The 124175-nt window shown below is 44.2% G+C and overlaps 1 protein-coding gene across 3 annotated transcripts; it reads right to left on the reverse strand.

Moving 5' to 3' along the window:
* Positions 1–14786: 14786 nt before the first annotated feature.
* Positions 14787–121422, reverse strand: SPRED2 (sprouty related EVH1 domain containing 2). 3 transcript variants are annotated; one of them, XM_074332071.1, is made up of 7 exons: positions 121138–121367; positions 120568–120689; positions 44514–44691; positions 36920–37088; positions 34664–34728; positions 20213–20362; positions 14787–17999 (listed from the first exon to the last, which is right to left on the reverse strand). In XM_074332071.1, exons 2-7 carry the CDS (start codon positions 120591–120593, stop codon positions 17337–17339), a joined length of 1251 nt encoding a protein of 416 aa, XP_074188172.1. In that variant the 5' UTR covers positions 120594–120689; positions 121138–121367; the 3' UTR covers positions 14787–17336. The 3 variants fall into 3 exon arrangements, with proteins under 3 accessions (XP_074188172.1, XP_019573672.1, XP_019573678.1); XM_019718113.2 differs by having other exon boundaries at positions 120568–121422; XM_019718119.2 differs by lacking the exons at positions 120568–120689; positions 121138–121367 and adding an exon at positions 63861–64036.
* Positions 121423–124175: the final 2753 nt, after the last annotated feature.

The raw sequence follows: 124175 nt of genomic DNA on the forward strand, positions 1-124175 counted from the left end.
TAGGAGTGAATATGATAAGATCTTTTCTCCTATTACTTTAATGGGGAAAACAGACTGTAGACAAATTACAGTATCATATATGTCATCTAAGGGCAAAGAGGAGAAATAAAGTAGCATAAGCAAAGAGTATATGGAATGGGGAGACTGAGATGGATGCAATTTTAGATCAAGAATTGGGAAGACTTTTCTAAAGTGACATATGAGCAGATACCCAAAGGAAGCAAGGATGAAGCGCTGCAGAGATCTCTGCGCAGAGCATTTCAGGTGGAGACAACAGCAAGTGCATTTCAGGTGGAGGGAACAGCAAGTCCAAAGGTCCTGAGGTAAGAGCATGTTTGAATCTCCGCAAGGAGGCCAGTGTGGCTTAAAGGAGTAAAAGAGGGGGAGAGTTTTAAGAGATGAGGTCAGAGAGAGAGTGTGGGCCAGATCTTGTAGGACTGTGAAGGTCACAGTAAGACTTTGGATTTTATTCGGAGTGAGATAGGAAACCACTGGAGGGATTAAGCACGGGGGTGACATGTGGTACAGGGAAGAATTTCTGCTTCCTAAAGGAGATGAACTCTTTTCTAAATGGTGAGAACCCACTCTCTGCCTTTGAAAATAATGGCAATTACGAAAAGTAACTGAGTTTCCATTTGATGACTGAAGATCTTGCAAGGCCTCAGGATTGGTGGTTCATTTGTTATATACTGTGTTTCCCCCAAAATAAGACCTAGCCAGGCCATCAGCTCTAATGCGTCTTTTGGAGCAAAAATTAATGTAAGACCTGGTCTTATTTTACTGTAAGACCGGGTATAATATATAATATAATATAATGTAATGTAATGTAATGTCATGTAGTATAATAATATAAGACTGGCTCTTATATTAATTTTAGCTCCAAAAGAGGCATTAGAGCTGATGGTCTGGCTAGGTCTTATTTTCGGGGAAACAGGGTACCTACTGAGCATCTACTACGTGCCAAGTTCTGTGCTAGGCACCAGGGATACAAATGTAGTTGATAGGACTTTGAGCGCCCAACGTTTGATACAAAAGAAAAATCACACTTTGTCCCACTAAGTAAATAGGACTCTAAGCTCCCGCTTGTCATGGTGGCAAGGAGTTCCATCTCAGTCATATTTCAGCAGGCAATGTCTTCCCTTCCCTCTGTGTTTCCATATGAATCCAGTACCTCACAGGTGCCTGGGAGGGGAAGAGTCTCTGGTCTCCAGTGTCATGGATGATACCAAGATCCTGAAAGGCGAGCAGCTCCATCCACCTACCAAACAGGGCTTCTGAGAGCCTTCCCTTGGCTCCAGGATCACAGCCACTAAGAACTCAGTCTCCCTGGTAGCTACTTACTACTCTCAGTGACGAGGTCATTATGGATGCTGCATGGACGCATAAGGGACAGTCACCCTTCCCTTAGGCCTTTTATAACTTTTGGTCCAACAGACAAGTAAAGCACTGTTTATGGTTGGTGAGGCTGGGCTCTGTCTAGTGGGATAGACTCCATAGTTGTTTTCCTTATAAAGGATGAGCCAGAGGAAGCTACATGACCCATGTTCTTAAGTTGTTGTTTTAGTATAATGTTCAGATTTTAGGATTAATAAAAAACGTATTCATTCATTTTCAGTTCTGTGTAACAAGGTGTGCAATAGGCTGCTTCTATTCTTGTGAGAGATGCTAAATTTGCTATGGCTGTACAACAGAAATGGGTCTATTTTTTCTTTTTTTTTTCTTTCTTTTTTTTGAGGTAGAAGGACTATTAGGGATCACCTGGCTGAGATGAGAAACCTGGTTTTGTCCCTTAATCTTTTTGAATTACTTGACCTCTCCATGCCTCGCCTCTTTGTCTTATAGTCCAGAGAATATTTATCACATATCACAGTCTTTCACTAGAAACAAAAACCGGTTGAATAGAATTTCATTTGTCTCTCCTTGTATGCTCCACTTCGCTTCATTCTCTAGCTACTCAAGGGAAATTTCTCTCTCCTTCAATTCTCTTCCTTCTTCACTCTTTGCCCCTCATTCACCCCCCCTTTTTTATTCATTAACCAATTTATTAGGGATATAATAAAGGGTACAGATGGACAGCCAGATGAAGAGGTACATAGGGAGAGGTCCCAAAGTATAGGAGCTTTTGTCCCCATGGAATTGGGGTGCACCACACTCCCCGTATGTGGATGCATCCACCAACCCAGAAGTTTGTTTTTTTTAAAAAAAAATCACTTGAAACTGGGTGGTGGGAATCAGGCTGGGGTAGGACAGTACTGGGTTCCACAACCTCATCTGGACCCTCCACTCAGCCTGGGAGGCCCCCAGGTCCCCTTTGTTCAGGAGACAGGTGTGCCACAGTGACGTGTCACAACGGAGGTTTGTCCTCTTCTGTAGACAAGACTCTCTATAAAGGTGGACGTCAGCTGGCGTCAGCCCTGCAGCACTAATGAACTTTAGGGAGTGCTTAGCTGAAAAGGGCACGGATAGGGTAATTGAATTGGTGTCTCACACATAATGGCTTCAAGAGTCTTCTCTCCCTCGTTGGGTAAGAGGAGCCCTTTCCCTCACATCCTCCGTCGAAGCTCAAGGAGAAAAGGATGTTCACCCCGCTGTATATCAACCCTGTCTAGTGAGCAGGAGTTTTGGGAAACCAGATAGACAAGCACACTTTTTAAGAAGGCTTTGGGGACCGTTAATAGCAGGCTGAGCAGGGCACAGGAAGAGGCTACGAATGAGTATTTTCCACAGGATGCTGCCAGGTGATAAAATATTAAAACCAATACCAACACTCGCTCTTCAAGGATTGGTCTTAATGATTCTGTCAGATAGCTGGGCCCTGTGGTCAAATGGACAGTGAACTTTGGGCTTCATCAAAAATAGCTTAATGGGTGCCATGAATGGATGCCAAGAATGCTTAATGGGTGCCAGGCCCTGTGCTAAACTCTTAAACATCATCTCATTTAAGCCTCACCACAGCCCAGTGAGGCCTGCTGTAGCAGTATCTCCATTTTACAGATGAAAAAACTGAGGCTTGCCCAAACCAAGGTCACACTGCTATGACGTAGCGAGGCTCTGCCGGAAAACCTAGGATTGGGATTCCAAAGCAGTGCTTCCTTCTTTTACTTCTCTGATAAAAAAAAACGTAAAGGGAAACAAAACATTCAGATATGGTAAAAGAGTTTACAATGAAAAGGAACTCTCTGTTTCACCAGACCCCAGTCCAGTTGCAGCCACCGTTACTGGTTGTCTGCCAGCTATATAGAACACACACACAGATGTATACATGTTTGTGTGTCTGCATGTGTATGTCTGGAGATGGTTGTGGGCTGTCCGTATTACCTGCACCTTGCTTTCTTCATTTAATGTGTCTTGGAAGTCTTTAGCATGAATACAGACAGCTGCCCGACTTTTAATGGCTGCATAGTGGCTCATAGTATGGATGTATAGGCACTTAACCAGTCTAATCCTGAGGGACATTTAGTACTTTCTAGATTTTTTTTTTTTTCCTTTCTAGATTTTTGCCATTAGTAACAATGTGGCAATAAGCATCCTCAGGCAAATGGCTCTGCAGGTGTGTGTGAGCCATTGTGCTTCTGATCACACAGTAAGATGACATCCAGGGACAGTTGGAGCCACTCACTAGGTCCCTGGCTCAGGGGTTGCACTACTAGCATCTCCAGGGCATGGGGAATGGCAGCCAGGGGCCATGCATGCCCTTAGCTTTTGGACATCCCCACCCTCCTGGTTTGATAGTAACAGACTCCAGGACCACCCGGTGCCCCAGGGACATTTCTGAATGAAAACAAAAAAGTGGAAGCAGAGGTTTCCTCTCTCCAGCCACCATCTCATTACATTCCCCTTTGGGGCAGCTAGAAACTGTAAAGTTCATCTGTTAAGCCTGCTGCCTCAGGCAGGTGGAGACCGTCATGTCTGGTTCACCTAAGGAGGCGTGGGCTGAACTCCAGACAGATGAAGCAGCTTGCCCAAGGTCACACAGGAAACAGATGGTGGGGAGGGCAGTGGGGCGGGGCTGGAGGGGAGAGGGGCGCTTCTATCTCCTCCTGTACTGCTTCCTCCTCTTCCTCCTCTTGGCTCAAGAAGGTCTGCTCAACAGAGCTTTGTCTCTTCTTTAGTTAGTACTAAGGCTTGCGAAGATCCTGAAGCCACGTCTGGGCCCAGGGGAGAGGCTGCAGGAGAGATTAGTAATGCCTGCCTTGTGTGTGTAGGGGAAGGGGTCACCCTCTTGTCACCTTTTTGCCTTCCCATCACTGGAGTGAAGCTGGCTTTTTGAAGTTTGATGTTTCTTATATAAGCTTCTGCTCTTTGTATCAGTCAGGACAGTCTTTGGGGGGTAACAAACAAACCCAAAACGATTTTGGCTTAATACCAAGATTTATTTTTTACTTACTTATCAATCACTGACTCAGACCCCTCCCCATGTCAGCTGTTCTCCTATACTGACTCAGTGATCCAATCTGCTTTCATCTTCTGGTTTGCCATCCTGATGGGTGGCCTGCATGATTGCCCTGGGGTAGGGGTGCAGGACTGGGGAGGGGAGGAGACAATGCCCTATGGACATTGCAGGAGGATCACACACTGACTCTTAAATGACTCTCTAGGTCACTTCCATTCATAGTCCCCTGGCCAGAATTAGGCAGCCGCCAGGGGCTGGGCAACATGGTGTGGGGTATCATGTGGATAATCCTGAGTAGTACAGAAGTGTCTCTGCCAAGCCCTTGGGCTGGTGGGGCCTATGGGACTTTGAGCTCCATTAAGCAGGGCAATGACCACAGGCCTGTGGGGGGTACTGTTAATAGTATATTCGGGGACCAATATTAGCTTTTGAGCTACTCGAGTAATTCGTCCTCAGTGTGTAGAGGACTTTTATTTTTCTTAAATAAAAGTCAAATAAAACACATACAGAAAACAACAACAACATGCATACAGAAAACCCCCACACAACAAACGTAGAGCTTAACCTTAGTAAATTATTATCAGGCACACACTCTTGAAACTGCCTCCCAAGGCAAGAAACAGTTCTTAACAGTAGAGTTAATTGCTTTAATTTTTGGACTCAGCATTCTGTTTCACCAAATTTGAATCTAACACAGCTTTGAAAAACTCAAGTTTTGAATTTCAGAGGTATAATGCTCTATTTTTATATAAAGGGCTGTCTAATCTTGACCATGAACTGGCAATATGGCTGTGACGGAGGGAGTGGGGAAGTTCATTCTCGCATTGTATGTTGGGGAAGGAATGAGAGGTAACTGGGGCCGGCCAGCAAGCAGTCTGGGAAAGCACTGCCAGACTCTCCCCGTGTGCCCTCACTGTGCAGTTGGTCTCCCTGGGTCAGCTTGCTTTGTAAAGGTCCCTGTGCTACTAAGGAATGAGTCTTCCCAGAGAGGCCACCACACCCACCCCGGGGCCCCTCCTCCAGGCCAAGCTGCAGCCCGGAGGTCAGCCTGACCCTGGGGACTCCCGGCTCTGGGCAGAAGCCCCATTGCCCCCTGCCAAGGTATGTGTCAGCTTGGAAGCTGCACACAATGTTTTGGGAACTTGCAAAGGCTGAATCCTAGAAAGACTGTATGTTCCTGGCCACCAGCAGTCCAACCCTGGCGGTGTTCGCCCCGCCTCCAGGGAGTCTGACACACCTGTTGGGAGATAGCACTGGTTGCCACCCTCTCATCTAGTCTGTCAACACATGTTTCTAGGCTCAAGTCAGACTCTGGAAAGCACGGCTTTCTCCCCTCTTCACACCCTGGTCACCCTACACCCATGAAGCAGCTGACCCAGTTTTTGATTAAAAAAAAAAAGAGAACCTTGTAGTCAGATGAGGGGAGAGGAAGAAAAGGCCATGCTGCTCTAATCTAGCCCAGACACGACCCTCTTTCTGAGGAAGGGGCAAGGAGCTTGGGCCTTCCCAGTCTCTTTTCAGAGCCTATGGAACAAACTCCCAAAATACCAGAGGCTGAGTGCAAACCTCCTTTGCTGTCATCAAGAGGAATGATGAATCATGCAAAACAGGCAATTTCTCTCGTCCCAAAATACTGCCTATATACTTACATTTAGTATCATTTTTCAAGGCCAAGGTATTTTTGAAAAAATTCTCCTCTCTCTCTCTCTCTCTCTCTCTCTCTCTCTCTCTCTCTCTCTCTCTCTCTCTCTCTCTCCCTCTCTCCTAAACCCTAAACACCAGCTGTAAAACCCACTGCTTCCTTCCCTGCCAAGTCTGCAGTGGTAGGAGGTGGCGGCAGAAGACAGCAGGGCCGCCGTGCTCTGAGTCAGGCCTCCTCTCAGGGGCTCACTGCCTGCAAAACAAACTTAAAAGCTGGTGAATGGCATTTAGGAGCCCGCAAGCACGCAGGGAGGCCTAAAATATTTGCAGAGGCCCACACTCTGTTCGCAGAATGAAAGGCCGGTATGGAAAAATCTGGGCCCCGGCAGGCAGGGTGAGGCACTTTCCAAGTGGCTTCTGCTTGTCCTATCAAGCCAGTGAGGAAGCAAAGACTTTCATTCAAGAGCAGCATGCAGAAACCACACCACAACATCCTGGCCCCAGACTCAGAAAAGGACCTCAGGCCCGGGTGCCGGGTTTCTCTTTCTGGCCCTTTCTCCTTTGCTGCACGCTGCACAAGATGGTTTTGTGATAGCCTACAATGTCAGCTCCCAGGGCTGGCTGGACGTGATCAATTTTCTCTTTGACAGGGAACGGCTTTTTTGGAAGACACTCAAAAGGCAACCATAGTTACGAAGGCAGCATGGCAGGCATGAGACAGAGGTAGTTATTACCTAGGCTCGACAAGAAGGAAACAACGTGGGATGGTTTTTGCATTAAGTCACAAATATTTATTTGACAAAACAGTCTGAGAGAAGACATACAAAGAGAGCTGGCTAAAATAAGATAATAGAAAGTAAGAAAGTAACCCCAAAAGGGAAGAGCCAGTCAAGGACTCCCAGGTGAGAGCAGAAGTGGACCAGACATCTGACACCCCCTTGCAGCATCCCCTAAGAGTACCAGAAAGTCTCACACGGATGTGAAACCTGGCAACAGCCCTATGGCCAAAAAGATAAGGTCACGTGCCCAAATCCTGGCAGAATTTTCACAAACCACAATGTCTACTGGGATGCATTTTAGAAGAACATTCTTGGATTTTGTCCATTTGTGTTGCCCCCTCTGAGCCAGAATAGGACAACAAGCCCCAGGAAGGAAGGAAATGGTTTTGTTTTACTTGGTCCTTTTGTCAGCGGTGATCTTCCACCTGGACAGGCAGGAATTATCTTCTAGGTGAGACAATTTCATCTTCCTTTTCTGCCTTTCTCCAAAGAAAGAAAGACTGCAATTTCCAGCACACAACACAGTGAGAGAAAGAAGAATGGCTGAAGGCTTGCATGCATCATCGTCAGATGGTTAATTGCTAGAGGAAGTATTATCAGCAGTGGAAGGAACGGGAAGGGTGCTTGCTGGGAGTGGCTGCTCAAAGGTCTTCAAACTACCTTTGCTTCTCCAGCCTAATCATAGATCCCGAGAGCTGAGCAGTCCAAGCCGTAATAGGCCGGCTCAGAGATACACCAGATAGTGATCTCCAGGCACGAACATCCGAGCTAAGCAGGCTTAGATGCAGGAGAGGAAGCTGCCAGCATCCGTGTGGGAGGCTACTCATGCTGCCTTTCCCTTGTCTGATGGCCAAAGCTTAGCCTGGAGAGAGGGCTCTCCATTCAGTGGAAAAATACCAACAAGGGGCCAATGTAAAGATAGAGCCTCAAGGAGAGGAAAACTGCCCTCAACACCCAGAGGCAGCTGACCTCACTGAACATTACTGTGCTACAACCAACAGACGCGCATCTTAGATAACTGCTACCCTGTGTCCTCGGAAAGATGCTAGAAGATACGGTGTCACTGGAACTGGTTGAAGAAGGAACTAGAAAAACAAAACAGTCTGAGATAAGAGATACAAAGAGAGCTGGCTAAAATAAGAAGATAATACAAAGTAACCCCTCAAAAAGAAGAGCCAGAGTCAAAGTTGCTTTTGAAGAGAGTAAGAGCAGAATTGACTAAGAAACAGCCTGTTAACCAAAGAGAGGAAGAGACCACAAATTTTTGTTCTCATGATCCCTTTATATCCTTAAAAATAATTGAGACCCCCAGAGAGTTTTAGTTTAAGTAGGTGATAGCTATTGATATGGCTTGCACTAGAAATTGAAACTGAGAAATTTTAATATTTATTAAAAATTCATTTAAAAGTACCAATAACAAACCCTTTGCGTGTTGACATACATAATATTTTTAAGAAAAAACAACTTTTTCCGAATAAAAGATTTTGCAAATCTCTTTAATGTCTGCCTAAATAGAAGGCAGCTGTATTCTGATACCTGCTTCTTTATTTTTTAATTGGGATATAATTGACCTATAACATACTAGTTTCAGGTACAACATAATGATTAGATATATGTATATATTGCAAAATGATCACCACAGTTAAATCTAGTTAACAGCTATCATCTATTACACAGTTACAAATTATTTTTCTTATGAGAGCATTTAAGATCTATTCTCTTAGCAACTTTCAAATATACAATAGAGTATTATTAACTAGAATGACTAGGCTTAGTATTACATCTCTAGGACTTATTTTATAACTAGAAGTTTGTAGCTTTTGGTCACTTTCCCCCATTTTGCCTACTCCCTAGCCCCCCCACCTTTGGTGACCACCAATGTGTTCTCTATATCTATGACCTTGGTTTTTGTTTTTTTCAGATTTCACATATCAGTGAGATCATATGGTATTTGCCTTTCTCTGACTTATTTCATTTAGCATAATACCCTCAAGATCCATCCATATTGTTGCAAATAGCAGGATTTCTTTCTTTCTCAGGATGGAATATTATTCAATTGTATTTATACATAGACCACAATTTCTTTATTCATCCACTGATGGACACTTAGGTGGCTTCCATGTCTTGGCTATTGTAAATAATGCTGTAATGAACATTGGAATGCATATATCTTTTTGAGTTAGTACTTTATTTCCTTTGGATAAATGTTCAGATGTGGAATTATTGGATCATATAGTTTTATTTTTAATTTTTTGAGGAACCTCCATACTGTTTTCCATAGTGGCTGCACCAGTTTACATTCCTACCCATAGTGCACAAGGGTTCCCTTTTCTCCACAGCCTTGTCAACGCTTGTTATTTTCTTGCCTTTCGATAACAGCCATTCTAGCAAGTGTGAGGTGATATCTCACTGTGGTTTTGATTTGCATTTTCTTGATCAGTGATGTTGAGCACCTTTTCATGTACCTGCCGGCGACTGTGTGTCCTCTTTAAAAAAAGTCTAGTTATCCTCTGCCCATTTTTTAATTGGATTGTTTCTGTTATTGAGTTGTATGAGTTCTTTGTATTTTTTGGATATTAACTCTTGTCAATATATTATTTTCAAATATTTCCTCCCATTCAGTAGGTTGCCTTTTCATTTTGTTGGTGGTTTCCTTTGCTGTGCAGAAACTTTTTAGTTTGATGGAGTCCCACTTGTTTTTGTTGCCTTTGCTTTTGGTGTCAAATCCAAAAGATCATCACCAAGACCAATGTCAAGGGGCTTACTGCCAATTTTCTTCTAGTTTTGTGCTTTCAGATCTTACATTCAAGTACTTAACCTATTTTGAGTTAAATTTTTGCGTATGGTATAAGATAGTGGTCCAGTTTTACTCATCTGTGTGTGTATTCTTTTATTTTATATCTGTCCAGTTTCCCCATTAATAAAAGAGACTGTTCTTTCCCCATTGTATATTCTTTGTCATAAATTAATTTACCATATACGAGTATGCATAGATTTATTTCTGGATTCTCCATTCTGTTCCATTGATTTATGTATTTGTTTTTATGCCAATACCATACTGTTTTGATTGTGATAGCATTGTAATATAGTTTGAAATCAGGAAGTGTGATGCCTCCAGCTTTGTTCTTTCTAAAAGTTGCTTTGGCTATTCAGGATCTTTTGTGGTTCTGTGCAAATTTTAGGATTGTTCTAGTTCTGTGAAAAATGCCATTGGAATTTTGATGGCAATTGCACTGAATCTGTAGATTGCTTTGGGTACTATGGTTGTTTTAACAATATTCTTCCAATCTATGAGAACAAAATATTTTTCCATTTATTTGTGTCTTCAATTTCTTTCATCAATGTCTTATAATTTTCATTGTATAGATCTTTCACCTCTTTTGTTAAATTTATTCCTGGGTTTTATTTTTTTATGCAATTGTAAATAATATTTTCTGAATTTCTCTTTCCATTACTCATTAGAAACACAACAGATTTTTGTGTATTGATTTTTGCATCTTGCAACTTTATTGAATTTTTTTTATTCTAATAGTTTTTTTGGTGGAGTCTTTAGGGTTTTCTTTTTTTCCAATTTGTGTGCCTTTTATTTCTTGTCTAATTGCTCTGGCTAGGACTTCCAATATTATGTTGATTAAGCATGGTAAGAGTGGGCATCCTTGTTTTGTTCCTGATCTCAGAGGAAAAACTTTCATCTTTTCACCACTGAGTATGTTACACGTAGCTGTGGGCTTATCATATATGGCTTTTACTTTGTTGAGTAACATTCCCTTTAAACCCACTTGGAGTTTTTATCATAAATGGATTTTGAATGTTTTTCAAATGCTTCTTTTGCATCTATTGAGATAATCATATGATTTTTATACTTCATTTTGTTCATGTAGTATGTCACATTGGTTTGCACATGTTGAGCCATGCTTACATCTCTGGAATAAATACCACTTGACCATGGTGTGTAATCCTTTTAATACACTGTTGAATTTGGTTTGCTAATATTTTATTGAGGATTTTTGCATCTATATTCATCAGAGATATTGGCCTGTAATTTTATTTTCGTGTGGTGTCCTTGTCTGATTTTGGTATCAGTGTAATATTGTCCTTGTATAATGAATTTGGAAGTGGTCCCTCCTCTTCTATTTTTTTGGAAGAGTTTGAGATGGATTGTTAATGTTTAGCAGAATTCACCAGTGAAGCCATATGGTCCTGGACTTTTGGTTTTTTTTTTTTATTACTGATTCTTTGTAAGTGTGTTCAGATTTTCCCTTTCTTCTTGATCCATTCTTGATAGGTTATGTTTTACAAATTTAATCCATTTCTTGTAGGTTATCCAATCAGTTGGCATTTAATTGTTCATTAGTCTTTTATGATCCTTTATTTCTATGGTACCAGTTGTAACGTCTTCTCTTCCATTTGTGATTTTGAGTCCTTTCTTTTCTTCTTGGTGAGTCTGGCTAAAGGTTTGTCTGTTTTGTTTATCTTAAAAAACAAAAAACAAAAAACCAGCTATTAGTTTAATTGATCTTTCTAGTTTCTATCTAATTTATTTCTGCTCTGATCTTTGTTATTTCCTTTCTTATGCTAATTTGGGCTTAGTTTTGTTCTTTTTCCAGTTCTTTGAGGTGTAAAAGTTAGGTTGTTCATTTGAGATCTTTCTTGTTCCTTTCTGTTTCTTTCTTTTAAAGAAAAAAGCATTTATTAGCATTAAACTGATGTCTATCAATTTACAATATAGAGAAATTTTACATAATTTTATAAAACATTCATGGACACATGCGTTAGGTAACACAGTTGTCAACGTAAGAAACATCCAAACCTGTAGAAAATTTTCATGAGTTTGAGTCAAACTGACAATTGCTAGGAAGCAAAACCTCAGCAGATTGAGAGTGTTCCCTGAGATCTTTCTTGTTTCTCAATGTAGGCATTTATTTCTATGAACTTTCCTCTTAGAATTGCTTTTGCTGCAGCCCATACATTTTGGTATATTTCCATATTCATTTGTCTCAAGGTATTTTTTGATTTATCCTTTGACCAATTGGTTGCTCAGTAGCATGGTGTTTTATCTCCACATATTTGTGAATTTTCCAGTTTTCTTCTTGTAACTGACTTCTAGTTTCACACCATTGTGGTTGGGAAAGATGGTTTGATATGATTTATATCTCCTTAAATTTACTAAGACTTAAATTTACATGGCCTAACGTGATCTGTCCTGGAGCATGTTTCATGTGTGCTTGAGAAGAATATGTATTCTGTTGGTTTTGGGTGGAATGTTTTATATACGATGTATGACAATTAACTGCTACATAACTCATTGCTGGATATCACTATGGTCACCTTCGAAGTACTCCCCTTGGGAAGCTATGCACCAACGCCAGTGCCTAGCCCACCTTTCAAAGCAATTTTGGAACTTTTTCTGGAATGGCCATCAGAGTTGTCATTGTATTACTCTTGATGTCCTGAATGTCATCAAAATATCTTCCTTTCAACATTTATCTTCGGGTAAAGACAGAAGTCATTGGGGGCCAGATCAAGTTGAAAAGGGAGGGTGTTCCAATACAGTTATTTGTTTACTGGCTAAAAGCTCCCTCACAGACAGGGCCGTGTGAGCTGGTGCATTGTTGTGATGCAAGAGCCATGAATTGTTGGCAAAAAGTTCAGGTCCTTTTTGTCTTTTTCACGCAGCCTTTCAGCACATCCAAATAGTAAACTTGTTACCTGTTTGTCCAGTTGGTACAAATTCATAATGGATAATCCCTCTTATACCAAGAAAGGATAGCAACATCGTTGTGACAAGTTCACGAACTTGTCAGACCTCATATGTCTATTAAGTAGAACATTCTGTGACCTAATATGTCATTTAAGGCCACTGTTTCCTTATTGATTTTTCTCTCTGGATGATCTACCCATTGACGAAAGTGGGATATTAATGTTCCCTACTATTATTGTCTTTCTTCTTTTGGGTCTGTTAATATTTATGTATTTAGGTGCCTCTATATTTGGTGTATAATCATTTACTAATGTTCTATTTTCTTGGATTGACACCTTTATGTAATGGCTTTCTTGTCTCTTAGTGGCTACTGAGGACTCCAGCCAGCCTAGGGCACGTCTGCAGTTCTCCCTTGGGCTGTTCACGCAGCTGGTAGCTGTGAGGGCCAGCAAGGAATCAAAACGTAAGTTAGAATTGCAAAGAGGTTAAGAAAAAGAAATCTCAACATGTAGGTTGTAGGCCTAAATACTTACAAAATATCCACAATGGCTTTAGTGTCCCGTGCTTCAAAAGAGGTTCTCCTTTTCAGAATAAAGGAGGAAGTGAGGAAGGAATTAGCATTTTGGAAGCACCTCTTATGTACCTCACTCTAACTATATAGCACATCATTGAACCTTTGTGTTGTGCTGTAGGTAGGTATTATTCCACTTGTTATACCTGAGGAGACTGAGCCTCCAAAGGATGGTCACTTGCCCAAGGGCTAATGGCTAGTAATGGCAGACTGTTCAGTGACTTTGAGTTAACATTTCTCTATATCTGTTTCCTCACCTGTAACATGGAAATACACCATCTACTCTGCAGAGGGTTAAAGGAGCTGACATATGTAGTGTGTCCAGGTCCTGGCTGAGCACACTGGGCACCACACGCTGAGCTATTCTGGAGGCAGCCTGAGGGGCCTGGGAGAACAGGGTGGGTAGGGTAAGGCGTTTGACGGGTGTCCTCTCTTCAAGCCCTAAAACAGGGAGGGAGGCAAATATCAGAACAAAGCCAGGTAAGAACTCTGTAGTCAGTCACTGGAGGTCAGGTCTGGTTTAGTCCTTGCCTCATGTGACTGCGTGTTACCTCAGTTACGTACTCAGCTTCAGTTCCTCATCTGTAAACAGGGATCGCAGGAGGGACGTGCCTCTGGGGGCATAAGGGTCAAATTAAGATTTTAGGGTGCCTTCCCTACTGCAGCTCTGGTGTTTTCCAAGTTCTCTTTTTCACATGTATTCTTTTAATCAGAACAATTTATTCAGGATTGTCATAGACAAGGAAATGCATACCTATTGTTTTGGCAGACATTAACTTATTTAATTCACCAATTCTACTTCAGAGCAATCCCATTACTCGTTTACTATCAAATTTCTTGAAAAAATGTTTTATATTTGATGTTTCTATTTCTTCCATGTTGACTCGTCGCCCTACTATAATCTGGTTAATGCCCCGCCTACTCTAATGAAAGTTTTCATTAAGTTCTCTAGTAATCTCTTAATTATCAATCCTTATGGCTTCTCTCTTCTCGCTTTCTAACTTCCAGTTATCTCCTAATGCTTTTCACCTTTGCAGTGGCCTGGAAGTCATTGCTTTCGGCAGGAATTAAAACTAAGGTGCAGGGGTCCCTCTACACTTCTCCTTTTAAGACCCCCTATTCAGTTCTCCAGGGAAGGAGCTGAAACTTTCCTCTGTGACCCTTAAAAAAAAAACACCCACACTTTTTCTCAACGGATTGTCACTGTAACCTTTGAGCATCCAAAGGGCCCATTTGGAAGGGAACGTGAGCCAAATGTCACTGAAATAGAACCGCTCTGAGGAGACCTTGCAGTTTTAACAATTGTTTTCAGTGGGAAACTGTCTTCCAAACTCCATATAGCATCCCCCACCCCCGACTCTGAGGTTCGGCAGGAATTGGTGGAAAACAACTTGGAGGAAGTACAGCTGTTCCCTCTGAGGAGCACACATGGGGAAGCCAGGCCGAGGAAGAGGGGGTGTTCCCCGGGTGGTGACATGCAGCATTCCTTTCACTTGAGCCATCCAAGCCTGAGGAGCTGCAGTCTCCCCTTGGGACTATGACATAACCATAGGCGGGAAGGGCCTCACAAAAACAGAATGGCGTCCACATATCCTTCTCCAAAGGAAACCCCTTCCCATCCTGTGGGCAAGAACTCCCATGTCTGCAGAGGCTCAAAGGCCACCCTGTCTCCGGCCGGACAAATAGCCCAAAGTCAGCAGATCTGATAGGATGTGTTTATATTTACATGGTACATTTTAAAGCAATGGCTACATTGGTCATACATATTAGAAACCATAAAAAAAAGTTAAGAACTAAAATGTACATCATACACTTGTATATATATTTTTACACAGAGGTAAAAAGGGTTATTATAAAAAATCAATACAACAGGATTTTTAGTATACAGGTAAAGAATGAATTATGCTTCAGGCACTTTAATTTGTTAATGTGAGCAAATAGCTTGGGGGGTCGAGGGAAGCTTCCAAACAGACAATCTTTTGGTTAATGTTTTGTTACCACAGATACAAAAATAAAATCTGAATAATTTCTCTCAAATGATTGACGTCAGTATGGCAAAGCTGACTGGGAAAATACTACACACTGTTCAGCTGCAGTGTGGCAATTAGAGAGAGACGTATTTACATAAATGTCCCCATGGCTGTCCTTGTGCCCTTAACCGCTGCCTTCATAAACCAAAAAGTATATGCGGAGAAAGATTTACTAGCATAATTCCCGAAGGGGTGGAAAAGGCTAAGGGGGTAAGGGAAGATAGAAACAAATAACTAAATAGTGACAACAAACAAACAAGCGGCTGGGATATGCGTATTCTTACTGAAATAAATAGGGGCCCTTGAATTGAGGTCTAACAAAACATACATTAGTGTTGTGCTTTGTAGAGAGGAGACCTTGAGAAAGACCCTGAGGAAAAACCTCAGGGTGGGGGGGAAGATGGTCTCCACAACGTTTGGAGGCTGGCTGAGGTTTTCTAGATGTTCTCCAGGCAGGGAAGCGGTTCTCTTTTCTTCTATCACCAGATTCACAGCTCTCTGCTCCTTTTCCAGACTGAAAGGCCCAAACCAGTCACTCCGATCAATGAAAACATCTACCAACTAGCTCATAAGCACAGTGGGTATTTACACCGATGATCTGACTAAAGAAATGCGGCAGGCTCTCAGACGAACCAAAAACATTCCCATGAAGGTAAGCATGACTAGCACTTTCCCAGTATGATTGGCGGACTGGAAAAAAGTCCCTTTCCTTGAAGTCTGATGTCCTGGGTGCAATAGAGGAGGGGTGGGGGAAGTGGGGAGAGAGGGATCAGGCCATGCCCCCAGCTGGCCGTTACCACAGGAAGTTCATGGCAGGAAGAACAGCCAGTGTTGACAAGCCCACCCCGTGTTCTCCACGATGTTCTGATTGTACTATGCTAGGTACAGGTAACCATCTTCACTTTTCTTCTTTCTGCCCTAAGAAGATTTGGCTATTCCTTGCAATACATTAGAAAAATACGATTTTCCAGCTAATTAGGAGCCTCCTATGTGGCGAGGCGACAGGTAGACCCAGCCTGCTGAATTAACCATCTGTGCACACAAAGTGGCAAGTCTGGGTTTGGAGTTGCAGGAGAAAGACACTTAGGCTTCGGGAGGGTTTTTACATATGGCCTTTTTTTCCCCCAAGTATAAATGAATTTGGTGATGTGAAATTGAGTTCAAAATGAAAACAAAAACAAACCCACGAACAAAATGCAACCCACCACTCTTCAAATTTATGACATTTAAAATCCCCCCCCCCCCATTAGTGTGTGTAGTGGGGGGAAGCTCTTAGTTTTATTTACCACAACCTTGGTGTTTTTCAGTTGGAACTTGTTCGGACAACACTGTGAAGAGAGTATTTGGTTTGCAAAACAATGAGCAAAATTTCTTACTTCATTAGTGTTTCTAATATTGCTGAAGTTTTAGAAGTGGTGACACAATTTTAAAAAGTTCTACCATAGGGGATACTGGGGAGGCTCAGAGAAACCTGACATCCCCTTTCTAAGCCCTGGCCCGAGAGGATGTGATGCAATTTAAGGAATTTTCCTGATTCTCACAAGTTAATCTGAAGTTAAGGCTCAATTCTCAGTCATTTTACAGGTGAAGGTTTTGCATCATGAATAACTGACAGATTTTGGGGAGGAGGGGCAGAAAATGATGGGCTCAAGACAGAAATTGCAGCTTACATGGGAAATTTGGCTTTAAAAAAGTTAAAGCGATCTTGTTTTGTTGTAGAAGTTTGTTAACTAGCTCACCTCCTATACGTAATAACTGACTGCAGGCTAAAATACTTCCGGTTGGGTTTCATCATTCTGACATCACATTTCTGCAGGAACGTGATGGTGCTCGTTAGCCACAGGTAAGCTGAACCAAGAGAAAGTCTTCTATGCTCTTGGAAAAACCAACTACAAAACCCACCCCAAATCAGCAGTTCCGACGGCAGGCGCGGTTGAACTGGAAGAGGTGGGGAGGAAAGGCAGGAAATCAACACAGGAATAAGACAGTTTGACTACAGATTGTTAATAATACACGAGAGTCTACTATGTAGAGGTTCCTTTTTTTAGAACACGGTGTGTGTGCACATGGATGGATGGATGGGGGGAGTGCAGAGTCCACCAGGAAGGTTCCCAGGCTGGAATGGCGCCTCCAGGTCCCAGGGAGCAGGGGAGAAGATGAGAGTGTGGAGGAGACAAGTTTCCTTGTGGCTGTGGATGGGGAGGGGCGGGGGGACACGGAGTCACACGGCCGCTTTGTGCTTCCCCCCACAGCACCTGCACAGGACTCCACAGTGGTAGCAGGCCCGAAGGGGCAGGTAACAGCACATACAGGGGGCCAAGAAAGACAAGGCAATAAGAGCCATCCACCGGAGGCAAAACTTCTCGTCGCTAGTGTCGCACGAGCACGGGTCTGTATAGTCGCCCTCGGGGTCCGACATACAATGATAAAGCATGCTGTCCGCACACCACATACAGCTCACCCGGCGGATGCACGTTCTCACGGAGTCAGGCGCGTCCTGGCAGTGGCCCCTCCGGTTCTCCTCGTGGTTGAACATGTCCCTGCAGTACTCACACCGGGAGCGCTCCCCGTCCTTCCGCTGCCAGGACTTGCCCCGGGAGGGCTGGGTCTTGATCACCCCGCCCCCATGCCCTTTGGGGTCCTCGCCGAGGCCGAAGTCCGAGGAGTCCACGTAGGGGTAGTTGTAGTCGTGCTTGGGGACCTCGTCCTTGGCGAAGCGCACGTAGGAGTCCGCGTCCTCCGAGGGGTCCAGGTGCTTGCCCCTGACGGGCGCGTGCCGGTAATCCTCGTAGCCCGTCATCCAGATCTTCTCCCGCGGGTTGATGCGCACAATCTCCTCGTCGTCTTCCGGGAAGCTCACCTGGCGGTATGGCCTTGGCATTGGCTGCCCCGGGAGAAAGGAGACAGTCTTTGAGAGCAATGGCAAAAAACAAACAAACGAAAAATCCAATATGCACCTTTCACCTTGACAAAGGCATTTCTGGAAGAAACTGACCCACCCTGTAATTATCTTGTGGGTCAAAGATGTATTTCAAATGGTGAGTCTCAATCCATTCCTGGGTCAGGAAATCAAGGTTAATGGGCTGAGGCCAGCTTCCCCCCACCTTTTTGTTCAGGTATTACCATATGTAGGAGAAAGTGTGCATATGCGAGAAAGGGCACATTTTAAGAATAGAGTTTGAATTTTCAGAAGCTGGACGTGCCCAGGTCAAGCAGCAGAAGGCAGGAGGCCTCCTAGGGCACCCCCCACCTCTCTTTCACTCACCATCCCACCCAGAAAGTGACTGTGTGCATCAGGCTGATTTCCAACAGCTTAGATTAGTTTTGCCTGGTTTTGCATGGTATGTTCTCTTTTGTAAGACCAGTGTTTTTCCCTCATTGACACAGACGAATACTGGAGTGCAGTGCATGTTATAAACGTAAGTACTCTTCATTACGTACGTGCATACAATACACGCATCCTGGGTCACAATATAAAATGCATGTCTCTCTGTGGGTCATGTTCAAAAAAGCCAAAGGGGATACCAGGAAGTATACGGGTCACAGGAACCCTTGCCATCTGCATGGGAAGATAAAATGCTGCAGAAGCCAAGGGGAAGGGTGCAGCTCCAGAGGTCGACTGCCTGGGATCGAATCCCGCCAGGCTCTCCCAGATTGTGGGTGGCAGAGCTGGCATCGGAGCCCAGGCAGGCCACACCCAGAGCTACATCCTCTAGCCTCTGAATCCCAACTGCATTGGGGTTCCCTTAGGTGGAAGAGTCGTCTCTGCAGGCATCCTGCTACTGTTTACAGCAGCGCCTAGTCTCGGGTGGCAGGTGAGCAGTAAATAGTTACCAACTAGATACAGGTAAGCCTGCCTTGCACAGCACATCTCAGCTGTGGTTGAGAATGAGATTTCCCACCTTAGAAGTCCTTAGGAATAAAGGCTTTTTAAGGGGGAGAAGAGCATGGCTCCTAGAGAACCCACTGGAGTCAAATTCGGGCTGTAGAATTTACTAGCAAGTCGTTAAGCCTCAGACTCAGTTTCTCTGCCTCGCAAACTGCATAGGGCTGTTGTGAGAATGAAGAGAAAGAACCTACGTAGTGTCAGCACACAGCCAGCCACAGAGAATGTGCTTCATACCTGTTGTCGTTATCATCATTGTAAGAGTTGTAAAATTTTTACATCGCTTCCCACCAGACCCTGAGCTCCCTGAGAGCAGGGCCAAGTCTCACATACTTTGCCCTCCTTTCTGTAAGGTTCTTGACAGCAGAGTGTTCTGGACTTTGGAAAATCACAATCTTACAGGATTTCAAAACAAATCTTGGGAGCTGACACAAGCTTTGCTAATTGTTTATTTTGCAATGCAAAAGAGTCAAAAAATCATTTCCCATCTACTGCGACCATAATGTCATTTTTAAAAAGAACATTTTAACGCCAAAATATTAGGACACATACAGTAAAAGGGTTTTTAAAAAAGACTCCTATAAATCTAGTTTTATGTTAACTGTGCTCTTTTCTTGTCTTTTCCAAGCAGACGAGTGGCCACAGCACCCTGCATGGGCACCAGTCCATGCCCCCCAGTTTGGGAACCTGCTCTGCAAAACAGCCGCTTGGTAAATATTTGTTGAGTGACTGAATTCCAGACTCCAGCTCCATCTCCCCGAGCAAGCCTGAGCCTGCAGCCTGAGGTGCCCGGGTGCACAAGCCAAGTGTGCAGCCTGCAGCGCTGAGCGTGGCTCTGTGCTCTCACGCAGCCAGGAGGCCCTTTGGACACCGGGACATGGGCCCAGCACCCTGGGTAAGCACAGACTTGCATCTGAATCTTGTTCCACCAGGGCCTCTAAGCCTCACCTTCCTCATCTGTAAACGGGGGGTACCGAGGACCAGCCACGTGGGGCAGTTGGTGAGGATTCGATGCGATAAAGCACAATGGGGTTCCCAGGTGTCTGGCACACAGAAAACTCTGAGGAGGGGCGAGTGGCCACCACCACCTTCCCCATGGGGTGGGGTGGGACAAAGTCAAACAGAAGAGGCCTGGGCTTGGTGAGAAGGAGGCCGTCCCAGAACTGGGAGCCGTCCACCCCGATGACCTCAGGAATGAGACTCCCACTCACCTGTTCGAGGTGATAGTGGTCCATGGGGTATGAGTCGTGGAGGTGGCCCAGGGTATAAATCCTCCGGGGCTCACAGGCTGTGGGAGAGGAGATTGTCCGAGTAGGTTGTTCCCTCTTCTGTGAGGAGTTAGAAGAACTGTCTGTAGCTGTCTGTTTAGAAGGAGTTAACCAAGAATTAAACAAACACACACACACAAAAATAAAAACCAGACCCACACACCAAAGCCTAACGTGCCGTTGACCCCGACTTGTGGCATCTTGCTGGACTTCCCGAAAGCCTGCGTGTATCCTGGCTGTGGGAGGTGGGAGGACCCTCGAAGAGCAAGACTGTCTAAACATGATGTGGCCGGCTCAGTGGACAGGGATACCCAGGCACCAGACCCTGGAAAGTTGGGTTTGTTTCCTCTGATGTGGGAGCAGCGACCAGGTTTTGGGGGAAGGGTTGGAGGCAAGCTTTGGGGTTCACTTTTAATCTGGAAGCAAGACGGATGACTGCACAGAGGGACGAGGCCCCCATCTGTGGAGGATGAGTACACAGCTCTTTTCCCAGCAGAGGTGACAAGTTCAGACTGGAGGCTCCATGACGGTGTCTTTGGAAGGTGATCAGATATTGGATGGAGTGGAGCACAGGTAGAGCACAGGGGCCCCCTCTATCTCCTAATATACCTACCACATAGGTGCTTCACTCCCACCTAAGACTCAATGAAGGGGGCCAGGTGGTCCCAGGTGACAGTCAGTCTCCATAGCCACTACCCCTCCATCCCCACATGAAGAGGTTTATCTTGCGTCTAGGTGTCCTCTTTCTGGCAAATACCTAGGAACTCCGCCTTGGCTGTTGCTTCTCTTATATTCCCCTTATATCATTTGCTTATTCATCTCTTTTTATTTTACGTGTGTTTTGTTAGTGTCATAAGTCCTTTTGGGGGCAAGGCAAGGTTAAAACAAATAGACTTATAGAAGTTATTTTTACCCTGCTTCCCATTTATAAAGTAATAAATGCTGAGAAAAATGGGACTACAAGTATTTGAGAAAAAGACAAGACACTCGTTGTGCAACACACGATTGTTAATTTTTAAAACTTGGTGGACAGGTGCAGCATCCCTTTGGGGACCAAGCCTCCTGGACTTGTCTCTGACAGTGTTTGGTCCAAGTGATGCGGGAAGGACACGTTTCCAGTCCCTCAATCCACAGTGACTAATTTAGACAGGGACACACGGTCCTCTCAAGCAATACAGACAGATTTTGACGGAGAGGCCAGCAAAGATGCTATCTTTCTGAAGTGAAGATCTAAGGGTCCCATAAGCCTGGAATCTGGTGAAGGCGCAGGGTAAGAACCTTCAGAAGATGAACTGACGCAAGACCAAGAGAAGAAGGCCCCTCAGACACCAGTTGAGCTTCTGGATCCAGTCAAGCCTAAACCCCGATCCACCCTAGGACAGGATGTCCCAGGGAGACGAGCCAAGTCCTTTTGGTAACCTCAGCCAGATGTGTTGGGTTCACCGCTCGGGTGCACTTTTCCCTCACTCCCAGTCCCTTCTCTGTGGCAGGAGTTCTACCTGCACCACGTGCCTGGCTTCTCCTGGCCGCTCTCATCCTCTTATTCACATGGGTGGAGTGCAACTGGTGTGCAATCTGCTACTTGCCTGCTGGCAACATCCTTGGGACACTGCGGTCGGCCCACTTGGAGGTCGAGGGCCTGCCCCGTGTGGGGAGGCTGTGGAGATCCAGCAAGCCTGTACCTGGCGGGGCAGGTCCTGGCCAGCCACTTCCCACAGGTGGAAGCCACGACCATGAAAGCTATTTCCCCCTCTCCTCCTCAATTGGTTCAGAACTCAGATGGGGAAGAATTACTGTTCACCCCTCAAATCCCAGTAACTGAAAGAGACCAAACGGATACACAAGAATTTTTCCTTTCTTCCAAACTCCTCTCGTCTTCCTCCTGTCACCCCCCCTTAACCTTATGTCACGGGACCTCCCTCTTTTAACACATGGGTGGTTGTCGATTGGACAGAACAACAAAGCCAAGAACGCGTAATAGTCTCATGTTGTGCGAATACATGCAATGTGCCAGGCCGTGGCTACATGTGACCACGGCTGTCGGTACAATATTGTCTCCACATACAGGAAAATATGGCAGGCAGCCTCTGCAGAGCTGGGTTGAAATGCAGCCCCTGACCAAGCCCAGTGGGGTTTTAGTACCCCCCACTGCTGCTGCTTTTCGAGCTCAGGAGAGCCCGTTTCAGTGCCTGCTCTGAGAGGTGTTTTGTTGAGATTAACATAAATACAACTTCTCCACGGAAGAAGGTGCAGCTGGCTTGATACCAACCCAGGAGATAAGGGGAGGGCGTCTCATAATACAAAGGTTTCTAAAGATCTCAATAAATACTTTCTGAATGAGCAGAGAAGGGCCCTTTGTGTGACTCACATCTCAAGGGTTAAATTCTTATTCAACACACTAGTGGCAATCACCTGAGGTTAGACGCCACCCTTGTATTGAACACAAGTGATACCTACTCAGCATTTACTTCTCAGAAACCAGTCAATGCATCATGGTCACCTGTTAGCCAGCTGTTCACCCTCATCCACCCCGTGTCCAGGTTAACAGTCCGCAGAAAGTCATTCTGAGAAACGAGGCACGCCCACTTTTCCTGGTATGCCCGAGCCAATGAGAAACACCGAGCAGGAGACTGAGAAAGGGCTTTCTTTATCTCCTGATCTAATGATGGATTTGTACAAAGGAGCGAGAAGGCCAGAAAACTTCGAGGCACGACCACAGCACACCTCCCACAGGTCCGGCCCGGCCCCGCCCACAGCCTTCCCTGCCAAACTGCTCTGTGTTGGTCTGGACTCTGGAAAGCAGAGCCTGCAAGAGGCTTATTTCAGGTCTGTACTATCAGAGAAATCTTGCAAAATGGTTAGTGCCTATCAGAGCATCTCCAAGAAAGCGAGGGGAAACACCTACCCACAGGCACCTCTGACCGGCTCTCCCTAACCGCTCATGGTACCCACACACAGCTGGAGACAGCCCCCTAAGCTATGCATGCACATACAAACATACATTCTCAAGCAGGATTCTTAAACATGGTATTTGTGTGCACAAGCTAATGACACTGAGCAACCTACCAATCTGACAGTTTCCCCTTCAACTCAGAAAGACGCTAGCTGCGTTTTAAACTCACCTTGCTCTCTGGAGGGTATCTAAACTGTTGTGGATTCGAGCGGAAGAACAACAAAAGCAGAGGTCCTCTGCAGCTACTCTGAGCTCGGGGACCTCAGGTTCCTAAAAGAGGCGGCTTCGGCAACAGGCTCCCCTGCATCCGCGTCCAGAGAGAGCAGTCAGAGTGAGCCTTCAGTGCTGCCCGCTGCGGCAGCAGGGCCGAGCACGGCCGGCGACTCGGGAGGTCTCCTGCACCGGGATGCAGTGAGCAGCAGCCCTGGCCACCTGCAAGTGTACCCTCCTCAACTGGACTCTGGGTTTGGAGCTGACTGACTCCATGTCAGTGCACATGATTAAGAAGCTGTCCAGTCAAGAAGTTTGCAACCTAAAACAAGGCCCCGAACAACAGAAATGCAATGGGGTACCACAGTGTTAGATAACAGGGTCTCAGCTCAGGCAGACTGGGTGTGAATCATTCTCTGCTCATTTTAAGTTGTCTGACTTTGGTCAAGTTAACCTCTGTCTCCGGTTTTCACATCGGCCAAATGGAGCTCACACCATCGTCAGGGTTGCGGCGTAAATGAAATACGAGTCAACATTTCCGTCTTCTACACCGTTACTGCTGATGACCGACAACGTACCGACTCTGTGGATCCTGTACCCGGCTGCCTTGCTTAACTCCTTACGACACTTCAAGGGCTTCAGCTACTGACTCGCTGGATTTATCTAAGGAAATCGGATCACCCTCCAAAAGGCAGGCTGGTCTCTTTTCCAAGATTTTATGCCTCTTTTTTCTTGTCTTACTGCAATTTTTGCTAGGATTTCCAGCAAGATGCAGAAAAACAGAGGTGACAGTGGCCCTGCTTGTCTTGACTTTTAACGCAACAACTTCTAATGCTTCTTTAGTACAATTTGGTATTTCTTGATAACTGGAGTGATTGTAAAGTGAGGTTCCAGAAGTTTCCTTGTATTCTAGATTGCTACGGGTTTTCACCAAAGCATAGGAGGTGTCACCAGATGTTTTTTCTGTATCTACTGAGGTGATTACATAGTCTCTTACCTTTAATTTGTTGTATTAATGTCTGAATCAAACAGCATAAACTGTCTTTGCATGCCTGGGATGTACTCTACTGGGCTTTCATTAAATTTGTTTTACAAATATTTGATGTGGTTTGTTAATATTTTACTTAGAAACTTTGTGTCTAGATTCATAAGTGAGTTTGTCGTCTCTTTTTCTCGACTTGAGCTATCCTTGCGCAGTTTCATAGTGGAGTTAGGCTAGGATTGTACACTGAGCTATACCTTTTTCTATAGTTTGGAACAATATCTGTAACCTGGGAGTTGTGTTTCTTAACCACCTAAGTTTGGTCCCTTTTTAAGAGGTAGACTTTTGACTATATTTTCAAATTTCTATGGGTGCTGAAAAAACTCTAGTAACAAGCTTAGCGTGACCTGGTCCTAAAACCCTTTAAAAGGGCAGTAAGCTGAGACAAGACCTTGATAAGGAAGAACAGAGAAAGGACAGGAGGGTGAGAAAAGAAAAAGAGGTGGAAATTAAGAGTCAGAGGGTACTGAGATGAAAGAATGGGCATTGCCAACCTTGAAAAATACAAAAAGAGAGGGCGACCGGATGGCTCAGTTGGTTAGCGCACAGGGCTCATAACATCAACATCACCGGTTCGATTCCCACATGGACCAGTGAGCTGCGCCCTCCACAACTAGACTGAAACAACGACTTTACTTGGAGCTGATGGGTCCTGGAAAAACACACTGTTCCCCAATAAAAATTAAAACAAAAACAAAACACAAAAAAGAGCCATGACCAGCCTGACCAAATCCACTCTGGTAGTACAAACACCCATCCCTTCTCTGAAGGGTATTTGGGTTTGGGCTGGGTGCTTTGTGAAATGTGGGCACAAACACAGGAGGTGACATGGGCAGAGGGCAAAGCCAGGGGCTTCCCTGAGGAGGAACATTCTAGATCGGTGGACAACCCAGACCACGGCCCAGAGGAAGAAAAAGAGAGGCCCAAGTTTATCAGTAAACATCTGATAAACTTCAAAAAGAGTAAGCTTCCAATGGCTGGACTCTGTAGACATAAGTTGTACTTATTATTTTGAGAATTCAGATATTTCCTATAATTCTCCAGAATTTAACAACAAATGAGAGAAAAACTATGCAACTTCGAAAGTTGATTCAGACTTTTCTTTTGAATAATTGACTTTACTGTTAGGATAGCCGGACAATAAATCAAAATCTGAAGTACAAAAGACACTGGGTTGAGGCTGCCTGTTCCCCCAAGGTCAGTGCTGCCTGGTTTGGGTGGGAATTGGTCTGAATGGAGAGAGGAGACTAGAAGATCAATGCCTCATGTTACACCTGGGGCTGGCTCCCTCCTTTGAATGGGCATATTTTGTAAACTATGCTTTCTTACTCTTGGAAACTTGGCTATTCTTCCGTCCTCCTGAAGTTCCTAGAGTTTACCTGGAAATTCTTAGAGGCACGTGCATCTATTCACAGGCCAGGAAGGAGCCTTCTTTCTTTGGAAGGCCAACCTCTTTGACCAAGGGAAGCTCAAGGAGGGAGGGAAAGAACCAAGAGGCCAGACCAGCTGAGGAGGAAGTTGGCTGAAATTTACCCATTCTGGGATCGAATCCTGGCTGCAGACCAAGGGTTTTTGGGGACATTCAGGGTGGGTCAGACTAAGCATTTCAAAGTGAAACAAGTGTTTTTAGGATTATGTGCACCCTTTCAACTCCCCTGGGTTTTCTTGCTAAATCTTTGTTTTTCCAAAAGGGAGGGGGTGGGGGTAGAGAACAAAGGCAGTAGCAGCTGGCAGACAGTGGCTATGGGAGAGAAAGGTGTGTCCGGGGCTGTTTTTGCAAGGGCACTTGGAATTCTTAAGGGACACCTGGTTTACAGCTTTCCAGAGTAGGACGCTTGCTGAGTACATCGGTGAGATTATGAGAAGGCTGGCACTGTCAATTTTCTCCTCCCTCTGGGGATGGAGACAAATGGGATGAACCCCACCTCCAGAGAAGCAAGCAAACAAATACAGCCACTTCATCATCTGCGCCACAGGATGTATGTCAAATATACCTCAATAAATAACTGACTAAATAAAGTCATCACTATACACCCTTAAGAAAAAAAAAAAAAAAAAGAGCCACAGGATTAATTCAGATAATTAAGCAGAATTTCTGCCCTGCCTATAGATGCTGCTGATATTTTGAATTTTTGAAGATGGCTTACTGGTAGTTATGACCACAATTTATATTATTTTTACTGCAATCCACACCCCAAATAGATCTCAACAGCTGATGCAACCAAAGCAATATTCAATATTCTTCCTACTGCAAGGGCTTCTCATTTTTTTAAAAAAGTATGGACACACACAGGCACTATATATAAGTGTATGCCCTTCCTCTCTAGCCCGGCCTGGGAGACCAGACTGGTCACATGAAACTCGGGGCTGCTTCTGCCTCTCAGGACACAGTAAACTGGATGGTTAGTGCCTCACAGGCTCCTGGCTCACGTGGTTTGGATGAGCTGTTGTTTCTAACTCGTCAGCAAAGCACTCCCTCCCCACAGTATCTACTAGACCAACAGGCCTGTGGTAAACAGGAAGCTGTCACCCATTTTGTCAACAGGTCTTTGGGAACAGGTAGCCCTGGCTCACCTGTCCCAAGGGCCAACATTGGTTCCAGGTGTCCTGTTTCAAAGAGGCAAGCAAAGCAGGAAGTTAGCCAGGAACATGCTTTTTTATGGCTTCATCTAGTAGGCAGTTTGGGGCTAAGAGGCAGCTGCTGGGGAGAAAGAGATAACTTTGTCCCAAAGGGCATTATCCTCTCTGGGACCCAGATGATAGATAAAGTGGGCATTCTGTCATTGGGGTGGCGGGGAGAACCAACAAAAATAAAATTCCCATATGTTCAAAAAAAGTTTCCTGTTTCTAAATTTTGAGGTTAGGTGAAATTTTGATATGGAAGGAAATTACTCTGATAAGCGCACAGCTTAGCTTCACTGGAAAGGCTGAGGGTTGGGTGCAGGAAGGCCAGGTTTCAGGTAACCCTGAATATGTACTCTGTATGAATTAGTAAAATGGAAATAATAGTATCCTACTATCCACAGCTTAAAAAGATGAGATGATATATGTGTAAATGAAGAAAGACACACGTGGGAGGGTTAGCAAATTGCCTTTGGGCTTCTGAAATTGAGAACATTTCAAAGCTTTTATTTGAGCCTTAGCATTTAATTGCTTTAATTTAGCCCCTGTAAGGTATTACATGTTAAATAAAAAGATCCTCTTCTTACTATGTAATCTGAGCTTGATAACTGTCACTTAGAAGATAAAGCAGCTCCCATCCATCTTCTGAGACCTTCCATGCCACCCATGCAGTGCTGCCCCCAAAAACATTTCTGCCCTTTTTGATCACCGTAGATCGGTTTCACTCAACTTTACAGAAGTAATTTACATTTTCAACCTATTTTCTCTTTACTTATCCTGGCCCCACTCCACTCTAACCCCATGCCTTCATTTCAAAGGGAGAGACAATAGAAAGAATTTTGATCAACTGATCTTCTAAAGGGAGACAGGGGCTTTCAAGGAGGGATGGGGACCCTCACGCCTCCCCCAAAGAGATGGCTGAGGTTTTACGCCAATGTCCCGTTGAAAAGTCCACCATTTAGGCAGTTCGTCTGCAACGAAGGGAATCTGGCATATCTTGATATATACAATTTTCTGAAAATTATTGAATAAGTAATTTCCTTTTCTTCAAGTTCTCTGAAAGGCAGCAAGCCGACACGGGGTTTACATTCTGGGCGAGCAGAGTGTGGAACCGAGCACAGGTCACTTCACCTCTCTGCGCCCTGGCGATTTTATCTGCAGAAATGCAGGGTGGTTGTGAGGACCAAACCCCGTAAGTGTGCAAGTGCAGGCCGCAGTGCTGGGTCAGTGCCACACCACAGCTCCTTTCCTTTCCTTCCCCTCCCGTGGGTCAGCAGATAGAGACTCAGAGGAAATGCGTTCACCCTGAATGGTCTGTGTTGCAAGGATCAAGGATCGCAGATAACTAATGGCAGCACCAAGTTTAGAATCCAGGCCTCTCCCTCACCTTTGAACTCCACGAACTCAGGGGTCACACACCACCTCAGCTTTTAAAAACACTCTTCCTTAGAAAATCAGTTAACTGAACCCCATTTTATTACAAAACTGGTAGATCTGCCTTTAGTTTTAATGTTTGTTGGGGATGGATTAGGTGGACAAACTCTTTAAGAAAAAGGAAATTTTGTGGTATTCTGCACTCTTCCGCTTCTATAAAAGAAACGCTAATAATTACAATATTTAAGAATTCGTTTTTTTCTACTTCATCGAGAATGAAAATAAGTACAATTTGCAAAACTCAAAAGCCCACCTAGGACAAAAATTGCTTCTTAGTACTCCGGTTTCAACCACTTGTTCTAGCCCTGCGTTAGAAAGCACCTGGGATGGCAGGGAGGGGCTCGAGAGTCATTAGGACCAGCGGCTCTGAATAGCCAGAAAGTAGTAAAATGCAGCTTGCCATAAATAGATGTCAAGGGCTTAAGCGTAGGGCACAAAGAAAAACCAAGTTTTCCAGTCTGGGCAAAACCTGGCTAGAAGCTGACTAGGGCATTTCCCTACGTGAAGGAGGACTTCTTACCTAAAGAAATAAAATACAAAGAAACACCACAACACAATCCAAATGCTAGCCTTTTTCAGTTGGGTTCTAGGAGGGAATTTAGACCCAAACAAAAGGATGTGAGTAACTTTTCTGAATTTCGCAAAGGACAGTACATAGAACCATTCTGGGTACACAGGAGAGAAGCCAACTCATTAAATAAGGATGGAGTCCATAAGGTGCTAGGGCTTACCTGGGAGTCACTGATTGAGAAGGGCTGCTCAATCCAGAAACAATAGCTAGATAGTAGTACACGCCTAGAAGGCGAGAAAAATCAAAACCTCGTATGCGTAGGGCAGGCTTCCTATGGTCAAGCTTCCAGCTGCTGTCTTGGGGACCTGTAGGCTGTGACATTTGCTGCGTGGCCTCCACGTCATCACATGAATGGGCCACCTGGGCATCAATCACACGGTTATCCTCTCATCTCTCCCCTTTCTAACTGGGGTCCAAGAGAACCCTAAAATATTACTCCTGTTATTTGGTGGTTATTTAAACAATAGAACAGCTGAAATAGCGTAAATTTAATGATTCAGCAGAGGAAGAGGAAAATAGCAGCGGTGAACGGGAAAGGTTGGGAGACCGTGTTCACTGCTCCTCCACTATCGATCTTAGGCAAGTCGCCCATCTGATTCATCTGATACGAACTCAAAATCCTTCCAATCCCGAGACCTATTATTCTACGCAGTTGGCTTGTGCAGAGCTACCCTCGCCACCCAGCGAGGCAAATGAATGTCCAGCTAACTCCTGCCGCTTCGCCTACCTTTAATATGCCGCTGTTTCCACAGGGGACATGCTGCTTCCTGACACCAGGCAGGGAACAGTGGGAAGAAGAGCACCTGAGTCATAGAGGCAAACCCCTGTTGCGCCTCTGTAATCTCTTTAAACCCCCGATGGGGACATCAGGATTGCTGTAATTAAGGTGTCTCTCTCGATTCCTCCTTCTCTCTAGACCCCTCACCCTGCTTCTTAGAAAACCTCCCTCATTCTTTCTTTAAAAATCAATACATGTATGTGTATCACTTAATATCTCACACAGCAGTCTCATCCCTCCCCAGCTCAGCTTCTCACTCCCCAGAGACATAAATACACTTTCAAATCTTATGGCTCTTCTTGTATTGCTCTCCATTTTTGAATCCCATGTTTTTATACTACTTCCTGATTTGCAGATTTAGATATTATTTAAGGACTTCTTATTATGGAAGATGAAGATTTAGCTATTTTATATATCCTCAAGCATCCTTTAAAGCAAATATGTCCCTAATCCCCCAGCTTTAGAGCCAGAATCCAGCCGCTCAGCAGTGACAGCTGAAGCACCGACAATACTCGATCACAGATTCTAGGTTAGCCTGCTCTAGAAGTATGTACACACTGCAGCTGCATTCTCCCAAGATCGTATTAAAATCATCCTTGTCTGTCTATGAAGATGCTAAGAACATTTGAAAATGATCTTAGAATTCTGCAGCATTAAATAAACCACCGGGTTTGAATGACTCAAACCCTACAACACAGGAATTTGGAAAATTGTTCATTAAATGACCACAAAACCCAGATCCTTCCTAGTTCTACAACAGTTCATTTTCTCTACTCACTCTCTTCCCCCAGAATCCCTACCTTGCAGGCTCTAAACCCTCTGGCCTCAGAGTCCTCACCTGTAGGGACCTGGGAGGAAGTCAGTTCTAAGTTGGGGAGCAAACCCACTCAGCTTATCCACAGAGGTTTACATGGGCCTCCTCCATAAAGACACAAGCACAGGACAGGGAACAGACTTGAGGGTCTTTCCATTCTGTCCCTCGCAAGTCTCCCAGTTTGGAAGTGAAGGAAATGAAAAGCTATCCGTCAGAGGCACCAATGAGAGTGTGCTCTTTGCAATTTACAGAATGCTAACCTTTTTCTTGTTGTGTTATAGTCTTTGCATTACTCATCTAATGCCACGTAGGTATTTGTGTTCACCTGGGTCAAGCATTATAACTGAGGTCTCCCATGGAGTAGAGGGGACTGTCTCTCCCTGTGCAAGGGAGAAAGCTGATGAGAGGGCAAGAAGCAGCCAAAGCTTATAATGGGTGACAATGCTAGCAGCTCAGCTTTTAGTTGTAGACTGAGCACAAAACACAGCTAGGAAAATACGACACGAAGCTACTAAGAATCCTTCAAAATAATCACCTTTAAATGGTGCCCCAAGGTAACAATTAAGCAAATAAAATATGACAACCTATGATTGTACACACTATACATTAATCCTCTCTTAACACTGTTGATAGGTTCTGCAACTTTTAGCAAAACGACGTATCACGAAATCAATTTTACCACAGGCTCATTGATAGCCACAAGATTAAGTTCCTACAGCACCACCTCACCCATGTTATAATGAAGTCACATTATTCAAGGACCTGCTGCATCTGGGGTTCAGATCACCCATGTATTGAGCATTTATAGAGCAAAGCTTCAGAGGGTGGCAGAGACTATAATGATGAATAACCTGCTTCTAATTGGATGAAGATTCATTCATTCAGCAAATAAAATATAAAAGCCAAAAAGGGGCAGGCTTTCAAGTGGCAAGAGAGAAATAAACAACAGAATGCTTGGGGATTTTAAAACTAGAGAACAATCATAGTTGGTTGGTTGAGAGAGAAATATTAGGAGTCAGGAATGGAAAGCCGCCCAAAACTAAGCCGTCCTAACAGTTGCTAATCAGGAGTCTCGGATGGTGGTTCAGGCGGGAAAGACACGGACACATACCAGGCTGGTGGCAGTGAAATGGAGAGAGGGAGAGGGACGCTGTGGAAGCGACGGTGCTGGCACCTGGCAGGGCAGGTGTGTACGTGTGTGCACACTAAGGAGGACGTTAATTTTACTCTGAGGAACTGCAGCATGGTTTTCCCATCCTGAGGAGTCTGGCGGACAAGCTGCTCGGGGGGATAACCGAGAGGGCTGGGAAGTGTTAGCAGAAACAGCCCATGCTTGGTGAGCACCCCAGGCAGACAACCCCTCCACGCAGAGTTGGGGTGCCCTTTCCTTCACTTCACTCCCCCACACAGAACGTGCATCAGCACATTGTCCACAGTGTCCTGCTTTCCTCCTTCCCCCACGGAATCCCCTGAAACAGAGGGAAACCCCTGGCTCCACAGCAGAAACACTCTCGAAGATACACTCCCGGTTCCTCCACTTACACCTCTAATGGCTTTCCCTTAGACATACGACAAATTAGAAAATTGTCATCATTCTGGTCCATCGTAAGTTGTAAGGGGGTCTTCTCATCACTTAAGACTCTATAATAAATGAGTTCCAAGTTCTACACATCTGTCTTACCAATGAAAGTTTTAGAATGCAGCAAACTGTAGACTAGACAGGAGTTAATGCAGCTGCTCACTTCCTTGGCTCCAGCTTTCAGACATCTCATGTGTCAAGGACAGAAGCTCTTATGACAGGGAGCTCGTGAACAAATGGGAAACTTGGTGCATAAGCCCCCGACGGCGCTCCCATCCTTACATGTCAATGGCCTCATTGACCGGGCCTGTCCTAAGGAAGGGAGGTACTAGTATTAATAGGCTCTTGTTTGTAAACAAATGGAATGAAGGCAGCTGATCATATCCATCAGGGCTGACACAGAATGCAATTAAGTGGAGCTTCTCCACTGAGTACCAAGTGTCTGGAAGCCGCAGAGCTCTTTCCACACTTCCTTCCAGGCATTTGGCGTTACCCTAGAGCAGCAGGTTGATCCCCTGTGGATTAAAGGACAAAACCAGGAGGGATGCTGGCTTCCATCACCCCTCTGCCTCTTGCCCTCTCCCGTTTCTATAAATCATTTCTGGCAGGTAGCTGGGAAGCAGCTGCGAATGACAGTTTTGCTCTGGAGCACAGGAAGCCACCTTTTAACCCGCCTGCTGTTGTTTATCTCTCGAAACATGACAAAGGAACAGATGTAAGCAACATGCCAACTGCTGCGAGGATCTGCTAGGAGCACTATAGGAAGCCTGTTCAGAGCCACATCACACCAGCCGTTCCATGGCAGGACGGCTGAGTTCATTTCCTGACACCCCTACGCACGCTCTGTTCACGTCAGGGTGGGATATGCAAAGCTCAGGCGACTCACCACGCACATCCCTGCTTCCGCCTTCGTCCCTGTGGTTCCCAGCCTCGAAGCCACTTCCTGAAGCCTGTTCCAACGCCACGGAGGTCCAGCCCCGCCTCACCTCCTAGTGGTCTTCTCTATCCCCACACCCCTCCCTGTAAAGGACTCTGACCCAACGGGCTTTACACAGTCTGTGCCAGTCTCTACGCCTTTCACAATCTCATCCCGTTATCTCCTTGAGGGCGGAGCCATGCAGGGATCGCGCAGCTCTGTATTCCCGAAGCAGTGGTTTTCAAATCACTAGCTGCATGATGAGTCCATTGGGAAGCAAGCTTAACGGGTTGCAACCAATATTATAAAAGCTGAAATAAAAACTAGCTTATTAGAGATACTTTTGTGACAAACGAAGGAGCTACTGAGGAGCTATTAGGTGAAAGGACATTCCTACTAATTTTCTTAGGTATAGTAACTGGTGTGCTTATGTAGGAAAATGCCTTATTCTTAGGAGGTGCGTGCTAAAGTGTTGTAAGGTGGCTTTCAACTGGATCAGCAAAAAAAATACGTGCCTGCGTGCGTGTGTAAGGACACACATGCACAGAAAAAGCAAGTGGGGCAAAATGTTACCACTGCTCAATCTAGGTGTACATAAGTATTCACTGGATTATTCTTTAAATTTTCCTGTGTGCTTGAGACGTTTCATAATAAAAAGTAGAAGAAAATGAAGTGAAGAGAAAAAAACCAGAATGCAGGGCATGAAGTACAATCTGGTTTCAGGTGTCTCTGGATTTGTGTCCTACGTTACAAGGTCAATGTGTTTCATACTGTAAGTCAAGGCCAAGAGTTTGAAAATGCTACCCTACAGCTCCTTGCTGCACCAAACACACAGCAGGCATGCAATAAGCTATTTGTTAATTAACTTCTAGAAGCCCAGGACATAAATGAAGCAAGCTGAGAAATCATTTTGTCTCTAGTTAAATCCCATTAACTGAAGCTGTGTCAAAATATCCAAGCCCTTTCCTGCCTGAGCACACTTGGGCTTCACCTCAACTCAGCCTTCAGGCCTTTCTTATCAGATGTTTCACTACTATCAGCAAGGCTACTCCTGGCTTTTCCTCTTGCTGCCAGGGAGGGGGCTGTATTTATACTCTGAGTAGGGTGACCAGTGGTCTGGGTTTGCCTGGTGTTTTGCAGACTAGAGACTTTCAGTGCTAAAACTAGGGCTGTCCCAGGCAAACCAGATAGTTGTTCACCCTAAATCTGAGGGAAGACTGTGAGAGAGCCTGGGGCAGGTCCAGGAGAGCTGACACTGTCGTGTCATGTGGCAGGTGGTACCACTGCAATGTGTCCAACAAAGGCAAACCCAGCATAGGAAAAATTGTCACAAGACCGCGATCTCCCCCATATAGCATCCCAACAGCAAGAGCATGTGCCAAACTGCAAAGGGTCTCTCATGCCCTTACACAGGACCGCTCTCTGATTAGTCACCAATTAACAAGGAAAGCAAAGGACAAAGGGAACTCACTCACCGTAAAGACGTCATCATCCCCAAGCTCAGCTTCATTATGGATGGTGGAAGATGATGTGGTCGAGCCTAAAAGAACAAAAAATGTAATAAAAAGTGTTTCCAAAGAGGGTAAGTCAAATCTAGTTATATAAAAGGGATATTTTAATAAAACCACATTCTATTCCTTTCGCACGTGGATCAGCAGCAAAAACGAGTGACCCAGGAATTAATGCTTTTAATTTACTCTTCTTTAATTGACACCTGCCAGGATACTCCCTAAATTAACTTTGCTTATGGCTGTTCCCAATTAACCCCTCGAACTTCTGCACTGGCCACCGGAGAACAAGTACACAGAGGCACCTCGGAGAAGGGCAGAGGGCCTGCTGACTGCTCTGAAGCTCACACATCAAGACCAGCCTCTGGCAACGATGCCCCCAGGAGAGGACTGCTGTGTATAGCGGGAAAAGCACTGGATGGAGAACCACCAGGTTAGACTCGCCACAATTGCACTGCGTAACTGGAATTAGCTTTCTGGTCTTTTCATCTATCCAAAAAGGGTGTTTGACTAAATAGCTTGTATGGTTGCCTCCTGTTCTGAAATTCACACACTGTACTCTAAAACCGGATTGTGGGCGCCACCTTTTAAACTGACACATGGGCATCCATCAGTTTTTGTTTTTGGAGGCCAAAATTTAGCCTCCTGTCAGAAAACCCAATTTATTCCTTCATGGAATTAATCGGTCATTTAGGGTTCAATTTCTTTGCTTGTTCATCTTGTTCATCTCCTTCTTCATTCTGGTATGCAAACCGGTAGCGCTTCCCCGTTTTACCCAGAAGAACCCAGTAATGTGTGGATCAACTTCATTGACACTGTTAATAGCCCAAAGTGAAATAGTATTTAAATTTGCGTAAGTGACAGTATACCAAAAGGGAAATTTATTCTCTAGCTTCTCCTTTTGTTGGTTAGGTCTTTAAAAATGTGCGTTTAGAAAGTATTTTGCTGTTACATAAAATAAAAATTGAAAAATTGAAAGAATTGCTCAGAAAGGGAAAAGAAATATTTAAATTTTCAACAGGGAATCGCAAGAGGAAAAACTAAGTTATGATGCCCTCTGTGCAATTCCTATTGACCTTTCAGGATTTTTCTCTACTATTTGAATTATTCTAGTCAATCAACGTTTAAGGCAAGTTTGATTGAAAGAAGGTAAGTAGAGACTATGTAGAAAAAACTTAGGTGTAAGAATCAAATTTTGTGTGTAGCTTCAGATTAAGTACATGGGCACACTACAAAGTTCTATCAGTAATATAGGAGATGTTTTCTCTCTAAACATTTAAAAGCTATGTTTAATAACATTTTAAACATTTGCCACTTATGTCAGACCTATGATGCGAACACTGGTTTTTATTATCACTTTGGCTCTCACATGGTTGTAGTAACGGATTCATGTTCCAACTAGAATTGTCTTCTGATGTTAAGCAATTTCTCATTGAAGATTTGCTTTTTCTCTCTTCCCCCAAATTCACGATGCAGAAAACGACTTCTGAATACTTTTATTTCTTAAACAAATGAAACATTCATTCTTTTGTTATTAATTTCCCCCAATTCTGAGTTTGGCGTCTTGCTTGATACTTCTTTCTTCAGAGGGTCGTAACACCTTGAACCCTCTGATTTGATAACTGAATATGTTCAAGTGGGGAATTTGTGTGTTTGCCTCTGTGGATTCTAGAAAAGCCCATGAGAATTGACTGCCTAAGAACCTTCTAGGCCAGGAGCAAATGCAACACAATGTCTACTATGCACTCACCACAGATTAAGGCCTAAACTGAACCAGGGATCCAAAAGTGACACACCCCTTTCCTTTGCAGTGGCAGCTATACACCTGGGCTCTGATTACAGGAGGGCGGGGGGAGGCCTGGAGCCCTGGGGGCCCATTAGAATCCGTTCTCTACTTCTGAGCCAAGACAGATCAGAACAGAGCCACTGTAATAGTCAGGGAAAGGTGAAATCCATCAAATAGTCATTCATCAGGAAGTCCAGAACTTGTCTTTTTAGAGCAGAGTCTAAAACCCAATTGGGGCCACTCCTTACTCTGAAACCCATTTCCTTTTCCCGGTACTCTCACTTTATAATTGTTCTATTTGGATATTGCAACGTTTTGACCTGACCCCCGACCCTCCTGCAAATAAACCATACATATATGATGGTAGACAACTGGAATTAAAAAGAACTCAGAATATTCCCCAAGTCCCACTAAAAATGCAGTGACAAATTAAATACCTTCTATAAGGTCTTCGATTGCTTTCCTCACTCCCCTGTCAAAGGCTCGAGCATCAGCAGGACTTTGAAAAGTAAGTCCAAACTTCCTATTGTCGACCTTCCAGTGATGAAAGGTTGGGTTGGCTTTGGTGTAGACCAAGTCCTTTCTTACATAGCATTCCAATACCACCTGAAGGATTGAAATACACAGGCTGGTTACTTGTGAAACAGTCATGATGGTGTCTGGTTACAAAAATCTAGGAACCATCATTGGTGGCAACTAATGAAAACCCTCTGACCCTGCCTTTATGTGTCTGTGAGTCTCTCCATCTTAGAAGGCCTTTGCTTGCCTCTGTGGACCATTTAGTCTTTGTTGAGCCCCTCACCCCACCCCTCTTGCCTTTGGTGAGCCTCACTGCACTGCGGTTCTCCTTAACCACACTCTTTATCTCACTCATTCCTCTTCCTCATTCCTTGACTGGGGGGGACCAAGCTGAGATCCAGGTCTCGGGGCTTTGCTCTGTTCCAGGTTAACTGCTTCCATGTCAGGGTCTTTGTATTAGTGGGTCTCCATCTTCCCTCCTCCGTCCTACTGGGTGTTTCCCAATGACCTCAAACTCAACATGTTGAAAAATTAACTTAATGTGCTCTGAAATTTTTGCTACTAGTTTCTGCTTCCAACTTCCCCAACCCCTCTCTCTTCATTCTCTCTGGCTCAAAATCTCTGTGGTTATCTTGGCCTCTTCTGCTTTTTCTATTCCCTGTATTATTAATCACCAAGTCCAGTTCATTTTTCCTTCAACCTCTTTTGTATCATCCCATTTCAGTTGCTACCATCCTGATCTGGGTCTCTATTAACCTTTTATCTGGATTATTAGAACAATCTCCAAGTTTCTAGCAATCTAGTCTCAGAACTGCCTTTGACTAAGCTGTAACTGTGATCGTTTGTCTCGGACCCTCAGTCTTTTTATATCTAAAATGGAAATAACACCAATGTTATCAATAAGCACATACCCATGAACATGCTCTGAAAACACTGAATGATGAGAAACTGAACAGTCACACTCATTTCTCAGCATATTTGTACCATCAAGTTTTACTTTTATGTACTCCAATTCTTCTTGTCACTTTCACAATTTAGTACTAGGTTTCGTATTATCTTCTAATACTAGTTTTTCCCCCCTCATCAGACTGTGAAAGATCAAAATGTATTATAAAATAACTTCCTCTGTGTCTAGCACAGCACTACTGTTCATAAAGATACATGAGTTTGATAGTACAGCGTAAAAGAAGCATTGCCATCCTGTGAATGTAAACTCCGTTCTTCACAAAAAACACTCAAAAATATCGACAACATTTATTCCTATGGCTTCATTATGTATACCAAAATAATTGCTACGTGTTAATAGACTTGATCTTGTTCTGGCCAAGCTCCATATTTAACAAAATGAAACCTTATTAATTAGACTAAGTGAAGGGAAAGAGTACAAAAAAAAGACCTGCATAAATTAGTATAATTTCAAATTAGGGAATATTTTTAAATAAGTAAAGGTTTCAAGGCTACAATTAAGCCAACAGAAATTAAATGCTGCCTACTAAATGCTCCCTAACTTATAAACAGATGAGAATAGTCGTCAAATTAGTATATCAAGTAGCAGTCCCAAGCAGCTCACTTTATTACATTATATTGAAAGAAGACAATAGTCCCCACACACAGTTCTATTTATGATTAAATTGCTTATTATGGACATTTCCCCCTAAGAATAGTACAATGATTAAATGTCAGCCCAGCCCCATTCCAAATTGAGGAAATCCAAATAACCATGGCTTTAACTGACAAATGTTGTCTATTTTAGAATTTAATAGTCTCAATTCAAAGTCTCAAAATAAATTTTTTGTAAAAACAAAGACTTCCAGTTTCTCCACATTTTGAGGGTGAAAAAATTAGTCTTTGATTGACATTTTCCAAGTTGAAGATTATTCCAACAGTACATTTTGTTACAGAAGTTTAATAAATTCTTAGAAAAGTTCAGCCTCTTAAATTAAGTGAGGGGGAGGGGATCAGATCCCATCGCTGTCTGTCAACAAAATAACATCTTGACATATGTTAAGTTTCATGACAAAAACGAAAAAGTTCAGGTGCTTTATACAGTTATTAGCTCTCTAGTGAAGTTTGGACCTAAGAGGTATAAACCCTCTAATGAAGTTTAGGCTTTAACTTAAAACATGAGAAAGGCCTTTAAAAATATCTTTTTAAATGAGATGCATGAGGGAAACAAAAGTGATCATATGTTCTTGTTGGAGCCTTTAAAAAAATCTACACAAGAAATATAAGTTGCAAGAGATTTAAGTAATTTAGATGAATAAGTGAAGGCTTCATTCTTACTCATCACCATCAACGCCTTTGTTTCGTTACCCACTGCCAGTATGGTGGACACAGTTCTAGTTCCCTTTTGGTGGCTTCTTTATGTGAGTATATAAGTTTGTGTGTGGAATTTATAGCCATACCTATAAATAACTCTGAACTTGCCTTTTATTTTCCCTAAAAACATGTCTTAGAAATATAGGAAAGTAAAAAGGATTCTCTTTAATGGCTGCATAATATTCCTCTGCGTGGATGTATTAAAATTATTCAGCCATTCTCCATACTAATGGGAATTTTTAGGTTATTTCTAATCGGTCACTTTACAGACAATGTTGGCAACAACATCCTTATACTCAAAGTTTAGCCTGTGGGCTCTTGGGAGCCCTCCCTCTGCACCCCCCAGGCCCTTTCAGGGGACCTAGAATGGCAAAAAATGAGGGATAAAACTGCTGTGCCGTGGCATGAACCCAGGCAGTGCAGTGGCTCCAAACTGTACTAAAAGCCCCGAACTCATCACTGTCACACGGTCAAAGTCAAAAATGCCAGTTTTACGTAGGACTGTCCTTGATGAAGCAGTTAAAAATTATTAAATCTTGACCTTCGAATATACAGCTTTTATTTTGTGTGATGAAATGGGAAGTACACACAATTGGATTCTCATCTCTGCTTCTGCATTCACTCTGCTGTAATGTTACTTTGGTGAAGTATATGAAGAAACTCTGGCTTTGCACAAATGGAAAAGGAAAGAGGATTTCTAATAGCTTTTTCACTTCTGTATATGGAAGAATGATGACTGTCTCAAGGAAAAGTACTTGTGCAACTGTTGCAGTTGTGAGTTGAACTACCTGCTTTTTTCATGGATCACCAGGTTGACTTGAAAGTACCACTGACAGATGCACTATGGTGAGTTAGCCTTGTGGATCTGGCAGACATTTTCTTGCATATGAACATAGTGAGCCTGTGACTTCAAGGAAAACACCTGGAGGAATCTGTTGCCAGTTATAAAATTTGAACTTTCAAGTGAACGTTAGAATTTGTGGACAGTTTCCCAATACTGAAAGACTTCTCTAATGAGATTAGTAGTGGTTTTTTTTTTTAAATACTGGAGAGTTAAGCATATCAACATTTGGAAGATCTGCTTTACTCAGTAAACCATTATTTTCCACATGACCAATGCATACTGTTACAAAATCAGGAATGAGTACAAGGTTCAAAGGGAAAGATAAATCCACAGATTTTAATGTAACAAAATATGAAAAGTTAACTGATGTGGCTTCAGATTCCAAATTTATGAAACTACTACATGCCGAGTTTTGGTGTAGTATCAAAGAAGTATATCTACAATTATCTGAAAAGGCTATTAAAACACTTTTCCCTTTTCCAACTGCGTTATCTGTGTAAGGCTGGATTTTCTTTATATACTTCAACCAAAGCAACATATTGCAATAGATTGAAAGTGGGAGTAGCCATTAGAATCTAGCTATTTTCTATTAAGTCAGACATTAAAGAGATTTGCAAAAATGTAAAACAATGCTACTGTTCTCACTAATTATTTTTATTCTGGAAAAATTATATAGTTATTTGTCATTAAAAAATGTCATTTATGCTAACACTATTATTTACGTTTTTTAATTTCAGTTTTAATTTAGAATATGGTATTAGTATATTCTATTAGTAGTTCTAACCCACAAAGACAAAAGCTTTTTGGGGTCCTCAATAGATTTTTAGAGTGTAAAGAGAGACCATAGATGTTTGAGAACTACTGCTGTCCATAAATCTTTGCATGTTGCGTCTATTTCTATAGGATAGGGTAAATAGTATGTACATTTAAAATCAACATCCTGCCACATCGCCTTTCAAAGAACTTCGCCCACTGGGACTCCCATGAAATGTGTCCCACTCACGGATCTGCATTTGGGCCCACAACTGGAATGATCACCCTTTTAGATGTTGTGGTTAAATCTTCATAAGGTGGTTTCTCACAGGATTTGTTTCAGGAGTAAACTCCTCTAATCCATCGAAAATAACACTGACCTCAGAAATTTAAATGTACGTATAATTGCTCAGGAAAATGTGATTGTTCCCAACTTTCAAAAAATTATCCAAATAACGACTTGTGAGTGGATGTCTGGAACACAGACTTTCTCATAGAAACAATGGCAGTTCAGTTTACAGGCCTCAACATATAATTCATGTAACAACAACAAAAACTAATGTGCTGAACTCAAGAACTGCACAGCTTTGGGAAAACTATTGACAACATGGTTTCTATCAGAAAACGTACTTCATGTCCTAGCTGGAATACTGAGAACCCTTGATGTCATCCATCCACTATATTCCAAAAATGATCTCCACTCTCCCCTCACAATTCCACCATTTAGAGGGGGAGTCCTTCAACAAACCACCCCGCTTGCCCATTTGCAGACTTCCCATGTGGGTTCATACTCTCCAATGGGCTTACATGCTGCATTATGGAAGCTTGGAGGCCGAAATAAGGGCGTGTGTATCTCCCAAGGGTGTGAGTACGTGTGTGTGCATGTGTGTTGTGGGACAGGGCAGGGGGAATGGGTTAAGTATCACGAAGTATAGGAGTCCAGAATTTTCCAGTGTGTGCCACAAGCGAGGTGAGGGATGGAAAGATGAAGTACAACTGAGTGTATGGGTGTGTGATTTAAGTACTAGTGAATATAAAAGTCCTGAAGTGTAGAGTCACAAAATGCAAAGGGGTCAGGAAAAGGGATGGAGTGACGGAGAAACATGATGGGGGAGAGAGTGAGGGCAACAAACAAGCTGGTCCACACCCAGGACTGCCCTGGTACGACGCAGAATTGGTGTGAAGGGACCAGGTTTGGGCTTCACAACGAAATGGTTCCCAGTACTGGCTCTGCTCGACACTGCGTGCCCTACACGGAGGAAATGGATCACTTCTGAGAGCACTGAGTCTCTCCCACCAAAGGAGATAATAGTATCCTCCTGCTGCAGAATGTGGTATGAATTTAACTGAGGTTATTTACGTAAAGGGCCTTGAACAAAATGGTAAAAGTAGACAATTATTATATACAAATCAGGGGTAAGACACAAGTTTTTAAATGTATTTATAAAATGAAGTAGCTTGATGAGACCATTTTAGATTGACATATTCTATGACAAACCATAGAAATACCAGGAAAAAAATAGACCTAAAAAGATATAATCATTCAGGTAAGATAATTTGCTAACACAAAAGTAATAATAATAAAAGGGAAAATTTTTTCTTTCAAAATTTTGGTAGAAAAAGAACTAAAATAAAAAGGCAAGCAACAGATTATAAAAAATATGTGTAGCAAATATGGCAGATGAAGATGAATGTCCTTTTTATACAAGAGGACATACATACGAAGGAGAAAAATAAGGTCCTAATAGGTAAATATGCAAAGGACATTCACAGATACTTTAGTCATCTGTTTACCAAACAGAAAAACATTTGATCTCATTAGTTAGTAATCAACAACAGATACCACTGTTATTCTATCAAATTGGTGAAGATGTAAAATATCTGATCCTCATGGTGTTAGAGGGAATTCTTATGTGTGCTGGTAGCAGCTCTTTGTACGAGTCATACAAATCTGACCCCCCAAATTTGTCCAAGAAAATAAGAAATGTGGAGAATGCAGGTAGGTATCTACAAAGACAGGTAGGTAATACTGGGGGAAGGGGGAGGAAAAGCAGCTTAATATTTGACACTAAGGAGATCGTCAAACAAACAGCTAACACTAACCTGATACCAAGAATATGGAGGATGTCTTACGAGAGCCTTAGATACAAAACTGTTTACGAGCTCTGGTTACACTATGTAAAAATGAAAACATGCAGGAGGGGAAAAACTAAATCGAAGAGCTAAAGGTGGTTGTGCACATGTGACTGTGGTTCACATCAAATACTGGTTCCAGACTCCCCAGATGGGTCACCAAGAACAAGCAGTCTTTCTGAATCAGTCTCTTCAGGTGTAATTCTACAGGCTGCGGTAAGGACACAGTGATACAACCTAAGGGCTAGAACAGGGTAAATGCTAGATAAAATGCTCGTTATTTTACTTTTTATTGGTGTTATGTCTACATTGCCTTTATTGTGAATATCTTAATTATTTGACCATTATGTAGGGAATTTCCTGAATGGACTCACTGCTTACAAGAGCTATAGTCTCCCTTCATATTTTCATTCATTTCATTTTCAGAAATGAACCACGTGTAAAAAACAGCATTTCCGTGACTCCACAGATAACATTTACAAATTGTTTTGTCTTACCTACTTTGTAACTATTTAAAACAATTAAGTTGCAGAAGATTAAATTTGTACATTTAGCACCTAAAACTCAACAGATGCCTCTGGGAAGGGTTTTAAATGTAACACTGACACATTCCTGGGGCGTCTGTATTTTCTCTGTTGAGATCCTGTACAACTTTCACGCTTTGAATCATCTGATGGCTTTTGAGTATACATTCCATTGCCATGATGATCAAATACAGATAGGAGCAATGTTCTTCCGGGTTCAAGGCCACCAATTAAAAATAGATTTAGACCTTCAATTTTCCTTCATATCAGATTCCTACATTACACAGAACTGGACATCCAAGTTCCTTCATCCCCACCCACGTGAGGTTGTGATTACTCTCCAAGTGTATACTTCTAAAGCACGTAGAATTATCATAGAAGTGTAATACCACTACTTTTTGTTACTTTCTTTTTCCAAACATGTTTTACTCATTAGCTTATGAAATAAAAGCTACAGTATCTTTTAGATAAACATTTCTTTAGAAGTAACCAAATGTCCGACGACACCTGGCCTTTCTTTGCATTTCACCTTTCACCAAGCAAACTCTGATGGCATGCTCTTTGAATGAACCCTACATTTTAAAAAACGGACTTCACAGCTCACTACCAGCTGATTCATAATAAAGAACACACTTTTGTTTTGAATATCTTGTTCCAGTGACAGAAAGACGGCTTAAATAATCAATGATGCAAACTAGACGTTCAAATATACGACTTCTTAGCATCTGAGTTATATGGTGTGTGGTAAAAAGTGACTTTGCTGGAAAGCTAGGGTTACATTTTGCAATTTGGCACTGGCTCCTGAGTTATAATTTTTGAAGCTTTTGCAAGAATTTGAAGTCAAAGAAAGAAGGAAAAAAATCATCTATGGGAAGAGGGCTATTATTTAATGCAAAGGAATCAGTCGTTGCTGATGTAACATTCCGTGTCTGCCATTACCAGTTTGTCTTTCTGTCGTTCACCATGGATGAGAAAGCCGCTTCGTCCATTGCCTTCGGGGTGCATGACCTTACAGACCCCCACGCGACTGATCCCGCCTCCTTCCTGTGGGAACCATCCCCCGCTGGAGTCATCTCTGGTCATAACCACAGCCTTGACACGCACAATATAGCTGTCACTAAAACGACAACAACAAGAAGAATGGGGCATGACAATGGTCTGGCAGCTACATGACACATTTCACAATGCAAGATGACCACCAGCCAGCATTTTCTGGACTCATCAAAAGAAAATCTATGCCTGGCTGCAACCTTAAAAAGTAACCCATCTCAACTTGCAGGGAAAAAACAAAACACTTAATATAAAAGTACATTTAAAAGAAGACGCCCAGTAATTAAAAAATATATGTGCGTCTTTGAAGATGCATGCAGGTATAACATTCTCTAATTCCTAGGTGGTTTAAGGATTAACAGTAACACAAATGAGCTGACCTCTCTAGTTTGGTATCTGTAAGTTAGGAAAGACAGATCTAGTGACTTAGAGGATATTATGGTTTCAACCCTTAAAACTTGTTTACAACGAATGACCAATCTTTAACATTTTATATATAAAGCTAATCATCTTCTGATTTAGTATAAGAATGGGACAATCCACTCCCAGTTCACCATGCAACCATTTATGGAGGTGGGAAAATATTTCAATTCAAATACCCTTTACATGTGTGTAGCCTTCTGTTTATGATTTTATTTTCTCCATTCTAAACTTCAATTTCACAGTAAGTTCTTTTGCACATTTGCCAACCATCCTCTTTCTCCTCCCAAACAACTTGAGTCTCTTTTCATTCTTCATCATTTTGCAGGACATTTACTTGGATTTTCAGCAAGGCCATTAAATTCTCACTTGCTGTTCTCTTTTTTTTTGGATAGAATTCATTTTTCACTCATTCAAATATATGTATTCCTGTCTTCTATACGCTGGGCACTGTGCCAGATTCCAGAGAAACAAAGATGCAGAATAACACAGCACCTTCTCTTCCCGCCCTGCAGGCCCAGCGCTCAGAACCTGGCCACACAGTTTACAACTGGACAGAGACCCTTTCGACAGGCCGTCTGCCCCACATTCCTGCTCACCTCAGTCTCCCCCAAAGGCGAAGCCACAGCCACCCAGATTTTCCATGACTTCCTGCAGCTCACCCCCTACTGTCACTCAATTCCCCTCCCACTGTGCCCCCCAGACTCAAGGTCCAAGTACTTCTTCAGACTTTTCACTTTTTTTGGTGGTAAAATACACATCATGTAAAACTGACCACTTTAGCCATTTGAACTGTACAATTCTGTGGCATTAAGTACATTCGCATTGTTCTGCAACCGTCCCCACCATCCATCTCTAGAGCTCTTTTCCTTTTCCCAAACTGCAACTCCATACCCACTGAGTACTAACTCCACTCTCCCCGTGCCCCAGCCCCTAGCAGTCACCATTTTCCTTTCTGGTACCTCGTGTAAGTCCCTTTCACTTTAACCTGAAAGCAGGCGTGCTCTGGGTTGAGCTTCAGGCCCTCGCACATGGGCGGCTTTCTTGCTCTCACATCCCTCCCCACTGCAGGTTGCTGGCCCTGGCTCCAGTTCCTCTGCAACTCACAAGTCTGACCATGCCCCCATTACCCTTCTTCACTCTCCCACACACCTCTGGGTCACCCCCCTCCTTCCTTGAAGACATCAGCAAGTGGGCTCACTGTCCCTCCATCTCTCCACCATGATCCCCGTCACAGTTTTTGATAATTCCATCATTCACACAGAGGATGCTTCCTATTTCTTGACTCTCAGTATCTGGAACTCTTCTCCCGTGCCCTCGGCTCACACCCAACTTGAGCCACCCACACCGAGGTCGCACCCTTGAACTTGTCATTACCAACAGCTGCACAACCTTCATTTCACAACCTCAATTTTAAGCACCCTGCTCTCTGGCCACCACCTCCCGACTTTGCAGCTCACTCCTTCCAGACTCCAGTAATTCTTCAGCCCACTGGGGCCAACAATCTAGTGTCGTGACCACCTTTTTTCCCCATTCCTTCTCACTTGATTCTCTCCCCAAGTTCCATGGTCTATCAAACACTCTATTGCAGCGAACTCGAACATGTTTGTTCTTGCTTTCCTCATTGTAGCTGCCTCGCGAAACCCCAGCTCTGGTGAAACCCTACTATCTACTCAATGCCATGCATCCACCCAGGCTGCTGTATCTGGTTAGGCGGAAAATCCCACTCTATTTTGCTTACAGGTCTAATTTTAAAGTCTTAACCACCAACCTCCACGGGTCCTTAAATCCACCCAGCATCGTGCTACATTTCCCCAGGCCGTCCCCAAGAAGATTTCACGTGTCCTCCTACCCCCTCGCTCTCAGGTGATGGATGAGCTCATTTTTATTTCACTGAGAAGATAGACACAATCACAGGAGACCCTGCACCTGTGCCCACGGGCACACCTGCTACTCTGTACCAGTACTCTGCGCCTCTCCTTTTGTAACTGTGGCTAAACCATCCAGGATCCAAGCCAGGGCCAACAAAGGCAACTTAAATACTTTCCATGTGCTAACAGTACCCAAATTCACATTTCTATCCAGACCTCTTCCCGAAGTTTGAGATCAGTAAACCCAACTGCCTACGTGCTTTCTCTGCTTGGGTGTCTGGTAGGCACCTCAGCAACATGTTTCAGGTTGAACTTTTGATTCCCAACACCTTCCTATCCTACTGGTTCTCCCTTCGAAACATATCCAGAACCCACTTTTTAATACCTCCATCAACACTTCTCGGACCCCAGCTGCCATCACCTCTCAGACTATTGCAATAGCCTCCTAACTGGCCACCGTACTTCCACGCTTGCCCAGCTTGCTAAGAAAATGGAAAGGCAACTCCGATTATGACACTCTACTCAAACAAACCTTCCAATAGCTTCCTTATGTTACTCCGAGTAAAAGTCAAAATATAGCACTTATCTTACCACTCTCCTCGCTCATTCCACTTTAGTCCCACTGTTCTACGTGGTCCTTCACGTGAAACACACTCCGACCCCCGGGCCTTTTCATGTGATATTTCTTTTACTTAAAAGCCCATGTCCCACTCTTCTCCCCACACACAAACTAGGCTCATTCCCTTATTTTATTCAGGTCTCTGCCCAAGATTATTTCATCAGAGATGAGTTCTCTGTCCACTCCTCTTAAATCGTCTCACCCTACGTTGTCTTTCTACATGCGACTAAATCAGTATCTGCCCTAGTTGTTTGCCCACTTTCTCCAACTAGAATGTAAACTCCACGAGTGCTGGGACTTTGCCCCTTTTATTAATTCCTATATCCCTAGGGCATAGGGCAGTGTCTTATATGCTATAGGTTGTGGGGTGATTGGGTTAAATACACAATAAACGGGTTTTTAAAAATATTATTTGTAGCTAACAGAACCCTGAGAAAATATAAAGTGTTCAACACTCATTTGCTCATGAGCCACAGTAGCTTAATTGGGGTAGCGCAAAGATTTCCTTTTCATTAAACAGGAAAACTGAATTTAAAAAAAGATCACATGGTTTCTATCACTAATCCATTTATCTCAGGATTCAACACGCCATTGCTTTAGGTCACAGAGACTGTATAACACTTGTTTAGATGAGCTGCACACAAACAACTTGAGAATATTCTTTTTCCCTGATACCCCATTTATTCTAGAAAAACGAAAGGTCCTCAGGAGATGTGACTCTCCAGTATGAAACACAGCTTTCTCAAATCTTCTGTGAGTGTACTAGGGGTTCATCCCGTAACAGGAAACGGCCAAGGTGAATAATTGAAACTCTACACACCTCTTGTTAAAACACGCTTTTATTTTTTTGTCTGTTGCAGCTGTGTGCTGGTCTCCTTTCCTTTGAGGAAATTAAGTAAATATGAAAAAAGGAAGTTTGCATTACTTAACATTAGTGCCATAAACTTATTTCCAGAAAGTAATCATTTATTAGAAACCAAAAAAAAAAAATAAAAAATACCCTACCCCTTGGCTTTCAGACTACAGAGGCTGTTTACTTTTGGTCTTTGCTTTTGGTCTGTAGCATCCTTTTTCCTGCTTTGATTCCTCCTATACCCCTTCCCCGGGGCAGACTTTTCTGTGATGGGATATGTGTGTTGGGGCTGGGGGGACAGTAGCCCCACTCCCACCCCCACATCTCCTCCGGCCACATCTCCAATAGCCAGCATTAACTGAGGCATCTGGCTATTTAAAACAAGGCAGGGGGATAAAGTGTTGCACCAAAAGCTGAGAAGGATGTCTGGATAATCCAGCTGCATGGCCGCGTGCCAACTGCTTCCTATCTGTGGTGGTGTATTTACGTGGCTCCGGCATCTCACCCCACCCAGCACAGAAATGACAATGAACTCGACTACCAAAAGGTATAACGGAGGAAAACTCCCTTCCTACCTTCCCTCCCCCTTTCTGGAAAGAATTAAACAGCATGTTTAAACCAGATGTGGGGTTGCCTGTGTGTGGGGGGTGGGGGTTGGAGCAGGAAGGGCAAGGGTAGATTAGTTTTTTAAATGTGCAGGAGGAAAATGCTGCTGGTATACGTTAGAAAACTTTCCAAAGATGTTATTATTGTAAAAAAACAGCAACAAAAAAGTACTTCTGAAAGTTTCAACTGCTAAACCAGTTAACTGACCTGGTGAAGGTCAAACGGTGGGTCCAAACACTGACTGACTGGAGCCCTGGTGTCTGATTTTCAGCTAAACTGACCAAAGCATCAATGTCGTTACAAATGGTGGTTAGACTACCACCACCCAAACAATACCATATTCTTTAGGTGCATTCTGAGTACAATTGACTCTTACACATTGGGCTGGGCATGTGCCATTCAAATGTGGTTTCGTTAAGGAAAAAGCTTTGTGTTCCCAACACGTGGCCTCATTTGTAAAAACAGGACTTGCTGTCCTGTGATCACTCAACACGCAGAAGAGGTAGGTGACATCCTATGGCAAGATGGGAGGCATAGAAAGAACAATGTCAAAGCTAGGTTTTTATTGGTGTGGTGGGGGGGGGGGCGGGGGGAGGCAGTGCTGAGTCCACAGTGGCACAGCAAGGTTTGGATCTCGGGCCTTAATGTTCTAAGTTCTCTCCAGATTCAACGTAGGCCCTGTCTGGGCCATGTTACAGAAGTAAACAAAGGAATTGTAGGAAATGGTGCCGAGGCAGCAGTGTCTGTAAATAATGTTCACAGCCAGACAGGTCAGCAGTGCCTTGACCTTCTCAGTAGCTAAAGAAGCCTCTTTTTGAGCTTCAGTTTCCTCATTTGCCAAAAAAAAAAAAAAAGAGAGAGAAAAAAAAAAACCCACGAAGAGAGGATCCTACCCTGCTGGGATGTCTGATGGTTAAAAGCAGTGATAGAGGTCAAATGTCTGATACAGAAAAGTTTGGTTAAGTTGTAGCCATCATGATCCTTTTTGCTGAAAGGCTGACTTTGATTACAAAAACAGGTCCAGTCTCCCCGGCCACGGCCTGCCTTTTTCAGTTGTCAGAGAGTAGAGTGGCAGGGAGGCTGGCAGGCCCTCGACAACAGGAAAAAATCCAACACGGACCTGTGGCAATTATCAATGCCAGTCAGATTAATAAAGACCAGGCTGCAGCCTACACTTCAGGCACACCTGTAGAGGAAAATAATTCCATCTGCCACCGGTGAATGGGCCCTCTGCTCCTCTCCTTCCCCGTTTCAGGGATGGAGACTGGAAATTTTACATCCCTCATAAATACTTCCCAGCCCCCTCCTCAGCCAACCCTTATCTGATTACATGCTCCTTTATCTCTACATTATGCTAAACATTACATTCACTTCCTCCCAGCCCTCTTTTCCATCCTTCTCCACTTCACCAGACCTTGAGAGGGATTAGATAAAATCCAGCCTCTCAGGCTCCCTCTTCCATCCAGCCCCACCCCCAGCTGCCAGCTGAGCCACACAGAACCCCAAGTCCTCCAGCGGGCCCAGGCTCACCTCGTAATCACACACACCCTGCCCACCCCCAGTCTTCCTGTATCTACAGATTTCTGAAGGCTCCTTGATTTCATTGAATTATATATGTACATATAAAAATATATGTGTATAAAATGCATGTGCATATGAAATATATGTCTAGTCATCTGTTAAAAAAGAATCAACAAAATATTTCCACGGAATCAAATGTGCTGAGAAGCTAAAGATATTAGTCATATTCTATATAAGCAGGTAATGGTTCCTAGGGTGGTGGTTTTATTATTAGGTATCAACTAAAGAATTTTTTTAAAAGTGGACTACCCTCGTTTTAGAAATGTACATACTATTCCAAACTTTACAGGCAAGGAAAGTTACACGTCATGTAGTTAGTTCTGTGCATGGTGGGAGCGTGATTTTCAACTCTGGATGAGCCACTGAAAGTCTGTCCATTTAGTGTAATGTCTACCTAAACGTGTAGATTGCTTGTATTGGTCAGGCCATTATAGGAACGGAGGTAGGAAAAGCCTGCTCAAGATGCTAGACCAGGCAGGAGCCAATTCTGGAGAGGGCACTGGCTTTCCTCCGCAATGCTGACAGGCAGGCACTGTGAGCAGAGAAGGAATTTTCTGAACATTAAATGTTTGCTTCATAAAGAGAACTGGTGTGCATGCTTGAGTTGAGGAAGCTGAAAAGTAGGCTAAGATCACTTAAGAAAAAAGCTTCCTCACACTAACTTAACACCCGTGAAATCAGCCATGACGTACACTTGGCGAGTCGTCTTGGAAACTGCCCTCTCCCAGTATCTGCTAGGAAAAGAATCTATGTAGTCAAATAGGTCGTAGCCCCATGGTGCCAAGGCACTCTGCTAGTGACCAGAGTGACCAAGGGAGGACAGCAGGCTCAGCGGTCCAGTCTTCATCGGGACTCTGCTACTCTGAGAGAGGCTGCAGTGCATCCAGCCCATGCAGAATAATTCCCCCAGAAGATTACAACAGAGCTTTCACATGTTTTAACTTTATAAGCAATTTAAATATTTTTAAATGGTAATGAGTTTCCAGGAATGAAACCCCAGTATATAAAATGGTGCCCAAAAATGTTGGTGGTGGTAGTGGGTGCTTGCTTTGCAATGACTGGGGATGTAACCTTTATCCAGGAACCAACCAGGCTGAAAGCTAGGGGTCCTGTTTATATTGTGGGCACCCCAGAATCTTCCTCCTTTACTATGCACTAGGCTCAGAATCCGTCAAAAAGTTTTAGGAAATCCCCACGTTAGTCTTGTACCCTAAGCTAGTAAGTCCTGCTGTACTACAAGGTCACCACAACCCTCCATGCCCAAGTTCCATCCTGACCCAGAGCGGGAGGTCTGGGGCGTGCCCATTCTCATCCGTGCATGCCACGTCTCATACCAGCATCTTTGTTGTTGATGCTACCTAGCTACACTGAAGGTATAAATAGACCCACTCACCCACACACCACTTTCTAGTGCACATATTAGAAAAGGTTGCTTTCTCTACTACTGGGAAGAACACTGCCAACACGATTCATGTTTGAAATAGGAATGATTATTAACTATAATAACTTATAAATCATTCTTTAGAACCCATCCTAGCAAGTGGCAGTTTATTAGACATGGCCTCTCGTGTTTTTATTTTCCTATTGAAAGTTTTACACAAAAAGGCTCCGTGAGAATAACTACTGCAAACTCCTACTTTTATAAGCTAGTGATTGCATGAGTCAGAATAAATGCCCAGACCTTGTTTACCATACAGTGTACAGTGCTGAGTCAGCATACTACGTGCCTCTAATATTCTCCTTTAAATTATAAGGCCCTGTAAATAGACCCATTTTCTAATCTCGCAAGTGCTACCTAACACTTTCAGGCCCCAGGACCCTGAGCGCACGTGCACTGAACCTTCTGGCACATTCTCTCACACGGGGCCAAGGCAGCCACCCAGTAGATGGCTTTGGGAATGGACGCTCTCTGGGGCTGTCCCACGTCCAGGGTACTGGGCAGTGTGCTGTATACCACTCTGGTCCCTCTCTTTACTGCTGTGCCCTGAAACCCATAACGGCCAAAGAAAGGAAACGAAGCCAAGACACAAAGGAACAAAGATGGAGACTGGAAGTTAAACTTGTAAGCTTTACAGAGGCTTACGAGGCCTTTGAGGAAATAGTTGAGGAAATATCAGAGGCAATTAGGGCTCCTTTGACATCTCTGCAGCCTGGGATCAGGGACCTACAGTTCTCAAATCTGCAGCCTGCAGAGGCAAGTCAGAGCTTCTGGTGGCCCAATGCCCCCATCTCAGTGAGAGCCCCAATTCTAGGGGCAAATCTTTATGGATTGTGAATGGAAGGTCATGTCCACGACGGTGCCCGGGCATGCTGGAAATTACCTCATGAAACACTGGTTTTAGGGTTTCCTTCTCAGCAAAGTTTACCAAGTTCTATTTGATTCACTCCACTCTACAGTACTGTGTTTAAAATGAAAATTTTAATTTAACCTCTAAGCTTTTATCGCCTGTAGTTTGAACAAGCATAAATCCTCCAAAGGAAAGAGTGATTCTACTAGATTCTACTTATATTGCTTTCCTCTTTTTTTTTTTTCCTTTGGTAAAAATCTTTTTACAAAAATCTTTTGATTGTACTTAATATACCAAATGTCTTAAGGACAGAGCTATAGTTGTTTCTTTTTTTAATCAACAAGACCTTACTTACCAACATTTAAATTCAGCACTTAAATTCAGAAACCATGAGAATAGCAAACATGTAACACCCATGATGACGGATCCCTCATAACCAGGGCACAATAAAGAAACGCATTAGGGCTGTTTCAGTAACGTACAACCTAAAACTGTAACACCGTGTGGGTTTAGATACGGACAGTGAAGCGTTCACTGGAGGAAATCTTAGCTTCAGCATCCGAAAAGGCAACTGTAGTTGTCTAGGAGGGATTTGTTTTTTAATGGCTCTTTGGCAACTCTTCCTGTGTCAGTATAACTTTCCTGAGCAAGTACTTCTTGAGGTGAGCAGCGCACCCAATTAGGAGAAGCAAGGCTCGACTGAGTGGTCAAGCTGGACAGATGGGGCATGGCAGGCTTGGTCGTTCATCGCAGGGGACACACAGTCAGTGAAGAAAGGAATCACTTTTTTCTTGAAATTTGCAAACTATTTGCTTTGATCCCTCCTCACAGCAGAAACCCTAATTTCCCCACCCTGGCGGTCTAGGGAACTAGAGATTCCTAGGCATAATGCCCCTTAAATCCTACGTAGGCTTCCTGGTCAATCAACTGAGACCTCTGTATCCTGATCGGTCAAGTATTTATACAGTGTGGAATTACCTTCATCGTAGGCTGCAGAATACATTTTAAATTATTCTTGAGTTTTAAAACACTGGCTCCAGAAAATTAAACTAGTTCATACTACCCTCCAACAACAACAACAAAGTAAATATAATACAATTTTAAAATAAAAAAAAAATTACAATTCCACTGAATTCAACAAAGTGAAAAATTGTTTTGGAAAAAATCTTTTTTAAAAACCCACTATCGGGGCAGCTGGATGGCTCAGTTGGTTAGAGCGTGAGCTCTGAACAATACAGTTGCCGGTTCGATTCCCACATGGGCCAGTGAGCTGCACCCTCCACAACTAGATTGAAGGACAATGCCTTGGAGCTGATGGGCCCTGGAGAAACACACGGTTCCCCAAAATTCCCCAATAAAAATTAAAAAAACAACAACCACCACCACCACCCAATATCAAATGATTCTCTGCATTAAAATGTTAATTCTATCATAGCATTATGCACAGATTCTCTAAATGTTAACATGGGTATTTTAAGGTCAGCTAGAACGTTTTAGGAAATTAGGTTTTACCACGACAGTTCATTAACACTGCAGACATCGATAGGAGACTTCTGAGTTTTTGTCAAAAATCACCCAAACACAGACAACTTTGACATGAGTAAACTACTTTAAAAAATTTTTTTTATTTTATTCAAACCAAAATAGAATAAATCTACTTCTTAGAGACTGAAATGGTTCTGTCCTAACGGGCTGAGTTTCAGGGTGATTACACCATGTGAAGTGGGAATAAGGGAGTCCTGGGAAGGTCGCGGCCAGCTGAATCCAGGTTTACGATGCTGCTTGTACAGTCTGCTGCTTTGCTGAGCCCCGAGTTCAGTGGAGTTCAGCATTAATCAAGATCAAAGGATTACCAACTTAAAACCAACAAAATAACCCACCCCTGAAGAACCCTGTCGTCTTCTACTTTTTACTCTGAAAGCAGTCATTTTGATTTTCCCCGTTTTTACACACTCTTCCAAAAATGGCATTTATAATCCACATGTAAACCCCCACAGGCCAGCTAATGGAAATGTTAGATTACTAAACAAAATGAACTCACACCACATTTAAGTATACATATAATAGAAAAATTGGTGCTTCCAGACACACATGGCAAGGGGCTTTATTTAAAGTTAATAATTTCCAATTCAGGTCTTTAAATTGTAGCCCTTGAACTTCTGTGCCTGACTTTTTCAGAATATCTTCATTTTCTTTCTCACTGAATTGGAGAAGGCAAAGGAAGAGCTTCCTTAATGATCCACATGGTGAAATGTTGAGGGAGAAGCACACTCATGTCTGCAACTTACTTTAAATGCATGAAACACAGCATCTTGGATGGAGAGAGGGACAGATGGAGCGACAGGTACCTGTGAGATAAAGCAGTAAGAGCAAATGCTTGTAGCAGACAGGAGCTGGTGAATGTTGACTGTACACTTCAACAAAATTTTCTGAACAACTGAAGACTTTCAGAAGGAGAGAGAAAATTTATAGTGTGACATTCTATACGAAGATCGACACGAAACCTAGAAGAAGCTGATAATGGTTACCTCTCACGGGATCCAGGACACAGTTCCCATTTTTTTTACCTGCCACGCGCCATCCCTCCCAACCCCCAAAGCAAACCATTGTCAAAAGGGCAGGAAATTACTTTACCAAACTAGGTTACTACCAAATGTTACACCTACAAAAGCCTTTGTAAGCCAGTCCTTAATAAAATCTGTTCTCAAACAAAATGAGGTGATAATTTCGCCCGCCGGGAGGGAGGAAAGAAAGTCAGCACGTTTGCTAGCGGTAGGCTGACTGGATTTTAAGAGCCACCCTACTTATAGTCCCGACAGATCCACTGGACATGGATGGCCTTTCAGGTGGCACGAATCATCAATTCATTTCGTTCCTTTTCTTCTAGGATTCTGCCACCTTCCTCATTAGAGACGAAAAGCTTAAAACACAAAGAAATAAAGCACAGGTGAGGCCTCTGTTCTCCCTGCAGAATTCTCTCTCTTAGTTTCCCAGGTAGAGATAGGAATAGAGGTGGGCCTGTCAGTGAAGCTTAGGTCTTCAATTAGGACCAGTGAAGAGCCACCCAAACAAATTAGCTACACACTTTTTAAGCTAGAAAGAATCATAGAAACCATCTATTCTAGACCCCTCCCTTAGATGGAAGAATTAAAATCCAGACTGGAGCAGGGACCTGTTCAAGGTCACTGATATTAGGGACAAATAAAGGACGAAGATCCAGTCTCTGTAAACTGACCCCCTCCCCTGGCTCTTTGTTTTAAAGGGGTCCTGTGTTGTGGGACAAGGGTCCCCATATCCATGCTAGGTGATCTAGAGGACATAAGAGAAGTTACTTTCATTGGTCTCTTAAAACTGACTGGCTAGGCAACTGATTGTCAAAGAATCATAAGGAGAAATCGAGAGGTATCACTGACAACACAGCCACGTGAAAAAAAATGGTAGGGCTGGGAAGTCCTGCTCAGCTTGGCAAGTTTCCCACCCTCGTGTTTGGATCTATCAGTGACAGTAGTGCCATAAATCAGCAGACTTAACCTCTGGAGCACATCTCCTCACTCCTGGTTGATGCAGCCTCAGTTTCTTCATACATAAAATGAGGGGTAAGGGCCAAATGACCTTTGAGGTCCCTTTTAAACTTTGTGTTAAAAGCAGAAAAACAAAAACCGAGCCCTCCATGCCCTTCACCTGCACTCGCAAGCGTAAGCTACCCAAATATTCTACAAAAGCAGATCAGAACACTTGCAGCCGTAAACTGTAACTGAAAACATCTTCTGAATCGAAAAACTTGAAACCACAAAAGACCTGAAACCACGACAAACTAACAGCTATGTTCTCTCAGTGCAAGTGTTATTATGCAATTATACAGTTTCCAGGAGTGAAACTGGTCTAGCAAAGTGTTCTAGGAAAGCAAGAAAATGAAGAAAACTTGAGTTTTAATAAGTTTAATAAGATCCTTTGAATAAAATAGGTACAGCAATCTAGCCATCTAGCTGTTCACCCCCACACGAATATGAGATTCTGTACATGGAAGCAAATCCCCAAGGCATATTTGTGGAACAAATGCAGGCAAAAAAGAGAAAAGGGATCTGTCTCTTTTCTTCTAAATAGTTCATCCTACATGCTTTATCCAACTGGCTCAAGACAGGCACGCCAGTACCAATCTTCATTACATTCAGAGAGAAAAGGGAAAACAATTGTTAGGAAAAGTCAATGAAGCCACGGCTCGACTTAAACATGGGGAGACATTTCCTTGTAGACCTTTGATAAAGCAACTTTTTGCATTTCGAGTTTCATGTTGGGCCCAGGCTGCTTCAATGTCACACATGAGTTTGGGTCCAAAAGTTTTCTTGTAAATCAGTTGAACCTGGAATGTCTTCCCTGACATGAAAAAATATAAAATGGTGAGTAGCAGATTCCCAATCCAGACCGGGAAAGCCTAACCAATTCCTAAAATACCTGAATCACAGTTCTATTCCCAAATAGTTTTTATTGCCCACTGATGGTCTCTATAACCGAAGCCTCTTTCCCACATCCAGTGGGAACGGCCAGTTCTATTGAGTTCTGGCCGAGTTTTCCTACCTGGGTGTGGGGTGGGAGAAAAAATTAGGAGGATTCTTAAACTCCCAACGTAGGCTTCATTTTGGGGCCCCTGGAATCTGGCCTAACTGGATCTTGACTAGCTCTAAAAAGGGCCAACCTGACGATCATTTGCTAATAAGGTTGAGAAATCTTTACATCTAAGCAAGCAAGCAGACAAACCAAAAGGAAAACACTAAGTGATAGCCATGGGATCAGGATCAATGAATGCTATTAGTCAGGAGGAATTCCCAGGAAGTGTCACTGGAGAAATTGTTCTTTTATGGTGGCAATGACTTCTGGTGTGCGATTAGCAGGGCAGGAACAAGACAAGTTTCAGGCTCACAGGATAATCAGGCAGCAGCGGCTTCTTGACTACACACAGGAACAGGATTTGACCTATGAGGGCAATTTCCTTCTGAGTTATTACACAACAGAGCCATCCACTTGGTACACGTACCTCCATTAGGCAATCTTCCTGCCAGAAAAGAGCTGGGCAGTAAGGAGAATGTGTAGGCCAACTAGCTCCCAAGCTTGCTCACAGTTTAACATGATATTCTTAAAGTATTGTTTCATTTGTAGAAGAGTATTCTAGCTTGATTTCAAAGCAAGTTTCCGGGGAACACTAGAGCTATACCCACATAATAAAGCCTGTCAGCTTGTGGAAGGACTAGAAGCCGTCTGATCGCAAGAGTCCTGGTCTTCACAGATAATGGAGACCCTTGGAGGCTAAGGTGCTGAATTTGGGCTTTCCTGTCCATCACCAATATGCTTATACCATGGAGTCCAGCCAAGCTTTAGGTCGTTCATTCAGCAGTGGCTGAAGACCACAGCCCCCCGCCCAAGGCAGGACAACCAAGTAGCCACGGCCAACTTCTTCCACCAGACAGCTTTACTGAGAAGGTGGCAGTCTGTATGGCCAAACAGATGCAATTATACTACCCTGAAGCCATGCTGCCACTGTTGGCTGCCATTTAGTATCAGAGGAAAGAGTAAAAGGGTCCTGTGTAAATGACTGGTCAAGAGGAACTACCCACAGCTCACTTCATTCTCCGGTGTGCTTCAGCCGCCTCTCAGGACTAAGCTCACCTACAGGAGAGTTACGAACCCTGAAGGTACTGTAAATATGCCATCCTGGACTGAAAATTGCTCCATACCTAGCTACTTCCTACAGTGAGTAAGTTGGTATCTGGGAGCTCTTATGTAAACTGAAAAGGCTAGATAAACACAAGGAATTATGACATGATGGCACTTGATCTTGTGTGTTTGTATAGAGAATTAACCCTAACATTTATTGAAAGTCAACTACTATCGCAAAAGGCAATTAACTTCACATCCATCTTCACTGTAGTTATTATTCACAGTAGTCAAGAGGTATAAACAACCTTAACTGTCCATTGAAGGATGAATAGATAAAAAAAATACATACAAGAGAATATTTTTCAGCTTTAAAAAAAAAGAAAGAAGTTCTGTCCTATGCTGCAGCATAGATGAACCTTCAGGATATTATGCTAAGTGAAATAAGCCAGTCACAAAAAGGCAAATACTGCATGATTCCACTTTTAAATTGTGCATTCTAAAGTAGTCAGACTCATAGAAAGTAGCATGGTGGTTGCTGGGGGAAACGGGCTATGAGGAGTTGTTTAATGGGCGTAGTTTCAGTTTTGCAAGATGAAAGGTTCTAGAGACAGGTTGCACAATAGTGTGCGGTGAACACTAATGGACTGTACACTTAAAAATGGTTAAGATGGCAAATTTTATGTGTGTTTTTTTTTTTCCACACGTACAAAAAAGACAACCTTGAGAAACCAAAAGGGGCCACCAGAAATAGGTATACTCAAGAAAGACCCCCAAATTCATAAATTTGGGGCTTTTGCAAAAGAACGTTTCTGTAGTCCTTAATAAGTAAACATTACCACTTAAAAAAAAAACCCCAAACTCCCCTAATTAAGTAGTATTCTTCTACACTATGAGAAACAACAAATTTGCAAGACTATTTCAAGGTATCTATAAAAGGGAGATCTTGTGCTTCAAATATAAATGTGAATGTGGCCTGTGCTCTGTTCTCTTGATATAAGATAGTTGCAAATATGAAAAACACAAATATTTCCTTGGTAATGGGTTTTGCTGACCTAAACATGGCTTTTCTTGCAAAATCATCTCAGAGAAGTACAGAAGAAGGTTACTCGTAATAGACTCTCCTCTAATTGTTAACTCTAAAACGTCCCCTAATCCTCAACCGATTATATTCTAATAGAATGCTTATCAGGTTTACAATATAGGCGACAAAATCCCTCAAAATATTTTTTATGATTCCTCCCTTTTTATTTCTTTGGTTCCAACATCAGTATTAAGATTATTTTAAACACACACACAATCACCAAGGATTTTCTAACCATTCCATTTCTTCAACGTGGGGGTTAGCGATGCTTTTTAAATATTTCTCAAAGCAGAAAAAAGGGGCCGTTTTATTTTTCTTTGGAACACGTTCCTGCCAGATTTTGCACATTGCAGTTCTTTGGCGATGTGATGAGAACACATGCCCACCCACAGACACTAATTTTGCTCTTCACCCTTCCCAAGCAGCCTTTATGACACATGCTGTCTGCGCTCCATTTAATGGAATTCAAGAGGCCCAGTCAAACAGCAGACCCCATGGGGCCAGAGCAACCCATCCCTTCCACTGGATGGGTACAAGGAACATGTGTTTCAAAGGAAACCACAAAAAAGCCCAACCCAGCTTGGACACCGCCAATCTGAAAAACCTTTACAACTGTATGAATTAACATTGAGAACTAAAAGTCGTCTCTTGCGTGGAAATCTGGAAAGAGCTAGTATCTTGTTGCGGTTCCTCACACACCGAGCTCTAGGAAGATGATGCAGTAACTCCCTGGGCTGCTCTCAGAGGGTGCAGCAAGGAAGGTACAGTCATGCCAGCCAAAAGCTCTTTCGAAGAGGGCTGAAGTGCCAGGCTGCCTCGGAAGCATTTGCTTTCTCGATGCTGATCATTAGTCATGAAGAAACACGGGTGATTAAGAATCCAACTGGGAATGGGCATGGCTTCCTTCACTGTCCCTCACGCATCCTAAAACAATCTGGGCACAGATGTCAATGCAAAAAGGCTGTCAACAAACGTATACCTAGAAGAATGCCCAGGACTAATAAAAGTCCACGCCGGTTTGATAAGAGAGTGGTCATTCACCCCATTTATGTGTCCTTAAGGGTGGGGTTTATGCCCTAAGAAGGCTGTTCTGTACTTGTTTCTGGCTTTTCTGAGCTGCAAACGAAAGTCAGTATTTCCAGAGAATGCTATAAGATTTACCTACAAGTGCTATGAATCCCACCCACTGTGTAGGCAGTGACCATAAACCCCGGATGTGGGGAAGACAATGTCTAACAGCAGAACAGTGGGCGACGGACAACAGGCAATGGACAGGTCCAGCCTTCCCCCACCCCGGGGGTGGGGGCTTTCATTGTCACCACCCGTCCATAAATCATCCACCTGGACAGCAAGGACAGACTGTGGACTCACTAAACAGGTCTCTTTAAATACAAGTTAAGTATTTTAAAATGGTGATAATCTATAGTGATTTTAAGTAAACCTGTTTTTATTAGATGGTTACTGAATTCATTATAGCGTAGAGTCATTAGAATATAATGTTAATAGGCACCAAAGAGGGGAGGAGTCTTTAAACCTCAAAGATTAGGAAAAGCTATCCTGTTTCACTAAATATCCTGGACTTTCTAAGCTTTGTGGATTCAATTGCTCTCCCTGACTGCTACTCCCCTCAAGGAAGAAGAGGAAAAAAAAAATCCTTTGTCCAAGATTGTGTCACTCTACTTGGCTCAGAAAACATGGCCACCAAAACTATCAAATGAATTTTTGAGTAGGACAGTTCTTTCTTGATATCCATCCAAGAAGAGTTAGATACTGAAGAACCAAAAGGGAATAGCTAAGAGTCGCTTCCACACAGAGCAATTAGTGGCTCCAGATTATAGACTCCAGTAAATCTATGAATAAAAGAAAACCCAGGAGGAATCTATTGCCAATAATGATAAATCCCTGCTGAAGAGGGAATGAAAGCAAGGACGGGGCTGGGCCTAGATCGTAAGCCTTTTTTTTTTTTTTAAATTTAACACTACCCAGCACATAGCTCTGAACACAGGCAGTGTCTCACTCAATATCTATTGATCGCTTCCAAGTTGAATGAGATGAGACCCTTGGTACTGGCTGTGGCTCTGTATTCCTTTTCCCACAAAAGGGAAAGAAGGGATCTAAAAGCCAAGTGGTCACTCTGGATGAGGACTCACGGTGCTTACCAGCAAAGGGGCCTCTGAGGAGGGGCGGCCCCCACCCGAGGGGAGATTATCATGGCCGAACGGCAGTGATCCACGTGCCCGAGTGTGTAAGGTAACCCAAGCCGGGTGAAGTCTATGCTGCCCTGAAATCATCTATACAGGACTCGAGTTAGTCTCGACTACACAAATCACAGGAAAGCAAGACATTTTCACAGAAAATGCCAATAAATCAAGAACTTGAAAAGTCATGTTTTTATATATTTTATATACCATCATAATTTTTTGTAGGCCTCAAGGGGAAAAAAAAGATATAATGGAAGCTAAGATTTCAGTGAAATCAGAGCAAATTAGCTATCCTGCCTTTAGTCCCCATCATTAAGTCACATTATTTTTCTGATAATTGTTGACAAAGTGAACCCTGAGCTGAGTGTAGCCGCCCATCAAAGCTTCGAGAGAGAACTCCGTTCACTGTAAGGTCACAAAATTCAGGCTTTAGTTCAAACTAACATTTTTAAAGTAGCGTGTCCTTTATAACTTTTTAAAAAAAGGTAATGAGAAGGAATAAAAAGAGCCCTCACTTTGAATCTGAAGTATTTTTTTTAATATCACCAAATGCCATTATTAAATATGTATACACACGTATAAAAATAAGCACTATAGATGTGGGCAGGAAAATTCTTAGCAAACCCCCACATATTTCAAATACTGTTCTTCTTCATTATTGTCTTCTACCATAATTAGCATGTTACAGCATAACAGGTGGTTCTCATTTATAGAATGCAAAATTAATGAAATTTAGAGATGGTCCCGTCTCCGAAAACAAATTGGCCATTCTAAAAAAAAAAGTGTACTTCTTAAGCTACAGAACAAACAGAAGCGAACCAAACAAACACCCTTCATATTGGCTTTCATATATCTGAATTTCTAAATGTATTTAAGCAAGTGTTTTTACATTAAATACATTTAGGCAAATGTATATTACCAACAATTTGAAACACAGATACCTCAAGGAAAACAAGTCATTACTATGGGCTTTACAAGAAAGAGGAAGAGAAACAAAGACTGCCTATTTTTCCAGCTTGGTAACCTCATATCTGTTTAACGCTGTCCGAGTGGTAACAGAATTTCCCACCACAGATAGGGCTGCTTCACAAATGCTAAATCTTAAGCAAAATTGTGGGCAGTTGTGTTATAGTTCTTAACCCAGCCATTCCGGACAGACAGACCAAAAAAGCATAAATAGTACTGCTTCTGTTCCTAATAAATAGGATGCAAAAAGTATTTTTAAAAAATATGAGGAGACACTGAATGGACTGTCAACACACAGAGGAATGTTTAATATACTCAAATAAACAAGATATGTGCCTAACTAGTCAGGCATTGTTTAAATTTAGTGAGTGAAGAAAGCGAGAGGGTCAGACAGGCGACACAGCCTCCCAATTATGCAGAACAATCCTTCAGATCACGTGAAAGCTATAATTAAATGTTGATACCAAACCCCCACTCCCCCTTCTCCCACCTAGAAAAAGTTAATGCATGAATTCAGTATAAGCAAATTATGGTTTGCAAAGAAAAACCAGACAACTGAGTCTTCACTCAGCAGGGGAATAAAGCTCTCTTACATTGAGTTATGCATCTTGAAGGGTAGGAAAAAGCACAATATTGAAAAAGAATCCAACATAATAAATACATTAGGTATAATTAGACCATCTCCTTTACCTCATCTCTACTTGTTCTTTTTTTTTTTTTTTTTAATTTTAAGCTACCCCCCCCCAAAAAAAAAAAAAAGGTATTATACCACCTCTGCAAGCTGTCTTTTAAACTCAGGGCTTAATAAAGGGGATGAGTGAAGACCAGGCCTACCTGAGTATTCAAGGAGAATTTTGTTTTCAGAAAGAGAGATGAGTGGACAAGAACTATGTCCATCAAAAAACCATGGTTACCTATGTGTCCTTGAGCGTGGGAGCGCGTACACACACACACACACACACACACACACACACACACACACTTCAGTTCTTTACAATTAGAATAATTTTTCCTCCCTTAAAAACTGTTGAAAGCAAACACTGGAAAGGTTAGGCAGAAGAGGAGAATAGAAAGTTCACGTAAACAGTAAGCACATACCTGCCGGGCGGTGCCATTTCCTCTACATTGTAGAGCCCAAGGGCTGGGTATTAGCATTATTGCTACTATAAAGCTTCCGATAAAAATGGATCCTCTCTTGCGGACTTGAGAACCAGCTGGCTGCCTGAGAAGTGGTTTCCCCCATATATGATTCAGTCTCCTTGACAAATATACTGCATCGTACTGGATGAGTCATCCGAGGGTTAGTCCGCATTTTATAGGCCTGTTGTGTCATTACTCACATTCAACATCCTGCTTCTCAAAAGTGGAAGCTGGAAGCCTGACAGCTGACAGATGCTTTTTCCAATTAAAATATTGTTTAAAAAAATTCCTGTAAGCTACGATTATCAATCATTGATGATACTATGAAATGCCCAGGAAGTAAAAGGCACAGCTCAATACCCAAGATTATAGTCTGTAGAACCACAAGTGCAAATTGTTCACCTGCCCCCATCCCCAATCCAAATCATTTTGCTCTGAATTGAAAGCAAGGACGCCCCTCTTTTAGGCTATTTAGTGAATTTGAATAGGTATGGCTCTCGTTGATTCTTACGTTGTAAGGTTATCTAGTTGCAGGAGCTTTGTCAAAACTACACATCAGAATTTGGTCCTTGGATAAATTTTCTTAGGTAGACAGGGGTACTGTTTTTATAAAATGCCTACTTTTTAGAGAAAGCATGTGAGGGGTGAAATGATATGATATCTGGAATCTGTTATAAAATATTTTAGCAAAAAAAAAGGCGGGATGGGGAATAAAGAAATGTAGCAAAATCTTGATAACTGTAGCATCTGTGTGGTGAGGATGTAAGGATTGGCTGTAATGTACTCTTCCGGTATCTCTGAAAATTTTCATAAAATGTTTATAAAAATGAAAAAAATAAAACACCAATTTCAGTCTCTAGAGTCTAATTTGTACCCAAACAAGGCACTTTTTCAGTTAGGTATGAACCTGCCCTACGCGTATGTGTGAGTGGGATACCACTGCCACAGTGCAATCACGTGGGCCCGTGGGTGTGGGAGCTTCCAGCTTGAAGGTATGATCCAGGTGTCCCAAGGCCACTGTGAGGGCTGCATCCACCCCTCACCCAAACAAATGCTTGATGCTCTCTCCTTCCAAGACTGTCTGTCTGGTGGTTGTTCCTTATGCGTTCTTTGAGGACGCAAGCCCCAGCCTCATTCGCGAGCTCCATATTCACATAATGAGGGAGAGAGGACTATTTCCAGCTTCCTTATATGGTTTTAGAAATACTCCACGAGAGGTTATGTAAGACACATCGAGTCCCCTTACATCAACAAATCTCTCTGTAAGGTGGTACAGCGTTTGCACGACTCACTTTATGCTCAAATTGGGTTACTTAAAACTTCTGAAGGAGGAAGAGAGCTTTGATTTCATGGCCGGAAAAAAACCCCTATATGAAAGCTCCAGTGTATGTTAGATGAAACCACTGCTGAAACTAAATGTCATTTAAAAAACCACCTGTGTTGATATGTTCTGAAAGTATGACAAGTCACCACAGGACACTTGAAATACAGAGGTCCCTCTAAAGCCTAGGACCTCTGGACTGCTCCCTTTAGTTCTGAAACGAAAGGACAGGAGGGTGTGTCAGGCCAAAGCTTTCACCTCAGCCAACAGCCAAGCCCAATTCTCAAAGGGCACTGCCCAAGAGGGCGGCAAACCGGCCGCAAATGGTCATGATAGCCCCTACACAACACCCAATGACAACCTCACGAGTTCAGACAGATTAGTACTAAGTGTGCGCCTGCACTGAAGCCTTGCTTGGTTCTGACAAATTCTTCCCTCATAAGGACTGCAAGCTATAGGCTTATCAAAATGCTCCCTGGCAATTTAACAATAACCTTTCACACACTCGCAAAGCACGATTTACCTAATGCAAAAGGTAGAAATGGGGGAATTAATAAACTTCCAGCCTAATTCGAGTTTTTAGAAGTATTTTCAAGAAATAAATCCAAAAAATAAATCATTCAAGAATTTTAAAATTCAGGTTTTACTATTTAAAAATACAAAATAACAATGAAACACACACACACACACACACACACACACGGAGAGGGAAGGAACGAGAATAAAGCCAATGTGGTAAAATGTTAACAAACAGCAAAATGGGTACAGAGGAGCCTTTTGTGCTATTTTTGCAACTTTTCTATTAAGATGAAATATTTCAAAATAAAGTTAAGCATAAACACATAAGTCCTGTTACAAAAAAAAAAAGTTGTATGGTTTAATAGCCATCATCATTGTTGCTGCTGCCGCCACCCTCCTCCATTTAAAAAAAATCTTGGACCAGAATGTAAACATTAAGAAATGACTCTGGGTTAGGATTTCGCCAGGATGTTCCCTGCAGACAATTTTATAAAAGGTTCCAAAAACAAATAAAAAAAAATCCAAATAAATATTTTGGGAAAACAACAGACTATATCGTCAAAAATACCGTTTAAGTTTGTTTCGTCTTGCATGTGACAAATTAATCTGACCACTGGAACTCTCACGCCTATGACTGTCCCTACAAGCTAAAGAGAGCACTCTGGGAAGTGCTGTAGGTGATGAAATATGGGATACCTTTTTTTCTGATCGTTCCTTCTTTCTAAGTTTTCTGCAGGACACTTTACGTCCTATCACACCAAAAGACACCCAAACTTGGTTTCTGCTATCTTTACTAGACGTTTCCATTTGGTTGACTTAGGTCAGCAAACAACTTGTATTGTGTGACTATCCAGTCTCCCCTGCCCACACTAAAGTGGCCTGTGCCACGACCAGTGGCAGCCACGGAGCCTGCACCTGTATGTACAGTGGGTGATAGCTCGTGGTGGTGCTTCTGGTCAGAGGCACATGGCCTGTGGGTGAGGCCACCCCAGGAGCGGCAGCTTCCTCTAGGCCCACTGTCCCATCACTGAGTGTGGGAACCTGGAAACCAGCCTGGACATCTCTGGCCTTTCAGCTCCACAGGCCAATCTCCCAGCATTGATCCTTGGGTGTTAAGAAGCAAAACAGGCCTGAGAGCACAGCAGAATATGGCTTCCAATTTCTTTTAACTCACTAATGCCCTTACTTTTAAAATTCTTGCCATGTATTAATTTGTATAAGGTTGTATGTTTTTTTTAAAAGCAATTATCTGTCTGTATGTATGTTTTCTTGGGCTAAGGTCCAAATACCGGCTAATGTGAAGATCTAAAAGCAAGCGTGGGTATCGGTGAAGGACATAGGCTGTACTGTAAAGAGCAGGAGCCTGGAGTCAAGCTGCCTTGGTTCAAAATCCAGCCTGGCCCTTACTTCTGTTATTTAACTTCTCTCAGCCTGTAAAATGGGTACAATACTATTAATTACCCTACATAATTGTTCTGTACGGGATAAATGTGATCACTCACATATATCTGGTATAGGACCTGACCACATACAGAGCACTCACTAATTTATGCAAACAACAATGATAAGGATGTAAGTTTTATGAATTTAAACTGTCAGGGGTGGGCAAATTATGGCCAGCCACCACACTGGTCTGTTTACCTATTGTCTATGGATGCTTCAGAGCTACAGAGCTGGGCAACTGCGACAGAATCATATGGACTCTAAAGCTGAAAATACTTACTATCTAGACCTTTGCAGACAAAAGTCTGTAGGCCGCTGGCGATCAACATTTGGGTGGATAAAGAACCAGTTCTTTTCCCTCTAGAAGTTTTGGTCGTTGGTCCCTTATTCTGCTTCACGTCTCAATTTAGAATCAGGTACACAAGTATTATTCATGGTGATTTGGTCCACATGAGCAGCAGCTCACGCTTCCCTTACAACACAAAACACATCCCACAGCGTCTGTCTCACGGCCTGGAAACCTAGAGCCGAGGCTGCCTGGTCTTTCCACCTCCCCTCCTTCCTGACCTGTCTATTCAGAGAGGATGACCTCCCCTATTTCAGAGTCCAGTGACCCCAGCTCATGTGTGTGAGCCCACAGCCGTGCCTCCCCTCCCCCAAGTCACATCTGTGCATTATGTTGAAACCACATGTGTCCCCAGAGCCTGCAGCAAGAGGTGAAAGATGATCTGGAAGAGGCATTCAGGAAACTGAACAAACAGAGATGAAGGATGCTCTCAAGAAGGCTGGACCGCCACGGGCAGGATTCACAGCACGAGGGGCCTTCAGAAGTGAGGGCTGCTCCAAGACCACCACTGCCAACAAACGCCCAGGGTAAGGAGGCTGGGGGCCAACCCAGAGAAATGGAGACCACATCTCAAACGCAGGTCCCAACAAGCATCCCTGCATCCAATCATGCTGTCTATTTTCTTTGGCAGGAAAACTTGTTTATTTGGGGAAAACGAACCCACAGCATTAATGGATAATGCAGGTGAAGGGACTCCTGGGACTGGTCTCTGGGAGAGGAAATGCGAACAAAAGAAACCATTCTAACTGCCTTCAGTTAGTTCTCTTAGAAAAAAAGTCTTAGCCATCTGTGCGGACAGAGATTAAATCTGGGGTGTACTTAGACACACAGTGTCTTTCTGGTGGTCACTTGTTGCCTTCCTGGAAAATAACATCTTTGCAAAGTCAAACCAATGGAAAATTGCCTGTGCGAACCACTGAAGTGAATGATGAGGGCTGGGGCGGGTCAAGGAAGAGGGAGGGAGGTAGATATTTCTACTGTCACCTATGAGAGCAGGATTTCAGAGAGGGTATGAAAATCTCACATTAAGCCACGTCAGTTTTCAGCCATGTCCCTTAAAGTGTAACTAGCTGGCACGGGTGAAAATAAAGCTCCCTCCAAATCTCGTGGGTAACTTGGGGATGTTCAGTTTGGCCAGTCAGAAGACCCGCATGGATTAAATGCATACGGGCAATCGTGCTAAGTAGATATGTGTGTGTGTGTGTGTGTGTGTGTGTGTGTGTGTGTGTGTGTGACGGGCAATCGTGCTAAGTAGATTTGTGTGTGTGTGTGTGTGTGTGTGTGTGTGTGTGTGTGTTAAGACCTTTCAGAGCAAGGCTTATAGATTCAGCCAGGTTTCTTTAGAGAAAGGCAAAGAGAACACACATTCACCAAGTAACCATATGCTCCATATGGTTATATCAATATATCCACAATTTTGTTCCTGGCCAGTGTGTGGGATAAATAGGGGCTGAACTACCAGATCGATTTAGTCTACATTTCTTGACCACAGGATGTTACACAAACAGGGTAGGACTGATCAAAGAGGAAGGAGGAATCCGAACTATATCAGAAATATGGGAAAGTCACTCTGGAAAATTACGGAAGGAGCCAAGGGTTTGATAAGCAAGGGAAACGTAAGAGCGATCAGAATTTTGGGTCCAGCCTTACCTCATTTCACTGTGCTTTGCTTTGTTGTGCTCCACTTTACTGTGCTTCACAGTAAAGTGAAAAAGACGTTGTGTTTTTCAACCAAAAGCAAGACCCTCCACCAGCAAAAAGATTACGACTCATTTTATTGCAATACTCCCATTGCAGTGGGTTGGAACGGAACCTGCGAAATCTCGGAGATATGCCTGTATATGGTCAAGTTGGAGGCTGGGTGTCCATTAGAAGACCACTGCACCCTTCAAGCCTGGGGAGCAAACAGGGCAACAGGGCCTGACCCCAGAGACCTGGGCTGCAGAAAGAAACCAAGCCTGGACCTCGGGGTGTAATTTTACTAGGTTGGTGCAAAAGTAATTGCGGTTTAAAAGGTTTTAAAAAAAAAAATTGCAAAACCTGCAGTTATTTTTGCACCAACCTAATAAGTTCAGGGGATGAGGCTGCCTCAAGATCTGGTGAGGGAATATAGGGAGTGCCTCCAGGGAGACTGTTTAGTGTATTTAATATCTGCCAGGCTGAACCGTGCAGTCTGTGTTTGAAATCCGCTCAGGGTTGGATGGCTTACTCCTCTAGGTGCACTGGTACATGGATATCACTGTACAGGCGAAGCGTGCTGCACCCAAATCTGCCAGCACCCTAGCTTAGCCCATTCTGTTGTTTCCCCAGCTTTAGGCCAGAATTAGACCTGAAGTTGCTCAGGGGCTGTATAATCCCAAGAGCAGTCTTCAGAAGAGAAATCTACCCTTCACCTTGATGTTGGTCACGAAAAAACTTATCCAAGACCATGGTAGCTTCCTAACTAAGCAAACCTTCCACGTGGAAGCCACCTCTGTTTGACAGATGGCTATACAGATACTGAGCTGTGGACAGAGAAATCTCTTCTGAGAACTTTCAATACTCTTTAATTATTCACCTATGCAAATAGCACACATGGTTGGAGTTAGAAGTCCTGCAAATTCATTCTGTTGGGAGGCAGGAGCTTAGGTCTGGCTTTGCCACTAGTTATATGACCTTAGGCAGAGTCACTTCTTTTCTTAGTGCCTCAGTTTCCTTGTCTAGAAAATGTAGGGCTTAAACTAGTTCAGTCCCTGGAGCTTCAAAATTCTACCAGAAATGGATTGGTGACAGCTAAATGAGAAAACTGCCTAATAATACAAGTAAACCGAGATGAGAGAGGTGGAGAGAGCTGGGCAATGCTGGTCGATCAAGATGCAGGGACTGGGGGTGAAGCTGTGTTCCTGACCTTGGATCTAAGAGGCCAGCCTAAAACTAACACACCAGTTTAAAAGGATGTGGATCTCACCCCAAAGCTGGAACTGACTTTTCCTTAAAAGATTAGTCAACAGCAGCAGCAGCTAATGTCAACATTAGCTATGGTGTATCGTGTGCAAGCCCTGTGCCTTACAACCTCACGGGACTTTCATCTAATGACCAGAGACCGGGAAACGGAGTCCAGCACATTCTCTTCAGTCTTCATGGCGATCACGGCTACGATCACAGCATTTTGTTCTGATCTGCATGTCACCTTTGCCATTAGACAGGAGATTCTCAAGAAAAGGTTCTCTTTCTTCTCCTTGTTCCCTTTTGTAGCCCAGTGTCCAGCAAATGGTAAAGCCCTTGGCAGGCCGAGTTGCTTTCCTTTGTTCAACAAACACAGATTAACCTTTACTGGCTTAAATAGGGGATGGAAATGAAGATTATACGAAGGGAAGAAACGACGGAAAGATGGTAGCAGAAAGGTGATGCGTATTTCTTCTTCGTTACAGAAAGTGGTAAGTTTACTGTAGGACACTTAGGAAATGCAAAGAAAGCCATTCACCTGAAACGATCTCTAGGTGGTAGGATTTAAGAATATTATAGGCATCTATAGTTACGTGATGTATGCTTGCTAATTTAACGTATTCTTTGCCACTGTCTGAACCCCATTAAAAATAACTGGGAAATATTTTTTTTATTTTATTCATTTCTGATAAAAACAAAAAGTAATGTGTGCAGGGCTTAGCAAGATGTTTTTTTCCCCTGCTTTAGCTCTGCACCCCAGAGAGGCAAATAATTTATGGGTTTTACACCTTACTGACCTTAGATATTAACTAAAACACTAGAAGAACAGCCTAGAATTCTAAAACGAACCTTAGAGATATCTAGTTCTAGACCAACCACACTTGACAGATGAGGAAAACTAAGACCAGTGGTCAAGTTTCTTGCTCAAAATTATTAGTAGGAGCCAGAATTGGGCCCCAAGTTTCTGACTCTGAGTCCACTGTTCCTTACTAAGAATTACCTACATAGCTAAAACCAAAATAACCCCTAAATTGTGTCACACTGTTAACTTTTTGGTTTCTGAAAAGCAATTGGAGACGATTCCAGAATAAGAAAAGTAAATGACGGAGTAGAGAATAGAATTCTCAGGTGCCAGATTAAATAAATCATCACAAGGGCAGCCAAAGTCACTTGTTACTCTGACAATTGTTTCTGACTTTGCCATAAACATTTTAGTTCTATCAGAAATTTTACAAATGGGCTAGTGAACCTGAATTAGGGCTCGCTGGTCAATGGATCGCGAACTACCAGATAAGGCTTACAGATCACTGACTATGGTACCCACTTCCTCGCCCTGGCTCACCTGAAGCACAGTTGGTGAGCAACCAACTTCCTTCAAATATCTCCCCGTCTCAAGAACCCCCAAGAGTGGTCACAGTAAAACTTGTGTGGAGAAGGAACGAATGGGGAGAACCCAAAGTACCTCACCAAGAAAAGAACCTGGTTCTGCGTGGTCGTTCGTTAGGCTGAATGCCTTACAGGGAAGCCTCACAGATGCAGAGTTAACTTTCCAAATTCACCACCACTGGCTCAGCAAGAGAACAGAAGCAAGAATCTGAGTCCACTCAAAGAGAGAAGAGGCTCTTCCTCTCGATGAACACATCTGCAGAAGTTGGCTGAGATTTGGCTCCTCCATGTCCTTTCAGCTTTAGATGCTAAAGTCACAACAAGAGTGGCAGTGGACCCCGTGCCTCTCCTGGTCCACTGCCACCCTTGATGTGACTTTAGCATTTAAAGATGCTGTACATACTCATCTTTCAACATGGACTCTAAGTGCCAGCCAACCACCTCACTTGGTGCTCCACTGTGAAAACAGTCATTCTTCCCAAGATTGGAGGGAAGAGGTGAAAAACTGTGTGCCAGCCTCTAAAAGAACTGTCAAGGCTAATTATAACCACACAAGATTTTCATTGTGTATACAGCTCTACTCAAAAAGGAAGAGACCTGTGTGAGAGGTAACAAGTTCCTGATCACACCTCAACCTACCCGATCAGTACTCACCCCTCAGCAGTACTCACTGTAGTACCCATTCAAGGAAGAAAAGGGACCAAGGAAGGCTTGGGCTTACCCACTTTCTTCACTTAGCTGCCACATAAAAGGACAGCTTTCAAGTTTCATTAAAATAAGTATCAGGGCGGCCGGATGGCTCAGTTGGTTAGAACGTGAGCTCTGAATGACAGGGTTGCCGGTTCGCTTCCCACATGGGCCAGTGAGCTGAGCCCTCCAGAACTAGATTGAAGACAACGAGCTACGGCGGGGCTGCCAGAGGGGAGGCCGGATGGTTCAGTGGTTAGAGCGCAAGCTCTTAACAATAAGGTTGCCGGTTCAATTCCCTCCATGGGATGGTGGGCTGCGCCCCTTGCAACTAAAGATTGAAAACGGCGACTGGACTTGGAGCTGAGTTGCACCCTCTACAACTAGATTGAAGGACAACAACTTGGAGATGATGGGCCCTGGAGAAGCATGCTGTTCCCCAATATTCTCCAATTAAAAAAAAAAAGAATGCTTGAAAAAACAAACATAAAAAAAAATAAGTATCAGATGGTTCAGAGGGAACAGTGGGAGGAACAGACAATGAATGAAGGGGGGTCCATCTATTTTATACACTAAAACCCAAAGAGTAACCTCCAAATGCACAAACGAATAAAATACAAAAGGTACATTTGTGGCAGAGCCAAGAATAGGTGCTGAGTGCCCTTGAATTTCATCTTTCAGAATACTTTTAAACAAGGTTCACTCCCACATGCTCTTTGTTTCAAGTCTCCCCTAAGATTCTCTCACCCCTCTTTCTCCACTCAAGAGGGAGAAAATTGTTCCTTGGATTTCATTTGTTTCCTGTGAGCCCTGGAGGAACTGTCCCCGATACTAAGAATGTGAAGAGCAAGTCTTAACATTAGAACATTCCAAGCTCCCAGGGTGGGACCAGTTCAGCTCAAAGGGATTTTGCTACCACTCAGTAGAAGCTGGAAATAAATACAAACACACAGACAATATGGCTCACAGGATGCCAACAGATAAGCAAAAGACTACACAGAAAGACTAGAATGGGAAGAAGGGAAGCCATGCCCCCCACCACAGCTACTCCCATCATGCCTCCTCCTCAGAAGACCGCAGCTAACAGTGCTGGAGGCAGCCTGCCTCCCCTGTCCCCTTCATTAAACTTCAGACGTTGTCAGCTCGGTTTCTATTTCAGGGTGAGGAAGGAAAAAAGGCCATGGACTTCAGAATAGAACCAAAGATTTATAATCTGCTACTGAGCAAGGCATCATGGGAAGAATATGGCACACATTCCACGGGCTGGTCATAGCTTCACTGGTCCATCTCGGAACAGATTCTGGGGTGTTTAAGTGCAGGTAAGCGGTGGTCAGAAGAGTAAAACAGATTAACGGGGGCATAACAGGTCACCAGTTTATCTGCACCATGTAGGTATGGATGCATTTATTCTTTTTAATTTAGTGACTTGTTCTGCACAGGTAATATATTCATGATTCATAACCAAAATATAAAACGGTAGACTCCCACCACATCCCATCTGCCCTGCTCCTTCTCCCAATCAACAAGCCAATCATAACGACCTTTGGAAAGTTTTGAGTGTATCCTTCCAGGGTTTATGCAAATATAAATATGCATTTTCCTCTCACCCTTTCTCACAAAAAATGGCAATATATTATTCACATGCTCTGGACCTTGCTTTTTCCCCCTCAGAGATCTTTCCACATTGGAACAGACAACTTGTTCATTCCCTGTTTCATCTGTACAGTATTCCACTATAAGAATATAGCATGATTTATTTAACCAGTCCCTTATTAATGAACATTTAGGTTTTTCTGAAATTTTTGCTATTGAAAACAATCCTGTGATCAATTTTACCTACCAGAGTTGCCTTTATATATTAAGATGCTTGTTTACTGCTATGTAATTACCAGACCAGTATATGGAAAAAGAAGGAAAAAAACCCTTGCAACTACAAATCCTATCTAAAATCAAGACAAAGCCCTTCTAAAGCAAAAAACATGGTTACGGGGGGGAAAATGACACTTGGATTTGGTATGATGCATATGTCGTAGGCACTCGTTGTTTGTTGAAGGAGTGAGACAGAGTTCAATTATTAGGTTACTCTTTCTCTACCCTTCTCTTCCCCCTGCTCACCTCCCCAAAGCCTAACCCCCGCTTTCACCCATCCAGGCATCTACCCCTTTAAGGAATTTTGACTGCATTCTATCTCATAGAGGAAGGACACGGTGCCAAAACGGTGACAATGAGGTATCTGGTGCTACCTCATAGGGCAGAAAGTAACCCTCTCCTTCCCTGGTCATTATCTGGACCTAAACCCAGAGATCCGGCTGGAGGTGACACCCACAGGGCCATCTGCACCCCCAGGGAAATGGGCTGAGCTGCTGTTGGCTGGTCCCTCTGTCAGAGCACAAGTCCCAAGTGAATCCCCGGAGGTATCCGGCAAAGCAGGACCCCTCAGCAGAGCCCCGGGAGGAGCCCAACAGGCCCTTCCAGTCCTTCCTAGCCTCCGCCTCCAGCTAAGGAGCAGGAAATTCTAAGCTGTCCATGGAGCTGACTCATATTCTTTCCACAAGCATCCTGAAGGTTCTATTCTAAGTTTACCAAAGGGAACATGCCTTCAGGCAGAAGCGGAGCAGCACAGAAGTGTTGTGGCTGGGGCCTTAGGGAACATTTTCTCCATGACAGGTCAAGATCCCACCAGAAGGACCAAGGAAGGTAAGGAGAGGAGACCATCCTGTAAATACCAGCTGAACATTTGCATCTCTTGTCAGCCATGGACGTGTGCGCGCGCAATGATGGCTTAATTACACTGGGGTTAAAGCCAAACTATTAAAAATGAATTACACTTGTTGGACCCTAATTGGAACAAACCAAATGTACAAAAGCATTTTTGAGACAAATCGGAGAAAACTGAACATGGATTTGGTATGAGATGAGATTAAGGAATTACTGTTAATTTTCTTAGGTGTGACAATGGTATTGTGATTATTTTTTTTAAGTCCTTAACTCTTAGAGATGCATACTGAAGTGTTTATGGATGGAATGATGGCTGGGATTGCTTTAAAATACTACAGCTTACCTTCCCACATAAAAAGCATGTGTGGTGGGGCAGAGAAAACATGAATGACTGCTTGCTGTAAGTACATGGGGTCCAGTATATTCTATTCTCTTTACATTTGTGAAGTTCAACAGGTTTCATGATAAGAAAACAGACGGCTGTGATAGGCATATGCCCCTGAGAACTCACCACTGACCAGAACGGCCAGCTCGGCGTGCTACCTTGGCCCAGCTGAAAAGCAAATGCCAAGAGTTAGCGACCACACAAAAGCAAGTCAACTCAGTAAGTAACTGCATCAGAAAATGTTTCATCTGTCAACTAAGACGCTGGTTCTCAGACTGGGATGCACATTGGAATCACTTGGGAGGGAGGGAGGGTTTTTAGATTGGTGCCCGATTTGTGTGGGGTACAGCCTGAATTTCTGGATTTTTCAAAGTTCCCCAGTAATTCTAATGTATCGCAAGCAGTTCTGCAGGAACCCAACCGAGTGGTTCAGGAAAAAGCCAGCGGTAAGTGGCAGCTGGATGCCCTCTGCTCATGCCTGTAACCCCCTTGCCCTAACTATCTGTCTCTCCAGGGCCCCCAAGATGGGTCAAGGCCAAGCTTCCCTGACTTACCAGTGTGATCAAGGATGACACCAGAGCTGTAGTAAAAACTAGGGACTTGGCAAATAGATTCAAACCAGAAGCCTACGTTCAATACAGATGGGAGATGACCTGCTAGCACTATTAGGATTGCACTCACATCGAGCATCCCATTGATTGTTCCGTGTCACCCACCTGCACATTAAGTGCCAACATGCACCCTGCTGAGACCGGCCTATGCTGGCTACAGAAAAGCTCCTGTTTTACAGGCCTGAAGGGTCTCAGGCAGCTTTGTCAGAGATGCTGAATGTTGGAGTCCTAACAGCTGGCCTTCTTCAAAGCAGAGAGCGACTGGCAATCATCCCCTTAGCAGTGCAAGCCTCACCTCACAAAGGGACCAGGGAAGTTTTCCTGCAGCAGGTGGCCTATGCTGGTGTACAACCGTGGGACTGTGCCACTTGCTTGTGGCAATGGGGTTAATTTGGGTGTCATTCACAGGGCCTTGGGAGAGGTGGAGGGTTTACATCTGTTGAAGCCCTCCTTCTGTGTAACTCCTCTGACTCTCCCTCACAATAGTCCTGAAGCATAACTGTTCCCATTTTAAAGAACAAGAGGAATGAGGTCCAGGAAATCCTCTAGTTATGATGACACCATAGTCAACCCGGCACTAGAGGGCAGAGCTAGCGTTCATTCAACCAAAGTCCAAAGCCCCATGCCCTTTCCACAGCCATGCCCTCCAAGATAAACATTACGATATACTGAACATGGCACCTCTCATTTCCACCTGCACGAAATAATCCAAAGGTTGCTTGTTGGCCCAGCCTTCGTGGGTGAACCTATTAGTCATCAAGAGCCTGAAGATCCAAAATCCATGAACGTGCTTTCCCCATTTCCCACAGGGCTATGCATCTTTCCCTCCACCCCCGGTGAACCCCAGCTGACTGTTGCACTCAGCAGTCCACATGGAAGGAGGAGTGTTTCTCACACGCCCAGCGTGCAAGTCTTGGCTGAGGACACGACCTAAGGCCCCTCCCTTGACACACTCAGGCTTTCGGGTTTAAATTCTGTACATCACGAGGCACAGACAGACCTGGGATGCAAGGCAACCTAGTCCAAAGCCAGGTTTTGGCCTCTACTCCTTGGATGCATAAAACCTTTAGCCGCATCGGCAGCTACACAAACCCCAAACACAAAACCAGCTTGAGCTGCCGGTGTTACTTAATATAGTAGGTGCAAATACGACTCCTTGTTACTTCAAAAACAGAACCTTACAGGTCTTAGTCAATACTGCCCACTCATCCGAAAGCCCGGCCTCTAAAGCTTTTGTCCTGGGAGACTACTAGTGCTCCAAAGATGCTTTCCCAAGTCAAACGCTGCCTGGCACCCTTCTTCTGGAACTACCTTCAGGCCTAGTCTTACAATAAATGAGCCAGCCATCAAAATAAAATAAAAACCAATCAATCCTTACTTCTCAGTGAAGCACCGATATTTAACTTAAAGAGTGGGTCCTTCACCAAGGCTTATTCTTGACTTATCTTAGCTCTAACGAACTTAAGGCCATTTCCAAACTTAAAACCTACCTTCACAATTTAAATACTTCATATCACCATCTAGTTTTCTTTTAAAGAGTTCCAAACAGGCTTCTGAAAATGTTTCACGCAAATGGTTGGCAGATCAAGTGTGCAGGGAGCCTCCTGAGGTGAGGTTGTCGCTTTGAAAAATACAACACTCAAGTACAAAGGTACATATTCAGATACAAAGGGATATGTTCTGATATGTTTGCCTTAAAAACAAAAAACTCAGGTCACATGATCCTATCTCTGGTACACGTTGTCTATGACTATAATCCATCGTGCAGCATTAAACGGCGTTAATGATAATCATAATGAAATGTCAGCTGACATTGACCTGACGTGCCAAGTACGCTACGCCTTTATGTGTCCTTTTTAATTCTCACAGCAGTCCTCTGAGACAGGTACTATGAGTATCCCCATTGTACAGTCCAGAGAACGAAGAACGCAACCTGCGACAGGTAGAACCAAAAGAACATTCTGACTCCGCAGCATATAGCTCTTCACCCCTTCTGCTCATTTCCAAACCTCACCAGGGTAGCTGGCCAGCTCTATAGGTGCCCTACCTACACCAACACAACAGCTGCAGGGCACCCTGGAGAGGCAAATGGAAGAGACATTCCCGGACAGACAGCCACGTGGGGAGAAGGTTCTGCAGCACATGGCACCTTAGGAGCCACGTGAGAGGGTGTCTTCCCAGCAGAGCTCAGAGGTGCACACAGTTCTCAGCTCTTAGCTTGGCTGGTTCAGCAACCCAGAATTGAACCCTCCCTGGGTGTCATGTCCCAGCCTGCACCAGCAGACGAGTCGATAACAAACACGCTTGTGTAGAATGGAACAACGCACACATGGGCTGGTCTGGGCAGCGCAGGGTGACACCCTGTGCTTACACACAAGGCTCTGGAGTCACACAGCCCAAGTTGCACTCCCTGCCCCATGAATTTCTAGCAATGAGTTCATCTTTCTAAACTGCCGTTTCTCCATCTGCAAAATAGAAAAACAATGGCACCTGCTCTGGGGTTTCTTGGAGTTTGGGATGCCAAAGAGCTATACATGTAATAAAGCATATTGCACAGAGCAAGCACTTAATAAATGCCGGTTCTCAGTGGCTATGATTCCAGCAAAGGTTCTGTATGCCACGGAAAACAGTGTGGACACAGTGTCAAAGGAACCACGTGCGCGGGTGCAGGGTTGCTCTGTCACTGATGACAGAACCCCCACCCCCACCCCAGCATAGGTGCCAAAGCGAAGAGATTTCATCAGGTAAAATCCTTTGGCAAAGGATAACTAAACAATCCAACAGGTTCTTCCTGGACCTCTGAAGTCAACATGAAACGCCTTGCACCAGGGAATTGTTTGGGGCTTTCAAACACCAATAACCCCCCTTTTTCCCGAAACATCACCCCAACATCAGGAGGTAGGTTGCGGTTCTGTAGTTTTGTACTTCTCCGAGCAGGAGCTTCCTAAGTTTCACAGCCACCTCGTGTTTTCCCAAGATGTATTTACACTTGAGTAACCACTCCAAAGGAGGGGGGAGGGGGCAAGTGGACAGGCCTGGTCTGAAATAGTATCTTCCCAGGCCTATCTGGGTAGTTCCGGGGCCGGCAGCTATTGCAGCCTGACCTGGGGGCAGAAGAACGATCTAAACAGGAAAATAAAACAACAAGCCCCTCTGGACAACACCACGCCTGGCAGAAGAGTAGAATTCTGAATTTGACAAAAAGGCTTCCAGGAAGGAGGCTGGTCTGCAAAGCAGGCTAAGAAAAAAAATTAAGCCAGGAGGGGTGCTTTTGAAAGGATGTTTTAAAATTCCTGCTGTAGCTTATTAAGTTATTAACTCTGCCTAGAAGTCGGCTGTCCCACCCCCTGCCCTAGGCAGTCTTCAGTCAGGGCTTGTTCACCCTGCAACCAGGATGCCTGGGAGAGGAGCCTTCCACACCCTCCCGGCCTCTGGGAGTAGATTTGCTTCAAAGCCACAACTGGCAGCAGACCTCACAGTATAGACTAGCAGCTGTGTCCTACAGAAATGTAACGTAAGTCCCATAATATGCATAGGCCCTAATATTTTTAGTAGTCACATTAAAAAAGTTAATAAAAACCAGGCAAAACTGATTAGACTATAGCTGACACAACTTAATATATTTAAAATATTTTCGTGTCAACAAGTCATCAAAATGAAAGCATTACTAACGAGATATTTTACATTCATTTCTTTTGTACGAAGGCTTCAGAACCCGACGTGTATTGTACCCTCACAGCACATCTCAGCTCACAGGAGCCCCTCATTTTTAAGTGCACAGCAGCCCAGGAGGCTAATGGCTAAGGTATTGGACAGTGTGGGTCTAGAGCAGCAGCCAGACAGGGTCCGGCGCCGTAATTCCTAATCCAGTCACCTGAGTCGCCAAGGGGGAGGTGTGGTGCCTTGTGCAAAATATGACATCCCAGCCCCACCTCAGAAGGCCTCAGTAAAAGGCAGTTGGCTTTCCTCCAAGTTCCGCTGCGGCACAAGCCGCCACCCACGCAGCCAGTCCCCACGGCCTCTCTGCAAGTCATACCAGAAGGCTCACATTTAAAAAATAACCCACCAGCCTGCTATCTTGCTAGCTTTGTAAGCACAAAACGGAGGAGACCCAAGCAAGTCTCCCAGGGGCAGGTGGACGCAATGGGCGTAGAACGCCCTCACCCACTTAACCAAGCTTGTCTATTTGTCTGTCGGGTCTGAACTTGGCCCAAGCGTCAACATGGCTTTCCCCTTTTTCTTTGTGCACAGTCATGAGCATCAAATCTATTCCCTCGTCTGGGACAGGAAGAGGCAAGACGGGCCCTGTTTATAGTTGGAAGATGCGGTAAGAACAAATAATGGTCCAATGAGGGGTATTTTCAAGTCTTCAAAGGGGCAGACTCATTTCTGGAGCTATTATTCCCCTGTGGATATTCAGAAGGGCGTTTAAAATCTCAAATAGGGCTCTCTGCAGCTGTCACTTTATCTCCCGAGGACTCTGGCCAGAAAGAAGCCAGTTTGAACCTGGAGGAGGTGGCTGAGTACCCATCAAAACCCACCACAGACCACTCCCCACCATTACCTGAGTTTCCCATTGTTTTGGGATAAGTCTGTCTGGTGTAGCCTTACTTGCTGGGGTGCCTAACTGAAACCTCTCAAAGGAAAAGTCTGACACATCAGTATGGAAAAGCTCTCTTATCATTTGGAGAAAATAATTTAGGGCTGGGTAGATAAACATGTACAGGAAATACTTCTACAGAGGTCTTCATCCTCTGAAGATTAATAACCCACGGAACTGGGGACCAGCCTCAAACTCAGAGGAAATAGGCAAGTTATAAAAACAGGAAGAACGGGAAGTTTATTTTTGGATGAATATTTGTTCTAGTGAAGCTCTTGATACTGACAAAAACCTTGATCTGCAGGTCATTTGCAGCAGCTGAGCAGCTGCCGTGCATGTTTCCACAAGCTGTCCCACCAGAGATTTCCTGGTCTTTTTGGAAAGGGTCTCGCCCCACTCATGCAAAACATCTGCCTCGCTGCCACTGGTTCGGGTACTCCTTTCTCCCGCATTTCTGTTTCTGAGGGGACTCTCCAGCCCAGCTAGAAACCTCAGCCATCTCCCACCATCCTGTCTGCCTTCGTCCCCAGTGCCCAAAGCCAGCCCATCCCCACCAGGTGTGTCAAGTGTAGCTCTTGGTATCTGCAACGTCTGTTCCCCAGCACGATTTGCTTAGCCTCCCTCCATGGAATGCCAGCCTCCCTGGTCTCACCAGCCTCTCCGGTTTTCCTTCTATACCCCTGCCACCATACTCTCCATGGCTCCGCCACGGCTTCTAGAATAAAGCCAGATGTTCTCCAGTTTGACAGACAGAGCTCTTCACAATCTGGCACCACCCACCTTTGCAGCCCCACCTCCACGTGCAGCAGCACTACATGATTTGCAGCACCCAGTGCAAAATGAAAATAATCGATGAGACCCTCTGTTCAAAAATTAAGAATTTCAAGATGGCAACAGCTGAGCCTTAAACCAAGCGTGGGGGCCTTCTAAGCATGAGGCCCTCCGTAACCGCACAGATTGCACATATGTGAGGCAGGCCCCTTTCCTATGCCTCCCTCAGACGGACCCCAGAAGGCAGTAGGTGCCACCATGACTGAGAACCCTACTCACTTCTCACCCTCACTGAAACTCACGCTGCCCCTCAAAGACAAGATTTCAAGACAAGGAAGTCGACTTCCACCCTCTTACAGGAACCATTCAGAAGCCCCTTCCCCTTAGCTCTCAGCTTCTGATTTATAGTGTGGTTATTTACCTGTCTTTCCTCCATACCTTAATCAGACCAAGAGTCCCAGGGCGCCAGGTCCGTTGCTTAGTCATTCTGTGCCCTCCCCTACCTTTCCAGAACAAAACTTGGAACACTTTAGGTCAGCTATAAATTTCTACTGAATGGCCACTAGGAATACTGCTCCTCACCTGCCATGCCACTTACAAAGCCTCCTATGACCTGCCAAGTGACTGGTTAAAGGAGAAATTAAAAATCCCCTGAAGATCTTGCTTTTACAGAAGAGGAGAAACCCAGGTCCTGCGGTGACTGAATACACAATGAGCTTGACAGCGTCTCAACAGGAACTGCCATTAACTGCCATTATGAAACCCACTGGCCAGACACAAAGGCTGCTCATGTTGACTTTGGCAGTGCCTTCATAGGTGGCCCAGCGGCACAATGGCAGCAATCTCACCACCTTCCCGGCTGCTGCCAGCACCACCTTCTTTCAATTCATTCTATCTGACACGGGGGGTGGGCAGAACCCAGAGAGGAAGATGGTGGTCAATGTTTCAATTAATTCCCTATCACGGCCACTGACCAGTAGGATAAAGAACCTTGGGTTTTCTTACCTAGAACCTTTAAATGAGATCCCGTTTCTCTTGAAGTTCTTTTAAGCAAAGAGGCAGAATGAGGCAGGAAGCAGAAGAGATAAACGATGGTCACCACTACCCCCTAAATGGGGGCCTGCTTTATTATTCTTTAAGAGGAAGAAAAACATTGGAAATCCCAAATAGCTTCCTCAACATGCAGGCACAGTTGATTTTTCCAGCAATTGTCAACTGATTGTGCTCATGGGAGATGGTGAGGCAAAGGGGGGGGGGGGGAGTAGGGGGAGGAGAGACGATATTATATCATAAAGCACAGGCATTAACTTTCTGTGCCCTCTGATATTAGATTTTCACTGAAGTTAGTCAAGGGACCTTCCTCCTGCCACAGACCATTCAACAATGATAACAACAACAGTGACAGCAGCAGCTAACATTTCCTGAGCCAGTACTCACTAGGTACAGGCTGGATCAGCTCTTCTCCATCACATCTCTCCTGGCTTTGGGGACAGTCTGTACTTTTCTTATTTACTCATTTTCCTGCTTATTGTGTAGCTGCCTCTTAAGAGCGTAAGGTCAACTCTGATTACCCAAGGCCCAGAACAGTGCTGCCAACCTAGGAAGGACTTAAATGTAATCATGAACTCGTCAAAAATATATCATCTCCATCCTACAGTACGGTTCACATTTCAGAGAGGAAGAGAAATCAAGTAACAGGGTCTGGCTGCCTGTCTGAAAAAGGACATTTCAGGCTTTGGCTCTTCAACAGTCATTCTGTATGTTTAGGGCACTCGATTGTTTCAGACGTCCTGGGCATAAAAGCATCTTTTACAATGTTCACTTCAGAGACCCGCTTTCCCTGCCACGCGTCACCCAGCAAACATTTCCCATATATGGCTCTTAAGGAGCTTTTTCTTTTTTTTTTTTTTAAGTTGAAGCTGGTTTTATGTTACAAAAAAATACTTTGATTGTGAAGTAGTCAGCGAATACCATAAACATCTAAAACTGCAAGGTGGGGGCCAGGGGATCCTCCCACTGTGACAGGGTGATTTTGTGGGGTGTATGCTAAATGCCTGTGTGGTGTGGGGTATGTGGTAGGTACTCCATTGATGATGGGTCCCTCAGTTTTAGTCGCAGAACACTGAGGGCAGAAATTCCAACTGGCTACCAGAACACACTCCTTCTGAGCCTAGATTTGTCACCTTTGGTTGTGTTTTCTCCTTAAGACACCTCGTCACTGTTCTCCAGCGATGAGCACCGCAAAGGCAGTATGAACTCCAACAGAGGTCTGTCATTTTCATCGCTAATAACAGGTAACCCCGATCAGTTAGTTTCTGCACAAAATAAGGGTAAGCACGCCCAGGTTTCCGTTTACTTCACAAAGAGCTACAGCTAAATATATTCAATTTTGATACCAATAAGTGAAAAATAATACCGACATTTTAAAACATGCTAAATACTTCAAAATTATTTTTGAAGTAAACAGGACCTACGTTGGAAAGGTTAGGTAACGCATACATGTGAACTGCAGGGGAATGATACTAGAGCATTTGGCTAAACAAAATCAGAAATGTTAAAAGTAATGAACTCTATGCAATACAGAATGCCTATTTGTTTCCAACTTAGATCTAATGGTTTAGACTATTAACTAAAAATGCCAATTGTAACCTACACACACACAAAGAGAGAGGGTGCCAAAAAAATATACACATTTTAAGAAAGGAAAAAAACTGTATTAAAACTGTAATACTCAATATATACTGTTAACAAAACATGAATACAAGTCATGTGTATACATTTTTTTGGCACCCCCGGTATATAAAAGTTTATGTAAAAGGGAATTTGTACACACTGAAGAAAGGGGGGGCGGGAAATATCGAAAAGCCACTAGTTAGCAACGAGACCAGGTTTAGTGCATGCATTACATGGCCTAAAAGAACCGGGCCAGTGCCTCACCCATAAGCTGTGTTCAGTCCCTTATTTTAATACAATGCATCTGGGGAAGTCAACCTGAGTGAATCCAGAGCTTATGAAATTCTGAATCTGAGCCCGCAAGGTAAGGATCGTGTGTCTCCTATTAGGGGCAGAGCCAAAGACTTTATCAGTCACCAACAAATGGCTGAATGGGTGGATGAGGTAATACCAGCCCAAGGCACCATATGGGCAGGCTGCCCCACTCAGCCCCTGCCTGCCCCCCACCTAAGGTCCCTGCTCCTACTCCATCCTAGCCGGTGTTCAAATGAGCCAAGTCCCACAGGTTTGTGACTCCATTTCTGGTGACTTCTTGAGCCCAGAGTATATAGCAAGGATCCGGTCTCCTCACTGCGGTGTTTACCATGTGCTCTTAGGGACTGTTACCAACGGGACTAAAGTCCCTCGGTGACCTCCAAAGACCCTACCAGTGCAGATGAGGGACCAAACCAACACGTGGAAAAAAGCAATTCATCTTCACCCCACCATTGCCCCCCCACACACAGATACACACATTTCCTGTTGTGTTCTTGATAATTTCCTAGGTACCCAAAGCAAAACCCAAACCCTGAGCATGCGAACCATTATTATAAATTTTCATATTATAATATTATACATTCAGAAGATGTTATTTAATTTAATGATCTTTCTCAGGCTGCCTTCCAGCCCACCCTCCCCACATTCTCCTTGGCTTACAGGTCAACTGCTCTCCTGGGCAGCCACCAATTTAGCCAGTATCCACAGGCAGTGTAGGTGAATCACCTGGGAGAGCTGATTCTGGTTCAGTAGGTAGAGAGGGAGAGTCTGCATTTCTAACAACTCCCCAGGGATGCTGGCCTTGGGGAGGGGGTAGCTGTGGGCTCCTGGGCTCTAGGAATCCCTGGGCTCTAGCTTCTCAGGACCCCATCCCTCTTTCCTCTGAAGGAGAGGCCCTTCACTTCACAGCTCTGCCCCAGCCTCCAGGATCCACCAGGCAAGTCTCCCCTGTTCTCACTTCAGCAGATGCCTCATCTCCCTTCCAGAGAAGAAACCATACAATGTTATATTTGCCTGTTTTGTTTTTTTAAGGGAATATCTTGCAGGGAAGCAGTTTTCCCCTTGAACACGAAAAATTCTGAAGACACCGTAATTTTAAAATTGAGAAAGAGTAATTTTGCTACATTACTTCCCTTTTACCTCCCAAAAAAGTGTGTTAAAGGGGAGGGAGAAGGTGACTCCGACTGTTGAACATTTTGGGAAGAGGATCAAGAAACACACAGATTCTTTGAAAACATAACACACAAGGTCCAAATTTAAACGGTATTCTATCTTAAACATCACATCCCCATAAAGAAGTACCTAAAACTTTATTTTATTTGTCAAACAACAGATTTCTAAGATTTAAAAAGCATAAAACATTCCCAGCCTGTCCTAAGACACACCTAAAAAGAAATTTAGACTTTTGTGCCTCCCCCTCATGGGTGGGGAACGCCAGTGCCCTCTCATTGTTCAATTAATGTGACAAAACAAACAATTAACCAGAAATTCCTGCAGAGTTCTCAGCAAGGTACAAGTTCAGACAATAGCTGAAGGTATTTCTTTTTGGTACAGAAATGGAATTGCTCTAACATGAATGCACGGATTTTGAAGGAGCTGGAAATTCTGTTGGAATAAAAACTGCATTACAAGAAAAAACAAATGGAAATACATTTTTAAAAACTGGAAAGTAAAGGAAGTTTGAAGACATGTTTAAAGCAGGTGAGCAAAAAAGGATAAATACGACCTGTGGTCCACCGCCCAGAGATCACCATTGCTAACAAAGAAACACGCCATCACAGGGTCTTGGTTGAGCAAGGCTGAGGCTAGAGATACTGACACACATCACCCCCTCCCTGTGTTCAGACTCTTCCTGAAATCTGCACCGTCCACAACCCTCATGGAAGATTCCAACACCTACAGAAATATCTGATGGTCTGGGCAGAGAAGCCAAAATCACCTTCAGAGAGGACAATGGCTGATGAGCCAGATTTGGCAAAATACAGGAAAAGGAGAAGTGTTTCCAGAAATAACCAAGGCTGCACCTGGACCCAGCCCTCTGTCACAAGATCATGTGGCAAAACTGAAAGAAGTCGTTCACCAGAGGCCAGCAACTCTGCTATGGAAATCCCCAGCTTAGGCTCTGTCTGGGGAGAAGAGGTTTCCTCTGTTTGAGGTCAGTGGCCATCCTGGCCGTGACAGGGCCTGGAGTGAAGCAGCAGTGAGTGGAGTGTGGCCAACTCAGCCTCCTGTGGGCGATAAGGACAAAATCATCAAGAGGGGCAGCCACGGGAGTGGCAGCAGCAGGGGACCTATAGCGATGCTGGTTAACAGCCCAGAATCTGGATCCAGACAGCCTGAGTTCCAATCCAGCCTCTTTGGAGAGCTGTGCAGGACCCTGGGCAAATTACCCAATGTCTGTGACTCTGTAAACGAGGATGCAAGAACAGTCCTTACTGCACACATGACAGATGAAAAGCATTTAGAACAATAATGGCCACGTGCAAGTGCTGGTTAACTTTTTGCATATTTGTTTTTCTTGTGTTTTCTAAAATAAGCCATATGATGAATAATTGCATCACCAGAAAATCGACTGCTCTACTCCCACACAGGGCCTCATCCACTTGTCACTTGTTACCTGTGGCCCTCCCTGCACACTCACCTCAGTATGCACACACATACCCCGGAGTGACCAATTGTCCCGGGGAGGCTTTCAGTGCTAACACCAGGGCCGTGCTGGGCAAACTGGAACAGCTGGTCACCTTCATGCAGAAAAGAATCAAGCAAACAAGAGGCATGCCCGGAACACCACAGCTCAGAAATGACCACAACCCCGACTCTGGTGGCGTTCCTCTCAGTCCTTTTGTTATGCATGTCTTAGGCAAAACTGGGATCATGTTATGTAGGTACAGAGCTCTGTATTCTGTTTTCACTCAATGCTGTGTTCTCCAGATTATTAATAATTCCTTCCAAACACTGTTTTCCGAGGCTGGATACTATCTGGTCATACGGATCTTCCATGTGGCTTAACCACTACCACTCGCCTAGGCTCCCTTATCAACATTGTCAACTCACATCGCTTCAAACACCACTGCCCATAAAATGTGTTTTCATCTGATTATCTTTAAATTTCTTGAAGAGAAATTTTTAGGATAAAAAAGATGAACTTAAAAATATATACAGAGGGTGCCAAAAAAAAAAATGTATACACATTTTAAGAAAGGAAAAAACTGTATTCAAGTTACGTTGATGGTAACCACTTTGAGCACCTCTTGTAACTGCAGAAGTCAAATGTGACTTGTATTCATCTTTTGTTATTCGTATATATAGAGTATGACAATTTTAATAGAGTTTTTTCCTTTCTTAAAATGTGTATACATTTGTTTGGCTCTCTCTCTGTATGTATCCAAACTGCTTCCCAGGAAGTGAGCACTAAATTCTATTCCCAACAGCAGTGTATGAAAAACCGCCCCCTTGCCAAAGCCATATTAGCATTTAAAAATATTTTTCTATTTGATAATAATAAAAGTTGAAAAAATGCTATTGTTTCATTTGCATTACTTTAATAATTTGTGAGTAACTACTGTAAAATTGTTACATTTTCATTACATTACTTTAATAATTTGTGGAGTTAACCACTTTGTTTAATGTTTAGCATACTATATTTTTCTCTTTTAAGCAGTTACCTTGGCATTTTTTAAAGTATTAAGTTGTCTGTTTTTCTACTGGGTGTCCCAGTGTCTCTTGTAATTTTTCTGAACTCTTCACAGTTTTATACTAACTATATATCACAATCGAAGCAAACTTTTATTGCACATTAGTCTGTTAAATTTGTCTGTGGTATCGCACAAACAGAAGTTTGGAAACTTTAACAGTGATTTCCTCTGTAATTCCTTCCAATACTTTTATGTGTGAGCAATTCTTCCTCTTTCAGAGATGAGTTAAATATCTACCTATGTGTTCTTCTAGCTTATTTTTTTAAGGTTTTCATTTTGTTAATATTTACCTCATAGTTTTGAAATAACATGGGAGGTGAGGTTCTACATTTGAAGGAAATCATAAAACCCTTGATACAATGGAGTTGTGCTGAAATGAGGAAATTGTTAGAAATTAAATCTGCAGGATACAGACTGGGGATTTGCATGAGACCTACTCTCAGTAATGAATCAGCTCGTTAAAAAGCTGTACTTGACAATGAATAGGGTTAATCAGACTGTGCCAGGGACACACAGCCCTTCCCCCCACCCCCAGGACCTAGACTTCCCAAGTACTGTTTTAGTGGATTGTTGGAAGTTGCGAGGAAGGGGTAAGGGATGGAAGCAGAGGGCAGCGCCACATGAGAAGGGGCGACCGGTGGTCTGACAGGACCCTCCAGCCCCAGACTGAAATGAAGGACAGAATCCATGTGCCACTAAGTGACAGGAAAAAAAGAACTGTGAGGAGGAGCCTGTCAAGAGTTTCAAACAGATCTCTTCCCTGCCTCCTTTTTAAAAGACAAAAGATTATGGAACCAGCTATTTTTCTTATACAAAGTTATTGTTACAGAGATAAAAACAAGACAGCATGTTATTCACAATAATCCTGAGTGTAGCACTCCACCACCTTACAGACTCCGCACTCAGATGTGCTATTGCAGGAAGCACCTTCCTTCTGTGGGAAACGTGGTACCTCCCCAACCTGCCCCTCCAGGTGGATCTGTAAGCCATACCCGGTTCCCAAATCCAGAGCTGGAGAGTGAAATTTTACTCAATATCGATGTATTGAATAACCACATTTTTTCTTAATAATAATAATAATAATAATAGGAATTAACTGAATATAAGGATGATTTTTTGGTGTCTCCTGGTCTGTGGCCTTCTTCTCCAAACAACCATCTCAAATTTTTATATTAGAGAGCAATATGGACTATTCTTTTTGGAGCATTCATTCATTCAGTCAGTCAGTCAATAATCATTATTGCCAATCGTCAGGCTACTCCTGACAATGGGAGCAGAAAGCCATGGTGCAGTCAGAGACTCAGGTACCATCCGCGCTGTGGTGCTTCCCAGCTGGGGACCTTGGGTAAGCTACTTTACCATTCGAACTTGGGCTCCTCATCTCTAAAGTGGATTTAAAACCACACAAGTAAAGACTGTTGTGAGAACCACTAAGAATGCATGACAAGTATCCAGGCAAGAAAATGTCAATCAACAGTGGCTGCTTCTTGGGGGGGAAAAAGTTTTCCCTATGTCACATGCATCTGTGGATGCGATGTCTCCTTATATGTAAATTTTTTACAAGCCCAGCAAACAATTTAAATTCTCATTTCCTCTCAGGTAGCTAATCTGCTAGAAATAGTTCAACCATAGTTCAACAACTAAACAATTATACATCATTAGATTCAGAAAGATGATTCCGTAGACAAATCATCTGCAGGGGGCTTTTGAAATTCACAAGCATCTGGCAAAGGGTGCTGCTTTTTGAGGCCTGCCATAGGTGGGGGTGGCTTCTGGGCCCTGCACAGCCCTCCCATCTGACAAACACCAAGAGGCCGTTGTGAATGGACATGTACAAGGGCTTAATGGACCCATTTCAAAGCAACCTCAATAAACCCAAAAGCCAAAATTACCTCTGGGACAAATCTGACTGAGAGTGAGGAACACACTACCGATCTAAATACTCATTTCTCATGTTTCATAGACACTGGAACAAACATTCACCCAACCCACTTGAACTTGAAAAGAGTACACCTCGAGGGTACAAGAGATGCACAGTAACCAGGACTTGGCACCGCCAGCCATCTCCCTCCATCCTCCCGATGCATCCAGCCCACTGACTGGCTGCCCATCCACGTCCCCTGCCCAACGTCTCTGATTCCATCTCAGGTTCTGCTCCAGCCTCAGATCGAAATGTTCTGTGTTGCTCCATCTATGGCCCCAGCTCCCCTGGCTCCCTTGGCTCCCCCGCCTCCACCTCTCTAAATGCACATCGCCAAGTCCACCCTCAGAGGCCTTCACCCCACCTGTCTGACTCTTCTCATCTTTGCGTAGGGTTGGAAAGGAAGGTGATTTGCCCCCTGTCTTTCGCATACACTCGCCAGGGCTCTCCAGGACAGCTGTGCCCTGCAAGATGAAGTCAGAAACCTCTGCCACATGGACGCTCACCCCCTTGAGCTGCACCTTGACTCTCACACCCCCAGTCCCTTTCCTCCCCTCCCCGCATGACCAGCGTCTCATGGACTCCTGCCACAGCCTGACTGATCTCTGCCTCTGACCGCAAGTCCATCCTCACCTCTCACTCAATTCCTCTTCTAGAAAGTAAACCTCTCCACACACTGACTTGGTTTCCTTAGTGGTAGAAGGGGGCATCGACAGCACCTACCTCCTAGGGCTGTTAGGAGGATTCAATGGCATTAGGGAGGCCAGGTACTGGGCACAATCTCCAGCCCAGAGCGATGAACTCAAATTTTTCTGCCTTACAGTTGGAGGCCTGCTGTGGCCACGTCACACCCCATTAAAAACCTTCAATGGCTCCCTGCTGCTTACAGAGTAATTAGCTCAGCATTCAAGCTTCTTTCTTCCATCTGCCCCAAACCACATTTTTCTAAACTTCACCTTTCAAACTACTCCATTTCCCTTCAAATATCTTTTGCTCTGGCAACCACCTGTTCTGTTTTAGAGGCCAACAGTTTGAGATTTGGAATGGGTTCAAATCCCCATTCTTGCCCCTTAAGAGCCTCCTTGGGCAGATCATTAAAGTGTTTTCTTAGCAGGAAAGAAGATGCCTTAGTTTTCTTAGCAGGAAAGAAGATGCTATGAGGATTAGATGGGATAAGGAGGATACTTCAGCCTGGGGCATGGTGAGAACTCAGTAAGCACTGATTACTCTTTCTTCCAATTCTCCACCCGTCCTCTTGCTACATATATGGCCCATGTGTTACATACCTTTGCCCAAAATACCTCCCTCTCTGCACAGCTAAGCCTGTCCTTCAAAGTTCAACTTCAATAGCACCGTCTCTGTGAAGGTTAACTTGAATCCCACCTAACTAATCTCCTTCCCCTTCTAAAAACATACAACATACAGCGCTACTCTGGGGCCCGTGGTGGTACAAGCACCCACGTGCCTGCCCTACTGCAAGATGTCCTTTACTTGACGGACAACATTTATGGACAGGCCCCATGTCTGATTCATCTTTGTGTTCTCCGCACGGCCCTGCGCATGGCAGAAAGTTGGTAAATATTTGCTGAGTGAAAGAACACATTTTTGGAGGAAAGGCAGGAGGGAGTTCCAAGCTTTGAAGACTAAGGACCCAGCACCGCAGTGTAACTGAGCAATAGGACAGAGATGGAGTTGTCCCAGGGCACAGTGGAGAAGTAAAGAATGTTTTATTCCAAAGAAGCACTGGAGCCAAACTATACAAAGTCAAGTGAAGTCAGCCTCCTTCTGTCTACTCCAAGTGAAGCATGTCTGCCTCTCCAGAGCCAAGAGTGGCCACCATTTTAAATAAATAAGTCGCGCTGCCTCTGGGCGCAAACAGTCCTCAATGCTTCAATCCTGAGGGGAAAGACTCTTGTACGTCATGGGCTTGAAAAATCAGATCTTTGATCCCAAGAGGCTATTCTCAACTTCTAACCAGACCTGTCTGCTTAGCAGTTCCCTCCTTAAAAGCATGTGTTGGTAGCAAGTACAGCTGCATTCTTAATCACTTACACCCCACAACCAACTAAAGATAGCTCGAGGAGGTCTGCCATATGCCAAACTCTTCTTTTAAATAAGAACACAAGAACCGTTCATGCAAGAAAAATTTAGTCATGGCCATCAGAGAAAGAAAATGACTTGACTTTCCTCTTTGTTTTGAATGAAATACCAAAGCAGAAAAACTTCGATAGAGAAGCAGATGCATACTACATCTCGGCACCCCCATTCGCCAGGCTTATATGATCTACATGACCTAGCCTCCGAGACCCTCACCCTAACACTGATGGATATCCTCAAGATGGCCCAGGCATGGCAGAAATCAGCCAACGACAGTGCCAAATAATAAACCCAGCCCGTGTGGCCACCATCTTGAACGAATGAGCAGTACTATGTAACTTTTCTCATCGGCATTTAGAGTAGCCTGTGGCTTAGGACATATCTCTCTTCCTTTTTACCCAAACCCTATCAATCTATCAAGGCAAAACTCAATTTCATTCCCTTCTATGACGCTACTCTCAAATGCCTACACCAAGATTATTTCCTCTCCCCACCATCAAATTCCTACAACGTTTCCGACACCTGTTTTACCCCTTTTTCCACAATACGACGTAATGTATTTGTATTTAATGCACACACTCTGGCTTTTCTAACTAGATTGACAACTTCTTGAAGACAGGAGTCTTAGCTAGACTTCTTTGACATGTCACTTCCTCCAAAGCACCTGACAAGGCTATTCTCAGCACTGCAGAGGATACATACACATGTGAATCCCAATCCAGTGAGACCACTGATGCACAATGCTTGTGGCATCAATTTTGGTGATTATCTACTAGCTTTCTCAGGTGTAGCTTTCATATCACCCTGGTTCCTCCAAAGAGCTCCTCCTTCTTAAATAGTTATATGACATTTTAATTAAATCAAGACTTGGTGGCACACTTTAGAACTGTCCTTGTAAAATTCAATGGTCATATTTTCTTCCTTGTAACTTTGTTTTATTCCTGCATTAAAAACGGCTTTTACATTTTTTGGCTTGGTTTTCTGTGTATCAATTAGTATATCTCCTGCAAATTGGACCAGAGCTGAAGAACAACTCTCACTAGGATCAAAACTCTTTTTGCTCTCAGTGCCATCCCTTCTGGAGCCATCCATCCTGCATCCTCCATCTAGACTGGCTGTTCTCAGGGTCTAAACGTGTGGCTGCATTGCTGGGGCTTCTTGCCTTCATTTCTGGTCTGGGTTGGACCCTACTTCCTGGATTTCAAGGTGTTCTCTTTCTGTTTCTCCCTTGCCCTGATGGCATGTTCTTTCACTCCGTTTTTGGTGCAGTGCTGCATCTGGAACTCCAGCCTTTAGGATTCTGTAGCAGAAACTTCCACCTATCCCACCTCCAACTTTGCACCACCCACCATGGCAGGCAGTTCGGCTTCAGCTTTCTCTGCTCTGCTAAATCAGCATTCACACACTGGCATTCCATCTTGCAAAATTTGGTTGATATCTCTCTTTGAGGTTGCTGGGTTTATACTGTTTTCATTCCTTACTGTCATTTTATTAGAGTTTTGTGAGAAAGCATAGATACATAGATAGATAGATCTCACACACACACACACACACACACACACACACACACACACACACACAGTTCAGTTTACTATGATTAACCAGAAGGACTGAATGTTTACAAACAGAATTACGAGGTCAATCACCATGTCTCATACCATTTTTTCCTTCTAGCGTCAAGTACAAAAACTAAGTACTGAGAGCTCAAGAACGATTTGCCAATAATGGTGGGTCAATGTCATGCGGAGTCTCTGGTCCTGCTCCCGCCACAAGAATGCAGGATATGGTGAGACCAAAAAGGAACACCCACGGAGCCATAGATAGAGGAGTCATACTACTATAGTCTCGCTGGCGGCTGGGTTGGAGACACAGGAAGCAGGAGCCACACGATGCACAACCCGCCGTCCACTTCTCTGCCAACCAACAACTTGCCCACGTAGCCACGGCAGTTATATCAGTGGCTAATGGCCACCCAGTCACAGCCGATGGCCATCTGATTACAGCTGATGGCCATTTAATAACTGAGCCAGCACCTTTCCACGTGAGGCTGAGAGCCTGGAAACTGCTCTCCTGGCTCTGTCCCCACAGTCAATATTTTAACTAAATGCTAACATGTAGACTAATCACAGATTATAAAGTGCAAAACAATCAGCATATTAAAACATACAAATATCTATTACATTTTTTTAAGTAATTCTAAAGGCACGTGGGTTTCTTAGAAACTCACACATCACCAGACAAGTCAGGTGCTTTACACAAGCCTATAGTTGCAGGACCTCACCTTTCAACGTATTCTGGAAATTGCTTCTTTACAATACAACAAAGCAAAAAATCTTTAGGACCAACATGTTTATTTTATTATTTTACTTTTTGCTCAAACAGTAGTGAATAAAGGACAATGCTGGTAGAACTCTGAAGTTCTTTGCATTCCAGATGAAGCCATTCATTTATTCAATACCTACTTAAGATTTCTATGTTCAGGTACTTTCTAGGCACTAAGTATACATGAGGGAAAAGACACGTGAGGTTCCTGCTCAGATACAGGGAGACAGACCATGAACATAGAAATCAACAGTGGCAAGTTCTACATCGATTCAAAGCCGGGTGATATAATAGGGAGTGTCTAGGGTCAGGGAAGGCAACCCACAACCTGACATTTAAACTCGGATACAATTATCAAGAAGGAGTCGATGATGGGGAAAGCAGGAGGAAGAGCATTTTAGCAGAAGGAATGGCCAAGACAAAGACCCTGAGACAAGAAAGAGCTTGCCTGGCTTGCAGGAGAATGGTACCAGATGAACAGAACGTGTGATACAGGCTGAGGCAAGAATCAGATACTGGAAAACCAGGTCAGGAGTTTCCAATAGAAAAAGCTGCTGGAAGGTTTTCAACAAGGAGAGACATGAAGCAATGTGGTTTCTGTAAAAATCATTTGGCACGGTTAGCTTGGTTGGTTAGAGCGTGGTGTTGGTAGCACCAAGGTTGTCGATTCAACCCCCACATGAGCTACTTCTTACAAAAAAAATAATAATTTAGCTACTTTCCCGAAAATGTATTATACGGGGGCAAGAGTGAGGGAGGATGCCAGAGGGCTATAGCAATGCTTTAGGTGACAGATTGTGGCAGCCTCACCAAGGGAGAAAAAAAGGTTAAGAAAAAAAGGACAGTATCATTTTCTTGATCAACAGACACCCTTGTTGATGGATAAGATGTGACAGACGGTGTAGGAACATGGGACCAAAGATACCATGAGATGGGAGGTTGGGACCAGAGTGAATGGTAATGTCATGTGTCAAGACAGAGAAGGTTGGAGAAGTGGGCTGCTCACTTCAGGGGATCAGAAGTTCTGTTTTGGACATTTAAGTTTAGATGCATGTTAGACCTCCATGTGGCGATGCTGAGACAAGTCTGGAGTCGTGGGAATGGCTAGCCTGGAGAAATCAATCTGTGAGTCATCTGCACACAGATGGTACAGAAAGCCATGGGACTCGATGCTACCCAGGCAGGCCTGTAGACAGAGAAGGGGATAGGTCTGAGCCCCTGCGAGGTGAAGCCTTGGTGAACAAACAGTAATTCCCATCAGAGTTCACTATGCAATCACAGCATCTTAATACCAACTAGAAGTTAAAACTCACACCTATATTACAGGTATTGCCTACATTAGAGTAACGTAATTTCACAAAGCAGCTGCATCTGAAGAAATTCTGACAATTCTGAAATTACTAAAATCAATAAACAGTGTACAGACATGCAAAGAATCATAATTAAGGTTTTTATTTTGCAAGACTACAGAAGGTTTGCTTTAGTATTAACCAAAAAAGGGTTAGACAATGATGAGCACATTTGGTCAAATTGAGCAACAGAAATGAATCTACCATGTTTGGGGCATTTTACGCTTCTGCCAAAGAATTTGTTGGCACCATCCAATACTTTTAGCCAACACTGAACCCAGTAACATTTGATTTACATCCAAAAGCCCAAATACGTTCCCAAAAGCCAAACAGAAAGCATCAGACTTCACTCAAGGTCCACAGTGAATCCTGAAACGTCCAAGCTTCTAGGAGCAGCTATACTTGGCAGTACTGTATTAACCATGTGCACACAGAACAACAGCCCAATACCTAGAATAAGATATGCTAGACATCTTTAGAACACAAAGAAACACCTCAACCTACTAAAAAGAAAAACTAACTGAAGGCTTGCCTCTCACAAAGTGTGGTTGGAAGAGCAGGAGCAACAGCAAACTTAGAAAGTATGCTCTCAGCCCCTCCACCCCAGGCCTGCTGAATGGGAACCTACAGCTTAGCAGGACCCCAACTCCAGGAAGCCCAGACCCCAGGACATTTGCTCGGCACTGGTCTGGTCAGAGGATAATCAGGTGAATAAAGTACTTAAACACTTTACTCCAGAAGCAGTAGCATAATTAGTTTTTGAAGAAGGAATGTTCCCCCTAATTGTTTTAAGGCAACCCTGTAAAATAAAGTTAAAATCTGTATTCAAATATACTCACAAAGTTAGTCACATATATTAAATATATTAATGAACGGCATGGTAAATAGGTATAAGCACAAGTATAAACAACTTGTCTGACCAAACCAAGTTGTTTTAAAAGTTTCTTCTCTTTACTGAATGGCCTAACAGTCTCAGTACTGAGTTTTCTTGGCGAGTTTTCTCAAGGAGCACATGTAATTTATTGTAGATATTCATTCATTCTGTATCCCTAATTCATTCATTTGGCAGAGACTGCTTAAGCCCCAGTTATGCCAGGCACTGAAAAGAGCAGTGAACAAAACAGGTAAACACCCTGCCCTCCTGTAACTACACCCTAAAGTGCCAAGACAGGTGGACCTGGGGTCTCTGACAGCTGGAGAGTTGACAGCCCCCCCCCCACCAGTTCCCCCAAATTTGGGACTCAAAATCAGGGAGAAACCAAAGGGTACAGAGTACAGGTTACACATTGTGGGGACGGAGACAGGAGAGCAGTTTCCAGGCTCTCAGCCTCATGTGGAAAGTTGCTGGCTCAGATAGTAGATGGTCATCCGCTGTGGCTGGGTGGCCATCCGCTGTAACCAGTTAGCCATTAGCCACTGATATAAGTGCTGTGGCTGAGCTAGCAAGTGCGGGTTGTAGTTAGCAAGGGAGGTTGGTTGGCAGAGAAGCAGACAGCAGGTTGTGGATCGTGTGGCTCCTGCTTCCTGTGTCTCCAACCCAGCCGCCAAGCCGCCAGTGAGACTAGTGGTATGACTCCCCTATCCATGGCTCCGTGGGTGTTCCTTTTTGGCTTCACCATGTCCTGTGCTCTTGTGTGGGGAGCGGGAGCTCAGACCCTGCACGATATACAGCTACAAAACTGCGTGTCCATTTCTTATGAACACGGCTCAGCTCAGTCATCCCACGCACCACATCCCAAGCTTGGGCATCACCCTTTCTCTCCTGCCAAACAAACACCTCCCTCCCCAACAACTGGCCTGGGAAACCTTTCTTGGACCAACCTCACTTAGCTCCTGGCACCTGTTCCCTAAAAGACCTTTTATTCCCCACTTTCCCCCCAGCTCTCTTTGGTGCAGGCCAACGCTATAAATATGCTTAGAAACAATAATGGTGATAATGATGGCAGCTTGCTAATATTTCCCATGTGCTTTCCTCTGTGCCAGGCGTTCTCATACCTACATTAGCCCATTTTCCAGAAGAGAAAACTAAGGCTTAGAGTGAGCGGCTCTACATCACATGACTAACTAATTAATGGCAGAAGCAACACTCCAATTGCCTTCTTAATACACTTTTCTTCCGCTTGCTGAAGACAAGTACAGAGCAGACATAAAAATACTACTAGAGGAAGTCATTTTCAAGGGAGTCACTGAAATAGCCTTTTCATCTTCCCTTTTTATCATTCAAATAGCAGTTCACAGGGGTCAGTTGCCATAAATCATCCTCAGTTTTCCCTCTTGCTTAGATCTTATTTTAAGTCCTGACCCCAAATATTCCTAGCTAAAATGTTTCACAGGACTTCCTTTCTCCTTCATCACAAATTTGTTACAAATGCGAAGTAACTGTGAATGATTGTCCAAATGAGCAGGACGCAAACTCCCCCCCTTGAAGCCCAATCCACACACCTGAACTTAATGGGACTTTAACGCCCCCAGAAGATGAATCAGCACCAGGGGCTCCTGAGAACACAAAGGCTATTTTGTGGGAGTGATGCTGTGCTGCAATCTTCTTTTCTGTGATTACACCTCATTTTATAACAATGTGCAGACATTTGGTTTGAGCAAGTATAGTAATTACATTTCTCACTTTGAACTAATTTCAGCAGCTACATCTGAGCTCCTCCGCTGTCCTCAGGCTCCCCCGCCCCCTCCTCCTGCCCAGAGCACTCCTGGTCGAGCAGACCCAGCGCCGCTTCCTGGGTGACTCTTCACAATTCCAGATGAATTCTCCAAGCCGACCCTCCAGCAATGGCAGCCCCCCCCACTTTCTTCCTGGTGTTCATTTGGACGATCCCTGCTGAAAAACAACTGGGCCAATCAGACCCTCCTGCCCCCACCCATGTAACCTGGGTTTCACTCCCAGGCCTCAGTGCCCTCACCTGTCAAATGGTGCTTCTTGCTGGCCTAGATGTTGATGCTCACCCTTTGGAGCTGATGCTGCCGCCCTGAGGTCAGAAGAGCAACCACCCCAAGGCAGCAGGTCCTCCAGGCCCAGCAAAGGTCAGAGCCACAAACACCACCCCCGAGAAAATGAGAAACCAGGATTTCCTAACCCTCTTACCCACAAACTTTTCAATCCTCCAACCCCCTTCTCATAATTCACTCTTCAGGGAGATCCAGAATAATGAATTGAAATGTTAAAAACAAAGCAACAGCAGACCCGCTCCCTCCCTCCTCCCCCAAATCAAAGAGCCCAGTTTTGTTAGGTGGGCCCCAGTATTTTATGAGCTTATGTCTGTGCATACAAGTTTATCTCCAACATTGCCAAGGAGCTTTCTGAGAGGCAGTAACAGGCGCCTAAGTGGTTGTGGATATGAAGCCGGTCACTATGCTCTGCACCACACCTGGGATGTCCTGACCTTTTATCTCTGGGGAGGATTTTTTGAGGGAGGGGGGGATGGAATGTCAGGGGCAGGTCGCAACACATACTTCAGAATGTGTCAGTATTTCACTTTCCTTCTGCTTGGCAAATCAGAAGGCAGGTGAGAGACAGGCCAGAAATAGTTAACATCAAGTTCTCCTTTGCAGGGAGCGAACCTGTTCCACCAGAATGGCCTGATAAAGGGAGCCGCCACTTCCTTAGAGATAAGATCCACCTTTCCTGAGAGCTCAGCCCCACAAGTAAGGCAGGGCCCTCCATCAAGCCTCCGGCCTGGCCTCCTGCTCCAAGTCACTAGACACTACTTGGGGCAGTGGAAACTTTAGTCTCTTTCTCAAATGGGGCATTCAGCTCCTTTATTCATGGCTGAAAGTCCCACGACAGGAAGTCTCTGACCTCCACGCTAATGTGAACTAACAATAAAAAAACTCCCAAATCACAATGACTTCACAGGAACTTGAGATGGCTACACATCCCTGGGGGCCGGGGGCGAAGGAGGGGGATTAATATGTATGCCTGAATTCCAGAAAAACAGCATCTGCAACAAACATCCATCAAATAACAATCTTTAGGGCCATGTAAATTGTCCTCATCAAGTAAAGATTCAGTGTGAGGGCGCTCTCATCTGCAATGTGGCCACAGATGCAGAACTGCAGGTACATCAAAGAGGTAGGTGAGTGGCCTGCAGAGAATTTCTCTCTGCACCAGGTGGGGGGGGGGGGGTACGAGTTCTATTTAAAGCAATTTTATGCTGAGTCTGGGTACAGCCACTGTCACACTCACCCTCACTCACGTGTTTTGCAAACCTAGATGTTGGTGTCTGGTTTGCTTAAACCAAAAGATCAACTTGTACTTATGCTCTGGCTGGATCACTTTTGTCCTTTTACCTGCAAAGACATTGTATGCACTCCTGCTTCACCTTGGGAGCACAGGTAACTCCCCAGAACTCCATTTTGAGGACAATTCTCCCTTGGCTTTTAGGACTATCTTAAAATATTACTAACACAAGAAAGTGTGGTGCTCTAGTAATAATTTTACTTTCCAGAATAAACAATAAAAAATAATTCTGAAAGCTGGGCAAGAAAGTCAGAGGACTAAAGGGACAGGAAAAAAGAATGCTATCAAAATGCTCATTACATAGCCTGTGTGGAGGGCCATATGCCACCAACCCCTTTGCCATATGCCATGCCCCCTTTCCTCTTCTTTCTCATGTCTCTTCCAGAGTCCCCCCTGGCACCCTGCACAGTCACAAAGCCTTAGCACAGCCTAAGAGAACCTTGGTATTCAATGAACAATGGATAAGTGGCCCTACGTCCCCCACGCCCATTTCACTTGGCTTAGACAGGATTTTATCACTCTATTTTCAGCTCCAAAGATAGTTCCTCACAAAACCAGTCTCTAGGGCCCCTCTCCTTTCTTGCTGGTTCCATTTCAAGCTGCTTCCTTTCTGTCTAGACCTCAGGCCCTCTCAACAAGGCTTTAAGTTGAAACTGCTTTCCAGGTGCCAGTAACATCTACCTGGCACAGATTAGGCACCTCAACTGTGCCAGACACTGCAGTAGGCACTGTCAGGTGTTGTGTCTAATTGAATCCTCACAAGCCGCACGTTACCATGCTTCCCCGAAAATAAGACCTAACTGGAAAAGAAGCCCTAGCATGATTTTTCAGGATGACAATCCCCTGAACAGAAGCCCTAATGAGTCATTTGGAGCAAACCTTAATATAAGACCTGGTCTTATTTTCGGGGAAACACAGTAGTTCCATTTGACAGACGAGAAAACCAAAGTTTGGGAAGAGAAATATGCCAAATATAAGGGGCAGAGTCCGAACGTGAAACCAGCTTCCCTGCTTCTGAGGCTGAGACTGTTGTGATGATGCCACAGAGATTCCTATAGGAATTCCCTGTACACATTCTTCTCTGAACTGGGCAGAGCTCCAAGCAAATGGCTCTGACCAGAAGCACAGCCCCCTTTGAATGCGAGTGTACAAGATCTCAGTCTCCAATCCCTGGAATTGTCAGGCTTTTGAAATTCTTCTTCAGCTCGTAAATATTGTCCTAGTACTGGCTTTTCATAACTGCTACCCTTTAATCCATAACTCTACACAATTAACAGGGGATATCTCAAAAATCACAGATGCCCTTTACAGAACACCTCTTCACAGACCCACATATTTATGTACACACATCATCCGACTTCATCCAACAGCCCAGAACAGTAGGCATTATGGTCCCTCTTTTTTACCTTCGAGGACACCAAGGCTTTGCAAGGTTTCAGTAACTTACCACACTGGTCACGTGACTAATAAGCAGCAGAGTGAAGTTCACGCTCAGGTCTATCTGAGTCTAGAGATGTGCTATCTAATACAGCAGGCGCTACCCACGTCGCTACCACATGTGAAATACAGCTGGTCTGAGGGAGATGGACTCAGTGCAAAATACACACTGCATTTCAAAGGTGCAGTACAAAAACAATGCCGAACGTAAGTAAGTGCTAATGTGATTACATGATGAAATGACAATTTTTGGATACATTGAATTAAGTAAACAGATAATTCAAATTTCATCTGTTACTATTTAAAAGAAAAACAAAACCAAAACCCACTGCTACTGGAGCATTTAAAATTAGTGACGTGGCTCACGTTATATTAATATTGCTACTGGACAGCACTCGTCTAAATCGTATGGTCTTCACCAAGAAGCCCTACGACCGCCCTATAATAACCCAGCTCTTAGTAACTTACACCTTGGATGCTAAAAAAAAAATAAATAAAGTCACCTTGACAACCTCACTTCTAGTAACAAGGACTTAGTTTCCTGATAAAGACTTTAAGAATAATTTTAAGTGGAAAAGAACTGTCGGTTTCTGTGCTGATGCCAAAGAATCTATAAGTCGTCTGCAAAGGCCCATCCCTCTGCCCTGCCCACATGAGGCAGAATCTTGAGCATGTCTACGGCATATGATGAAACCTTCTCACACAGTCTCTACAATCACTCCCTGTACTGACCATCCCAATTCTTAACCTCACTAGCACTCACTTCGGCAGCACATATACCCATTCTTAATCTCACGAAATGAAAAGGGTTCCCAATCAAATCAAAAGAGAACCTCGCTTTTTTCTCCCAAGGAGGAGGTGTTTGTAGGTAAGAAGTTGGGTTAAAAGACGTCACTCTCAGGGTCTACAGTGAAACCGGAGGGAGCCTGTAGCACCGCCATACCTGTCCTTTGATGAGTGGTTCCCAGTGCAGAGCATCCGGCTGGTGTGTGGCTGGGGTCCCGGCTGGTGCAGGGAGACGAGAGGCTGTTTGCTCTGGGTGCTTTCGCTGTGGAAAACCTACCGGCTGAGGCTCCTGACCTACAGCAACCGCTAACCTAAGGCGTGGTTCTCTCTCAGGGTTTTCAATTTTACGTTATAACAATCATCAGCTGCAGCAGATACCCTTAGCAAAATTGATTGCTTTCTACGTACCAGGCACTGGGGCTGTGCACGTGACCCATGTGATCTCATTTAATCCTCCAGCAATTCTTTGAGGAATTGCTCGCTGCCAATGCAGAAACCACAGCTCTGGACCCAGGCAACGCTCAATCCACAGCAGGCTCTGAAAGCAACACTGAGGGAGCTGAGTCCCCTGCCCTCTCCCTAGATATCCCTGATGCTTGCGGAGGGAAGGGGGGTTCTGTCAGTTGCAAAAGTGCTACTATGGCATCATTTAATAGTTACTTAAATTACATGCTTTTTAAACAGTACTCCCACATGATGGCATGACAAATGGCACTTTTTACCTGCATGCTGTAACGGGCCACACAGGCATAGGTTATGTGAAGTAACTGGCTTGAAGGGACTTGTAAAACTAAGCTACAACTGGGGACAAAAGTTACTGCTGGAATGTGGGCATGAACAGCTCACTTCCTTGCCTTAATTGGCTTCTATCTTGGTGTTAATTGACTTTGAGTTAAGTGCCTTTCATACAAATAGAGGCAAGCTGACCTTTGGAGAGCTGGTGATTTGTTGGGTCAATATGTCTTTATGGACTTCATAAAATGCAGATTGTGTAAACACATACTCAGGAACTATTAAAAGCACTGGGTGGCTGGAATAAGGCACAAAGGTGGACTTTAAGATTCCTGAGGACTCAGTCCTTGGACATTTAAGAAACGGGACATCAAAGAGGTAATTACAGTTTAGGAAGCGGATCTCAAACTCTGGCTTGCAGGCAGAGGAATCACCTGGGGACCTTTTCCAAAATGCAGATTCCCTGGGCTGCACACCCAGGCAGGCTGATCCAGGGGGTCTGGGTGGGCGGCAGACATGTGTATTTTAACAAGGCCTTCTGACTACTGACTGAGTAGGTGGCCCAGGCCCAGCTTTAAGAAACCATGATTCAGGGCTGTAAGCAGTTCACTCACCTTCGCGCCTGGCCTTCTGGGCCCCTACCAAGGAATACACCTGGCCAGGGAATACACAAGACTAGAGTCCTTCACCTAGAAGTGGATAGTTCCTTTGGCGCAGGAGGAGTGTCCTTCCCCCTCCCTACCCCGCACACCAAGAGCCACCAGGATGCCAGGTGCTCGGGCTGGCCCCTTCTTTTTGCCCTCTCAAAGGGAGCGACGTCTATTCCTCTAAAACCCACAGCAGCTGATGGTAATGGACATATCCAGTAAAAGGAAAATCGAGGGTGCAGGCTCAGCATGGGCAGCATGCATTATCCATGCAAACAACGTGGTGCCTTCACACTGACCACAGCCGCCACGCCACCCTAGACTGCGCGAAGAGAGGCAAATGCCCACATTATCCAAAGAGCTGTGGCATCTGGAAAAGAACCTCCAGTTCTGGGCCCCCATTTTAAGAGAGCCATGGTTCAACGTGAACACTGATAAGGAGACCAGGCTGTTTGGCCCGAGGAAGAGAAGAGAGGCAGCACGGCATTTGTGTGTCGCGGGGGAATCAGAACAGGGAGCCGGCTGTCACGGCTGCGGAAGCCAGTGGTTCCGTGGAAGAACTCGCTGACAATCGGAGCCACAGAAGCAAGTTGCTGGGCTCCTTATCGAGGGAGTGTCCAAGCAGGAAGTGAAGGGCCATCCGGTGTGGCAGAACAGAGCATACTTCTCAGCTCCCTGAATTGGTTAAGATCTTTAGATCCTGTGTTTCAATTCGGGGGGATGGGGGGAAGCGGGGGGCTGTGTGCTTTCACATGAACAAATATGCCTTCGACCACGAATAACCCTGTCCCCAAAGCTTATCAGAGCAGTTCATTACATTTGTTTTTTTCTACTGGGCGTAGAGGTTGCCAAATTAAGTATCAAATGTGGTGACTTAAATATTCTCAAGGCCAGAAAGTGTCAAATCCATAAACAGTTTGTGAATGAGTAGAAATTTTCAACAATCAAGAATGAGTACTTGTTGGTAATAGCTAGTGTGTGGTTTTACTGAAAAAGTCACAAAAGCTATATACGAAGTTGCTAATATTCCCACCCTAGGGACATGCCACCTCAGAAACGCTAACAGTCCAATTTACACCAACATGCTACTCGTAAAACTACTGGAAGAGAGAAACGTCAAATCTTAAAAACAAAACAGGGCCTACATTTTCGAAGAACAAGTCGTTTTCTCACAGGCACACACTACAGCACATACTCATTTGCACACATTTGTTTGAACGTGATTCTTCATTTCACCTGCCAGATTGTGACTCCTGCGAGTGGGAGGAAGGGCCGACTTGCTTGTTTGGTTTTTCCATGGGAGCGCAGTCCACACGTTCGCATTATTATCCCCTGTCTGTCAGAACCTCTGAAGTCGGGCATTTTTGCTCCCCTTGAGAACGACCCAGGCTCGGTGGACGTGAATGCTGGCCCAAGGCCGTATCAGTTGGTCACCATTCAGTGAGCCTCCCCTAAACCCTGCTGTCTGTGTCTGGAAGGGCCCATCACCCATACCACCCACAACCAAGACCAGCTCTGGTCTGAGCTCTACTGAGAAGCCGTTTGAATCTCTAGAACTTGCTCAGAGATTCTGACCCTTTGTCAAGACATATTAGTATATGAAGAAACACACATACTCGGTCAACTGCAGGAACCTTTAGGAGATACACAACTTTGGGCACTACTGGCCTAATCTCAAAGTCTATTTGCCTCAAACTTCTGTGAAGGGAGCTTTTAGGGGGAGAGGAGGAGAAGAAGGCAGCACAGGGGACTAGGCAGGGATTACTGGAAGCTAGAAATCTACAGATGACGATGTGAAACAGGAGATTTGACGTTTGAAGCCCAGGAGCCCAGGAGGTTGTGTTCAGCCTGCAATTTTTCTGGAAAGAGGTCTTTGAGTTCTTACAAAGTCATTCATTGACTTTGGTCCCATTTCTTTGGTTTGAGGTTTTTTTCAATTGTGGCAAAACATATATAACATAAAATATACCATTGTAACCATTTTTAAGTGTATGGTTCAGTGGCATTAGATACACTCACATTGTGTAAGACTGTTTCACATTTTCTCCCCAGATATTAAAACAATTATTCAGGGGGTGGCTGGTTAGCTCAGTTGGTTAGAGCGTGGTGCTAATAACACCAAAGTTGCCGGTTCCATCCCCACATGGGCCACTGTGAACTGCGCCCTCCTTAAAAAACAAACAAACAAAAAAAAACAATTATTCAGCCTTCCCCACATTCCCATGTGGTGCCACACTTCTGGGTGACAACTAATAATCTTAAAACCTGGCATCAGTTCTTCTTAGAGACATCTGTTTCAAGTCCATGTATTTTCATGTCTAGGTAAAAGCATATGATTCTATAACTCTGTTCTCCCTCAAATTTGAGCAAGTACAGGCCCCACACTGTTCTCTGTAATACAAATGGCCCCACTTCACCAAAAAAAGAAAAGAAGGCAAAACAAAAAACTCCTCTACGTTTACTACTTTATTAAAATAGCTAAATTCGTATTCTAAAGGCATCTATGTTACATCACCAAGGAAAACTTCTGGAAAAAAAGCAGTACGGCTTTCAAAGTTTCAGCCAAACCTTTTTAAAAAAAATAATAAAAAAGTCATAATCTTGGACAACTGTAGGTGATTTTTTTCGTGTGCTTTAGAATTTTCTTTTATTAAATAAAAGTCCTCTTGGATCCACAGTCAGGACTCATTTTTTATTGTCTCTTATGCTCTCACTTCACATTAACATCAATGTGGTATCTTCCTCCGTAAGAGATTTGTTATCTAACCGGAATGAGATGGCACTTAGAGGAAAGTGTGGGAAGGGAAGGAATAACATTCCTCAGAACATTCCCGGTCACTGGTAGTGAATGCCCTCTGAGATGATGGACTAATCAGGATTCACATATAACGTTACATCAGTTTCAGGGGTAGAACATGACTCAAACATTTGTATATATTGTGAAATGACCACCACAATAAGTCTAGTTAACATCCATCACCCAGGGGGATCTTTAAAAAAGAGTCAAAGCTCCCTGGTCAATGCCATTTGGGTTGGTTACAACCCTCTTCCAAACCCTGTCTTAGTCTATGGTATATTAGCATCTCCGGGATTTTTAAAATACTGACACAGAGGGAGGGAAGGTAAGTGTGGAAAGACAGAGGGCGTGGTGTCCCAGACAGCATCCCAAACCAAGGCCGGATATGCTCCTCTTGCGTCCTTGACAGGACAGTGAGGGAGGGGTTCCGCTTCAGGCTGCATGCCAGCGCTGGGGGTGGGCCACACCTGTCTAATTCTCCTGGTCACTGTTGTACTGCTCAATTCGAAACAAGAAGAATGTGGAAGGGGGGGAATCTGCAGGTAAGCCGTTTATATAACTAAACCACCCTGACCATTTGGATGGTCCAGAAGGGCTGGGACGAGGGGCCTGAAACTCCACAATGGCATCTTCAGGCTCACAAGGGGCCCTTTTACTCTGTAAGAAGGATGCCCATCTGATGGGGATTAAGGGGAAACAAAATGCAAGCAGTGTAGAACCTCAAGAAAATGAAATTTTTTAAAAATATGAGTTTCCTATCCTACACAAGCAGGATATGAATTTAGTTATTTTAATAAAGTATGAATCTTGCTATCCCAAGAGGAGTCCTGACAGAACTATACTTTCAAAGCAGGATTGGGAAATGGATCAAGTCTCGCCGTGGGGTGCCCTCCAGCCTGTCTGCTGCTTCTCAGGCAGAGTATGTCTTGGTTTGGGGACTGTTTTCAGTCTTTCTCAAGCCTAGGTTTTACATGTTCTTTGCCACAATACTTACTGAGCTGTGTGATTTGGTACAGAGGGTAATCCTGACTTTATCTGGAGTTCACTTACGGGATAGCAACTTTATAAAAACTTCAAGTAAAAAGCTACCACAAAAAAACGTTCATTACATGACCAGCTGGTCAACTCTTCCCTTCCTCTCTTTGCCGTAACAGCACCTGTGGGCTTAGAAGTGTGCAGAGTTCTCACAAGAATGTGCCCACACCGCCACCCTTCCCATCCTGGCATCCATCACCCCCACCCCAGGAGACCTGCACGTCAACTCCACTTCCTGCTATCTATGACCACACCACCTTGGCAGTTCACATCAAAACAAACACATGGGGGAGAACAGAAGGCGCTGGAGCTGGGGAGGAAGAACACGCACAGGTAATGTTTCATACACTTCGTTTGCTGGTGCCCAGATGCAAACACCTGGGAACATCACCTGTATTTCAACATGTTCATCTACGGGCTCATCATCTCCTCTCCCAGGATGGTGAGCTAAGGAGACCCTCCTCTGCCTCCACTCCCTACCTGGCTGTCCCTGAAACACAACATGGGGAAGCCATCCCTTGGGACCTCCACCTGCCATCTGTAGGGGAGACACACAGGGACAGCATTTGGAAAGCTCATCTATCAACCTCGTCCAGGGGCTAACCAAGGCTAGCAATCTTGATGGTTCACTGTCAACACAGGCCATGATTATCTGAATTGAATAAGTTTCCACCATCTTTTTCCTCTCTCCTGAGGGTTCAACCACTCGAGGGTAGCAATTATCACGAATGTTTAACATAGGACCCCAAACAGGACTGAAACCAAGGCCAGTGACATCTGCTTGCTGACATATCCCAAACCACCAACTAGCTGTGTCACCCTGGGTTCATCACTCAACCTCTGGATTGCAATGTGTAAAAGAAGGGAGCTGAGCTGGTATTTTTCTAAGATCCTCTCCAGTTCTACAATTTTGTGGTCAAGTTGAAACCATTTTACTCTACTTAGAAAAGACGATGTATTCTCCACTTCACATGGGCAATTTCAGTTGACCAAGTACTGTGTTCCTGCAGAAGTAACAATACCGAAAAAAAAAAAAAGGAAAAACCCTCACTTGGGTTTGATCTACAAAGTAAGTTGGTTAACTCTGTTCGGAATTTCACAGCCCCCTTGAGCATCTTCTAATAAACGTAATGACAACCTCTTTGGAACAGAGGTTCCTATAGCAAGGCCTAATGCATTTCATTAAAGCCGGAGGAAAAAGTCCTCCTGCCCAGATATGGCGGGGTCACCACTGTTGGTGGTCTCCTGGGCCCCAGCCTCGCCTACACCCTGCCCTCTATGAATTTACCAATACATTGTTTCATCATTTCTTTGCTCCAAAACCTTAAATAGCTCCATTATACCTAAAGAACAAAAGTCCGAATACCTACTTTGTTAGCCAGGCACGCAATAACCTCCCAAGTTTAGCCTCAACTGACTGGACCTGCTTTTTCTCTGAGTTTCTCTGCCTCTGGAAGAAACCTTTGGCCACAATACGGCTCCTCCCCAACTTGCCTGCCCCGCCCATCTCCCCCAGAATACCACCACCATCCTTAGCTGAGTCCTCCAAACCTCAACTCAAATCCCACCTTGTTGAAAGTGAACTCTCCCCCCAGCTGGTACAGCAAGAAGTATTTTAACTTCTTTTTTTGTTATTTGTCTCTATTTTTAAAAAGAATATTATTCGAAGAATAAGCTTTTTAAACTTGGACTATCCTTGCAATATTCGGAAGGAGAAGAGTTTTGTTCTCCAATATACTGCTATTATTCAATCGCTTTATTTTAGAGATGAAAAGCTGAATCCAGAGAAAAAGCTCAACATCTTGCCTGAGGTCCCACACCAGGATCTTACTCAATCCAGGTCCCACTGAAGTGTTTACCGGTTCCCAGCCATTCGTTTGGGAACTACTGGGTGGTGGCAAAGAAGGGATGGGAACCTAAGTTTCCTAACTCCCGGAACTTACTACACATTGTAATTGGGTACCCATCTTCTCTGCTACTTGGTATCCATCAAGAGCTTCTAGTGCTGGCTTTATCCTCTTTTCCACAATAAAGAGTTGTGTGCTACACAGCACAGGTGTTTGATAAATGCTGACTACAAGAGGGCAGAGTTGGAAGACAGAAAAGACTCAATCCCCCATCGCTCCCTCCTTTTATGAGAAGACCCAACTTGATGCCAAGTCTCTAGGGGAGGTGTCCCGACTTATTTTTAACTCCTCCCCACCCCCCGAAACCTCCAACTAAACTTGTCCTGCTTTCCTTCAGACCTTCCACCCAATTCACCCTGGAGTAGGAACACACCCTCTTCATACACCTCACCTACAGAATGACCACACTTCTGTTCTTCCATCCAGAATGAGGGTCACAGCAACGACACCCAACTTTCTAAGCATAGGGACTCAAAGAGAGAAAATTCAGCGACTAGCCTCCCTCCCCAGGGACTATGGCTGTACTTTTTAATAACTGTGAGTTGAGAAACATATGACAAACATCCACCATAAATTCAGTAGTATTTTAATGAGATTGTAGTTTATTATTCCATAAATACAGGACAAGAGAGTAATACATATATATGGAGACATTAATGTATTCGGTTCACAAACAACACGGGGAGGGCTTACTGTTCCCAGCCACTCGTTTGGGAACCGCTAGGTAGTGGCATCAGTTCAAGACTTCAGAGGGGGAATCTAAATGCTGGGAAGGGGCCTTAAGTCTCTTATCACCTTCCTCTGAAAGAAAAATATGACAGGCTAATGAAAGTATAGCCAGAGAGGGTCTCTGGTCGGCTTATTTCAGATTTCCCATTGCATCTACCTCATGTTGGAGCTGCCATGATCGCAGGCGTTGGTATTTTTAGCACCTCTCTGGGTGGGGGTGGGTCTCTGACTTCAGTGCTCTTAGCAATGCTCCCCAAGGAGAAAGCCCCAATCCCATTCAAATTCCAGTCTCTTCCCCCATCTCTCACCATGAACTATCTCTAAAGAGTAAGCACTGACAAGTGATGGATAATTTGCATTTTAACCCTATTCAAATTGGGGTAAATGAGTGCTCGCTTTGGCGGCACATATACAAATTGGGGTAAATGGCTTAACATACATGCTAATATTCTATCATTATTCCAATTAAGGAAACTATTATGTTAAAGTGTTTAATCAGGAGAATTAGGGAGAACTCCAGACACCTAAAATTAACCTCTAATAGTCTTGACATTCATTTCATTTAAGTGCAATTTGCCAAGCTATAAGCAACTCCCTGCTTAAGACTTCGACTTAGGCACGTGGGGATTCCTGATAAGACCTAAAAGCAATTCATTTCCTAACTAGATTGCTGTCTAAAAGAATAAACTAAAAGGGCTGCAATTTAAATACAATCAAATCCCCAAGCAGTCACATTCCAGAAGACTTAAACATCAAGATCTTGATTCCCCAGGAACAACAATGCTATTCGCATCAGAAACAACACAACCACTTCCTCTTTCTCTGACCTTCTCTGTTTAATTACTTCCTGTGATTTCTTCTAGGGCTGCGCTGTGCCTGCTTCCCAGGGCGGCAGGCTTCCCATACAAGCCTGATTTGTCTGGAAGGTGCAGAGTGCCAGCTATCAGACATGACAAAGTGCTGCAACTCATCTTTCTTTTTAAGTGACGGAACTCTTGGGTCTCCTGGCATCCAGCAAGAACTTTTTTTAAGCCATATGTAAAAAAAGTCTTCTGGCACATTCCCATCTGAAATCAAGCTACTCGTATATCTCAAAGCTGGAGATCCTGCCAGGGATAGGAAGTGCAGGAGCTTGATACTATCTCTCAGTGTAGGTTGTCCAATGAGCGTCTTCAACAGATTCCAAACGCAGAGTATGTGAAGTCGCCTTTGAAGACACGAACCTGGCAGCTGTGAGCGCATTGCCAACCACCACAACCATCGCTAGGCCCTTGCTACTCAAAGTGTGGTCCAAACTTCCAGCATCTGGAAGTCTGTTAAAACTGCAGAATCTCAAGCTGAGTCAGAATCGTCATTTTACAAGATTCCCAGGTGATTCCCTATGCACATTCCATTGATCCTCTTCTCAAAACTGGTGAAAGCACAGGCACAAACGCTTTCCATCAAGGCGACGGTGGCTCGTTCTCTTTCCAAAAGCGGTACCTCTAGAGCTGTTCTTTGTATCAGTACAGAAAAAGCCACCTAAGTGGGCACTGGTTCCCTGTTCCACAGACCTAAACAGGACTGCAAGGAAGAAATGTCACCTCACAGTTTTGAGGCATTTAGAGTATTCTAAGTGAGTTCTAATTCCACTCACTAACAGTAATAGAATCAAACTGTACCCGCAACCCAATTTTTTTTTTATATACAAGATAACTGAAGCTCTATGAAGTTATGGCACATAATATTGTTCTACAGACACGAGATTTGAAGTTAAAAGACCTGGGTTAAAAATAACAAATCCTGCTCTGTGTTCTCAGACAAAATACTTAATCTCTCTGAATCTTTTCCTCGCCTACAGTTTGTGGATGCTTGAGTGTTGGACATAGTCCATCCACGTGTGAGTACACAAGTGCATGTGCACACTACAAACACTCACCCTAAAAAACTTGTTAGGGGACTCTGGGAAGGGCATACAGCTCCTTTAATACTCTGAAGGAAGAGTTTCTCTCCCACCCCAAATCTGGGAATCCCAATGTTTGCAGCTCCAGGAGGAACCCTGCAGAAAGAGGGGAAGGAAAGGAAAAACAGCTCTGGTAGTCACGCTGGCAGTCAGACAGTCAATCAAGATGCAAACGGACACCTGTAATCTAGTATCCCCTAATTTTCTTCAGTGTAAAAGACATCTAAAAATGGGTGGTACCAGATGCACAGCTGGTGTACAAACAGGACTCCTGATCTGAAACCTGTCCACACGTAGATTAATGAGAAGGCAACTCTTAGGCCTTCAGGTCCAGAAGGAACATTGAGCCTGGGCCTATCACCCTGGCAGCGCAGGTCTGTTTTGGAATTCTGAGCCTGAGAAAAATCACAGATTTGATTTAACCTATTTAGCAAAGGAGAGAGATTTCATTACTATATTAAAACTATATTCACACTTATGTGGCTTTCAAAGGCCTGTAAAAATGAGTAAAATTATTGGGGTGTTGATGATTAAATTAAACCTATGGCCCAGCATCCACTTTATTCCTTGGCTGGAAATATAAGATACAAACACTGACACAGAGGACGAAACAAGCCATAAGCCAACTTACTCCTAAGTGAACCCTTAACCCCCGTCCCCACCAAGCCCATTGACTCTTGTTTCAGAAACGATTTGAACACCGTTGGCAATATGATTTCTAGACCACAAACAGGAATGGCAGGAGGCCCAAGGATGCTACTATAGGTAAGTACACTGAGAAGAAGTGGAGACAAGCTACTGAAAGACATAAAATCTCAAAGAGCATAACTAACTAGGACCACTGAGGAAAGGGGCCAACAGTCAGCTGGGCACTGCTGATACTATAGCACAAAAACTAAGCTGCTATTTTAGAGGGACCTACCAGGACAGCATTGGGAAGCCAAAGGAAAAGCAAAACACGATTTCTAGGCTCTAATTCTCCTCCCACAAACCCTCCTCCCCCAGCAAGTCACTTCAGTTCTCTTAGGCATAAGGTGAGAATCCCCGTTTCCTGCTTGAAAAGGTTGCTGTGAAGCTAACATAGTTAATGGATATCCTCTGCCTTGTAAATTCTGAAAATAAATGATACCTTGCTACACGATTTGAGACCTACCAGAGGTGGATGAGTGCCACTGAATTCCCAGTTCATCAGGTGCTGTGCTCAAATGCTTTACATTTCCACTTCCTAACAGCCTCTGAAGGAGGCAGCAGAATTAACTTCAATTGCATTAAGTAACCTAAGTAATCACTCAGTAGAGAGCAAGGGCAGGGTGTCACCCCAAACCCCAAGCTTCTCCCACTACAATCATGGCAGCCTGCCACTCATGGCAACCAAAAAAGCAACCTCCAAGTCTTTTTGGATTAAGTACAATAAGAATAACTGTTTACATTCTTATATAAAGTAAAATTATTTTTAAATTAATGATTATTTAACCAATCAATAAACATTTGTAGAAAGCCGACTATGGGCCCAGCACTCTGCCAGACTTCGGACATAAGGGTTAATAAACTATTATTCCCACATCAAGAAGGGTATTCCAGGTGGGAGGCACATACAAAATGAACAGTGTTTATCTGGAAAAAAAAAATCAATACTGGAAGCCAGAGCCAAAGCAATACAAGCAGAGAAAGAAATAATAAAGAAAGTGAAAAGACAAAGATGTCATTACTAGGTGAACTAGGAAAGACAATTTTAACACTGAATCTGATAATTAAGTTTTAAGCATTTATGAATAGACCAGAAGGACTATATCTACGAATGAAAACAACCAGATTTGAAAAATCATTATTTCTGTACACAGAGGAGCCAGACATACATTTTAGAGGCTGCCCATGTTGTTCTAACCTCTTCAATCACAACTACTAAATGCTGAAGTCAAAATCCACCTCTACGCTTACGTGCAGGTAAACAGAAATTGTTTTTACATAAGTATTCAACTACCCTTTGAGAGGAACATAAATAACACTAGCACAATTTGCTATCAGGTGTGCAATATGCCACATGTGAACATATTGTTGACAAACATTACCTGAGAAATGAGTTGTTACCAACAGTTGTTCCTTAATTTAGCCAACTCTTAAGCCAGTTACTATCAAGGATTTCACTAAGATCCTGGCTGGACTTCCTTTCCCTGACATGGGACACATGTCAAGCTGTGGTAACAATCCTTCATCCCAACCCAGGGCAAGCACAAGAAAATGCATTTTGGGAGGTGGCCGGTTAGCTCAGTTGATTAGAGCGTGGTGCTAATAACACCAAGGTCGCAGTTCAATCCGCGCATGGGCCACTGTGAGTTGCGCCCTCCTTAAAAAAGAAAAAGAAAAGAAAATGCATTTTGCGCCACACAGCACTGTATGCACCAGTGCAAAATACTCTTGCTACTCCAGCAACTAAAAGCCCTAGAAAATGCCTTAAAAAATCATCAATGTTATAGCCTTAAATATTGATTCAAAAGACACAGTCATCAAGTTTATCAATATGGCTGGGTCTTAAAAAAAAAGTCAGCCCCATTTACATAAGAGAAAACACGCCAAAACAAACAACCACACACATCAAAACCTCGCTGCCTCTATTATCATCTTGTTCGGTTTCAGAGGATTTTGCTGTTAGATTGTATATTTGTGTTCAGCCCAGTAACATAGGAACTATGCCAGTACCGGAGTTCATCAGCACAGCTGTCTCCAACTTCAAGTGTTAAGACTCCATCAGAATCCTGCAGCTACTACAAATTGTTAATATTGTGATTTCTGCAGAGATTCTCCTGCAGAGACAGAAACACAGGCCCTGGCCGACTGCGCTCACCATCTTCTACTTCCCAGTTCCCACAACAGTGACTGCAATCAAAATGGTTTTGAATTGTCAATCCTCGATCACCACCACCAGCTAGTTCTGTACCTAGTTTCCACAAACCATTCCAAGGGTTTCACGTGAACATGGGAGTTCCTCAGAAGGAGGGAGTCTACACACCCTAAGTTAACCAAATTAGATTACATTACAAATTAGTAATTACATTAGTCAACAAGGACGAAAAAGCATTTTTAAATAGTTAGACCCATTTTTATTCAATAAACGTTTATTAAGTTACCATTGTTACTGGGCCAAACCAGAAAACTAGGCAGTGGAGAGGTAACTCTGAATCCAAAAAGCCCCTATTCTGGGACAAACTCTACCCGGGGTATACACCCAACTCGAAATGGTGGTACCGGCCACACAGTATTGGGGGAAATGCTATAAAGAGTCCTCGATTTTGACTTTGAGAGTGGGTGTGGGGAAAGTTTAGGAGGACCTCTTATAAAAGAAATGGCTCGGAGCTACTTGGGGGGAATGAGCAGAATTTCACTTGTTGGAGAAGGGAAGGAACAAAGAATTCCAGAGTAAAGGGCACAAATAAACAGGCTGAAGCAGTATAGTTTTGGTATTTGTACTGATTCACTTTTTATACATTTTATTGGCTAAAGAAACTGGAAAGCAGAGGGAACCAGCTATAGCTAGAAAGGAGGTAGTAGCATTTGCTAATATCCCTATGGAGGCAAACCCAGTAGATGGACATTAGTCCAGGCCTACCACCTAACAAGATGTAAGGCCGTGCAGAAGGCACTACACTTGATACTACGACTTTATGCAAAGACAATGACTATACTACCAAGTCCTGGCTTACAAAGCCTGTTAAGGTCTTTCCAAATTTTTTTGTTTTGTCTTGTTTTTGAGATTTTCTGAAAAACGAACCAAAGCTCCCATTCTGCTACGTCAACTCCATGTTTTTAACACTTAAGGATACTACTCATATAGAACAGAAACACATCCCCTTTTTAAGGCTAACACAAAGAAAACTGATCAATACTTGTTGTACCGGGTCTAATTTCCACAACTGTCATTCCAATGAATGTACAGTACTAACCAACTCTGAATTCACCCTTCTCCTAAGATCTTCAGGTGTATCACAGAATTCTCAAGCCCACGTTTATTTAAATTCACTTTAATTCACTATGTGCCTCATTGCATTTTCAGGGAAGTGGAGAAAATTATGGCAGTGACAGACTGTGACCAATTCAGAATTAGGAACAGCATGACTGGCAGAAAGTGTGAAGTCTGAAATCAGAATGCCCAAAGCTGGGCATGCTCTCCCCTTCTGAGACAGTACCACACAGTGGTTAAAAACAATCCTTCCTGAGCCAGACTGCTGGGGTGCCCAAATCCTAGCCCCGTCAGTTACTAAGGATATGACCTTGGGCAGATTAACCTGCCTGTGCCTCAACTTCCCCATCTATAAATGGGAGTAATAATACCATCTCCTCATAGGCTTGTTAAGAAGATGAAATGAAATGCTAAAAAAAAAATGTTTGCTGTCTTGGGCAAGTAACTTTACTTAAGCTTTCTCATAAGTTAAATGGGTTAACACCTCCTCCCAGGGTTATTTGAAAATTAACAGGGTTATTTGCAAATTAACAAGCTGTAAAAAAAACCTACCTCAGTGCCCTCTAAAGAGCCACTGAAGACACTTGTTTTACATTTGGTGCTGGACTGTAAGCTTTACATAAACTATCTCATTTAATTCTCACAGTAATTCCATGAAATCAGTAACATTTATTCCCATTTTATTCACTCAGCTAAAACCTAGGTGAGATACTGAGTAACTCACCTTAGATCAGAAAGTGAGCAAATGGCTAAGCCTTGAACCTTAAGTGTATTTCACAAATGCATTGAATGAATGATCTTTGATTGGGCCCTGGCTGAAATAACCATTTATAAGAAACATTTTTCAGGCAGTGGAGACTGAGTATTCAAGATATCAGGGAATTATTAATTTTGTTAAGAGTGATAATGGTACCATGGTTTCACCAAAGAGTATCCTCATCTTTTGGGAAGCAAGCTCAAGTATATACGAGTTCTGATGTCTAATGTTGAAATGGTTCCGCAAAAATATTTAAGCCTTTTTTTAAAAAACGGGAAACCTTTCAACACTGAAATATGACTGCAGGCAAGCTGCAAGTCCTTTCTCTCAGCAAGATGTGTGTTGCAGAGGAGTTCATGAGAGGAACAAAATACAAAGCTGAATGAAGGCCTGATGCCTCTAGGGTTAGAGCTCACTTGAGAAGGATTTCTTCATTTTGTCTTCAAATTTCCAAACCATTCATAGGCATAATCAAATGCTTGAAAGATCATTTAAAGATAATTTTTTAAAAATTGTCCACTCCTATGTACAAAAGACCAGTTTCAGTAGTTTGTTGATGCTCTTTACTTTTTAAATTATAAAAAATGTGGTGAATTGTAAATCTTAACATACATTTCCATCTGGAGTGGGATCAAAGAAGAGTCAATGAATTTTCTATATAGAAGCTATTTTTTAGGACCAACAATGAAAAGAGCAGACAAGCTTTCCTCAATTACTATGTGCTTATTAGAAAGGAGTTTTAAATTGACATGGAAAGAACATTAGAAGACAAAACATTCATTATTTTTTAAAATTAAGCATAATTTTACCAGTTGTAAGATTCTGATTTACTGTATTCTGATGTAAAATGTAGCAGATATTTAATAGAAACCTTAAATATGTGTGGACTCTCAAGAAAATCTATTTTACCTAAGGCACAAATGTAACTCCCCTAGGTCTCCAGTTTGATGTCACAAATTCTCTTTATAAGTAACACACCTTGCCTACTTCCAAAAGGTATCCGGGGGACCTCAAAGATGAAACTGTTAGAAGAAGAAATAGAAGATCAAAATTCATAGAAGAGAAGTAAACAAATCTAGCAAAAACCTAGGCTAACATGGCTACCAAAATCAAGCAATAATTTTGACTCTGAGCTTCCAGTGGTAACATTTAAAAAAGAAAAACAACAACAACAACAATCACAGCAAGCTCTGTTAACTCAGAGAGAAACCTTTCTGGCACTAACATTTAAAAGGAAATAGATGGGTCACTATATAATAACGTTGAACAATATAATGGACAGTGTCCACAAATGCCAGTTTACAACCCATGCAGCCTGCTTTCTTACCAGGCATTTCATGTCTCATGCCAAGGTCATTACATTAAAAATAATCCTGAGAAGGCCATTTCTGCAGTGGGCCAAGGCGCCACAGCTTTCTGATTCTCTAACTGAAACCAGAATGTGTCCTCAAATATGCATTGTCTCAACTGGGCTACTGACAGCAGTGGGGGCAGGCGGTTGCATGCTGAACTGCTCTGAAAGCCTGAACCAGAGATGCTTATTTCTTCCTGGTGATCACACCTTATGTCCTTCGGCTTTGGATACCAGATGAGGTAGGAAGCAAAGCTAACATGCCATGAAAAGAGACTCCAGGCCAGTATTCATAAGGGATGGAGCCAAGGAACCCGATGTGGGGTGGTCGGAACAATCTTGGGGATTCCAAAGCTCAGCACGGCAAGTGTCCCTCCCTGCTACTACTGCTATTTGCATGTGCAGGGACAAACGAGGAACCATAGAAATACCTGTTATTAATCAAATCCTAAAGAGGGCAAGGCCCAGCAGCATATACCGCCCCCATATTTCAGCTAGAAGCACAACTTTCTATTTTCCCATTTCAAGATACTGTATATGAAGGCCAAGCAAAATGTCTAAAATAGCAAGACCAACAGATGTGATGGGAGGACCACGACATACACTCCAACCAGAATCCTCTCCAGCGACGGGTGTGTGGCAGACTAGGGGTTACTGCAATCAACGGTCCCTGGGGACCCACGGGAAGGAAATTCCCTTTCCCAAAGACCAGAACTCCCAAGTCCTCACTGGCAACAGAAGACGCCAAAGGACAAAAGGGCATTAAAAAAAGGAGTAGGTTCTTAGAGTAGAGCACAACATTCTGTCACCTGCTCTAGGAGAAGCCCTTTCAGTCGCCCAAGCCCTGAGTCACTTCCCCTCTCTGCACGGAGTCTCAATGCTCGCGTAGGCAAAAGACCTGGGACCTCGGGAGCCGGCTACCCGCAAGCCTCACGCCCCCGGCAACACAATCGTGGGACCTCCCTCTAGGTGTCCACCCCACGGCTGCGGAAAGGCTCTGCGTCCAAACCAGCGCCGCCGCTACCTTGGCTAATGGCAGCTCTGAATGAAAGGAGCCGAGGCAGACTTGGGATTTATGAATGTACAGGGGAGGAGGGGAGGGCTATCATGTGACAATAAAGGAGAGCGTCTTATTCACAAAAAAAAAAAAAAAAGGTGGTTGGCACAGCCGCTGAGCAGCGGCAGTGGCCGCCGTGCGGTGACCGCTCGGACCCGAGGCCGATGACCTCAGGCGCCGAGCCCAGCGGCCGGGCCTCGTTTGCACCCGCTATTGGAACCGCCTCGGGCGCGGGTGGGAAAAAAACCAAAGCTGACTCCGCGACTGCGAGGCCGGAGGGAGCTGCACTTTGGCCCGGGGCTAGAGAAAGCACGGGTCCCGCAGGGGGCGGCGAAGCTGGCCAGGAGCCCCTCCGGCGGAGCGCCCCGAGCATTGTTCCCCCTCCGGCCCGCAGGCGGGACACGCACGCCTGTGCACGCGCGCACACGCGAGCGCGCACACACACACACGCCCGCAGCGCGCTGCCCCGCACGCTCCCGCCCGCCCCCGCCGCACACGCCTCGGATCCGCCCCCCGAGCTGCCCCTACCCGGCCGGGAGCCTGTCCCGGGCCCATAAGCGCGCGCACACACATTTGCACGCGCCACGGGACCCCAGGGGGTGGCTCCAGCACGCTGGCCCGCGCGGGGACCCGGGCACACGCAGACCCCCGCGCCCTGTCCTCCCCTCGCTCGGCCGTGTTTTTTATGAATGAAAATGTGGTATGCAAATAAGAGCGATTCAAGAAAACGAAATGGCGGAGCCTCGGCCCCAGAGGGCTCCCGAAGGGACCGCAGGGCCAGCGGTGGGGCGGGAGAGGCACAAAGTCACCAAGGAAAAACCCACCGACCACAGGAAACCGGTGTGGGGGTGTCAGGTATTCCTCCGGCCGCCGAAAATTTTGGGGGGTGGGATGTTTGTAACTCCCCGGAGAGGGAGCAGGGACCGCCCCGAGGTCACCGGTGCGCCCTTGGTCCCTGCAGCGGCCACCAGCCCGCCGACCCCAGGCGCGCCCCCGCCAGCCCGCAGCAGTTTTTGCCCCCTCCTCATTTCAACAACAAGGGGGGGAAATATAGCATCTCAAACCCCACAGGCCATCGAGGCGCTGCACCCCATGCCAACCAAGTTCACCCTACGAGAGTCCCCGCCTGCGTCCTCAGCCCCGGACCTCACGCTGCCCCCGTGGGGCACACTTGTCCCACCCCGCCGCCAAACTTACTCGTCCGGGTGTGTTTCTTCGGTCATTTTCCTGTTCACCTAGACGCCTGTCCCGGGGCGGGCAGCTTTGCTCCCTTCATCTTCCTGTCCGCTCACCCCGGTCTTCACATCTCCGGAGATCGCCTGATTTGGTTGGGGAGGGGGGACGGCTAGAGATGAAGGGGGCGCCGCAAAAGGCAGAAGGGGAAGCAGGGCGACCGGAGCACGGGGTGGTTTGGGGGAAGGGGTGCAAAGGAAAGCTGAGGAGCGAGAGAGCGCCGCAGCGCCGAGACGCGGGGCGGGCGGGGGCTTCGGGGGCTCGGCAGCGGGTGGAGGGGGAGAGGTTTGGGCAGGGGACGGCGGTGAGGGAGAGGAGAAAAACAAGCGCGCTGTGAAGCGGCAGGGACTGCTGAGAGGGGAGGGCCGGCCGCGGGTGGGGGCTCGATTCGGGGTCGCCCCCAGGGGGCCGGGCCAATCACGGTTCCGGGGAGCGGTCGGCGGCCGGGGGAGGTGCGCCTGGGAGGCGGTGCAGGACGCCCCGTCCGAGCCCCATCTCTCGACTCCACCGATTTACTCCATATTGGATTCTCACCGCCGCCAACAGGAGGAGGAAGTGGGGCGGAAGCGATGACGTCTTCCCAGCGGCCAGAGGTGGTGGAGTGCAAAAAGCTTCCTACTTGCGATCGAAAAAAAAAGAGAGAGAGGAGAGAGAGAGAGACAGAGAGAGAGAGAGAGACAGAGAGAGGAGAAAAAAAAAAACTTTGTCCCGCCTACTGAGCATGCCCGGCTTCCTCCCCCCCGCCCCCCGCCCCTCCTGGCTTTCACTCCCAGGGGAGCCGTGGAACGGAGTTGTTTGCGCTGTGTCTGTCTGGCTCCGAATCCTCTTCTGTCAGCGCTCCGGGTTTTAAAATACCCGAGAGGAGAGAGGAGGCGGGAGCCGAGGACTTGCACACATCTGGCTCCTGTTTAGTTTCCTCCCTTCTACCAAACCCCTGGATAAAAAATCCGGGAGGGGAGATGGGAGGACCGAGACGGAGAACTCCAGGGAGAGCTGGAGGGGCTCTCGTTCTCTGAGGACCAACTACCCCCTACAGTGGGGTGGGAGGGTGACAGCGGCACAGGTGCCTTTTGCAAGGTTCTGAATGGCAGAGGCTTTTCCGTTTCACGTGAATCTTTTGATCTTTTTTTTTGTCTTGGCGGTGGTACTGGCACTTTTAAGAAAGCTTTATTTGTACATTGAAAAAAATAAAAGTAATCCCAACAGCCCAGAAACATTTGCATTTCAGTAGAAATGATGGGCTTTCTTGGGTTGAAAGGTAAGCCTAAGCATTTTTTAAATTATTCAGTTAGTCTCGTGTTGGTGGAGGATGGCCCAGTCCCAGCGCCTTGAAGGTCATAGTAACTGGGCCAGAGGTTGCCAGCCCAATGGGGAATCAGTGAAATGGGGAGATGGAGAGTTCCAAGAGTCCTCCTCTCCCTACCCTTTAAATTATTTTTCTTGCTTTGGCCTGGGTGGGCCCGTGCTCTGCAAAGCAGCACTGTCTGAGCAGTGGGCAGGGCTAGCTTCCTGGGCATGCAACTTGGGTAGTTGCACAGGGATCTTTGCTTGGTTTGATGCTCTTCTGTTGCAGTTGAAATTCTTTTTAGTGTTTGAACAAGTGGCTCCACGTTTTTACTTTGCAGTGGGTCCCACAAATTACAGAGCTGTTGGGTATTTCCTTCTGGGGTCTTGCTAGAGAACAAGAGATAAAGTCCCTGCCCCTTCCTGCTTTCCAAACACAGTAGACTTTTCCATCCTTCTGAATATGCTAAGACTACACTGATTTTAACTAAATAGCAACCACTGAACAATTAAAAGTAGATTAAATATATGCCTCAAATCTAGTACACCTAAAGGATATATATATACCTACATATGGCATTTGGGGACCCACAAGCGCTTTAAAGATAGTAAGAGTTTCACCTTGAGTCAAGGAGAAAGAAACTAGTGGTTTACCGTAGGTTTCCTGCAGAGCACAACCATGATCTTTGTGGGCATGGATTGGGATTGACCCACCTTTGATGCCAAGTGCTAGTGTGAGGTGGTGAAAAGGGCACTAGATGGAAGGAACACCTGGATTCTTGTTATCTCCTAGCAGCCCTGAGATCCTCAGTGAAGCTTTTGGCAATTCTTCAGTTTCTTTATAAAGCAGAGATAACAAAGCCAAGGTTGTCTTTCTCAGTTTTTGAGGCCTTGGAGAGTCTATGAGAAAGCACTCAACAAAGCACGATTTCATTGTTCTCTAAATGCCCATAAAGCTAGGGCTTCTACCCAGTTCTCTCCTTTGGTCATTGTTGCTTTTCTCCTGGAGGTGCTGAAAGAGATCCTACTCAGTCATTCCTGGACTTCCAGGAACACAGACATTTGTCCATATCAAAATTATCCATTTATTGGGCATCTCTTTGGCTCCACCCTCCAGTTTCAGAGTGCCCAAATGGCAAGGTGGCAGGTAATGTAATTATTGATTTCTGCAGGTAGGCAAGCTGAATTGGTGTCATCACCACTCATTCACACAGCTCCCTGCTAATAGCAGTGAATAACTGGCCCAACCCTGGGACCAAGCAGGCAGAGAGGAGCAAAGAAAAGCATTCAAGGTCCAGGATTCACCAGCTCCCCATTTGGATGCCCTGATACCAGACTACAGCAGGTTTTTAGCTTCTCTTAGCTTGGGGTTCAGTGTCTGTAGTGTCAGGATAATACCCACAAATAGGGTTGCTGGGAAGATTAAATGGCTATACAGTGAAGGTACTGTGTTAAGCACACTGCAAATAGAAAATTAATGGCAACCCTTTCTTTTTTCTAGCCAGCTGGATTATTCGATGCTCCCCCCCCTCCATTCCCAGTCAGTCCTTCATGTACCTCTAAAGAAAATCTTCCAGTTTCTCTTCTGCCTTGTTCATGACCCAAAAGGGGTGTTTTGATGTAAATGTTTTTAATAGGTCACCTCTTGGTCCTCTCAATCAATTACTAACTGTACTCCAGCCGCTCCAGGGAATGGCGTTATTGGGTGAACAACTCAGATATGTTTATTGATCTGAATATCAAGGTGTTATTAAAGTCTACTGGATTGTTACCATAATAGGGGGTGGCATGGATTTAGGGGTTTAATTTAATGACATTGCTGAAAGAGCTAAACACCCACAACTCTGTCTCTCCCCCACATCTAGCAAAACAGGACAGGCAGCTCTGAATATGAGCAAATCAAGGGTGTCGACTCAGAGTGAGATCGTACAGCTTCAAAAGTAATGTCGATCTGCTCACAACTTCACGTAAACCTAGCGAAGCCCCCAGCAGGACCCCCCACCTACAAGTCTCTCAATCCCGAGTCCGGGGCGGGGCAGCACCCCCACCCGGATCCTTCCCGCCGGCCGCAAGGAAAACCCGGAGCTCGGAGCTGGAGCGACCCTCTGTGGCCGCGGGATGGGCATGCTCAGTAGACCCGCAGGTCTTGTTTTACTCGGAAGCTGGCCGCGGCCCTCGCCCCCTCCCATCCCGCACGGGCACCCGGACAAGCAGACATTTTAGTCTGCTGGGCAATCCGTTCTCTTTCGTGTCCTTCGTCCCCTCTTCCTCCCACTTCTCGCCCGTCT

This window comes from Rhinolophus sinicus, linkage group LG05 (genome assembly GCF_036562045.2).
Source record: "Rhinolophus sinicus isolate RSC01 linkage group LG05, ASM3656204v1, whole genome shotgun sequence".
Classification (NCBI taxonomy): domain Eukaryota; kingdom Metazoa; phylum Chordata; class Mammalia; order Chiroptera; family Rhinolophidae; genus Rhinolophus; species Rhinolophus sinicus.

What these genes read in the sequence shown, in the direction of transcription:
- SPRED2 (XM_019718113.2), bottom strand. Translation starts at nt 120,593, where the DNA reads ATGACCGAAGAAACACACCCGGACGA. An exon ending in AACGACAGAAAGACAAACTG is followed by an intron (nt 37,089 to 44,513) that starts GTAATGGCAGAC and finishes TCAATCCTTCAG; the next exon opens with GTGGTATTGGAATGCTATGT. An exon ending in GGGATGATGACGTCTTTACG is followed by an intron (nt 20,363 to 34,663) that starts GTGAGTGAGTTC and finishes CCTTCTAAACAG; the next exon opens with ACAGCTACAGACAGTTCTTC.